Source organism: Capricornis sumatraensis, chromosome 22 (assembly GCF_032405125.1).
Source record: "Capricornis sumatraensis isolate serow.1 chromosome 22, serow.2, whole genome shotgun sequence".
Classification (NCBI taxonomy): domain Eukaryota; kingdom Metazoa; phylum Chordata; class Mammalia; order Artiodactyla; family Bovidae; genus Capricornis; species Capricornis sumatraensis.
In genome coordinates this window covers 55,297,000-55,441,178 of record NC_091090.1, presented here as the reverse complement: position 1 = coordinate 55,441,178, position 144,179 = coordinate 55,297,000, and the positions used below count along the sequence as shown (strand labels likewise).

General features: G+C 49.7%; 1 protein-coding gene across 2 annotated transcripts; it reads right to left on the bottom strand.

Moving 5' to 3' along the window:
- Nucleotides 1-31,100: 31,100 nt before the first annotated feature.
- EXOC2 (exocyst complex component 2) lies at nucleotides 31,101-130,744 on the bottom strand. Of its 2 annotated transcripts, XM_068961077.1 has the most exons (28): nucleotides 130,604-130,744; nucleotides 125,888-126,064; nucleotides 122,962-123,088; nucleotides 115,876-115,989; nucleotides 114,449-114,573; nucleotides 113,181-113,261; nucleotides 105,599-105,744; nucleotides 105,387-105,468; nucleotides 104,553-104,655; nucleotides 101,317-101,435; nucleotides 93,718-93,843; nucleotides 90,848-90,972; nucleotides 84,311-84,376; nucleotides 83,980-84,137; nucleotides 83,372-83,493; nucleotides 81,796-81,857; nucleotides 76,291-76,371; nucleotides 75,694-75,753; nucleotides 74,915-74,976; nucleotides 73,408-73,474; nucleotides 69,945-70,061; nucleotides 63,791-63,932; nucleotides 40,775-40,830; nucleotides 38,695-38,817; nucleotides 35,498-35,559; nucleotides 34,184-34,243; nucleotides 32,419-32,546; nucleotides 31,101-31,738 (listed from the first exon to the last, which is right to left on the bottom strand). In XM_068961077.1, the coding sequence occupies exons 1-27, from the start codon at nucleotides 130,719-130,721 to the stop codon at nucleotides 32,453-32,455; spliced, it is 2,775 nt and encodes a 924-aa protein (XP_068817178.1). In that variant the 5' UTR covers nucleotides 130,722-130,744; the 3' UTR covers nucleotides 31,101-31,738; nucleotides 32,419-32,452. The 2 variants fall into 2 exon arrangements, with proteins under 2 accessions (XP_068817178.1, XP_068817179.1); XM_068961078.1 differs by lacking the exon at nucleotides 38,695-38,817.
- Between the last annotated feature and the right edge of the window lie 13,435 nt (nucleotides 130,745-144,179).

Genomic DNA, 144,179 nt, shown 5'->3' with positions numbered 1-144,179 from the left:
CAGGGCAAACTCGCCGTTAGCCTCTTGGGGAGGGGGCTTTGCGGGTGCAGAGGGCCTCCCGCTGCCCAGCCTCCCTCCTGGGACTGTCCAGGCCGAACAGTCCTTGGACAGTTGTACATAATCTTGTCATGAATTTTGCTGTGAATTGCTTTTCAAAGCAGATTTTTATTTGTGATATTTTGAATCTTAATAAAGGTTTTAAAGGGCAGTTTTTCATGGGCTGTGTTACTGAGCCCTCATCTCGACAGCTCTTTAAACACTCCCTCCTCCTGTTGCGTTCAGCAGCCTGTTTCCTTCCTGGCTGCGATGAGCCTCCCAAAAATCAGATCTCACACGTTCAGCTTGTTTTTAAAAAAAACACACACCCTGCCGCGCGTCCCAGTGTCGAGCAGCGCCCCGCCTCACTCCCGACCACCGTGAGGGTCTCAGCGCTGAGGACCTGTGTCGACGCTGCCTTCTGTTCCATCGCTGTTGCTAACGGGAAAGGGGTGTCAGTTCACCAGCATCCAGACTGTGGACAGTGATAAGCTGTGTGCGGGGAGGGCACAGATGAGACAGAACCCCACCCCAGGGCCTGCGCCCCTCCCCCGGATCTTCAGCCCCAGCTCCTGCCCCCACCTGTGCTGTTAAAACCCTTGCAGCTGAAGACTGTGATGCTCTCAGAAGCCTGTGTGTCCTTTGCATCTAGGAATCCTAGAATGCTAGATCTGAATAATTTCAGATTTGCTAAGTGGTAACCAAATCAAAATAATGGGGAAATAAACTATTACACTGCTCTGGGGGCTGTCTGCTCAGAAAGTGTGGGTGGACTTAGTCTCACAGCAAGTTTTGTTCAAACAGCCTGTCCGTGCGTTGCATCTGAAAGAGGCTTTCGAGGGGTTCTGTGCCCTTGAGCTTGGTCTCAGGTGATGCTCCGCATCTGTCAGGTACCGCAGGCGTGAGCCTTTCTCCACCCACAGGGCGGGGCTGGCTATCCTGGGCTCAGTCTCCTCAACAAGCATCTCCTTTTACGTGAAGCATGCCTCTGCTGGGAGAATCATCTTCCACGTCGTCTCTCTCGAAAGAAGCTCCAGGGGTCGAGTGAGGTCATCTTTTTCCAGGAGATGCTGTCCCTGAGCTGACCCAGGCAACCGGCTCAGTGTTTTCTGAACTAGTTATGAGTCCTGGGCTGTTACAGGACCTGGAGAGCCAGGAACTCTTCAGTGACCTCTGTCCACCGGGGTACAGCGTGTGGCCCACAGCTGTCCAGGCAGACTTGCTGGAGGGTGGGGACCCTGGCGCTGTCAGCGGGCATCTGGTCCAAAATAATATAAAGTTCATTTTATCCCAGTCCTGGAGCTAATGGTCAGAAGTTTGGAACCTGTGGACATCTTATGATCTTTGAAAGCTGTTGCTTCACTTCTTTAGAAATTACCGTTCTCTATCCCCCCAACCACCACCTGCCCCTGCCTTCCCATCAGGCGGGCATGATGGTGGCTTCGCAGAGAATCATCCCAGCAGATAAGGGCTCTTTGCCTCCTCTGGCCTCTCCTTCAGGTCAGGATCCCACAGCGGCCCGGTGCCTCCTCTCCCGGAAAGCCTCTCCTGGCTGCCCGGCTGCCGCCCCCACCCAGGGCCCAGCTCCGGCCGTGGCCCTTCTGGAGGCGTTTCTTGCCCCAGTGTGTACACCCCCCACACCCCGCCTGGCTCACTCCCCGGCAGAAAGACAACACTGGTCCTTGGTGGAAAAAGGGAGGGCTCAAGGAGGCTGGGAGTTTAAGAAAGATCAACCGCCCCTTCAGCCCTCTGGACGCTCACCCGGACCAGAGAAAGATGCTCAGAGCCGAGGAAAAGGGCTGCGTGAGAAGAAATGCATGTCCAGGCGTCGGCTTCTCCCGGGTGAAGGCCAGCTGTCCTCCTGGAAAGAGGAACCGCGAGGCAGACCTGGGAAGAGGGAGCCGGAGGAGCCGTCCGTGCACGCCGGGGCGGGCTGAGCCGTGGGTGTCGGCGGTGTCTGCACGGAGGCCACGCTGAGGGCCAGCACCAAGCTGAGTGCCAGCCCGAGGGAAGGAGTGCGATCCGAAGGGAGCAGAGGCCGAGCTCCCTTGGTGGCGTGAGCGCTAAAATGAAACTGCACTGCTGAGCGACACACGCCGTGTTTCTTAGAAACATCAGCCTCGGCTCAGAGCTGCACCTGCCGCGCGACCCTGGTCATGTTCATTCTGGGCTGTAGTCACTGCTCACTAATTTTCTTTCGTAAAATAAAGTCCTTGAAGACAGGTGCTGGTCTCGCGTCCTGGTGCATGCGGGGCCTGCCCTCGAAACTCAGAAGGCAGTGTCGGGCGTGTGGGTTACTCGAAAGCCACTGCAGCATGCCTGGTGGGGACATGCTCGTCAGGGTTGCGTGGAGGCCCATCTCGCAGGGCACAGAGCGTGCGCACCGGCCCTTGTGGCAGGAAGCAGAGGCCTGTGCCCTCAGCCCTGCCCTGCCAGCCCCGCCCCGCCTTGGGCCTTTGTCTTTCTGCTGTTTCCCCTGGGACACTCTCCTCTCAAAATTATCTCTTCACCAGGGAAGCTCTATACTGTGCTGAGCTCCACTCTGGCCCCTCTGCATCTGAGGTGACCCCTTTCTGTATCACCCCACCCTCCCTGGGGACCTCCCCCTCCCCCATCACCCCCACCCTCCCTGGGGGCCTCCCCCTCCCCCTCCCCCATCACCCCCACCCTCCCTGGGGGCCTCCCCCTCCCCCCTCCCTGGGGGCCTCCCCTCCCCCCTCCCTGGGGGCCTCCCCCTCCCCCCTCCCTGGGACCTCCCCCTCCCCCACCCTCTTCGCTCCTGCAGGGTCACCCTGCCTTCGGTTCTACTATTTACCTCACGTGAATGGCAAAAGGGAAGGTTGCTTGAAAACAGGAAGGAAAAGAACATTGATGTAGATTTTTAATTGCGGTACAACACAGAAGTAAAATGCATGATTTGTAAGTGCACAGCTCAGTGGCACCAAGTCCAGTCACCTAACGCTGTGCAGCCATCACCACCGTCATCCCAAGCGCTTCATCTCAGACTGAAATGGTCCCCAGAATACTCAGTCACCTACCCCTCCCTCGGGCCCTGGAAACCACCATCCACTTTCAGTCTATGAATCAGAGGCTTCTAGGGGCCTCACGTAAGTCAGATTATTCAGGACTTGTCCTTTGTGACTGGTTGATCTCAGGGACATAATGTTCTCAAGGTCCAGCCATGCTGAGGCCTGTGCTGGGGCTCCCTTTTTAAGGCTGTGAAGGTCAGGGAGGAAGGGCCACGTGCTCCCCCAGCGTCCTTGCACAGATGGGCATTCGGGCTGCCTTCACCTTTGGGCTGTAGTGAGTAATGCTGCTGTCAATATGGGGATACAATACCTGTTCTGAGACCCTTCTAAATTTCTGGGGCATATCAGGCCATCTGGTAATTCACTTTTAACTTTCGAGGGCCCTCCACATCACTTTCCCCAGAGCTGCGCAGGCTCACACGCCCACCCCCCGGGCACAGGTGCTCCCGTCTCCACACCCTCACGGACACTGGTTGGAACAGTAAAACAAAATGCCGTTCGCTATGAAGCGCTTCCTGAAGACCCACTGTGTTCCCAGCCTCTGCCTCATCCGGGGAAGGGGGAGCAGGGCGTGGGCAGGCTCTCCCCGGCTGGGGCAGGATGGCCTTCAGTAAAAGAGGTGAAGAAACTGAGGCTCAGGAACCCTAAAGTTACTGTTGGGCTGGCCAAAAAGTTCCCTGGGGTCTATAACAAATATCCTTATTCAATTTGCTATTATCATTTAAAATGTGACTTTTCAAAATGCATGTAAAAGTACTTATAAGAAACCCTTCAGGCTGACTCACTTCTCCAGTTTAAATGTCTGCCCTAGTGTCACTGTAAGCAACGACGATTTGTAAACACACAAAGTGGGTGTGACTGTTTTATTTCCATTCCCCAGTAACACTGAACTAACAACGACTGTGAGGACACCCTCCCCTGAAGCATCTGAAACGTGCCTCCAGGGAAGACACCAGGCTTCTTGGTCCTCAGCTTCCCAGGAACACAGCCTGGTCTTTGTGTCAGTGTTTGTCAAATCAGTGGATTGTTTAACTAGTTAATTAAATAAGTTAATTTAAAAGAATTAATTTCTTAATTGACTACTGGCTTCGTGGGATATATCAATATGTTCCATCTCTAAGCTGGTACCTTTCATTGGCAATGAAATCTCCTATTAAAAATGCTGTAATACATCTCAGGTTCTTTTTCTGAAAAAGCTTCAAGGGTTCAGTTTGTAGAAATGGGTCACGGCAACTCCTAATGAAGCCTGTGCTCTTGGGAACCATGTACCCTGTGCCCACGGGTGGCTCCGGGCCCGGGGGGGTCCCCAGCGCTCAGGTGGGACAGGCCTGGAGGCTGGGGCCTCCCTGACTCTTGCCTCCCGCCTGCCTGCGTCCTGGGGCTTCTCCACGCGGGTCCCCTCTGTAGATGGAGACTCGCCAGCGACTTCTCCCAGTCAGAGGACCAAGCAGGGTATCCACAGGGCTCCCAGGCCCAGCAACCCGGCTCACTCCGGGACCCTGGTCTCCCTGGGACCCCGCTGCCTGGGCGTCTTTCCCCTTGGGAAGCGAGCTGCAGCAGCAAAGGCAAGGTCCACGGACACTCAGGGCCCCGGGCATCTTGTGCAGCTACACTTTGGGGAGGATCGCTCAGGTGTAGATGAAAGTGTCTTTTCTCCTGAAGAAGGTGTGGGGTGTGGGCACAGGGCCGGACACAGGCCCTTCCCGTCACCCCTCCTCCTCCCTGTCTGTGACCGCAGCGGCCCTCGGGGCTCCGCGCTCCTTCCAGCTGGAGCCAGGACTCCACCACCCTGGGAGCCCAAGATTCTGCCAAGGGCGCTTCCCCACTCGAGGGTCTAGGAGGGGAGGGGGAGGGCAGGGGTCTGCACCCTTCCACTAACACCGATGTCTTCGTGGGAAAGGGCCCTCAGGAGGCCCCCTGGAAAGGCAGCAAGACATCCAACCGTTTCACACGGCCGTTTACAGACCAACAAGACCTGTGGGGCAGAGAACGCAGTGGGCACAGGGTGGGCCCCACGCGCCCCGGGCCAGGCGCCTGCGGACGCGGCGGGCAGGGCAGGGGCTGGGAGGGGGCAACGAACGCGGTCTCCCAGGGCGGCGAGGCCAGGGCGTCTTCGAGGGACCCCCAGCGTCTTCCCCTGGCCGGGCGTCGGGGGGCGCTGGACCTGCGGCAGCCCCGCTCCCGGACCCCGCTCCCGGACCCCACCCCCGGACCCCCGGGCGCCCCCAGCCCCGCCGCCGAGCGAGAAGGGCCCGCTTGTTCCTGGAAGCCCAGCAAAAGCCCCCGCAGCCGATGAATAACTGCTCCGCGATTAGAAAGCACCGCCGGGCAGCAGGCAAACCTCAGGAGGGGAAATACGGACCTTCCTCCTCGACAGCCGGCCCGGGCCGGGCTCCACCCACCCCGCCCCCGCCCCGCCCCCGCCCCGCCCCGCCCCGCCCCCGACCCCCCCGACCCCCACCCCCCGCCCCGCCCCGCCCCTGACCCCGCCCCCGCCAGCCCCCGCCCCCTGACCCCGCCCCCTGACCCCGCCCCCGCCCCCGCCCCGCCCCCCAGCCCCCCCAGTCCCCGCCCCGCCCCGCCAGCCCCCGCCCCCCTGACCCCCGCCCCCCTGACCCCCACCCCTGTGGCTCTAGGTCCCTGGGGCCATGAGAGGGAAGAGCCGCGGCCCCATCTGAGGGCCCTGCGCCCCGTCCCCCGGGGGTCCCTCTGGGTGGCCCAGGCTTTCTCAGGCCACCAGGCCTCCCGGGACTGCGGCTGCAGTTCCCACCCTCCTGCTGAAGGGCGGGGCTGCCTGTGGGGCTGTTGGCAGAGAGGGGGCTCTGGGGCAGGAAAGAGGGGCAGCTGGAGGGGTCCCCGGTCCTCCTCCAGGAGGAGGGCGGCCGGCGGACGCGTGTGGCTGAGCGCGAGCCGCATCACTGGCCCAGCCTCCACCTCTCCCACCTCGAGGCCGGGGCTGGGTCTGCCGGCTCCAGGGTCATTAAACGGAGCCATTATTGAAAATTAAATTTCATAAATTATAATAAGAGAAAAACAGCAAATTCTCATTGTTTCAGATTACCTGGCCACCGTTTTCCGCCATCTCTGCTCTGGAGTTTACGGGCAGCGGGTCTGTGCTGCGGGTCACGGCGCAGCCCCGAGTCACTTTCTGCATCCCTGAGCCCCGGGGGCACCCCCTCCAGCCCAGCTCACAGAGAGGAAGGTGGGAGACAGGAACAGCCGTGGTGTCTCCCGGGGGCCTGGGGAGGGGGAGGGGTCGAGCGGGGGTGCTCCAGGCCAAACTGGCCTCCGCTCACCGACAGTGGCTGCCCAGCCCTGGGCGTTGCCAGCCTCTCTCTGGGGCCTTCTCCTGGCCGAAGAAATGCACCACGAGCCTCTCCCAGGGCAGGCTCTCCAGCCCCTCAGGGGTTTCCTGGAGCCCCTCCCCAGGCACAGAAGAGACACCCCCCGGCCTGTCCCCCCAAGGCTAGGAAGCAGGAGAGGGTGTGCCCCGGGCAGGGTGACCACAGAGCCAGCTTGGGACTCTGCCCAACGTGTATGCCACCTTCTCTCCTTGACAGCGTCTGCTTGGCCCTGTCCCCAGGCCGCCTCACCACCTGGCACCCACAGAGAGGGGGCGAGCTCCGGAGGGAAGGGGTGCAGGTGTGTGTGGACACTGAGCCTCGGCCTCCGTCGGGGGCGGGCGGCACTCCGGGGGGCTCTCCTGGTGGCTGGGTGGAGGGCCCACCCAGAGGGCATGTGTGGACCAGGGTGCCAACTGCCTGGGCTCTGCCCTCGTGGGGTGGAACGCGCCTGGGTGACCTGTCTGGTCTCCCCGCACTTCCTGCTCCTGAGACGCCGATGGTCAAGGCCAGTTCTCCAGGTGCAGACCTAGCCCCTCGGAACAAGGAGGGACTCCTGCGGGCCTGTTTCTAGAGGCCACGGCCTTACCAAGTGTCTGAACTGATGTGCACAGCCCCGTGTATACAGAGGGGTCAGTCCAGAGGGCGTGCGTCTGCGGCCACAGGGGTGTGACCTGTTTTCTGCATCTTGATTCCAGTCATGTATACTAACGTGGACACCTTAAGTTCAGCTGCCCACCCACGCCACTGGTATGTCATTATTAGTAATCCCAATTTCTTGCTTAATTTCCATGCGAGATAGGGCTTGCCTGTAAAATGCATTGACAGAGGCACCTTCTATATTTAGTGAAAGAGATGTTATCTCCAGATTACAGGGAAATGATTACATCAGGGTCCTCTGTTGATGAAATAAATAAACCACAAGAAAGAAATAAACTGCATGAGTCGCTGAGAACCAAAGTGAGTTGGCTTTCTGGCACCTACAGGTCCCTTTGCCCACGAGTGTCGTCCAAGTGAATGGGCCATGTGCCCTTCGTGGCTCAGGGAACAGCAGCTGGCAATCCTCTAGGTCCGAAGGAAGCCTCACCCACGTCCGCTGGGGCTGCGGGCCGTGTTTAACGGCGAAGAGAAGCAAGCGTCCTTTGCCTTTAACGCTGTTAAGACCCGAGGTGGACATCCTTCCGCTTTTCCGGACGTGGAGATGGCGGTGCAGGGCAGGGAGGCCATGGAGGCTCGCGAGCTTGGGTTCCACTTCCAAGGGGTCACCTAGACAGCCTTGCGACCTCCTCAGGCTCAATGCTCTCCGGGTGCAGAGCGAGGCGTGGGGGCCCTTAGGGGTGACCTCCCCGGGGTTCTGAGAAGGGTGCCACTTCCTCAGACTTCCTCAGTCAAGTTGTTAAAAACACGTTATCAGAAACCTCCCGTATGTCTTTTTTCTGATAATTAGTGATGCCAGGCATCTTTGTATGTGTTTTTGGCCACCTGGATGTCTTCTTGGGAGAAATGTCTATTTAGATTTGTTCATTTTTCGATTGGGCTGTTTGCGTTTTTGACACAGAGCCGTGTGAGCTGTTGGTGTATTTTGGAGATGAATCCGTTGTCCTCTTTGTCTGCAGATACTTTTCCCCATTCTGAGGGTCGTCTTTGCCTTCTGTTTGCTTTGGCACATCCAGACGAGCTTTGATACGACAGAGGGTAAGGAGCCAACACACCTGGGAGGACGGATGAGCGTCAGACGTAGGAAGTGGGGAGCTGGCGAATGGAGTGACCCGCCCACCGTCTGCGGCCGCTGTTTGGGCGAGCTGAGGCTCAGCGGACGGGCTCTGGCCTGTGTCCAGGGTGGAGGCCCAACCCACAGGGGCGCGTGAGCACGAGGCCTCGCGCAGCCCCGGGAGCCACTAGGAGACGCCTCCTCTCCATGCTGAGCGTTGCGCCTGCCCTCAAGCAGCCTTAAACCACGCTCTGCCCGCGGGGCTTGCGTGCAGCTGCCTCCTGGTGGCCGGGCCTCCTCCCGCCCGCCCTCTGCTCAGATGCGCATGGACACCACACACTGGGCCCCAAAGAGCTGATGGGCAGTGGGGGCTGAGGACAGAGAGGAGAGGGGGTGGCAGGGCCGTGGCTCGCCGGTGAACAAGCTCTCGCAGCCCTTTCCCGGCCCTTGGTGTTTCTCTCTGGCTGCACAGAGTGCAGAAGGCCAGGACCCAGGAGATGAGCAGCAGCTCCAGTCAGGCTCTGCGGTCTCTCCTCTCCTGGCTAGCACACCGCACGCTCCCTGAGCCCCTGGCGGGCCGTGCTGTGCGGATGCGGGTCCTTGGGTGCAGGCGTCCTCTGTTCACTGCGTCCTGGGGCTGCTAGTGCTGTGGGCTGCGTTTGACTGGACCCACGGCCTCAGGGACTGACACCTGGTTCCACGCTACAGTCTTGCCTCCTGTCCCGGCTCTGCCTCTCCTGGGAAGGGGGAAGCAGAGGGGAAAGGTGAGCAACCTCAAATGAGTTCTCTGCACAGCACCTCTGACCACACACACTCAGAATGGATATTTCATAACTGACATAAGAATTACCTTAATCACAGAAGCGGCCAAGTGACACCAAGCGGGGTGCGTTCCATCCCCCGGGCCAGGCAGGAGCGCCCAGGACCCTCTGTGTGCTGGGTATCTGTTCTCTATGCCAGGGTGGGGGCTTGCCTGCGAGCCCCCTGGCCTGCAGGGCAGCGAGGCCACAGCTAGGAGCCGCAGCCAGAACGAGCGGTCAGAGCAGTGACTCATCTCGTTCCGCAGCAGCAATCAGCGTTCGCTTTCAGGGGAAAACGCCCAGGTCAAACGCAGTTCCTCAGTTATTGGAAACGCTGTGTGGTTCCCCGTCCTTGGCCCAAGTCACTGGCACAAGCCAAGTGTGCGAAGAGAGCCGCCCGCTCACTGGCCTCACTTGTTTTTGATTAAGATGAACTTTGTGTTAGAGACAGGACATAGCAGGTCTTTCTTGAGGTTCTAGGGCTGCGTCTGGCTCAGGACCTGCAGAGGCAGGAGTTCTGACCCAGAGGCTCCTGCGTGGAGGTCTGCGACCGGAGGGTCGGGCGCAGACCCGCCCTGCCTCCCGGCCTTGGGGCCTGCAGGCCGGCCCGGGTGCCGGCGCTGGAGACGCTGAGATGGCCCCACTTGTGAGCCCCGGAGTCGAACGCGGCGCCGCCTGGACCCTGAGCAACGCTCGGCTGCCTCCCCAAATCAATCTCACTGACGCCTGCTGTGAATTCTCCTAAGAACCTGCAGCCTGTGCCCCGGAAAGACTTCCCGAGGGGAGACGCCGGCTCGGACTCCAGCTTCACACGCAGGACGTCACACCGAGCGTCCTGACCGCGCTGACGTGGCGGCCCGGCCACCAGACGCACAGCCACCCTGTAGCGCGGCCGCCACCACACAGCGCTCCCCTGCGAAACCCAGAGCGACGCCCGCCCGCCTGCAGCCCGGGGCCCACCCTCGCCCTCCGCCTGCCTGGGCCGGACGCCTCCGGGCCTCCCGCGAGCAGAGCCGCCCGGCGGCGTCTGCCTCGCCGCGCCCGCTTCCCTTCACTGGGCGGCACGTTCTGAGTCCATCGGCGGTGCCGCTGGGTCGGGACCCCCTCCTCCTGAAGGCCGAGTGATACCGCGCCGCGCGGATGGGCCGCGCTGTCTGTCCTGCAGCCGGACGCGGGGCTTGCTCCCACCTCCCAGCCGCTGGGAGCCTGCGAGCGTAAACAGCTCCCGAGGCCCCGCTCTCCTGTCCCCCGGGTGCACGCCCGGCGCGGAACTGCTGGGCCACGTGGTCCTCCGTGCTCGGGGTCTCGAGGAGCCGTCAGGCTGCTGCCGGCGAGGGCTGCGCCGTGTCGCCCGCGCTCCTCTTGGTCCAGGGGCTGCCGCCTGTTGAGTCGCGTCTGCCCCGCACGGTTGTGGGGGTGAGGCCAGGACAGCAATGTGGGCAGGCGCGGTGTCTGGGAGGACCTTTCCGGCGCACAGGTCTCACGTGGTGGGTGCTGGGGGCACGGGAGCTTTCAGGGTCCCTCTGACTGGGCCACCAGCCCCGAGTGATGAGCCTTGAGACCCAGCCCTCTCCCCTTGTCCTGAGACCATTCCCTTCAGTCAGTTCAGCCACTCAGTCGTGTCCGACTCTCTGCGACCCCACGGACTGCAGCGCGCCAGGCCTCCCTGTCCATCACCAACTCCCGGAGTCCACCCAAACCCGTGTCCATTGAGTTGGTGATGCCATCCAACCATCTCGTCCTCTGTCATCCCCTTCTCCTCCTGCCCCCAATCTTCCCAGCATCAGGGTCTTTATTGGAAAACACCCTGAGGGGTAGGGTTGCAGCAGATGAACTCGGGGGCTCAGGCATGCAGACCGCAGCTCCCCGGGACCGAGTCTTCTCTAAGTTAGAGACAGGCAGGTGCAGTGGAGCTGCGGACAGCGCTGGGCCCCGGGAGAGCCTGCCAGCTGACCCGCGTTTCTGGGGTCTCTTCGGGGGATGTGTCCTTGTGAAGGAGTGCACTCTGGCGGGAGGCAGGGAGGGTCACCCATGCGCTGGGCGGCATCCTCGATGGGGATTGTGGAAGCTGGAGGTGAAGGCCAGCCGCTGGAACCTGCCGAGACTGCAGGGGGACCACGTGCCTGGGGAGCACGTGGGGCTTTCAGACTTTGGGGGCCTTTTTGGCCCGGAGGTGGATCTAGGGGAGTCAACTCAAGGGACCTGCTGGTAGGAGTTCAGACACTTTGAGGGCAATAATCACAGTAAACCTGCAAAGAGCTGTGATTTGCAGGTGTCTGCGTGCTGACCCCCTTCACAGGTCCACGAGGGAGGAACCACAAGCCCCCACTTTACACACGTGAAGAGCCACCCAAGGTCCCGTCGCGGACAGGGAGGGGCCCAGCTTGGGCTGGGTCGTCTGGCTCTGCCCTGGGCCCTGCCTTCTCTGCCCGACACCCAGGCGCCCGCCCCCAGGAGAAGCAGACACACAGCCCGGCGCGGGCTGGGGCGGGAGGGAAAGCCCGGAATGTTCTGTCCATCTCTGAGGCGGCTCCTTCAGGGCCCGCTGCGGGGGTTCTGCGTCAGGCGACGCCGTCGAGGGCCCTGTGAGCGCGGCTCCAGCTGGGCTCCGTTTGCGGAAGCTGACATTTCACTTCTGACGAGCGTGGGCCCCCAGGACGGGGTGGGGGTCTTGTGCCCTCATTTTTGCCTTAGATGTGTCTCTACCAGACACTGTAGCAGGGTCTGCACAGCACGGTCCATGGGGCCAGGCCATTTGACTGGGTTTGTAGTTTTCACCAGCCTTAAAAAAAAATGTGAAACACTTCTTAGACCCCACTGAGTGGTATTTGACAACTTCCGTCATCGACAGCAGCACCAGGAATTGCTCTGATGCCTTAAATGACCTTGATGCCCAAAGTGTGAATAAAACGACGGTTGCACCACCAGCCACTCCCAGCTCACAGCCCAGGCCCATGCCGCAGCTTCTCCGGGGTTCCCTGTCTTCGGTGGGGGTCTTGCTCCACCTGTGACCCCGACGCTACTCTCACTCCCAGAATTAGAGTGAAATGACTCCAAGGCATCACTCCAAGAAATAAATAAGCTTTAAAAGCACATATGCCTTAGAAAACTTTTTATTTAACATATCAAGCAAATCAATTAAGGATTATATTAAAAGTCCATGATTTTGCATTGCTCAGATTCATCTGGGTTTACCTAAACATTTCCTGACATAAATGCGCCAAAGATGCCTCTCGAATCTAGTTGACCTGAAATCACATTCCAGTGCACATTCATTTGCCAAAGAAAAAGAATGGTCAAAGAGAACACCACGCAATATTAGAAATGCAAGAAAGTTTCATTTCCCGGGAGAGCCCTGTGGACGTACGGCCGGAGGAAGCCCCAACGCGGACGGCTCACAGGCGGCGCAGCTCAGAGCAGAGCCGTCCCTGACCATCAGCGCTTTGTGCTTGGAGCCCAGGGCGTGAGGCCGGTGTGACGCCCACCAGCAGGCTGGCAGGCGCCCCCTGGCCCCGGGAGTTCGCCACCCCCTGACTGCGTTTCTGGGAAACTAGAAGATGGTGCCTACATCATGTGGGCAGAGAGCCTGGTGCGTCAGCCTGTTCGGGGGCTGCCTTGTGGGTGAAGGAAGGTCACTCAGCCCTGCTTTGAGGAGGGAACATTTCAAAGCCCCCAGTTCCACCTTCATGCTGGCTGGGGTCTCCCACCCTGCGTCTGCGCTGTGTCCACACCAGACACGGCATGGATATGGAGGGTGAGCAGCCCCCCTCTGCCCCCTGAGGGCCCCGGGACACAGGCTGGCCCCCACATCCAGGCTCAGGGGGAGCAGCCTCCTCACTGCTAGCATGCTGTCTCCACAGCAGGACTGGGCCACCTGTAGACCCCGCCTGGATGTTTGGGGCACAGGCGGGTTCAGAGCACCCGGAGGAGCAGGGTGGGGGGCAGTGCCAACCTCAGAGGGGCAACAGGGGGCGTCAAGCCTGGGGGCCTGGGAGCACAGAGCAGGTACGAGGGGAATCCATGTGATGATGTTGTGCTGAGTGTTGAATGAACTTGAAATCAAAGACAAAACCACAGCCCATGAGAGGAAGCAGAGAGGCTGCAGAGAGAGTGAGGCTGCAGGGATGGAAAAGCGGCCGTGGGGTGGGGCTACAGAAGCCCAGAGACGCGGCTCATTCCTTCCCTGATGACAGCAGCGATTGTTTTGCTGTTTTTCTGGCTTTTCAGACTTTGAAGTGATCCATTAGGGGATTCGTAAGAATCAGGGTAAATAAGCAGCCGCATGCCACTGGCCTCTGTGGTTTCAGAGCAGGTGTTACAACAGAGTCTGGAACAAACACGGGTGAGGCGTGGAGCTTCGCCCGGAGCCCAGGTCTGGCCTTTCCGGAAGCTGTCGTGGGAACCGATCAAAGATACTGCAAAGAAGCTGGAAAACGGCAGCAAGTGGATCAGCCACGATGAGCACCTGCCCTTGGCAGAGCATGGCGGAATGAGCGACGGAGCCAGAGAAGGGCGAGGCAGGGGGCCCTCGGGGACCCTGGGGCGGAGCCCCCCGAGTCTGCAAGCGCACAGCCCTCGTGGGCCCTGGGGCGGAGCCCCCCGAGTCTGCAAGTGCACAGCCCTCGTGGGCCCTGGGGTCGGGAGCCCTGGGCGCTGGACTCCAGCAGGTCCAGCCCTCGAGGAGATGACGGCAGGGGCCTCGCTCACCGCACACGCAGGGGCATCGGACCTCTGCAGGCTTAGCGCCAAGTCACGGTTTTAAGGGACGTATTTGCGTCCTGTCCCTGAACGCCTGCCCGATTCAGATCCTGTGTCCCCTCCGGGCTGGGGCTCCCCATCCCTCCCCAGCTGATTCTCAGGACACAGAGCCTGCTGGTCCCCTCCCCTGGCCCGCCTGGGAGGGTGCAGGGCGGGACGCTGCCCGTGGGGCAGGGGGCACGGGGGGTGAGGGCTGCAGGCTGACAGGAGGGGCCCCGCTGCTGTGGGGGCCGCAGCCGCCCGCCAGGGGTCCCGGGCTTCCAAGGCTCCTGGCGCTGCTGAGCAGGCATCACCCCCGGCCTGTCCGGAGCCGGGGTCGGGGGGGCGCTCTACTCTGTTGGGAAGGTGGACGGCGGATGAAGAGGGGCGCTCCCTCCTCAGAACTCACCTGGTGACTTTAACACACCACAGGACAAACACAAACAGCCCCCTCTCCTGAAGGTCCCGGGAGAGCGGGTGCCTCGGTGGAAACAGTGATGGAGCCGCGAGGTGCCTGGGCAGCGGAGCCACGGCCCCGGCCTGACTCAGGGAGGAAGTCGTCTTTCCACTCAGCTCAAAACAAGTGGTTTCAGGACGGCGTGTGTGTCACCGGCATTTCCCTGTCGTGTTTATGAGACGAGGTGGGAATGGGCCCCGTGGTTACTCTAATCTTGTCTTTTACAAGAAACAAGAAGCCCCCAGTGGAACACTGGGAGGGGGCTGAGAGGCGGGAGACGCCGGGGAAACCCGAGGATGCCCGCGGGGAGGGGGCCCGCTGCAGGCTGCGGCCCAGGCCGAGCCCCCTGTCCAGCGGTGCCTTCTCGAGACGGGCCGTGCCAACAGCTGGCATCCGGGGGCGGGGGACGCAGGCCCACCCCAGCGCCAGGCTGGGCTGGGAGCCCTGGAGGACGGTGAGCGTGCGGCAGCTGTGCGGGCTGCCGGGACCCTTGGGAGGCTGGGGCCCAGGTGTCCTAGGGGCCCTGAGGTTGGCAGTTTCCCCAGAAACCAGTTCAGAGGTCACAGCTCCTACCCTGTAGGGACAGGGCTGCACTGGTAAGGGCTGAAGCGAGAAAATGGCTGTTACGTTGACATGTGAATGGTGTCCGCCACCCTGGGGGGGTGGCCAGACTCCTAGAACACAGCGTCCGTGGAGGCCCAGCCCCAGGCCCCGGCTGTGGAATGTGGGCCAGGGTCCGGGGGCCAGGGACCAGAGGCCGGGGGCCAGGTGCCAGGGGGGCTGAGGGCCGGGGGCTAGGGACCATGGGCTGGGGGCCCGGGGCCTGGGGCCGGGGCCCTGGCCTCCTGCCCTCGGAAGCAAGGTTCACAGGAGGCTCCAGGATGAGCAGCCCGGGTGAGCTGCCTTTGAAGTGCCACACCGGGTTTGTGTCTATATTTAAACCAGAGTGAAAGACAATAAACCAGATGAAAGAGTTCGCTGAAAACACCCTCCTCGGCAGAGGTGACGCCGGGCAGCCAGGCCGTCTGGGCGAAGCGTGTGTTCCACTCACCTGTTTGGGTGGTGATCAGGCAGCAAAACAACGGGAGAAAAAAATCCCCGCTTTTTCACCAGGAGGGTTTACTGGAAAATCTTCTAATAAACAGAGTCGGAAGCACAGCAATCTCGAAACCGCCTTCTCTGCGCTCAGTGTTGTTTTCACGATCGCCTCTCTCTGTGGCCAGCGCCCTGAGGCCTGGGCACCGGGTCCCCTCCAGTGGCCGGCAGTCACACACTGCACCCCAGACTGCAACCCTGTCATCCGTCGGGGGCTGAACTGGTCCCCTCAAAATTCATGCGCTGCAGCCCTAACCCTGCACCTCGGGTCTGGAGACGGGCCTGTAAAGACGGGAGGTGGGGTGCCTCGGGTGGGTCCCGACCCCACTGGACTGGTGTCTCAGGCCAAGAGGAGACGAGGGCACAGGCAACGGGCACGCAGAGGGCGACGCCCGCCCGGGGGCAGGGGTGCGGGCGGCACGCGCAGGCCCAGGACAGCAGCCTCGGGAGGACATGCTGGGCCCGGCCGGCCAGCCTCCAGGGCTGAGTGCGGACAGCCTTCCTGGCTTCAGCCGCCCTGTCTGTGGCCCTGCTGTTTGTGGCCCACACCATCTTTCTAGACACCTCTTTTTTTTAAGAAAAAGGAAGCTTGGAAGTAGCGAGTCCCCCTAACTTTACAGACGAGAAAAATGAGCCCCCAAATCTGTGATGCATCTGAGCTCAACTCACAACCACTGAGCGAGTTGACAGGCTCCCCCTTCCAGGAGGCCGGCCAGGGCAGCCTGAGAACCGAGGCTGCCGGGGGCAAGTTACGGACACACTTTATTTATTTATTTTTAATTTTTATTTTTACTTTATTTTACTTTACAATACGGTATTGGTTTTGCCATACACTGACATGAATCCACCGCGGGTGTACATGTTCACGTTTGGGACGGACACACTTTAAAGGGAGACGACAGGATCTGCCAATTGATCCGACGTGGCCGAGTCCCAAGACCGGGCTGCAGAGACCCGAGGTCCCGGCTGGGCCGGAGGCCCAGGCGAAGCCGAGAGGGCGCCTGGGGCCAGTGAGCGGTCGTGGGCGGGGTGAGGGCGCTGGGAAGGGCCGCGGCTCAGCCCGCAGCGGGAAGGGCTACCGGCCGCTCCTCTGCCCCGGGCGTCCATGAATCCTATGTCTACAGGTTACAGACCCCATGACACGTTTTCCTACTTTTGGCTTAGACAGGCTTTTAAAGCAATTAAGAAAAAATGTCTTTGATGTATATTCTTTCTCATTTTAAAAACAGTATTCTTCAGTGTGTGTGTAGGTAATAATTTCCACCTAGCATCTTCCCCTTTGATTGAAAATCTTCCTTGAACATTTCTTATAAAATAGGTCTTTGTTTGCCGGAAACGAACTGCCTCAGCTTGACTTTGTCTGAAAGCACCTATACTTGGCTCCCTCATTTTGGAGAGCTGCACTGACTTGGTAAAGAACTTCAGATGGGCGATGTGTTTCAGTGCTAAAGATGTTCACCCACTGTCTTTGGCAAGGTTAGTCCTCCCATAATTTCCACTCATTAAATCCACCTGTTTAGGCTAAAAATAAGTTCAATACATCTTATTGAAGATAGGTCTTATTTAACAGAATATTAAAGACTCAGTGCCAAGGTGCCAGGTACTCTCACAGGAAATCAGCGTTAATTCTCGCTTTCCAAGACGGTGTGGCAGGTGAGCCTCCACGGAGCCAGTGAGGCCTGGCTGGTGAGGCTGAGTCAGGGGCCGCGGCCGCCCTATCCATGGGGAACCACCATCCCAGCCTCACTCAGCATCATGGGTCCTGCTGAGAAGCGGCCTCAGTGGCCGGCCAGGCCTTACCCAACTGGCTTGAGGCTGGAGAGGCTTAGAATGCGGGGAATTTATGCTGGAAGCCTGAAAGTGAAAGTGAAGTTGCTCAGTCTTGTCCGACCCTTTGTGACCTTATGGACTGTAGCCTACTGCGGGCAGGAATCCCTCAGAATAAATGGAGTAGCCATCATGGTCAACAAAAGAGTCCAAAATGCAGTAATTGGATGCAGTCTCAAAAACAACAGAATGATCTATGTTCGTTTCCAAGGCAAACCATTCAATATCACAGTAATCCAAGTCTATGCCCCAACCAGTAACACTGAAGAAGCTGAAGTTGAATGGTTCTATGAAGACCTACAAGACCTTTTAGAACTAACACCCAAAAAAGATGTCCTTTTCATTATAGGGGACTGGAACGCAAAAGTAGGAAGTCAAGAAACACCTGGGGTAACAGGCAAATTTGGCCTTGGAATGCGGAATGAAGCAGGGCAAAGACTAATAGAGTTTTGCCAAGAAAACGCACTGGTCATAGCAAACACCCTCTTCCAACAACACAAGAGAAGACTCTACACATGGACATCACCAGATGGTCAACACCGAAATCAGATTGATTACTTTCTTTACAGCCAAAGATGGAGAAGCTCTATACAGTCAGCAAAAACAAGACCAGGAGCTGACTGTGGCTCAGATCATGAACTCCTTATTACCAAATTCAGACTTAAATTGAAGAAAGTAGGGAAAACCACTAGACCATTCAGGTATGACCTAAATCAAACTCCTTATGACTATACAGTGGAAGTGTGAAATAGATTTCAGGGCCTAGATCTGATAGATAGAGTCCCTGATGAACTATGGACGGAGGTTCATGACATTGTACAGGAGACAGGGATCAAGACCATCCCCATGGAAAAGAAATGCAAAAAAGCGAAATGGCTGTCTGCGGAGGCCTTACAAATAGCTGTGAAAAGAAGAGAAGCAAAAAGCAAAGGAGAAAAGGAAAGATATAAGCATCTGAATGCAGAGTTCCAAAGAATAGCAAGGAGAGAGAAGAAAGCCTTCCTCAGCGATCAATGCAAAGAAATAGAGGAAAACAACAGAATGGGAAAGACTAGAGATCTCTTCAAGAAAATTAGAGATACCAAGGGAACATTTCATGCAAAGATGGGCTTGATAAAGGACAGAAATGGTATGGACCTAACAGAAGCAGAAGATATTAAGAAGAGGAGGCAAGAATACACAGAAGAACTGTACAAAGATCTTCACAACCAAGATAATCGCAATGGTGTGATCACTCACCTAGAGCCAGACATCCTGGAATGTGAAGTCAAGTGGGCCTTAGAAAGCATCACTACGGACAAAGCTAGTGGAGGTGACGGAATTCCAGTTGAGCTGTTTCAAATCCTGGAAGATGATGCTGTGAAAGTGTCAATATGTCAGCAAATCTGGAAAACTCAGCAGTGGCCACAGGACTGGAAAAGCTCAGTTTTCATTCCAATCCCTAAGAAAGGCAATGCCAAAGAATGCTCAAACTACCACACAATTGCACTCATCTCACACGCTAGTAAAGTAATGCTCAAAATTTTCCAAGCCAGGCTTCAGCAATATGTGAACTGTGAACTTCCAGATGTTCAAGCTGGTTTTAGAAAAGGCAGAGGAACCAGAGATCAAATTGCCAACATCCGCTGGATCATGGAAAAAGCAAGAGAGTTCCAGAAAAACATCTATTTCTGCTTTATTGACTATGCCAAAGCCTTTGACTGCATGGATCACAATAAACTGTGGAAAATTCTGAAAGAGATGGGAATACCAGACCACCTGACCTGCATCTTGAGAAACCTATATGCAGGTCAGGAAGCAACAGTTAGAACTGGACATGGAACAACAGACTGGTTCCAAATAGGAAAAGGAGTACGTCAAGGCTGTATACTGTCACCCTGCTTATTTAACTTCTATGCAGAGTACATCGTGAGAAACGCTGGGCTGGAAGAAGCACAAGCTGGATAGATTGCCGGGAGAAATATCAATAACCTCAGATATGCAGATGACACCACCCTTATGGCAGAAAGTGAAGAGGAACTAAAAAGCCTCTTGATGAAAGTGAAAGAGGAGAGTGAAAAAGTTGGCTTAAAGCTCAACATTCAGAAAACGAAGATCATGGCATCCGGTCCCATCACTTCATGGGAAATAGATGGGCAAACAGTGGAAACAGTGTCAGACTTTATTTTGGAGGGCTCCCAAATCACTGCAGATGGTGACTGCAGCCATGAAAAGACGCTTCCTCCTTGGAAGAAAAGTTATGACCAACCTAGACAGCATATTCAAAAGCAGAGACATTACTTTGCCAACAAAGGTCCGTCTAGTCAAGGCTATGGTTTTTCCAGTGGTCATGTATGGATGTGAGAGTTGGATTGTGAAGAAGGCTGAGCGCCAAAGAAGTGATGCTTTTGAACTGTGGTGTTGGAGAAGACTCTTGAGAGTCCCTTGGACTGCAAGGAGATCCAACCAGTCCATTTTGAAGGAGATCAACCCTGGGATTTCTTTGGAAAGAATGATGCTAAAGCTGAAACTTCAGTACTTTGGCCACCTCATGCGAAGAGCTGACTCATTGGAAAAGACTCTGATGCTGGAAGGGATTGGGGGCAGGAGGAGAAAGGGACGACCGAGGATGAGATGGCTGGATGGCATCACGGACTCGATGGACACGAGTCTGAGTGAACTCCGGGAGTTGGTGATGGACAGGGAGGCCTGGCGTGCTGCGATTCATGGGGTCGCAAAGAGTCGGACACGACTGAGCGACTGAACTGGACTGAACTGGAGCTGGACTGTTGCCTACCAGGCTCCTCTGTCCATGGAATTTTCCAGGTAAGAGTACTGGCTCCCATTGCCTTCTCCAGGGGAACTTCCCGACCCAGGGATTGAACCCAGGTCTCCCGCACTGCAGGCAGACCCTTTACCCCCCGGCCACCTTGGTGAAGAGCCACTGGAAGCCTGGCTCGAGCCTTTTGGGTACACAGCCCTGCATTTAATGGAAAGAGGTCCCGCAGGCAGAGGAGCGAGGTAGGGGGAGGGCTGGGGACCGGTGTTTGTAAACAGTGCTCAGAGCAGGGCCCCGGACAGTCCAGGACGTCGGTCAGCTAAGGCACCAGGTCTGAACACTTCTAAAAAGTGGACTTCAGTGTGCCCTCTTCCGGAGCCTCTGTGTCCGCCGGGACCCCTGGTGCCTCCTGCACCCGCCCTGACCCCTGACCCAGGAGTTCTGCCCTGGACCCGCCCGCCTTCCTAGCTGATGGGCTCCGTCCCTCCGTGCCTTCTCGTTCTCACAGCCCTGGGGGTCCTGAGTGGCACATCCAGCTTCTTGAAACGCAAGCAGGAACGCTGGGCTGCTGGGCGCGAGAAGGATGGAAGCTGGTAGGTCAGCCGAGCGTGGCGGGGCAAGGGCCCGCTGGTCACGGGGCCCGGCCGGGGGCCGGGTCTGGGGGCCGGCGCGCAGGCCTTGCGGGCTGGGGCTGCGGCGCCTGGGCCGCGTCCGGGCCGGTGTCAGGCGCTGGGCGAGCGGCTGGGCCCCGCACACCCGTCTCGCGTCGCCGGCGGGCGAGGGCCTTCTCCGAGGCTCCGAGAGGGGCCCGCAGGGCGGCCGTGCGGGCGGCACGCCGGGCGCCGGCTCCCGCGCGGGCTCCGCGCTCTGAGCCGAGCCTCCCCGCCCTCCGACGGCGGAGGGGCCGCGCGGGCCTGCCCTCCCCGCCGGCCCCAGGGCCAGGGGCCCCGTGTGGGCACAGGACCGCCTCGTTTCTGAGAAGCCGCTGGCGCGCCCCATTCGCCCGCATCCGGCCGCGCCTGCGGAACCCGTTTCCTTTGGGATCGGTGTTTCTTCTTCCATTTGAGTCCGACGCTTAGCTCATGGTCAGCATCTCCTCCTCTTGGAGTCTTCCCTTAGCTGCGTCTCACATTTTGGTGTGAAATTATTATCATTCAGCTCTCGAGTTTTTCTACTTTTTGCGATGGTTTCTGTTTTGACCAATGTGTTCTTCAGAAATCGGGTCGAAAATTCACACGTGTACTTTTTTGTAAGTTCCCTCTCATCACTAATTTCTAATACAGTTTTATTGTGGTTAGGGAACGTGATGCTGATCCTGTTATTTCTTGACACTTGCTTTGTGGCTACTATGACTGCAGCCATGAAATTAAAAAACGCTTACTCCTTGGAAGAAAAGTTATGACCAACCTAGATAGCATATTCAAAAGCAGAGACATTACTTTGCCAACTAAGGTCCATCTAGTCAGGGCTATGGTTTTTCCTGTGGTCCTGTATGGATGTGAGAGTTGGACTGTGAAGAAGGCTGAGCGCCAAAGAATTGATGCTTTTGAACTGTGGTGTTGGAGAAGACTCTTGAGAGTCCCTTGGACTGCAGGGAGATCCAACCAGTCCATTCTGAAGATCAGCGCTGGGATTTCTTTGGAAGGAATGATGCTGAAGCTGAAACTCCGGTACTCTGGCCACCTCATGCAGAGTTGACTCACTGGAAAAGACTTTGATGCTGGGAGGGATTGGGGGCAGGAAGAGAAGGGGACGACAGATGAGATGGCTGGATGGCATCATGGACTCGATGGACGTGAGTCTGAGTGAACTCTGGGAGATGGTGATGAACAGGGAGGCCTGGCGTGCTGCGATTCATGGAGTCGCAAAGAGTCGGACACGACTGAGCAACTGAACTGAATCATAGTAGGGTTCTATAAACTTCTGCCAGATTGCTAATTGTGCTTTTCAAGTTTTCTTTAAATTTTATAATTATTTTGCCTTCTTAATCCATGAATACTGAGAAGAATGTTTAAAAAAAAAACACCCTACCAATCTGTGGATTTCAGCAGTTTTAAAATTATACTTCTTGAGATTACATCATTAAGTGCACCCTACATTCAGAGCTGTTTTAGCTTCCTTGAGGACCATTGCTTCTGCCGTCACATAGTGACTGGTTTATTCCTGAGCCCATTTTGTTTAAAGTCTCCTTTATTTGATGTCAAGTTAGCACCGCTGCCTTCATCAATATTTTCCCGGCATACTGGTTTATTTTTACCCTGGTCTGGCATTCTTTTGCTTTCAATCTTTATGAATCTTTATCTTTTAGAACCCATGCGTGTCTAGGCACTCAGTCATGTCTGACTCTTTGCGACCCTGTGGACTGTAGCCCGCCAGGCTCCTCTCTCTTTGGGATTCTCCAGGCAAGAATACTGGAGTGGGTTGCCATGCCCTCCTCCAGGGGATCTTCCTCACCCTGGAATCAAACCCGTATTTCCTGTCTCCTGCACTGCAGGCAGATTCTTTACCTGGTGGGCCGTCAGGGAAGCCCACTTAGGATCCAGAAACAACATATTTAAAAATACCATGTACATGGAATTTGTTATTCTAATCTGAGGTTCTAGTTTATCTGAAAACATTGTGATATTGTTTTAATTCGTTTAATTCCTCACCAACATACACTGATTTGAAAGTTTTCTATATTTTTCTTTAAAAAAAGGCAATTTTTCATTTTTAAATAATTTAAGACATAAAAAGTTTCAAAAAATAATATGAAGGATTCACATGTTCCTTCTCTTCGCCCAGCTTCTCCAAATATTAGTCGCTGCACAGTGACCCAAACCAGGAGGTCCACACTGGAAAGAGTGTTGATGCATCTGCCGATCTTATTCCAGCATCGCCAAGTGTCCGTGGAGGCCCTTTTCCTGGCTCAGGACCACCCGTCTAAGGGATGTGCCTCCAGCCCGGGACAGTGCCTGGCCACCTTCCGTGACTCTGCACTCCGGAGACGGTCGGTGCGGCACTCTGTGGACTGTCCCTTAGTCACGCTTGTTTCGTGCTTCTTTTTGATTAAATTTGAGTATTGCTTCTCTGACAGTTTTGCCAAAAAGTATGTTGATGCTGCCAGTTGGCAAACTGGAGGTGTTTCATTCCAAATACTGTGCTTATCACATACAATTCAGTGGGACGAGGTCAGCCCCAGGCAGCCCACTGCTCCCACAGCCCAGAGAAGCTGCTGGGGCAGCTATTGTAGCGGCCTCTTGGGAGCTGGTCTGGAGATTGAGATGGTCTGGTACTACTCAGAAGGGTGGTTTATTCAAGTGTAAGATGCAGCGAGGTGTGCTTCCTTCTAGACATTAAACCATATTCTAAATTACTATTGCAGGAATCCAGTAACTTTGAGAAAGAATCTCCTTTAATGAGAGCTGGGACAAATCAGAGATGCTCCTTGTACCTGTCTTACCAGAATTTATTTTGAGGCAGAAGATTTTGACTTTGCTTAGTATCTGATTAAATCTTAAAAATCACGCAGGCAACTTATAAGGGGAAATAGACCCAAAGAACAAAGACAGTGATTTTCCAAGGGCCTCCGGAGCAAGTCAAACAGAAATCAGCTTGGACCTCTGGTTTGCACCGACTGTGAGAACAAGGTCACTGGCAGGGAAGTCAACCATCTGGTGCTTGAGACAGAACTGTTTGTGCCACGTCTATGCCCCTGGGAAACATCTGAGCACTGAGAGAACACGCCAGCCGATCTTGTAGCCTGGAGACACGATTGTACTTGGAGGCTTCATTTATTTGGCGTCTTCTCTGAGCAACTACCAGCACTTGCCTACGGTTACAATTCCACTTCGGTTGCTTTCCTGCCTCGGAAGCACCTACAACCTAGAGCACGGAGTGTGGCGTCTGAGCCCATTTGCTACAGATGAGTCAACAGATGCTTTGAGAGTTGGAAGCGTTCCCGGCTGCTGCAGAGCTGAAGTGGAGGCTGGACAGAGGGCCCACCCAGAGCCGCCCACACTGTCCTTCGCCCACTCAGGCGGGCTTCCTCTGCTCTTCCCAACCACGGGCGCGGAGAGCGTCTATCCACTGCCACCTCCCGCCTAAAATGAGCCTTTAAAGCCCGCAGCCCTTCTCTAAGCACTCCCCTAGCTGCATCCCCCCAATCTTGTTTTCATTCAGTTCCTTTCTATTTCAAAGTATTTTCTAAATTCTCTGGTGATTTCCTCCTTGGGTTAGGTTCCAAATATTTCGAAGTGTGTTAACTTCCAAATATTTAGCTTTATTTTATTGACTTCTAATAAAAGTTAACTCAGTTTATTGAATTCTTAATTCTCCATCTGACGTGCATGTTGTGTGTTAGGTCAGTCTGTCCTGGTGAATGTTCTATGGACCTTAACAGCGTGTATCCTACAGGTGCTGAGTGTAGTTTCATGAATGCACTCAGGTTAAGATAGGTGGTGGTCTTACTCAGAACCTACATCTTTCCTGATGTTTTTTTCTTTTTGGTCCGGCTGTATCAATTGCTAAGGAGTTTAAAACTCTCCAAATGTAATGTCAGAGCTGCCCATTCCTCCCTCTCTCATTTCCCGTCCTGTATTTCAGTGCTCTATCTGTTCTATTATTAGGTCAGACACGTGCAGAATCTTCTTCCTGAATGTTTTAAAGTTATGAAAAGTCCTTCCTTGTCGCTTGTGACATCTTTGTCTTTAAATCTGCTTTATCTCATTAGTAGAGCCACTTCAGCCTTCTTTATGCTTAACTGTTTGCATGGTGTACTTTTTCCATCCAGTTACTTTCAATCTAGGCTTCCCTTGTGACTCAGCTGGTAAAGAATCCACCTACAATGCAGGAGACCTAGGTTTGATCCCTGGGTTGGGAAGATCCCCTGGAGACGGGAAAGGCTACCCACTCCAGTATTCTGGCCTAGAGAATTCCATGGACTGTATAGGCCATGGGATGGCAAAGAGTCGGACACGACTGAGCAACTTTTACTTCACTCTCAACCTATCTGTGGTTTTAATTATAAAGGATATATTTTTTCCATCTTTAAATATAAAGTGAATCTTCTGTGTACAGCATTATTTGGGTTTGTGTTGCTTAATATCCATTTTGGCATCCTTTCTGCCCTTTTAATTGACATGTTCAGCCTTTTAATGTTTAATGAAACTGCTGCTGTGGTTTCGTTTGGGTAAACCACTCTATTGTTTGCTTTCTGTTCTTTCAAACATTTTAAATATTATTTGAATACAAAATATTATTCCAATTGTAACTGAATTTTTCAGTTTTCCTATTGCTTTTCAGCTGTATCCCCCTATATACCTGTCTTAGTGACTGTGTGGGATTACAGTGCATCCCCTTTGCACAGTCCACTTGCAGTCAACATTCATTTCACGCAACTTGCAGAAATCTTGCAGCTGCCTGTCCATACCTTGTTCTCTCAAGTTACATCTACAAATTCTGTAAACCCACATGACAAAAATTGTTTGTCTTTACTCTAAACAATCAAATGTTATGTGTATGTCACATGTAAGTCTTAACAGAGAAGCAAAAAAACAAAAACAACACAACAACAAACCTCTGCATTTCCTGAGATGTGGTTCTACAGTGCATGCAAGCGTCTGCACAGATGCTGAGAGGTACCCGCCATGCCAGCTGCCTTCGGCCCACTGCTGAGGAGCGGAGGCCTCATCAGATGCCACCCCCTCTCAGTCTGAAGAGCTCCCTTTAGCGTTCCTGTGGTCCAGTTCGGCTGGCAATGCATCCTCTAAGTTCTATCTGAAAATGTATTTTGCCTTCATTCTGGAAGAGTATTTTCACTTGATGTGGAATTCCGGTTGACTTCAGACACGGCCATTTCACTTTTCTGGGCCTGTGGTTTCTGACGTGAGGCCAGAGTGAATCCAGAATTTGCTCACCTGAGACAGCTTGTTTCTCTGCTGCTGCTACTGGATTTGCTCTTTATCTTTTTGCCTCTCTCTGTTATCCTTCTAGAAGTCCAGTTACACGTGTCACACTATCTGACAACATCTAACACTTTATCCCAAATATTTTCCTCTCTATTCTACATTTTAGATTAAACCCAGTGACCTGTAGATGTCGGTCTCAGTTGATTTTTCTGTTCTCTTGAAAATGTCCTCCATTTTCCTTGTTCATGTGTTAGGTGATTTGGGGGTTTTAATTCTAGATCAGTTCAGTTGCTCGGTCGTGTCCAACTCTTTGCGACCCCATGGACTGCAGCACACCAGCTTCCCTGTCCTTCACCAACTCCTGGAGATAAACTGCTAATAATCTGATCAGCAACCAACTTCAAGTGGTTGGTTAGACTTACGGAGAGTCTGTGCGAGTTTCTTGCCTGTAGCTTTAATCTCAGGCTGCATCTTGGTCTTTAGCTCAACTGCTCCACTTCTCAGGGGTTCAGGGGTGTTGGCCAGAAAGTTAGGCAGCAGAATTTGGGGGTCTCATCTCTGGCTCCTTCTTTCCTAAAATCCCTCCTCTCTCCAGTACGGGCGCTTTTCCAGACACAATCTTCTAAAAGCAGAAACACATCAGTTCCCCCCAAGAGCCCCTTGCCACCCTCCTCACCATGCCAACTGCACCTGGTTCCCAGCTACAGGCCACAGAAGCAGGAGCTGCTCCAGGCTTCACGATCGTTGAGTGGACGCCGCTTGCTCCGTCCATTCCTCAGGGCCTTCAGGTGGTTGCCTTATGGACGATGGCCAGAGTTCTCGGTTGTCAACCCCAAGACTCATCCGAGAGGATTTTACCCAGCAAGGAGAATTAGAACCCTACCTTTTGAAAGACTAAGCTTTACTCTGATGGTAATTATTATCCCCTGAAACACTAATACTCCTAGGATGCATAAGGGAAATATCTGTGTTTTTCTATGTAAATTCGTCTCCTTTCATAGAGGTCATCTTTTTCTGAGAGTTACTTTCACAATACACCCACAGCAACTTGGCAGGAAGGACTGCTCCACCCGTCGGAACCGGTGGCTGGTGCCACGGCAGCAGCCATCAGCGCCCTCTTTATGCTGAGGCGAGACTGCAGCTCCGATTCCTCAGGACACGACTCAGGACAATGTGCCTCAACCAAGAGCCTCAGCCACACCTTCTTGTTTGGCAGTGCATGCGGGCAAGTGGTGGTGCTCACAGTGCCTCACGGCCCCTCGCTGGGCCTGGCGCTCCCTCACCCTCCAGACATCTCTTTTCAATCACAAAAGGGCCCCCGTCAGTCACCCCTACTAGCTCTACTGATCGTCACTGTTCTCAGCGGCTCAGTCGTGGCCGACGCTCTGCAACCCCGTGGACTGCAGCACACCAGGCCTCCCCGTCCATCACCAACGCCCGGAGGTTGCTTAAACTCACGTCCATTGAGTCGGTGATGCCGTCCAACCATCTCACCCTCTGTCACCCTCTTCTCTTCCCATCCCCAATGTTTCTCAGCGTCAGGGTCTTCTCCAGCTGACTGTACTTTAGTAGACGGAGCCAGGCTATTCAGTGGCTATCTCTGTGTGTCTTTCCTGCTTAAAAATTTACTATGGAAAATTTCAACTGTATCAAAAGTGAAGAGAATGATACATATGTCTCTCACTTTAAGCTCAGTGAGGAAGGCACATTGAAAGGCCAGCTAGCCAAGCTGTAACAGTGAATGAAAAGCTCTTAAAGGGAATGAAGAGTGCTGCTCCCCTGAACACACAGGTGATAAGGAAGTGAAACAGCCTCACTGCTGATAAGGAGAAAGTGGAGAGAAGAATGACCAGCTGCGTCATCCCCTTCAGCTGACGTGCGATCCAGAGCAAGGCCCAGCTCCCTTCACTGTGAGGCCAAGGCAAGTGAGGAGACTGCTGGAGAGCAGCGTGAGACCACAGAGGCTGGCTCGCGGGGCCGCCGGGAAGCCGCTGCCTCCAGGACGGGAGTGCTCTGTGAGGTGCTGGTGCCGAAGCGCAGGCAGGTGCCGAGAGGACGCAGCCCCAGTGGCCACGGGGTGCCGCCAGCCACGGTCCAGCAAGAGGAGTGCCGCCCAGGACTCTGGTGCCCAGAGAGGCCCACGCCAGCGCCCAAGCTTCCAGGGGAGGCTGACGCTCTTGGGAAAAGCTCTGGCAGCTGGTGACCAAGTGAGGCCAGTGCTCATCTACCGCCGGGAAACCCTGGGCCTTAAGAATCGCGTTAGCTCTACTTTGCCCGTGCTCTGTGAATGAACAGCAAAGTCGGGACGACAGCAGATCGATTTACTGCATAGTTTACTGTTTTAAAACATTTCCTGGTGACTCAGATGGCAGAGAGTCTTGCAGGAGACCCAGGCTTGACCCTTGGGTCATGAAAATCCTTTGAAGGAAATAGCAACCCTCTCCAGGAATCTTGCCTAGAGAATCCCATGGACAGAGGAGCCTGCTGGGCTACAGTCCGTGGGGTCACGAAGAGTCAGACGTGACTGAGCAACTAACACTTTTTTTTTTTTTTTTTTTACTATTTTAAGCCCACTGTTGAGACCTATTGCTCAGAAAAGAAGATTCTTTCCTGATTACTGCTCGCTGACAGGCACCCGCTCCCCCAAGAGCTCTGACGGATGATGAGGCTCACGCTGTTTTCACACCTGCTAACACAGCCAACCTGCAGCCCACGGAGCCCTGACTTTCAAGTCTTGCCATTTGAGAAACCCATCTCACCAAGCTATAGCTGCCACAGACAGCAGTTCTTCGGTGGATCTGGGCAACCTTCTGGAGAGGAGTCGGCATTCCAGATGCTGTGAAGAACGTTTGTGATCTGTGCAAAGAGGTCAGAATGTCCACAGTAACAGGAGCTGCAGGAAGTGGATCTCAGCCCTCAGGGATGGCTTCTCAGGGCTCAAGATTCTTATTCATGTATGACAAAAACCCACAAAATTCTGTAAAGAAATACTCCTTAATTTAAAAATAAAAAGGAGAAAAAGGAAGAGAGACTTCAGTGGAGGAGCGGCAGCAGGCCTGCGGTCACGCACGGAGCCTCAAGACGGGGCTGAAGCGCACGGATCTCGGGGCGAAGTCTCAACAGAGGCAGCACTGCTTCCCAGGGGTGAGCAAAGCAAGCGGCTGCTTGCGGCAGAATTTACTCCTGGTGAAGATGCTGTGAAGACTGGAAATTATAACAAGGGTTTAGGATGTTCTATAAAGCTTAAAAGCTACAACAGTGGCAGAGTTTGAGAGGATGGACTCCAATTTTGAAAGAAGTTCTGGGTAAAATTCCACCAAACAGCAGTGCTACTGCAGAGAAGCCACTGGTGAAAGGCAGTCAATCCATGGGGCAAAGTTCACTGACTCATCTTAAGGAACGGCCACAGCCACGACAACTTTCAGCGACCACCACTCTGAGAACCGGCAGCCGTTTCTTACCAGCAGAAAGACTGTGACTCACTGAAGATGCCGTTTCGTCAGCACTGTTCAGCAATGAAGCGTGTTTCACGGAAGTATGCACACTTTTTAGGTATGCTACTGCGACTTACCGTGCAGTGTACACACACTCTGAGAATCCACCCATCTTCATGCTTGCCCCTTCTGCTGCGGGGGCCTGGGCTGAGCCCATGGTCGAGGCTGACCACAGCAATTCCGCTCATCGTCCATGGCGTGTTCTTCACTCCCCTGTATTTCCTATAGATTATAAGGCAGGCAGACCCAGACTTCAAATCTCACTTTTTAGCAAGAATTCGTCGTCGTATTGTGAGACGTATTTCTGATTATGGGATGAAAGGTATGTTCTGCATACTCAGTCTGACTTGGCACCATCGGCTCCCGGCATGGGGAATGGGGTCGTCAAGACAGGAGGCTCATGGCTCCTTTTTCAAGTTTTAAAAGTTGCCATAAATGCTCATGTGTGAGAGCAACAGATACGAAGCATGCGTGTGTGAGCAGTTTGGTGCTATGATTAAACAGAACAAAAACAAAAGGCTAACCTGAACTTTCAGTTACGGACGGCAGACTGAAGCCACACATCAACCGTACCTCTAACCAAAGCCCCACTTAGATGCCAGAGCAGCGTGCGCGCACAGTCCATCCTCTGCACACAGCACAGAGGTCGCTATACAGACAGAGGTAAACCACAGTCAAATAAACACACAGGAGTTTACCAGCTGCCGAGAATATGGGTGCGTGGAAACTGATGGGGTCAAACTTAGGTCCTTACTTGGCAGTATGAGAACAAAGATGCAACCTAGTTCACACTACAGAACTGAGCCTGAGTCAAGGCTCAGTCAAGTTACGCTACAGGAACGCAGTCCATAAAGGCTGTTGAGAAAGACGCAGCTGTCCCCAACCCAACCCACCCACCCACCACAGTGGAGCTGGTGCGTCCTTCTCCTCAACGGTGAACGCAGGAGCCTGTGGTACCAGGGCCAGAGCAGCGTGGACACCTGTGTGAAAAGCTCTGCCCCAGTCCCGCCAGAGGACTGACTAGGGACAGCTACTTCACACGAGTATTAATACATGACAGACACTCAAATCTACGTATTTTAGGAAACTTGTCTTCATTAAAAACTGGTGGAGACACGTTTTGACCCTCATGCAGCCACTGGCCGAGCCCTTAGGCACATGAGCAGGACAGAGGCAGCATCGTCTGGAACCACATCAGAGCAGAAGGCAATCTCTTTAGTTCACCTTCAGGAAAACCGGCTGTAGGACGGGGCAGGACTGACTCGGGTACCAAGACAAGGCAGTGATGCTTGTCTTCAACGATGGGGTCGTTTCTGGAATGCACTTTCACGGACGCCAAGGTCTTGCAAACCCAGACCGTTTCCAGGACTCTCCTAGCGCAGAAGGCCAGGCCGACGTGCAGCTGCGGCTGTGCCAAACGCAAGGTCCTCAGCACGCCTCACTTCTCAGCACCTCTCTCCCTCTTTGTAAGGTTGCTCCATGTTCTGCTCTGCCTCTTGGCTTCCTCCTAACACCACTGCATCCAGCGATCTCCTCAACTACTAAATTCTCTTTCACAGCCCAAGCAGGTCTTCTCCAGGAGCTGCTTCTTCCGGGAGCCCCGCTTTGAGTCTGGAGTTCGTGTGTGCCCACGCTCCACTCAGAGCTGGAGATCCTGAGTCTCTGCATCACCGCCACTGTCCTCGGGCGCTGTGCGGCTCTGAGCCCGACACTCTCGTCTGGCTCCCAGGGGCCTGGGTGGCAGGGAGCCACCGACAAGAGGACAGTTAGCAGGACACCTAGTAATGGTGTCCAGCAGCGATCAGAAGACACAGGGAAACCGGGACTTAAGTCTTTATTCGGGCGTTAGAATCAGACACACAGGAGAATCACACAGAATTAGGTCTTGTACTAAAGACACATTCTTTATTGACTGAAGGGTCTTCGTCATCCACTTAAAATAAGGCAGATGTTCCGGACTGTGGCTCTGTGCTCTGAGTTGCAGCCACAGTGGGTGCAGGCGTGAATGTGCCTAGGAGAGCCCCACCTTCAGTGTATGTCTTCACAGGTTTTGTTCAAGACAAAACCTCCCTGACGCCAAAGCAACAAGCACAAGACTGACTGACTCCAAATGATGGACACAGCACATGGCCACGGAGGACCTCAGAGCTTCCTGCACGAATACACTAACGCCAGCATAGAAAACGGGCCTGTGGCACTACCTAAAACCTGATTCAGTTTTCTGAAGCAAATGGTGTGACGAAGGCAGGCCAGGGAAGCCGAGTCTGCAGGAGGACATGGCGGCCTGACCTGTTCTGGTGACAGCGTCACTGGTGGCTCCCGTGCCTGGTGACACAAGACACCACCAGAGCAGAGACCCCGAGCTAGCAGGCAGCACACTGCAGAGGCCAAAGCCAGCGGGCAGCACACTGCAGAGGCCAGAGAAGCGGTGCGGGTGGGCGGCAGGGCGCCCGGTTCTGGAGGAGACGATGACCGCAGCCCCTCACGTGTGCAGGGGTCGCGGGGGCAGGAGGCCCATGTCAGGTTCAGGGCGAGTCACACAGAAAAGGCCTGACGACGTGAGTGCTGTGAACACAGAAGCCAGGCAGCGAGTCAACTCTGGAACCGAGGCCCACAAGTAACCTCCCCAACGTAACACCTTGGTAGGCGGGCTGCCCGCTTTTCTGAAAGTCCACTTGGGTCAGGAGCGCTAGAGCCATCGGCGTGAAATGTAGGCTTTCACACAGCTGCACAGTTCAGGGCGGCTCCAGGTGTTCATGTGTGACTTTCTGCTAACCCACGCATCCCCTCCCAAGGTGTCCTGGAAGCTGCAGGAAACCCGGGAAGAAGCCCTGGGTCTGAGCTGCCCTGCCTTCTGTAGCCTTCACCATGCAGCATGTAGCTTTGAGATGCTCCCTAATTTTTAGAAAGGTATCTTAAAGCCACACTGTGAAAGTCGCTCAGTCGTGTCTGACTCTTCGCTACCCCATGCACTGTACAGTCCATGGAATTCTCCAGGCCAGAATAGGGGTGAGCAGCCTTTCCTTTCTCCAGGGGATCTTCCCAACCCAGGGATCGAACCCAGGTCTCCTGCATTGCAGGTGGCATACAAGGCCTAGGGTAATAAGAATAGCAAAGCAAATACTTCCTGGGCATTTTAAATCAGGTCAATTTGGTTGAAATAACACATACACCAACATCTTTCTAAGCTCCCCAATAAGGGGAAAGAAGAGAGAGAGGGGCAGCCTGAGCTTCCATGCAGACACCTGTGGGCGCTCAGCGGAGCATGGCCTGGAGGCTCTATGTCTTCACGGCGGGCGGCGGGGCAGCCTGGAAGCAGGCCAGCTGCAGATGCATGCCGCTCTTGACCCGGCTCAGCAGCTCCTCCAGCAGCCTGCGGGAGACACACACAGCCACATGGCTCCTGCCCTGCGGTGCTGCTCCAGCCAGCAAAGTCATTTTCTAGGGGCTCTGAACTCCATGGCAAAATAAAGCCAGCTGAAGGCGGGGCTCTCAGGGAGCGTCTACCTGCAGACTTACTCACGTTAGGCGGGGCTCTCAGGGAGCGTCTACCTGCAGACATACTCACGTTAGGCGGGGCTCTCAGGGAGCGTCTACCTGCAGACACACTCACGCTTATGCACAAAGCCATCCTCCTGCCCCTGCCCCTGGATCAGCTGGGCCCCGCCCTAAGCAGACTGGGGTCTGGGGTCCGGGCACTCTGACAGGCACTCTGCGACTCTGAGAACACAGAGCAGCGCCCCACGCCCCCCGCGCCAGGACAAGCCCTCCTGTGCTGCCCACCTGCAGTCACCTTTGCCCGCACCCCACTCCTTGGCAACGACTGGTCTATTTTCCGTTCTTCTTATTTTGCATGTCTGCCTTTAATAAGTATTGGAGAGGTGAACTGAAGGGGTGAAGCAGGCACCCACAGAGTCGGGGTAGTCCAAGCGGCAGCAGTGACTCCATCTGGCCCCCGTGCTGGCCAGACACAACTGGATAATTTCATGGCCATGAGGGGTCTGGATAGCTCACTGGGCTCAGGTGAAGCAACCAAGAAACGAGCTTGCTGGTGCTTGGGTCACGGGCTCGCTTCCTGGTTTAGCGATGCTCCCAGCAGACCCACAGCAGCCCCGCCTGGCCTTCCTCACGGCGTCTGCTGCTGTCGGCCGCCCCAAACCACTAGTCTTCTGAGCAGATGAGTGAGCCCCACTTGCACGGGCTGATGCTAAGTGAGGCTTTAAATCTTTCACTTCATTATGATAAAGGACTGCACAGGCTTTGAACATGCAGTCAGTGAGGAAGCGGGACGGGAAGGCAGGGCTGCCCAGCTCTTCTCAGACAGACCAGGTCACCCCGCCCTCCCAGCCTCGTCCACGCCTCCGGGGACCCCCTGCCCGTGCGGGTCCACCACGCTCCCCTGAGCCGTCACAGCTGACCCCGAGGGCTGCACGCAGCCGGGGCTCCGTAACTGTCCACGACCCGTCCAGCAGCTGCAGGGTGGGGGACCTCGGCTGGGCTGAGGAAGAGCCCCGGCACGCTGACATCTGCCTGGCCTAGGCTGTGTCTCAGGTCAGAATTTCCTGTTACGTGAGTAGCAAGTTGACGGCCAGGCTGAGACTATTAATTCAGCACTAGCGGAGCATGTGACTTCATTTCGTCACGTGTGCACACTTACTCTCCATGCTTCATGTCGCATGGAGCACGAACGTACACGCTGACCTGCTTGACAGACGAAGCCCAAGTCCTGCCTTCACCATGCCGTCTCCTCTCACGTTTCTCTGAGTGCTATCTTCTTAAAAATTTTAAACTTTCTTATAAAAGTTTAAGTGACTGGTATAGTTACTTAAAAAAAGGAAAGAACTAATTTCTGAAACGTCATAAACCAGGTTCCACCTCCTCCTGCCACGTGGGAGACGGGCTAACACAAGGCGTGTCTGAGGGCCACCGAGTCCCACCTCCCTCTGGGCTCCACGTGAAGAGGAGATGTCCAGGTGGCAACACGCCACCCGAGAGCAGCGCGTGACTTACTTTCTGTCGGCTCCACCCGAGAGCTGAGGCAGGGCTTCCAGGGCCTGCTTGAAACTGGATCTGTAAGAGACAGCGTCCCAGGTGGAGACACGCCGGCCCCACCGGGAAGGGGGACGTTAGAGAAAAGCGTGTCTTATGTTCAGAGGAACTCACAAGCCGGCGAAGCAAGTAGAGCAGGAGGGAAAGTGAAAATGAAAGCGAGGTTTGCAGAAGCAAGGCCAGAAGAACTAAACCAGGAAATAGAACATGACTTTAAAAGCAAAGGAGAAACTGAATTCACACAAGGTGCTTCTCCTGGTAGATGAGAGCTTGGTGTGGAGTTGTTAAATTTATAAAGGTCTTTACTTTCAAACCAAGACTGAACTATACAAATAAAGCAGCTGCTAAGAAAGGAAGGGAGCTAGGCAGGAACAGGGGTGATCTTGTGCAAACTGATACAAAGGGGGCACTTCTGGAGTCGACACGAGCCGGGCCTGACGTACAGCCAATTTCCTACAATAACGGAACACGTCATACGAGCACTTAGCTATTGCATCTAAAACCTGTAAGATAATGGAGAGATATGTGCATACATGTGCATAACTCGACATCATTTCATTCTGTGAAATGCAGAAAAGGGAGAGAAGTTTTTAAACGATCTGGTATGTCTAAGTTTCTAAAGTAGAAAGTACCAGCAAAGCACTTGAGTCAAGCAGTGATGCAGAGCAGACAGCGGCGGGAGCCACCAGACAGGCTCCTGGTGAACAACCTCACACCAACTGCGTGGTGACAGGCAGGCTGGGGGCCCGAGCACGCCATCCAAACAACGGCAAGTGCATTGTGGGACGTGTTCCTTGTGGACCTGGCACTTCCCAGGCGGCCCTGCCAGTGGGGTAAACAGTCTTGCGTAGGCAGAGCTGTTTCAGTTCGCCTAATGATGTCTCAATGATAGGAAATCCTGACTTTCATTCAAAACAGCTAAAAATTATCATCAAATTTCCACTACAAAATTTTGCAGAGAAACCACAAGGCTTCCTCTTATGCTGATATTCACTAAGAGTCTGCAATGCGTAAACTGACTCAATTCTTATTTTCTCCTTTTCAAAAGAAGCACATGATGCTCTGTGACAGCACTCGCAAGACCGAGGCTCATCCCCACCTTGAGGAAAAGCCTATGTGTCCTTGGCTTGGTGTCGCTTCGTGTGTTTAGCAGGACAACCGGTCAGATGCAAACACGAGGTCGCCGAGTCACGAGTGCACATGCGGGACCACCACCCAAACCAAGGCCTCGTGGGGGCTCCCGGGGTGCGCAGGATACAGCACAGAGCAGCTCACCTGCTTTCCAGCGTCAGGTGGGCCGCTACGGTGTCCCGCAGGGTGCAGATTTCAAGCCTGGCCTGGGGTGAGAAACGGACAGGTGACCACAGGGAACCACGTCGACTGTCCAGCAGAGAGAAGCGAGGATGGGCCCCAGCCTGCTCCCCGCAGAGCAGACCGCCACGGCCACAGCAGCAGCTCCTTACAGCAGACCTTTAGAATTTGCCCAGAGAGCCTGGCTGTGACAACGTTCCCTGTTACTGAACAAGGGCACAAGCTGTCAAGTCTGACTCCGTGAAGGCAGGGGTCTTGCTCTGAAGGGTGCAGACTGTGCCAGGGCCGTCCAGCCCCTAGACCTCACCATTCAACAGCACCTCCCTGTCTCCTGGGGGAAGAAGTGAGGCCTCACTGCACTGAGGCTGACGGGGATGGAGGGACCCAGGCTGCCTCGCTGCCCCCTGCTGCCTTCCAGCACCATGAGTGCCCTTGGCGCCAAGTGCCACAGACTCAGTGCAGTGCTGTGAAAGCTATAGCTGACTTTTCTCTTTTGTTTTTTCTTTTCTTTTTACAAACAAAACATGACAAGTTGGCCCCACAAACAACATGGCAAAAGAGTAGCATCGTTAGAGAAACTCAGACCTCCAGGCTTCAAAATGTACTGCAAAGCTACGGTAATTCAAACGGTGTGGCACTCGCACGTGGGAGGACACGCAGGTCAACGGGACAGGACTGAGGCCCAGAAGCAAACCTGTACATCTACAGCCAAGTGGCTTTCCGCAAGGCGCCAGGGCCACTCGCTGGGGCAGACGGCCTCTCTAATCCGTGGTCCTGGGGCAGCAGGACAGCATGTCTGCACTCCCAGGACTGAAGGTGAGTCTCTGCCTTAAAACAAAACCTAACTCGAAGTAGAGCACAGATCACGTGCACAATGAGACTGCAGCACGCCGGGAAGAAAGCCAGAGCGGACCTCTGCGGTGTTGGGCCAGGCCTGCCTTCTCAGGGATGACAACAGAGGTGCAAGAACAGAAGAGGAGGAGGGCGCGTGGGATCCCTCAGGGTAACACACCCTCTGCCACCAAGGACATCGCCACAGGCGCGAGGATCACACAGGAGACACCCCTGGCAGACACGGGGACGGCCACGACCAGCCAGTCACACACTGCCGCTGAGGATGTGGGGAATCTGGGATCTTCGTGGACCGCTGGGAGGAAAGCAGCTGCAGCTGCTCTGAAAGCAGCCTGGAGTTCACCCGGCGATTCCAGTCCCTGGAATGCGCCCAAGAGAAGTGAGAACACGTGGCCACAGAGAATCTGCACACACGCGTTCACAGAACCACGTCTCCTATCAGCCAAACAGCGCAAACCCTCATGTCCAACAAATGAGGAGCAGACGGACACGAAGCAGCGCACCTACATGGTGGAACCTCAGCCACAGAAAGGCCCGACACAGGCGCTGCACGGACGGCCCCGGAGCTGCCCAGGAGGCTGTTTAAGACACACGGCCCTCAGCAGCACGGGCACACACACACAAGCAAGGATGAATGCCAGGGCTGGCTTTAAATTCACCGACAGAGAGGAAGGCTGACTTACATAAGGCAAACGTGCAGTATAGAAAGCAGATATTTGGTCCCATTTTTCAGGGGGTCAGAAGCCTGAAACAGCTCATAATGAGGAAGTGTTCATGGGACTATCTATCTTTACTGTTTATGTTCTGTGTATATATAAAAATGGACCTACAAGGAGACTATCAAAGAGAAAAAATTAGGTAGAACTGTCAGCTCAGTATTTTAGGAGATCGATTACATCACTATAAAACTAATCTTTGCTAGAAACTTTATTCAGACAAAGTGATAAGCTGCTTTAATTGGCCTATGAATTATACCTATTGTAAGAGCTGACGATTCACACAAAACACATAGGCTGCTGGCCAGCAAACGCTCCTCCTGGCTGGCTCTCAGGAAGGTCTGAGACTGGTGGCCGCTCAGCCCTTCACGTTAGGCCCTTTCGGTCACCTGCTGAGGAGGAGGTCACACACAGGAGGCCCCAAGGGCAGTGGGCAGAGGTTTTCAGAACAGAACTGAGTGTCTCCAGGGGGCACAGGGCACGGGAGGCCAGGCGGGCATGGAGGCTGGGCCTCCAGCTGATTCTGACATTGCTTCCGGCCCCTTCCTGTCAGCCATGAGAGAAACTCGGCCACCAGCTAGACGGGCTACAGAGAAGGTGTGGGGAGGAGGGATTTCTGTTGTAATTCCAAGACCCTTTGGGCTTCCCCTGTGGCTCAGCTGCTAAAGAATCCGCCTGCAATGTGGGAGACCTGTGTTTGATCCCTGGGTAGGGAAGATCCGCTGGAGAAGGGAAAGGCTACCCACTCCAGTGTTCTGGCCTGGAGAATCCCATGGACTGTACAGTCCACGGGGTCAGAAAGAGTCAGAGACGACTGAGCGATTTTCACTTTCACTTTCAAGACCCCTTAGGCCCAAAGCAGATACTGCAACTTCCCTTTGATTCATCTTCACACACAAGGTTCCTGTTATGAGTCTTCAGGTTTTTCTTTTTACTGATACATTTTCTTATTTTTACTATTACTCAGGTTTAAGTTGTTATCTGAAGGGGGTTAGGGCCTCAGCCAGTACTAGAAGCAACACTTCCGGGATTTTTAGAAACCCCCACAAGGCCCTTGCCATGAGGCCCGTGGGTGGGGCTCCGGCCCCCACAAGTCTGCAGGCCTGGCTCCTACAATCTGGCCACATGCAAACCGAGACCCATCTGACTTGTCCAAGTTACATTTGTTACTGTAATTATGTAATTCCATGAAATGCAACATAAACCAAAGGAGTACGAGTAGAAAGAAATAGCTGTCTTTTCTATGCAAACTGCACTGACTGCTCTGGAAAGACTATTTACAAGTAAGTTGCTAAAAATTTCCTGTTAAATTAAATGTAGTGAAGACATTTGTAAAAAAACAACAAAAGTATCACTGAGCTGCAGAAGGGCTCTGCACTCAGACTGGCACACGAGCACTGCCACTCTCTCAAGGGAGAGCAGTTCTGGGACCACTGACGTCCTGGATGTGGTCTCAGGGGACGATGCACCCCGCAACTGGCAGAGCCACCGAGAAGATAGCACAAAGCCTGTGCGGACCTCTTGGGACTGCAGCTGACACACATCTCCGCGGTTCAGACAACTGGGTCCACGTGCACAGCAGCGGCACGGTACCTGCAAAGCTCCGTTTCTGCTGAAGGACGAGACGCACTGCATGAGCCGGCTCAGCTCCTCAGAGACTGCCTCCACCACCCTGGACAGCACCCGGGGCACCAGGTCCTTGGAGACAGTGAACACCTGATAGAAGGTTGGAAACACAAAGAAACGGTGTGTTATGCAGACTCTCCTTGACCCGAATGTGTTAGAAATAAAGGGACGCACACAGCAAAACCACGCCCAGGTCTCCTCAGCCAGGAATGGAAGGGAGACACGGCTGACACTCAGGCTGTGTTCACCACGCTCAACAGAAGGTAACCTCCGAAAATAGATCGGCAGACAAAATTCTGAAAGGTGCTGTTGATGGTGACAAGGTGAAACAGTTTTAAGGATTTTTTCCTCCTCTTAACCTTTTCACAAGAAGAAACGTGATTTCTAAAGAGGAAATTGTAGAAGTAAACACATACTGGGTCAGGCTCTCCTTGGATCAAAACAACTGCTACTTCACACTGGGTACATAACTCTGTATTGCACACGCGTTCTCAATTTTACTGTCTGCTGAATTAAAAATAGGTTTCCTTTCATTCGACAAAAACACCACTTGCAAGTCTTGAATTTTGATAGTTTCAAACTAAGAATTACTATATTTGGCGAAACACTACGATCCTGACTTCTATGTTCAACTAAATCATATTTTTTTTTTAGCTTTTCCATTTTTCAGATTCAATCCCTAGTATTAAACCTTCGGGTCAACCCAAACATAACCTGAGCATTGAAGAAAATTCTGGGCAAGGTAAGATTGCTTGCGAACAGTAAATAGTAAATGTTATGTACAGAATTCTACTTTTGGCCACTGGGATGTGTGGGAAACGGACCGGAAGACCCTTTCTGTTTCTGTGTTTGTAAACAGTGACAGTGGTTGCCTCAGTCGGAGCCACCATCGTCACATCAAGGCCTGCGCACCCTGCAGCGCCCTTGGCACCGCCTGCGACGGGCCTTCCCCACCGCCTGAGGGCCTGACGCCGCACTGACTTTCCCAGAAGCTATCCTAACAGAAGAGCTTTCTTATAAAGGTCTCTGATGTATAAAAAGTATCCAAGTTGAAAGTATGTCACTCATCATAAAAAGGTGTGCGTGCTAAGCTCCCGCCTGAGCTAAACCATGTAAAACTTTACCTCACGGAGGACGAGTGTGCTGTGCCTCACAAGGACCTGAGAGGGGCGGACCCCGTGGCCGCTTTCTGGGGAGGCTGCTGGGCTTGGCTGCCTCGGCAAGCAGGCAGCACTGTGTCCTCCGCTCACGCTCCGGTTCAGCCTCCATGGCCACGTGTCTCCAGGCCCCCGAGGTGACCCAGACAGCACGTGTGGGTGCAGAGGGGGAGGCAGCCCCACCCCCCGGCGCACCTGCACAGAGGCAGACACTCAGGAAGAGGGTTCTGGCAGTGGCCACTGCAATAGCAGTCTTCTACCGAGAACCTCTGCTGGACGACGGCCCACGGGCTGCAGCCAAGCCGGAACGATGGTGGACGGGACACTAGCGGAAAGCTCCCCGGGAGCAGGCCAGGCGTGACTGGCAGCACCAGCGTCCAGGAACCCTCGTCAGCCACACAGGGGAGGCCATCGCCTGTGCCCTGCCGCAGGCTGAGCCTGTCCTCCGGCATGCCCCACGGCTGCCAGAATAAGACGCCAGCACTCACTGGTACACTGGTGAAGACCAGGGCAGCAGGTGCCCAAGGTGGAGAAAACACCCTTTCACTCTCTTATCTCTTTACCTGCCAAATATCCATTAGTCTTAATTATAAGGAAAAAAACATACTATATTTCATAAAAAAGACTCTCACAGTTAAAACATGCATATATATGCGTTGAAACAAGATACTGTATTTTACTCAGTAAAACTCAGTAAAACACTCAAATCTCTGTTTTACTCAGACTAGAAATACATTGTGAAGGGAGAAGGCCCCCGTAAGAACCACTGAATTTACCCCTTCTCTCTTGCCCAGTCACCCACACCCCTCAGGAGCAGCAGCGACAGCTTACCTCTGCGTGCTCTCTTGCCCAGTCGCCCACACCCCGCAGGAGCAGCAGCGACAGCTTACCTCTGCGTGCACGGCGATTATATTCACCAACGCTTCTTTCAAGTAGTTTCTGACACCTGCAATCAGACGGGGAAGGGAAAGGCATTCAGTGGAGACGCGAGTGCCTCGCACCTTCCAGGAGGCAGAGGGCCAGCACAGGCCCAGAGCTCCCGAGGGCACTTCCGTCTCCGCCTCCTCCTCACAAGCCGGGGCCCAGGGCAGGAGGGCTGGGAGGCCACCCCATCTCCCACCCACAAGTGCCAGGTCCGCATCCTCATGGGCTGCAGTGAGGAGGCCCTGGTGCTCACAGGCTCCTAATAGCCCCAGTGCTATTTTGCAAGAAAAAGTATAAAAACAAAATACTGCTCTAGTAACTCCAAAATGATTACTTTCACTTGGAGGAGAATAGTGTTTCAGGATGCCTTTGCGAGTTAACAGCACAAATTGAGAATTTCTTCTGCATGACACAGAAAATCATACTGTGTCGCAAAGTTGCGTTCCCCACAACCTGCCCGGGCTGCTGATTAGCTGGAGGGCGGGACCACAGCTCGTGAGGGCCCAGCGCATGCCGGCTCTGCACACACCCCTGCGCCAGGCTGCCGAGCTCCGGGCCATGTGTGGGTATGCTCAGTTTGTGAGGGGCCAATCTCATAAATATTTCTTTGGTTCTGTTTTGTTGATGGAATAACTGAGAAAACAGATTGAAACATGATTAAATACAATCCAGAAGTAAGTTGGTTCTTCCTGAGAACAAGGACAGCTGCAGGGTAGTGGGTCCTGTCTGGGAGGAAAGAGCCGTCCTAGCGAAGGTGAAAGGTGGAGCGTGTGGCTAGTGCGAGGACCAGCAGAGCTGTCTCCCAGAGAGGAGGCCCCCCAGGCCAGGCAGGGGCTTGTGGGCCCCAGCGCTGTGCTCTGGTCAACGTGACCACTGGGCTCTAGACTTGAGTCTTTAAACCGAACCATGTGGAGGGCTGGCTTCTGCACATCCAGAGGTAAACACAGTTCCTGGGCCCGCCACAGCGACCACACACACACACGCACGCACGTGCAAACACACACGGAGTCCTTGGGAGGCTGTGAGCCCGCTGGGACTCTGGTCACACTCTGCACGGGTTTGGGAAGGATGGTACGTGTCGCTTGCCCCAGGGAAGGGGCGCCTGGCTCCCCGGTGACACTGGGGCATTGGGCTGAGTGAACCCAGAAGTCCGACCTGCGGGCCACAGCCAGCCCTGACCTCAGGCCTCCCTGGTGGCCGTGCTCAGCCTCCCCGGAGCTCCTGCACGGCCCTGACTGGTGGGCTGCCTGGGGCTGCAGCAGAGATGCTGCCCACTCCACACAGGGCCATCTCTCAGAGGACAGCAGGGTGGGGAGCTCTCCCCAGTGCGGCCACGCCGGCACGCAGGCCCCCCAGGCACCCCGGCCCAGGCCTGGCTAACACTGTCTCCCAGCCGGACTGTCAGCTCCGTGGGCACGGGGCTTGTCCCCTTCACCGCACCTCTGGAGCCGCAGACCCACCACACCGGCTGGGCAGCAGCTCAAGAATGTTGACGCATAAGAAACAAAAAGGGCAATGGCAGCATATGCTTACTCACAACGACGCTCCTAGGACTGAGCCCTCTTAAGCTGAAAAGTCAATGCGTGAGTGAACAAACAGGTGAAAGAAAAAGCGCAGGCAGGGTTCTGTAGTGTCCACAAAGAGGGCCAACGCTGGGTGTCTGTGAAGGGGATGCTGCTAAGGCAAGTCTCTCCCCTTTCAAGGGGTTTCAGAAAACAAAGACAGCCTTCTGAAGTAAGTTTTCAGGATCCATTTGAAAAATACAGTTTGAATAAAGACAGTACAGCAGAAGACAACATTGCTGAGGCTGAATACATCTGTTTCCTGTCTGATTTTTCCAGCTGTGTCCCTGAGCAAACGGCCTGCCCCGAAGAGCAGAGCACGAACACGGCCTCAATGCTCACAATGCCAGGTACTTAGAAGACGCCCGCTTCCCAGAGCGCTGAACACTCGGGACAGGTGCTGGCTCTCGGGTCGGCCCAGCAGCAGCGGGTCATGAACGCCAGCCTCACGGGCCTCGGGCCGGCGGGCACGCACAGGAAGGGCAGAGCGAGCGCCGCTCTGTTGTGATGCGGCGGTCGGTGTTGTTTGTGAGAAGGTTCCTCTTAGAAGAACGCCCACAAGTTTCCATGTTCTTCAGATACAGAATGACAACAGCTTCTAAGTATTTACAATCTTGCCTCCTCAACTCTGAATGTGGAATCAGAGTGTGTCACGGTATCTGACGAGAGAAGTGTCCCCACCCACACAGCACCAGCCCAGACCGTCACCGAGCCGCGCGCCCAGCGGCCCAGTGGGAATTCCCCACGGAGAAGGCAGAGCCCAGCTCTTCTGGGCAAGAGTCCCCGCGCCCCCGGCAGAGTGGGCTTCTCATGTGGGGGCCTGGATCTCAGAACATGTTTGCCAACAGTGAAGGTCTTGTTTTTCATACATCAAAGTGGAAAAGAAGTCTCTCTTCTAGCTGTATTTATTGGTTTCCTGTTTCAATCAGATAGGGAGGACACCATTCTGGAATACCTACCAGGATTTTTACTGAATGCCTGTTACGATTGCCTGCCAGACTCTGTTCCATGTGCTGGGGACACAGGAGTGGCCTCAGGAACAGACTCACAAAAAACAAAGCCCCCTCACGCCCCTGAGCACACGGCCACTGGGCACAGGAGGGCGCCGTGGCGGGCTCGGAAGCAGCCCTCAGGAAAGCAGGCGCCAGGAGCAGACCGCTCGCAGCAGCCAAGGGGAGCGCCTCTGCCTGACGAGACCCGTCCGCACTGTCTGTGGAGAGATGGGCCCTGCCAGGCGGAAAGGAAGCAGAGCCCCTCTGCGCCTCCCTCAGGAACGACACCCAGCGACAGGCTGGAACGCGGGTGCACGGGGGCACGCAGTGACTGAAGCTTCGGGTTTTCCTCGAAATACGGGAGACTGTTTTTTTAATTAAAAAGTGTTATATAGGCAGACTCGAGTTTTGCTATAATAATTTGGACAAATGGGAAACTCTCTATTCAATTAAGAAGTGTTATACAGGCAGACTTGAGTCTTCCTATGGTAATTTGGACAAATGGCTAGGCAGACCTCTCTAGAGTGTACCCACATTAAAGACCAGAATAGTGAAAACTCTGGATTGATCAAGCCTATATGCTTGTTTTGAAAATATTAAATGCACACTAAAAAGAAGACACAGAACTGTAAGGTCTCCTACTAACAAATGGAAGAGTCCAGTGAGCTACCCCTTTGTCTTTCTCCTGAGCATGCTGTGCCTTCTACATCTTCTCCTATGAATATGTTTTTTTTTTTCCTAAAAAGCGAGTCTTGCTTGCTTCTTTCCCTGATGTCCACGCACTCTTCTGTGCTGGTGTGCACACCCTGACCGTACCTTCACTGGCTGCTGAGGGTTCTTTAGCATGGATGTCCCGTAATTTACTTATTCTATTTATTCTAAGTTGTTTCATTACTTCTCCTTACTCATAACTACTTGGCAGTCACGCTACCTTTCGGTATACACCACCATAAACACCACCATGAGGCTCCCGGCCCTTACATTCTCATAGAATAATTTACTCAGATACCTTCCAGAAGTGAAATTGCTGAGTCAAAGGTTTTGATCCATTCTGCCAACTTGAAATTGAAAAGGCTACTCAAAATTAAACCCCCACTTCCTCATGCCTTTTTCACTTTCTTAACTTGGATTCTCTACTTACTATAATTAATAAAAACCATAATATACGCTTCTCAACTATGATGATGACAAAACTTTCCATCAAAACACTCTAAGAAAAATTCAAGCAAAATGCAAAGGTCAAAGGAAATTCACTTTGTTATACAAGACTTATACTCAGGCCGACAGAATAGAGTGTCTGAGAAAGAGGTGGACAGAGAGACACTGCATGTACTGAAGACACGGGTGGCCCCCTGCACACACACACCCAGCTTTCCTCCAAGGCATTTCCTGTTAAACCCTCCACACACACACTGGTCTCAGGCACCCTGCCTCTTGTTGTTCTGAAACACTGCACTCAGTCAGTAATAAAAGTCTGACTCTGGAAACTCTGGAGAGACTGCCTACTTTATAAACCACATTTCCTGTTTTTAACCCTTGTGCCTAAATCAGTTACCAGTCCTAGTCTACAGATAAAAATAGATTGAAAAATACTATAAATATCCCACAATGTACTTTTTTTTTGGGTCAAACTGAAACATTACATGAAAGAACCCTGGGGCATTTCTTTTCAAGTAAACCATTTATTCAATTACAGTGTGAAGACACATTATTGAAATCACCGCCTATAACAGCAACAACAAACGGCACCGACTGTCAGTTGGAAAGGCTCGAAACTTCGGCAGCAGAATCACTTGTGCTGGAGCAGAGAGCAGTTTCAGGTCCAGGCCTTTATGTGTAACTCACTCTTTCTCGACATATCCGAGATTTATACATGAATGCTTGGGGTCAAAGTAACGCATTTCGAACGCAGCATGTGAATGAATAAACAGGTCTCTACAGTTTCCTATCTTCTTTCTCAGAACCTTTTTTTTTTTTTTGGCTTTAATTAGTATATGTCAGATCATGGGCTCCTTTTTGCCAAATTCAGACTCAAATTGAAGAAAGTGGGGAAAACCGCTAGACCATTGAGGCATGACCTAAATCAGTCCCTCAAGATTATACAGTGGAAGGGAGAAACAGATTTAAGGGCCTAGATCTGATAGACAGGGTGCCTGACGAACTATGGATGGAGGTTCGTGACACTGCACAGGAGACAGGGAGCAAGACCATTACCAAGAAAAAGAAATGCAGAAAAGCAAAATGGCTGTCTAAGGATGCCTTACAAATAGCTGTGAAAACAAGAGAAGTGAAAACCAAAGGAGAACAGGAAAGATATACCCATCTGAATGCAGAGTTCCAAAGAACAGTAAGGAGAGATAAGAAAGCTTTCTTCAGCGATCAATGCAAAGAAATAGAGGAAAACAGAATGGGAAGGCCTAGAGATCTCTTCAAGAAAATCAGAGATACCAAGGGAACATTTCATGCAAAGATGGGCTTGATAAAGGACAGAAATGGTAGGGACCTAACAGAAGCAGAAGATATTAAGAAGAGGTGGCAAGAATACACAGAAGAACTGTACAAAAAAGATCTTCACGACCCAGATAATCACGATGGTGTGATCACTCACCTAGAGCCAGACATCCTGGAATGTGAAGTCAAGTGGGCCTTAGAAAGCATCGCTACCAACAAAACTAGTGGAGGTGATGGAATTCCAGTTGAGCTATTTCAAATCCTGAGAGATGATGCTGTGAAAGTGCTATACACACTCAGTATGCAAGCAAATTTGGAAAACTCAGCAGTGGCCACAGGACTGGAAAAGGTCAGTTTTCATTCCAATCCCTAAGAAAGGCAATGCCAAAGAATGCTCAAACTACCACACAATTGCACTCATCTCACACGCTAGCAAAGTAATGCTCAAAATTCTCCAAGCCAGACTTCAACAATACGTGAACTGTGAACTTTCAAGTTCAAGATGTTCAAGCTGGTTTTAGAAAAGGCAGAGGAACCAGAGATCAAATTGCCAACATCCGCTGGATCTTGGAAAAAGCAAGAGAATTCCAGAAAAATATCTATTTCTGCTTTATTGACTATGCCAAAGCGTTTGACTGTGTGGATCACAATAAACTCTGGAAAATTCTGAAAGAGATGGGAATACCAGACTACCTGACCTGCCTCTTGAGAAATTTGTATGCAGGTCAGGAAGCAACAGTTAGAACTGGACATGGAACCACAGATGGGTTCCAAATAGGTAGAGGAGGACGTCAAGGCTGTATATTGTCACCCTGCTTATTTAACTTCTATGCAGAGCACATCATGAGAAACGCTGGGCTGGAGGAAGCACAAGCTGGAATCAAGATTGCCAGGAGAAATATCAATAACCTCAGATATGCAGATGACACCACCCTTATGGCAGAAAGTGAAGAGGAACTAAAAAGCCTCTTGATGAAAGTGAAAGAGGAGAGTGAGAAAGTTGGCTTAAAACTCAACATTCAGAAAACGAAGATCATGGGATCCGCGCCCATCACTTCATGGCAAATAGATGGAGAAACAGTGGAAACAGTGTCAGACTTTATTTTGGGGGGCTCCAAAATCACTGCAGATGGTGACGCAGCCATGAAATAAAACTCTTGCTCCTCGGAAGGAAAGTTATGACCAACCTAGACAGCATATTGAAAAGCAGAGACATTACTTTGCCAACAAAGGTCCGTCTAATCAAGGCTATGGTTTTTCCAGTGGTCATGTATGGACGTGAGAGTTGGACTATAAAGAAAGCTGAGCGCTGAAGAATTGATGCCTTTGAACTGTGGTTTTGGAGAAGACTCTTGAGAGTCCCTTGGACTGCAAGGAGATCCAACCAGTCCATCCTAAAGGAAATCAGTCCTAATGTTCATTGGAAGGACTGATGTTGAAGCTGAAACTCCAATACTTTGGCCACCTGATGTGAAGAGCTGACTCATCTGAAAAGACCCTGATGCTGGGAAAGACTGAAGGCAGGAGACTGGGACAATAGAGGACGAGATGGTTGGATGGCATCACCGATTCAATGGACATGAGTTTGAGTAAACTCCGGGAACTGCTGATGGACAGGGAGGCCTGGTATGCTGCAGTCCATGGGCTTGCAAAGAGTTGGACACAACTCAGCAACTGGACTGAACATATCTCCTAGTTTTTAAGGAAAATTCTGTCCTATGAAAACAGAAAATAAAATATCACCATCCATGAAAATAACAGTAAATTTATTTCATGGCTTATTTTTTCCATTTCTAAGAGGATTTATACGTGAACCGTAAACTTCCAGATGTTCAAGCTGGTTTTAGAAAAGGCAGAGGAACCAGAGATCAAATTGCCAACATCCGCTGGATAATCGAAAAAGTAAGAGAGTTCCAGAAAAATATCTATTTCTGCTTTATTGACTATGCCAAAGCCTTTGACTGCATGGATCACAATAAACTGTGGAAAATTCTGAAAGAGATGGGAATACTAGACCACCTGACCTGCCTCTTGAGAAACCTATATGCAGGTCAGGAAGCAACAGTTAGAACTGGACATGGAACAACAGACTGGTTCCAAATAGGAAAAGGAGTACGTCAAGGCTTTATACTGTCACCCTGCTTATTCAACTTAGATGCAGAGTACATCATGAGAAACGCTGGGCTGGAAGAAACACAAGCTGGAATCAAGACTGCCGGGAGAAATATCAATAACCTCAGATATGCAGATGACACCACCCTTATGGCGGAAAGTGAAGAGGAGCTCAAAAGCCTCTTGATGAAAGTCAAAGTGAAGAGTGAAAAAGTTGGCTTAAAGCTCAACATTCAGAAAACTAAGATCATGGCATCCGGTCCCATCACTTCATGGCAAATAGATGGGGAAACAGTGGAAACAGTGGCTGACTTTATTTCTGGGGGCTCCAAAATCACTGCAGATGGTGACTGCAGCCATGAAATTAAAAGATGCTTACTACTTGGAAGAAAATTTATGACCAACCTAGATAGCATATTAAAAAGCAGAGACATTACTTTGCCAACAAAGGTCCGTCTAGTCAAGGCTATGGTTTTTCCAGTGGTCATGTATGGATGTGAGAGTTGGACTGTGAAGAAAGCTGAGCACGGAAGAATTGATGCTTTTGAACTGTGGGGTTGGAGAAGACTCTTGAGAGTCCCTTGGGCTGCAAGGAGATCCAACCAGTCCATTCTAAAGGAGATCAGCCCTGGGATTTCTTTGGAAGGAATGATGCTAAAGCTGAAACTCCAGTACTTTGGCCACCTCATGCAAAGAGTTGACTCATTGGAAAAGACTCTGATGCTGGGAGGGATTGGGGGCAGGAGGAGAAGGGGATGACAGAGGATGAGATGCCTGGATGGCATTACCGACTCGATGGACAGGGAGGCCTGGCGTGCTGTGAATCATGGGGTTGCAAAGAGTCGGACACAACTGAGCGCCTGAACTGAACTAAAGAGGAGTTATATTCATAAGAGTTTAGCTTTCATAAACTTCAGAGACGAACTGTACCTTTGAAGATTCCAATACAGGCAAGGGAGTCACATTCTCTCCGATTTGAAAGTCAGAATCTGATGTGCAAAATAGTCTGTGAACTTATTCTAACCTAAAATAGTACAGAACACGATACATTTAGGATGAAATATCAGTTTCAACATTCAAAACTGATACTGAATTTTAGACTTAAAGGTATAAAAATATAATTACTATAACACCAACATAAATCAGTTCTATTTGTTTCAATTTCTTCTTTTGGCAGGAAAACCATGTTTCCATCAGAAGGCAACTTCACCTAGAAAAGGGACATGACGGAGCCAGGTGGACTGAGGTGCATGAACCCAGAGCCTGTCACACAGAGTGGAGTGAAGCACAGACACTGCTCATCAGTCACAGATACGGAATCTAGAAGAATGGCGCTGACGGGTCTATTTGCAGGGCAGGAACAGAGACGCAGACGTGGGGGACAGACTGTGGACACAGAGGGCGAAGGGCAGGGTGGGACGGACTGAGAGCAGCGCTGACGCTATATACGGCCCCGTGTGAAACAGCCAGTGGGGAGCTGCTGTGTGACCCAGGGGGCTCGGCTCGGTGCTCCGTGACAACCAAGAGGGGCAACTGGGACTGGGGTGGGAGGGAGGCGCAAGTGGGGAGGGACACGTGTATATTTGTGGCTGATTCACGTTGTTGCATGGCAGAAACCAACACAACATTATAAAGCAATTATCCTTCAATTAAAAGTTAAAAATATAAAGGTGACAAGACAATGGAACTAACTCTATGCACACAGACGCGCTTTGCTTCACACTGTGAGGTGTCACAGTTATAGACTTCATAAAGGTCTGCAGAATCTTCAGGTTCACAGTCTCCAGGAGCCCCGCCCCAGCCCTCAGCAAGAATGACCTCAGAGGAAATCACACTAATAAATGCTTGTGAGAGAAGCCAGACAGCAGACCACAGCTCTGCAGCCTGACAGCCTGGGTCAGGACGGCAGCCCCGCCGTCTACGCCACGGCCACGGCCATGGCCGAGGACGCACATGTGCGGCCACTGCAGGCGGCCTGGCCCTCAGCAGCTCTGCCTGCAGTGCTGGAGCTGGCATGGTGAGCAGAGCACACAGTGCCCGCTCTCAGGACCGGGTTCCACCCACAGTGTAAGAAGCAAGGGACAACTAGGCCACGTTTCTGCTATTAAACCAAAGAAAAGGCCTTGGAATCGAAGACAGAGGAGTTGTAATAAAATCAGAGGCAGAAAAAACATGAAAGCCAGGAGCTGACCCAGAGCTTCGTCTTCATTCGTATCAGAAGGGATCTCTGGAGTCGGCGTATGGAGAAGTGTAATTGTGAGGAGGGGCTGCAGGCCTGGCCGGTTGCAGTGGAGACCTTGACCTTGCAGCTATCAGAGCTGAGAGAGTGCCAAGCTCCACGTGGCAAGTGAGCCTGGAAACAGCGCCAATGGTTATTTGCTGACTGTGCCGTTCCGCTGGCAAGGTTCCTACGTCTGCAAGTCGGAGTTGTCCCCTTTTCTCCAATTAAGCAGAACTCGCGTCGAGGAAAGCACACAAATCCTGTGTTTCCCACACACACATGTACCAGCATCCTGACGGAGACGCGGCAGCCTGCTCCCCGCAGGCACTCCTGCACCTCGTCCCTGTGGGCTCAGGACTGGGAGGTCGCCCTGCTGCCCGCGCTCCCCAGCAGAGGAGGGAACGCACAGCAGGGCGCCGCCCTCCAGGCTCTCTTCAACGTCATGGCCTGGCCTCGGGTGGGACGGGTCTCCCTGCCTGGACCAGCACATCATGCTCACGTGCCCATTCCACGCTGTGGGCACTGACTGGTCTCCAGCTTCCGGTTACTTCAGACAGAGCTGCAGTGGAGACGCTGTCTACTGGTGCAGAGATGCTCCCCTCGGGGACGTCCTGCGAGGGAGTGGGCCACTGCCAAGCACACCGCTGCCTCTGCCAGCCTTCTCCCAGGGAGAGCAGAGCGACCCTGCATCCCAAACAGCCATGTCGGGGGCAGTCTACGTGCCGTCTCGGTGGATATGGGCCCATGAATGTGTCCAAAGGAGCATCTGCTCTAGTTTAAAGAAAAATGGATTTCTGCACCTGTTTTCCTTAGCATAAGATGAAAAAGCCACAGCACAAAGGGAAAAAGAGAAAAAAGTCTGAGAATATACACAGATTTTTCTTTTCACTAATACAACCCAACCGTGCAATGTAAGAAGGCGTGTACCTTTCATTTCCATCATATCTGAAGTCCCTGAAACTGTCTTTGTGGTTTCATAAAGCCTACCATCACCTCTCCTTCAATACACAAACCTGCTCAGAGTGACATGCACTCCACGCACGTCTCAGGCCCTGCTACTGTCACCACAGGCTGTCACACCGTTTGCAATCGGCGATGAAAGCAACGGCAAAGCTGGAAACTGCGTTTTCAAATGTATCATGCTTGTGAATAGACTTCGGTTGTCACTCAAACGCTTCGATTATTAGTATGAGATATTGACAGAAAATTGAAGTAGAATGATCCAAAAGAATACTCTTACTCAAGTCCCGCACAACATGAAGGCTTCATTCAGTCTCTCCCACTGGCTCCTGTGGAGGGCACCCGCCCTGTCCCCAACGCCTGATCCCCAGCTGACCGCGGGGCAAGCTGTCCCGCGCCCCACCTGAGTGGCGGAGACAGGCGGCTGCTGGGGCACCGGCTCGCCGAGGAGCTGACACACAGCAGCCCTGCTTCTGCTAGCCATGCATCCTTGGCTTTAGGGAGGGAGGCTGGCCTGGAAGTCTCCGTTCTATCGTGGGCTCCCAGGAAATTCTCGAGATGCTGCTTTAAAACACACACTCACAAGTTTTCCACCAGCATGTGAAGAATAAAGAGCCATCAAAATGGCTAACTGTTATGCTATACTGAGAACAGTCAGGGGCTGGCTTTCTTGGCTCATTATTAAGAGAAGACAGTCACGAAAGGTCAGCTGGAGTTGGGAGAGACACAGAGAGCTGGCATTTCTGGTCCAGCCGTGACAGGTCAGAGGTGAGACATCCAAAGACCACTCTGTGGTTTGGTGTTCTCACAAAACCCGGCAGGCGTGCGTGCTCTGCTGGAACCAGCGAACTTGGCAGTTTCCGAGCGTGCAGTACACGCAGGTAACAACACTCCCCAGGTGCACGAGACTCCGGGCCAGGCTGCAAAGGCCAGTCCTGCGGAGGAGGAAGGGCTGGAAATGCCAAGCGAGGGTGAAGAGGCGTCCCTGAGCACGCCCTGCGAGAGACCTGAGCGTGGGAAGCCTTGAGGCCGAGCTAGCAGGGGCTCGGGGCTCTCCTCCTCCAGCCCGCGGTGGGGAAGGCGCACGGACGACAACTTAAATGACACGACGCACTCTGGGGTTCACAGCAAACCCTCCAGAAACAGTCACCGCTGTTCCTGCACAGAGGAGAGCAGCTCTGCCTAGAAGGCAGCAACTGGAGGCCCTGACTGACCCAGCCCACTCCAGAAACCAAAGGGAAACGGGGAGTTCACAGCAGAAACTGCAGGACGGCAGGCAAGGGAGCACAGGCAGCGGGAGTGAGTACGGAGGGAGAAGAAAGTTCTGTCCTTAACGTCTTTCTACCCTTTCCGCACCGAGTCTTCAGACCTGTCTACCCGTGGCTGTTCCCTAATTTCTCTTGCTCCCTTTGAAATCAAAACGTCTGCACCACGGTTGGAGGTAAGGCTGTCTTGGGAGGTGGAAGTGGTGTGCTGACAAGGCTCACTAGTCCTGTGGGAGAGGTAACAACATCATGTCATCATCAACTGTCAGTAAAGAGAGGAGACCATGTACACACACACACACACACACACACACACACACACACACACACACACACACACACACACACACACACACACACCTGGGTTTCCTGGGTTTCCTTTAGCCATGGTCTGTCCTCAGTTTCACTACTGTGACTTCAGTACTTCAGAGTCTGTTAACCACTAATTTATTAAAACACTTTGATGGTGACCTAATTTGTTAAACAGTCAAAATACAACAGCTGGAATCATCTGAACCTCACCTTTCTATTGTGGTGCATGTTTTAAACAACTGGGAAAGTGAGCGCTGGCCACCATGTGCAGGGTAAAGCAACAATTTGGAGTTGTCTTCTTACCATGCTACTCATGCACCCTGTGCCCCCAAGTACAGGGGCAGCACAGTGCTCCAAGGAAACCCGTACCCGCGCCGAGCAGCGCCAGGAGGACAGGCACACGCCTTTGGCTCTGAGGAGGAGTCTGAGTGGAGGCAGCGTGGCTGCAATAGCCAGGCCAGGCGCTCAATGACGGGCCAGTGCTCCTGGGCTGAGCCGCGGTGTCCGCCCCGTGGATGCGTGGGGGTGCCCACCTGCTTGTGGGCCGGACTTGTGGACAAACGGAGGGGCCGCTGTCGGCTCAGCACGCTGGGCCACGGCCCCCACCAGCCCCCAGGTCGTGCGCTGAGCTGGAGAGCAGAGCCAGGGCAGACCCTTTGGCGCCCTTTCAAACTCCTCACTCAGAGCCATCTGCAGACAGACACCTGTAAGTTCAGAGTGTGCACTGAGCTCACAGCAGCCAAGGTCACAGGAGGCAACGAGCAGCTGGGAAGCATAAAGGAGTGCCCAAAGGGCAGGATGTGCAAGAGGGCCCCCGCCATCTCCCACGGCACACACGTGTTTCAGAAAATGACTCTTGGTCATAATTGGACAAAATCCGGCGAAGTGAGTGAAAAAACCTCCGACACTGTTCACAAGACCCAGGAACAGAAGTTCTGCAGGCACAATTATGAGATGTCCACGCAGTTTCCCGAACACCAGAGGAGACACAGCCTGGCAGGACCTGATAGGCAGGAACCTGTGGTTAAGGAATGGGCCAACTGATGCGACTGAGCAGAAGCGATGGCACTGCCGGGACTTAAGAAAGCAAAGGAGCGCAGTGCTCGTCCAGTCGTGCAGGACTTCCGGGTGCGGATTAACGGGAGCGAAAGGGGTCGCAAAAGGCAAGGGGGGCTCCAGGGAGGGCGACGCACACGTAGAGAGAGTAGGGCAAGTTTGACAGAGGGAAGTTTTCCCGTGTTTCCTGTCATTTCATTCCCGACTGACGGCTGGCTGCACATCCGGGAAGAGAGGGCACACAGTGGGTGTGGCCTGGACACAGAAACCAGGCAGGGCCCTGAGCCCCTGTGCAGACTCCCAGCCAGAGAGGGGACAGTCTGATTACTAAAACAGCAGCACTATGATGATGAATTGAAACTCACTTAAATATGCTCAAGCGGAGTTAGAAAAATGTGCTCAAGCCATGATAATTAGAAAACATCTTCATTACCTTTAAAAAAAAATGGTGAGGGAACCAACTCATTCTGAAAACGAATTAGAGTGAAATCAAGGTTTACCCTGCCTTTCCTGTATGCACTGGACTTCAGAGTAACTGAATCGTTGATGAAATTTTTTATTTCTTAATTTCATGCTCCAGCTACCAATCATTAGTTTGCAATCTCCAAGGAAATAAGGCCAATACTTTGGCCACCTGACGAGAAGAGATGACTCACTGGAAAAGACCCTGATGCTGGGAAAGACTGCAGGCAGGAGGAGAAGGGGATGACAGAGGATGAGATGGTTGGATGGCATCACCAACTCAATGGACATGAGCTTGAGCAAATTCCAGGAGATGGTGAAGGACGGCGAAGCCTGGTGTGCCGCAGTCCATGGGGTTGCAAAGAGTCGGACACAACTCAGTGACTGAACAACTAGGAAAAAAAGGATCATGGCAACAATTACCAATGGTGCTAAAACTATTAGATGAAAAGTCTGACCGTTTTAAAGGGTGGAGCGAGCTGATAACACTTGGAATCCAGTTTTCAATCTTAACATCACAAACAGGGAGACACATTATGGACTCTGGTGACAAAATCCAAAAATCAAGCCTGAAACTGATAAAACTTCGTTAATCGTAAGTTTGGAAACACAAGGAGCAGAGAAACATGCCACTTGCACAAGGAGGAAGCCATATGGAAGCTCCAGAAAATGAGAGCATCCACAGAGCCATGGCTCACCCACAGAGCCATGATTCACTCAACAAGCAAGCTGAAGGGAAGGCCGTCAGTCAGTTCACTCGCTCAGTCATGTCCGACTCTGTGTGACCCCGTGGACTGCAGCACGCCAGGCTTCCCTGTCCATCACTAACTCACAGAGCTTGCTCAAACTCACATCCATCAAGCTGGTGATGCCATCCAACCAACTCAACCTCTGTCACCCCCTTTTCTTCCTGCCTTCAATCTTTCCCAGCATCAGGGTGTTTTCCAGTGAGTCAGTTCTTTGAATCAGGTGGCCAAAGTATTAAGAGTTTCAGCTTCAGCATCAGTCCTTCCACTGAATATTCAGGACTGACTTCCTTTAGGATTGAAAAGACCCTAGAGATGGGAAAAATTACTTCAGAGATGATGAGTAAAGGCAACACACAGACCCTGACAGAAGCTCTGACCTGACCGCACTGTCTAAAGAACTTTTATGAGAATGGACGCTGACTGTGTTCCGGAGCTTAAGCTCAGACTGCTTGCTGCAAAACAGGCCAGTAATCGAGAGGTGAGCTGTCAGGACAAGGAACATGGCTTTATTCGGAAAGCTGGCAAACCGAGAGGATGGTGGGCTCAAGCCCCAAAGAACCTTGTTGCCTGAGTCAGGATTCAGGCTCCTTCTGCACTGAAAGGGGAAGGAGCACAGCCAGGCGCCTCCCTGCCCCTGCCAGCCTCCAGAGGGCCTGTGTGAATTCCTCCTTCCCTGCAGCCATTCGCAGGGGGCCTGGTCAGGAGGCTTCCTGTGAGCTACACCAAAGCGTTTTATTAGCTTGATGCTCATGACCTGGGAGGCAAAACTCTCAGAGATGAGCCATGTACAATCTAAGCTTACAGGCACCATCCCTCTAGTGATTAACCTGTAATAGAATACAAAAGGTTCTTTCCTATGCAACTGGATATTTGATAAAATTAATGGATTGTTACATTTTTTTCCAGATCTGATAATAGCACTGAGACTGTATTTTCAAAGACATCATCCTTATCTGATCCGTGTGTGGATGAAATGACCCTTCATCCAGAGAGGGCAGGGGACTGGCCGTGGGCTCAGGGCTGCTGAAGCCGCCACGAAGTCAGCTCTGCGCTTCCCTGTTCTGCTGTGATCAACCTCTAGGAATGTCCAAAATAAGTTCAAACAATGGCCTTTTGCACAACAGCACATTAATTTACCCTGGTGCCAAACAGCTATCAGTTTAAGACATAATAAAATAAATACTTCAATAGATAATACATGCAATGACGAAAGTATGTAGGCCATAGGTCATCTCAAGGTTAATAGATTTCACATTGAATAGCATCAGAGCCAACACTTAGCTTTACTGAAAATGCTTGGCAGACATTCTGCAGCCAACTGTCCAAAGTGCTGCACGGTCTCACCTCCCTGACAGTGATGCAGTGAGCTGCTTATAAAAAAGGAAAAATGGCTGGGAGAAAAGGAAAGGTAAACAGTGAAAGTGCGATTTGAAAAGAGAGGACTAGGTCATCCTCCTTTGAAAAATGTAAAACTGCTCTTCTCCTATGAGTAGATGAAATACAAATTTATTAAAATCTTCCTGACAGTATTTTTTAAATGAAATTAAGAAAAACAGTTCAAGGAACTGATAAAACTACTCTGAGTTCAGCACCAGGAAAGACCACTGAGTTGGATGTCTCTCCAAAGGTGGAATTCACTCAACTGGGCTCTTTCGGTTAAAAGCAGAATCAGTAAGGTGGCAGGCTGGCCTGCGCGCAGGGCACGGGAGACCTGTGGAGGGCGGTCAGGAGTGCGGCAGGCCAGTGGGCACTGCCACTCGGGTGCCACGCCAGAAGCGAGAGCAGACGGCACACGGTCTAACAAACAGCGCTGGGAAAGGGATGCTCATCAAGGCGCCCTCAGAGTTCTGTAAGGCTCGGTCTTCAGAGCAAATCTGGAAAGGTGGACTGACACTCAGAGACCTTTGGGTGACACCTATTTTGTAATAATCTAATTACTTCTAAATGAATAGCTCACATCATGTTTTTGGTAACTGTTTGCTTATTTAATCAACCAAAATTCTCTTCTTCAACATTAAACTGAATTAAAAGATAATTCAATCTGATATCCTGTTGAAAATACCTATTAGGGTAAAAGCCAAACTGCAAATTAGTATTTTACTGAACGTGTGTTTTCCCTGTTACCTCCAGCTTGAGTAATTTATGCCAAGGTGTTTCTCACTAAGCAGCCAACCGACGGAGGAATGTACTAAGGCAGGCTCTCTCTACACTGGCACCCAGGAGGGCTACGGCACAGAGGGAGGCCTGGAGACAGTGGGGACGAGACAGGGGAGGGGGCGGCCCTGGGTGCGCAGGGCAGACACTGCCGAGGCCCCGTCTAGCTCCACACGCGCTGTGGACTGGCCCTTGAACGGCTGGCTGGGACACTTTCTTAGAAACAGGACCTAATATTCGGATGCTGAAGTCACTCCTCCTCTTTGTTAATGGGACAGAACGAACTCTTTCTTTGCTGAGCTCAGCTCGTACCTTTTGCCGGCACGCCTGGAGCCAGCCTTGGCTGGAGACTGGGTTTAAGGAGAGAGGTACCTCCTGGCGCTGCTGGGTTCCGAGAGGGGCTTCCCCGAGGGAGGGAGGAGAGCCTTCGTCCACCTCTAGGGGAATCTGTCCCCTTCTTCTCCGCTCCCCGCCTTGCCTGTGGGAGGCAGCGAGAGGGCAGAGGAGCTGCCTGCAGGAGGAGCTGGCGAGGGCTGGGCTCGCTCGGCCCCCGCGGCCCCCGCGGCCCCGCCTGCTGGTGCCTCTGTCTTATCCTGTGATTAGTGTGAGGTCAGGAGAGACGACTGTCCTTCACAAGTTCTGGGCCCAGAGATTCTAATGGTGTTTCCTGCCTTTCCTGCATGCAGGCTGAGGCAGCGATGGGCGACAGTCCCTCCTCTCCGCCCCTCCGACACAGGACACGACTACTCCTCTCTTAGGAGGATCCAAGGAGCTATCCCAGCACTTAGTAAACCTCCCCACATGCTCCAGGAAAGGATTCTCCCTAGGGGTGTGCACAGTTTAACAAGGAGTGAGATGGGTGTTTCCAAGGAGGTGCTGCTTTGATGAGACAAACGGCAGGCAGCCTGCCCACCACCCGTGTTCTTCACTTGAGGTTAGTGCAATTAGCTCATTGGAACACAAGGATCTGGTTAAATCACAAAAGAGTATTAGAAGAAAAGTGTTGGGGAAAAAAGAGACATACAATAGGCAATCAAGATACTCTTCACCCAGCAGTGGAAATGCCTTTACAGGCAGGAAGAGGCAACCAAGCAGGACGAAGAGCGCCGACTGCAGGCTGGTCTCTGCCTCCGCACGTGGGATCCACCGTGAACAAGGGAAGCGCCCAGCGCCCCATATGAGCCGGCTGCCCTCCCCGGCCACCTGGCCCCTCCACACTCACAGCATCCACCACACAGATGTCTTCCCTCCCCCGATACTTCCGATGACTACAGTTAACAGGAAAGCATTTTGAGATAAAAATCAGTTAAGTACTTATTTAAAAATGGTTGATTTTATATTAACCTATTACCTTTATGAATATATGTAAACATACATGTTCTAGATAGAAAACAAATATTTAAGTGACAATTTAAAAAAAGATTACTTCTCTTATTTAATATGTTTTTAAGATTTAAACTTTCAAGTGTACTTGTAAATGAGATTATTTTTAACTGAGCTAAAACTTATCAAACGCAAATACTCAGAGCTCTTAATAACTGAGGATAACAGGAAAATGAGAGTCAGGTAAGTGACTCAGAACTAACCAGAATAGCCCTTCCTGACATATATATAATTAGAGAGGTGATCAACTGGATTCTTTAAAAAATTACTACAGTGTCGGAAACTAAATTTATTTCTAACTACAGCAATACACAGGTACCTATATGATTTGCAAAATTCAGCTCTGAAATGAAAAATGAAATTGGAGATGAAAATTCTAAAGATAATACTAAGGTAACTGAAATTCTTTTGGAAGACTAAAGTCAAACTACTGTGGCTGCTCAGCTTGGTCTCAAAACTTCAGTCAACTTTAAAGAAACAAAAAGTCGCTCTGTGACTATGAGAGACTGAGGTTCAGCTGGGGATCCAGTCAAAACTGCAGAGAACAGGACTCGATACAGCTCAGAAGAGTCTGTAAAAGGCGGTGTTGGTCTCTTAGCGTCTCGGCGCCAGAGGAATGGCACGTGACGGGCGGACGGCGCAGTGGTGTCGTGCATGCTGAGGAGAGGGTGCTTGCCTGAAAGAGAGCACCAGGGCCTCCATGCCACAGGCCAGCAGCACCTCAGCTTGTGCAAAAAGCTCCCTGGTAACTACCACTCACACTGTGGGCTGGGAAGACGTGAGGGGCAGAGAAGGACCTCAGACCTGGACACTGAGTCGGTCCACACCTGGCAGCAGGGAGACCATATTAAAAAGTGAACAAGAAGATTAATGGAAATGAGAACATCACACAATTTACTTTCCTATCGAAAAACAACTGAGAAAAATCACTGCTGAACCACAGAACAAATACGCGAAAGATAAACTGAGGCATGACCCACGTTCGCTCAGACTCTGAACCATGAATTCCCGCTGTGCGACTGGAGCCTGGCAGGGAGGCGCGGCCTGGGAACCAGGAGAGGCCCTAGCTGCCTGGAGGCGGCGTGGGAGGAGCCAGGAGGAGCAGCAGGAGCAGTGCCCACGAGCCAAGGTCTCAGCCTGGGGAGGGAGCAGGCCCGAAGGGTTGGAGCAGGGGCGACAGACGGGCTTTGCCAACAGGCGAGGGGCTGGGGACAGGAAGACAGTGCGGCCCTGCAGTGACACGGGGCACCCTGCAGGGACCGGGCACGGTGGGGACAGACCTAGGGTCTGAGGAGGAGCGGCAACCTGGCGGCCAACCCGAGGGGTGAGGAAGGTGCAGGAGAGTCCGGGCGGGGGGACATCTGTCCACAGAGGAGGGAGGCCTGAACCTCAGAGCAGAGGGCAGGCCGCCGAGTGGATGCTGAAGGCACCAGTCAGCTTGCTCGAGGGGATGGAATCTTGGAGTATGAACAAAGATTGGCAACCCCAGGGGGAGCCGGTGTCCAGGGCCATTCCCAGCGCAGGGGCTGCAGGAGGAGGCTGGGGGCCGCTCACCACAGGGGGAGGGCGGCAGGGCAGGGGGGCGTCTCTCCCAGGAGCGGGACCAGCCTGGAAGCGCTCTGCAGAGCACCAAGGCCAGCACGCCCATGGACCCCAGGGTGGCTGGAGGCACGAGAGACACGAGAGGACACAGGGGCCTCAGGTGGAACCTCCGAGGCGCCGCCCAGACGGCTAGTTCACGCTGGGCTGTAACATGGAACGTGTGGGGCTGTGAGTAGTCAGAGCAACAGGAGCTCAGGGGGTTCAGAGCCTGAGGTCCTGGCCAACCCTCCCCCACCCTCCGGAGGGAACGAGGATTTGTCTTAAGACAGCTGAAATTTAGACAACTGTAATAAACTGGCTTAAAGCTCAACATTCAGAAAACTAAGATCATGGCATCTGGTCCCATCACTTCATGCGAAATAGATGGGGAAACAGTGGAAACAGTGGCAGACTTTATTTCTGGGGCTCCAAAATCACTGCAGATGGTGACTGCAGCCATGAAATTAAAAGACGCTTACTCCTTGGAAGAAAAGTTATGACCAACCTAGATAGCATATTCAAAAGCAGAGACATTACTTTGCCAACAAAGGTCCGTCTAGTCAAGGCTATGGTTTCTCCAGTGGTCATGTATGGATGTGAGAGTTGGACTGTGAAGAAAGCTGAGCACCAAAGAATTGATGCTTTTGAACTGTGGTGTTAGAGAAGACTCTTGAGAGTCCCTTGGACTACAAGGAGATCCAACCAGTCCATTCTGAAGGAGATCAGTCCTGAATGTTCATTGGAAGGACTGATGCTGAAGCTGAAACTCCAATACTTTGGCCACCTGATGTGAAGAGTTGACTCATTTGAAAAGACCCTGACGCTGGGAGGGATTGGGGGCAGGAGGAGAAGGGGACGACAGAGGATGAGATGGCTGGATGGCATCACCGACTTGATGGACATGAGTTCGGGTAAACTCCGGGAGTTGGTGATGGACAGGGAGGCCTGGCGTGCTGCGGTTCATGGGGTCGCAAAGAGTCGGACACGACCGCGTGACTGAGCTGGACTGAGTATTAAGAGGCGAGTATACACAGGCACGTGCTGGACTGAGTATTAAGAGGCGAGTATACACAGGCTCGTGCATCACAGGTGCGCGAACGACTGATACTGCGAGGAGTAAAGCGCCTAGTGTGCGCACGCGTGCCCATGTGTACACGCGTGTACATGTGTGCAGGGCCTGTGGTACAACAACTCCTTTATTTGTGAACCAGGGATTGGTTAACTGTTGTTACAGGAGTTTGGTACGGCAGGGCCCAAATTTTGGTTGTGAATTTGCAAACTCCCAATAACCCTTCATGGTGGCACACGTCACCTGAACTGATAAGGATCTTGACCGTCACTCCTAATCTAACCTCGCCCACTTCCCGGCCGGCATCGCTCCTGGAATGTAACATGAAGCGTGGCATCTGCACTGTATTGCCTTCCTAAAGCTCCCAGATGGTGAGATTCCCGAAGTCACCCAGCCCGAGAGTTTTGAAAAAGACTGTAGATTGAAAGCTCCAGAGGCTGTTGACAGATGACCTTGAGACCAGTGATCCACCCAGGGAGTTAGGTTTGCCCACGCGAGGTCAGGAACTGAGCTTACACTGAAGGTGTATGTCATCAGCTGCCCTGGGTAACTGACCACTACCCCTGAGCTCACAGACTGGGCTGTAAGAAGCTCCACCAATGTAAAGGACAGTGCTGGAACCAATGGACAGGATATTCCCTGGTAGGTAATTATCTTGCACATAAAACACGTGTAATTCCCACAGGGTCCATCTAAAACATGACGCCCACCCTCCAGCGGCCATGTCACAGGTGCAGAGTGGACGGCTGGGGTCTTGACACTTAAGCGGACGCCTGAGGACCAAGGACTCCTGACCACACGGGCAACGGGAAGACCCCGCAGGGAGGACAAGGGAGGTCCCTGTGTGCTGAGGGCGGCTGGTGAGGCCATGGGGTAAAGTATAGGGTCAGTACTGACTGCGCTGCACACTTTGCTGTGAGACACTACAAGAATTTTAAGCAAGTTTCTGACAAGATCTGACATACTGTAAGAGGATGCACTTGGGATGTCAGCTGCCATCCAGTCTGGACACAGAAAAGAATGTATGCATGAGCAAACCCAGCTCCCGGGGGGGGGGGGGGGGTCACTGGTCTCAAGGTCATCTGTGAGCAGCCTCTGGAATCCTCCATCTGCAATCTTTTTCTAAACTCTTGGGCTCGGTGACTTTGGAAATTTTAACATTTGGGAGATTTAAGAAGGTAATACAGGAAGGAGCATTTAGGAAGGTAATGCATGGCCTTGGGGGAGAAAGATCAACTATGATCTACTTTAGGCAGAAGGCTCAAACGTCTATAATGATGGATGGTGACTTCAGGAATTAAATAGCTACAATCACATAAACACTACTAATTTAATGATTCTGATTCTTAGCTTATACTTCCGGCATCATTATCCCTAATATGAACAACTTGATGCTTTCAAATGGTGGCACTGGAGAAGACTCTTGAGAATCCCTTGGATGGCAAGGAGATCAAACCAGTCAATCCTAAAGGAAATCAACCCTGAATATTCATTGGAAGGACTGACACTGAAGCTGAAGCTCCAATACTCTGGCCACCTGATGCGAAGAGCTGACTCACTGGAAAAGCCCCTGATGTTGGGAAAGATTGAGGGCAGGAGAAGAGGGCGACAGAGGATGAGATGGTTGGACGGCATCACCAACTCGATGGACATGAGTCTGAGCAAACTCCAGAAGATAGTGAGGGACAGGGAGGCCTGGTGTGCTGCAGTCCATGGGGCTGCAGAGAGTCTGACACGACTGAGCGACTGAACAGCAATGTGAACAGCAACAATAAAAGCAAACCATATCTGAATAATGACGCCACCACCATCTAATAAAAGCGCCACAGAGCAACGACGGCAGGATGTCACAGCAAGCTGTTGAACAAATAAAGGCAACACAACTTTCCAGCAGGTCACGGGTACAGCCACGCGCGCCCCGAAGACCTGACGTCTCATAAGAACAGAGCCATTATCACACCAGGCGACACCAACATGTTAGTAGGTGGCCTGGCTTTGTGTATTCCACGGTACTTCAAACAAAGAAACAAGTGTCTGATCATCAAAACTGTATCTTTCAATGACAAGTTATTTCTAAAACACACATTATCAAGCGATCTAAGTGACATTTATTTGACGCCACAACGATAATACCGGAATCGTCTGCCATCTTTCCGCAGCTGAATTTTTTCTGCTCGACTACGATGCTCTCACTCCCATACCTTCTCCTTGAATCTTTCATATCTTCGGCAACTGTAACTGGGTCTTCCATAGAAGCGATCAAACGTCTTAAGTAAATTTTTCGATGGAGGTCACAAGGTCACTGCAGAGAACAGCGCTGGCTACTGCTTCTATGCAGGCAAGAAGCACCCCCGGAAGCAAGTGTGTGTTACTGAGATGATCACACACTCTGAGGTGTAATTAATTATCCTCTGGAATTTAAGATTATCTCTAAGCCATTTTAAGCACTAATAATTTAAAGTCTCCTAAACTCCAAACTATTAAACAGTGGGTTTAACCTAATAAAGACTTAAAAACCAAGTCAATCCCTTAGCAAATATGAAAACAATGGGAACAAAAAGAAAAGCATCTTAAGCATGTTTCAAGAGAAGCAAATCCACAGTCATGGCTCAGGATGCATGGACCTGGAGACCAGGGACCTGAAACCACCCACCTGTTGGGGGCAGGCAGTCCCTCCAGTCGAAGTAGCCAGCGTAAATGCCAGGTTCCAAGGAGCCCACGATGGGGTCTGCCTTCAGCTCAATGTAGCTTTCAAACAGCCTCTGGTCCAGGTCTTTGAGCGAGGCCATGCTCACCTGTGAGCACAGGGAGGGCACACCAGTGAGGCCGCGCCCGCTCACACGCACAAGTGGAGCACGCAGGGCGTCTACTCGCGGGTGGAGAAAACAGTGAAACAACGTAAGTGAATGCTGAGTAGGCTTGAGCAGCACTTACCGGCTTTCCCACAAAGAGGCGTGACCTTACTTCGCCACAGGTAATAAAGAGCATTGCTGCATGGCAGGCGCCCTGCTTCCCCGCTTCCCACACAGCGCTCTGAAGCCCACTCAAAACGGGTACAGAACATGAATGCACGGTTTTATTTCAATGTTTCCAACTTAAATTTTCTAGTTTACTATTTTTAAAACTTTTTTGGTAACAATAGTTTGTAAAAATTAAACTTCTGAGAAAGAAAAAAAATAACAGAAAAAAAAGCCCTGTTATTTTCATTTCAAAGATGACAGAAAGAGCACTTTTAACTGAGCCAGCGCTATAGAAATAAACTCACTATATAATCAGAACCACTATGGGGAGCAGTGGGCGGGGTGTAAACTGCTGGGTAAGACAGGCTCAAGAGGCTCAAGGATGGACTGTACAAGACTCTAAGATGAGGAACAGAGCCAGTGTTTCGTAGTAACTGTAAATGGAGGGTAACCTTTGACAGTTGTATTAAAAAAACAACAAAATTTTAACTAGAATAATTACAGCAAAAAAAATTATATACAAGTATGCTAAAAATAATCAAATATGTAAAATATATTGCCGATGGCTCAAGTGACTCTAAAATCGTTAAAACTGTTTGCTGTAAAGGAGTTTCCCTGGACTTAAAAAAAAACAAAACCTGTCCTTTCTCTACCTTCACGCTGAAATATTGGAAAGAGATTTACAGGTATCACAGAAAACCTCACTCAAGAATTGAATGCCAAACTAAAAGAGTTCACATGCCGCAACTAAGACGTGGCCCGGCCAAATAAGCAATAAATACGTAAAAATGAGTATACATATCTAGAAAAAGAGAGCCTTCCCTCCCTGGCCTGTGAATGTTTCAGGAGATAGGAGAGGTTGGGGGTGGGGGCCCCATCCCATCCATTTCTCTCTAGGCATTCGACTTTAAAAAAAATAATTTAACGCCAGACTTTAACGGCAATTATAACATTCTTGGGTAGATCAAAAATCTGCAACTATCCAAACTGCAAATTAGATCATTCTTTTAAAAAGACTGGCACAGAGTAAACCAGCTTTTTATATATGTAAAGGTCATTCCTTGGGTTTATGTAATTACAGCTACTAATAAAATTATAAGCCAAAGTTTATTAACCATACAGCTCTGGTTTTCCCTTCTCAAAGGGCTCAGAGGCTGCAAGCCAGTCTCTTTAAAGAGACCGTTCTAGCCAATGAGCATATGAGAAAGTGTTAACCTGCTAAGCAGGGAAAGACATGCAAAAGAAAACACCGCAAGGGGATGTTCCCTATCAAATGAGAACTAATCGGCAGTGACGGCCAAGCGCGAGGGCACAGCTTCTGGGCAGCAGCCGTGGCGGCAGCGCCTGCCGGGAGGAGCCTCTGGGGCGGCAGTTCACGCCCAGGAAGTCACTGCGAGGAAGGGAGGGGGGCGACGCAGCCAGCGTCCCCTCTCAGTGACAGCCACAAAGACCTCCTGAAGGCTCCCAGCAGGAAAAAGTGAGAGCAAGGGTTTTACAGTGGCACGTCCAGCAGTAACACATACTATAAGCCATGAGGCGCACATTTGTAGAGGAGGAGTGCTCTCAACAGAACGGCCGAGAGAGAGCTGTGCTCACCACGAGCTGAACTCAGAACACTGCTCCACAGTGCAGCGGCATGTCCAGACACAGGCCCATGGAAGAGACTGATTACTACATACTCTAAAATAAGACACAGTTTATCTTTGGTGGATTACAGGTGATTAAAAAAAACTTTTTTAGGTTTTTCAGTATTTCTCCTTTTAAAAAATGATTAAGTTTTACTTAAAAAACAACACGCTTGTTCTCGGCTGTGCTGGGCTTCTGCTTTTGCGCGGGCCATCTCTGGTGCGCTCCGAGGGCTTCTCGCTGCGGCTCCTTGTGTTGCGCAGCGTGGGCTCCAGAGTCTCACCAGTCCTGGGGCATGCACGGGCTTAGCTGCCCTGCGGCATGTGGAACGTTCCAGACCAGGAACTGAACCTGGGTCCCTGCACTGGCAGATGGGTTCTTAACCACTGACCACCAGGGGAGTCCAGAGGTCTTATTTTTATAATAAGAAAAAGAAAATGCACGATAAACAAACACTTCTAACACTTGAGACCGGGAGGCGCTGGCACCACACGTGGCGGCGCGGGCACGCAGGGCTCCCCAGTGCAACCCAGCGACGGCCTCCAACAGGGCTCGTCCGGAAAGAGAATCTGGAAATGCTGACAGGTTTCATGTTTATTACTTAATGCTGTTTTATAAAGCTCAAAATGATACACTTAACCAACCAGCATCAGATCCGATTCCTCTGGTGTCTTCTCATAGAAACAGTTTTGTCCTTTTCTTTGGCACTTGTATGATGCCAGACCAGCAGGCACTCTGGACTCAGCCTGAGAAAATGTGAACTGGAGGTAACCTCCCTCTCTCTGAGCATCTTTCTGCATGAAAAACGGAGTTAATAATACTTTCCTTAATTACTTCAGAGAGCTATTTTCATCAAACAAAACTGTAAAAAAAATCATGCTAGTTTTAAAGGATGAAAAGTGAAAAAGCAAGTTAGTCGCTCAGTCGTGTCCGACTCTGCAAGCCCATGGACTGTGGCTCACCAGGCTCTTCTGTCCATGGGATTCTTCAGGCAAGAATACTGGAGAGGGTTGCCATTCCCTTCTTCAGAGGATTTTCCCAATCCAGGTATCCAGCCTGTATCCCCTGCATTTCAGGCAGATTCTTTACTGTCTGAGCCACCAGGGAAGCAAGCCCCAAAGGATGAATGATAATTAAATTTTAATAAACTCCTAACAAGCATGATTATTTATGTAAAACTTAATTCTACTCTTGCAGATGAAGAGTAAGATAAAGGGAACTAAAAAGGCCAGTGAAGCTCTTGGTGAAACAGAATACAGAAGGAACTGTGCCTGGAGAAACTGTGGCTGAGTCCCCGAGCTCGGCTCGGGGGAGGCCTGTGAGAGCTGGGCTCCGAGGGGAGAGGACGCCCAGCAGCAGCTCTGAGGCGGCCTTCCCTCTGACAGCAGAGTGGAGCATGGGTGACCAGTGTTCAGGGGACCTGAATGCCCCAGACTGCTTTCAGATCTGGGCCTCCAGAGTTATGTTACCTGAGAAGGGAACCATGAGAAACAGGGGCAGCTGGCAGCTTTTTTACCTGAATGCAAGAAATGTATTTTACCTCACTGTCATCATGAAATTAATGGATTCACTCATGAAAACCAGAAATAGCGCCAAGACTATAAATCTGGCTTACTGTCTATCCCTTTAATGCTCAGCTGAATGCTTTCAAAATATTCAATTCCAAATTCTGAGTGCCACAAACAGGACCCCCCAGGTCCTCAGATCACCTTAGTTTCAGAACACAAGAGCCTGGACAAAGACGTGGAAGGACACAAGAACCCACCTGCAGGTCCGTTTCATTCTGCTTCTTACTGACACAGACTGGATCTAACAGAAAACCCCCACTTATAAGAAATGCTCAAAATTCTCCAAGCCAGGCTTCAGCAATACGTGAACTGTGAATTTCCAGATGTTCAAGCTGGTTTTAGAAAAGGCAGAGGAACCAGAGATCAAATTGCCAACATCCGCTAGATCTTGGAAAAAGCAAGAGAGTTCCAGAAAAATATCTATTTCTGCTTTATTGACTACGCCAAAGCCTTTGACTGTGTGGATCACAATGAACTGTGGAAAATTCTGAAAGAGATGGGAATACTAGACCACCTGACCTGCCTCTTGAGAAACCTGTATGCAGGTCAGGAAGCAACAGTTAGAACTGGACATGGAACAACAGACTGGTTCCAAATAGAGAAAGGAGTACATCAAGGCTGTATATTGTCACCCTGCTTATTTAACTTATATGCAGAGTACATCATGAGAAACGCTGGGCTGGAGGAAGCACAAGCTGGAATCAAGATTGCCGGGAGAAATATCAATAACCTCAGATATGCAGATGATACCACCTTTATGGCAGAAAGGGAAGAGGAACTCAAAAGCCTCTTGATGAAAGTGAAAGAGGAGAGTGAAAAAGGTGGCTTAAAGCTCAACATTCAGAAAACGAAGATCGTGGCATCTGGTCCCATCACTTCATGGCAAATAGATGGGGAAACAGTGGAAACAGTGGCAGACTTTATTTTTCTGGGCTCCAAAATCACTGCAGATGGTGACTGCAGCCATGAAATTAAAAGACACTTGCTCCTTGGAAGGAAAGTTATGACCAACCTAGACAGCATATTGAAAAGCAGAGACATTACTTTGTCAAGAAAGGTCCGTCTAGTTAAGGCTATGGTTTTTCCAGTAGTCATGTACAGATGTGAGAGGTGGACTATAAAGAAAGCTGAGCACTGAAGAATTAATGCTTTTGAACTGTGGTGATGGAGAAGACTCTTGAGAGTCCCTTGGACTGCAAGGCAATCCAATCAGTCCATCCTAAAGGAGATCAGTTCTGGGTGTTCATTGGAAGGACTGATGTTGAAGCTGAAACTCCAATACTCTGGCCACCTGATGCATTTGAAAAGACCCTGATGCTGAGAAAGATTGAAGGTGGGAGGAGAAGGGGACAACAGAGGATGAGATAGTTGGATGGCATCACCGACTCAGTGGACATGAATTTGAGTAAACTCCAAGAGTCGGTGATGGACAGAGAGGCTTGGCGTGCTGCAGTCCATGGTGTTGCAAAGAGTCAAACACGACTGAGCGACTGCACTGAACTCTTTGCCTGCTTTTATATGCAAATCCTAATCATTTCATATATTTTTAGAATGATAAGAGACTTCTCCAGGAATGATGTTAGTGATGATTATTATTCCTGCATGAAAACAAAATGCCCACTTTCTACAAATACTAACTTTTTACTGCAAGAGAACACCTTGCAATTCTCAACCAAAACTTTCTGGAAATAAACTCGACATTTGGCCCTTAAGTCTTAAGTCACAACATTTCTCATCAGGATGATTAATCTTTACGAAAAGGCAGGAAAACAAGACACAGCCACCCACTCTGACATTTTCAATCTTTAAAAAAAAAATCCCAATCAAGTTCATGAACTGGAACCATCATTTGTGAAAAGTATGCAATCTGTCCAGAGCACTTCTGATTGTAAGATTAACAAGATCGCTATCTCGCTCTTCGCACTAAGACAGCTACACTGACATTAACAGAAGTGGCTCCAGCCTGCTTTACTTGGAAACCCGAGAGCGCTCCGCCCAGGAACCAAGCAGCCTTCAATAGCAGCAAGACTGCTTCACTTTTCCTTTTCTGATTACTTGAAAAATGCAAACACCAAAGTGCAACATCATTGAAAAAGAAACAAAAACGCTCCAATGATTTATTTATGCAGGACTCATTTTTGTCCAGTTCTCCTCATGCAGGACTGCAGAGGGGAGGGGGCGTGTTTTTCGGGAAAGACAAACCAACCTAGAGCTATGCCTGCGTGCATGCGTGTGCACACGTGTGTGTCTGCACTGCACCCGTGCAAACGCTTCGGCAGGCACGCAGAAGCTCCGCTGCGGTCCCCGGAGCAGGAGGGAGGAAGCAGAGGCGGTTGTGCAGGCTCGGGGTTTGCTGCTGGCTAGTGGCAGCTCCAACCTGAAAGGAGCCGCATCCGAGGGGCCTCTGGAAGCCTTTCTCTCCTTTCCTTCCCTCAGTTGTGGGGAGCCTGGGTGGGTAATATCCCAGCTCTAGCCCTGCAAGGACTTTGCTCCAGAGAGAGAGAAGAGCATTAACTGCAGATGAGCTGTGAGGAGAGGGGACCGGGAGGTGAGGGTGGGAGGAGCAGGGGAGGGGCAAGCAGGCTGGGAGGAGCAGGGGGCACAGCTGAAACGAAGCGGGTGCCAAGACCACTGACCCTTCACAAGTCATTACCTGTGTTATTTTTTCTATTCCCTGGAAGTTGTGTTTTTCAAAATGTTCTGCTATGTTTAGGAAGGTGTGACGTTCTAGGTAGCAGCAATTACTTAGGACTATCAAAAGTCGCTGTTCCTAAAACCAAAACAAAATTTTAAAAATTACATTTCCAGTAACAAATTGAAAGTCTAACAGATAACATTTACCACTTGCTAATTACAGTCTCTTAGTGTTTCCTATCGATATTCAGCACTTTCCCTTGGTTCCTTCTTCCCAGTCACAGAGAAACGTGACACAGAGCTGTAACTCTACTAACTAATCACCTAATACACTGAGGAGTCAAATCATGTTTAACTCAAATTCCTTTGGAAATCTAACAGCTGTATAGAAAGCAGACGGACAGAGTACAGGAAACCAGTGAGATGGGGTCAGATGCTGTTCTTAGGTGGAGAAGGCAATGGCAGCCCACTCCAGCGTTCTTGACTGGAGAATCCCAGGGACGGGGGAACCTGGTGGGCTGCCGTCTCTGGGGCCGCACAGAGTCGGACACGGTCGAAGTGACTCGGCAGCAGCAGCAGCGGTTCTTAGGAAAGGGGTTCTATTCTACTTCACATGTTTTGCGCCCAAAATAGCTATAAAAATGAATATTAAAAATAACTACCAAAAAGTGTTGAAACTCTTGGAAAATAACTTGTAAACTTTTCACAACTTGGAAGAAAACTGTAATGGCGCCTACAGACGGGCTCCCTCAGCCACGAGACTGCTGCAGCCCTCCTCATGGAGAGTCTCCCTCTTGGGGGGAGCGAGGGGACAGAGCCGGGCGCCCGCCCAGTCAGCCACAGAGAGGGCCATGCTACACCCCCAGACTTCTGGCTGCTCACGGTGATTTCACATCAAAGTGACCAGACCCCCAGGCTGACGAATCAATCCTAACCGTAGAGTTCAGAAGAACCGGCTTGTAAGGAAAGTTCTAGGAACGGCTCTGTCCCACCTCCTCAGGGGAAGGTTTCTCCAGAATAAGTGTGAGTAATCCGAGGCCTCGGTTCACATCCTGACTGGACTCAAGGGCAGAGCTCCTCCCCAGGAGACACTCCCACCTGTCCTGGGCTCGCTGTGGTGCACTTGTGGGTAACTGCGGTCAGCGACAGAAAGGCAGGTGCACAGACCACGGGGCCACCCTGGCTGGGCCCACGTCACCCACGGATCCCATGCAGTGTCTGCAGTGTGTAGACTGCTAGGTCTCTATTTAAAATGCTATTATTTAGTTCTGGCACAGTGTGGTCTACTTGTCTTTTGTGGTCATCAAAAAATATAATTAAAAGGCCCAGAATTATTACGCTGCTTTTAAAGCAACGAAACGACCTGGGTGACTCTATGGAGAAGTGGAGGCTGAAATAAGGAAAATGGGCTGTCATCCACCCTCCTCCACGCTCCATGCTCAAACCTCGTGAGATGGGCACTGTGAGACTGGGGTGGCAGGCGAGGCTTGGGGAGGCCAGACCTCTGCCCGCGCCCCATGCCGTCATCATGTGGCCCTTGTGAGGCGCTTGGGATGTGGTCACGTGACTCCTCTGCAGCCAATCTGATCTCAGCTGGTCTCCCAGGCCCACAGTCCATCCTTACTCGCCTTCCCTGGGGAGCCGGCCACCGAGCACCGCCCCCGCCCCGCCTGCCAGCGGCCTGCCCCGCCTGCCGCGTCGCCTCTGCCCTGCTCTGTGGCCCGTCCACGGCAGGCTCTGCAGACGGAGGACTCCGTGGCCCCAGGCACCGTCCTGGCCCTCCGCAGCATCTGTGATGCGGGCGTCAGGCTGCCCTCAAGCCTGACGGTGGTACACGAAGCCCTTCAGCCAGGGAACAGCAGCTAGAGGAGGACCAGAGATGGGCCCCTTTCTTCCCACGCTGCCCTCCCTGAGAACCAGAACAAGACCCTACGAACACCTGAGTCCCCAGGGGCCAAAGCTAACGCAGTATCATCCAGCGGAGGCAAGCACAGGGACTGAGCCTCGCACCGAACCTGGAACAATCTCAGGAGACGGGGCAGGAGACAGTGTGACTGACTCAGGGTTCTGGCTGAGAGCAGGCAGACGGAGGCTAAGGCGCGGTTCAAGGCGGGGTCCAGGCTCTGAGGACAACTGGGCCCAGCGGGCGGTGTCAGCCCGAGAAGGTGAGCAACAAGGGCCTGTCCCACAGCCCGGGAAAGGGGCAGCCCTCCCCTCCACAGAGAAGGAAGCTGTCTCGGCATGTGCTTCCCCAGCCTCCTCTTCATGTTCGCGGCGGGAGCGTGGTCTGGGCTCACCAGACGGCCTGCACTCCCCCCGGGCCCAGAGCCCACAGCACCCCACAGCCGTCCCCACGCCCCACGAGCCCTGGCTCCCGTCCGGCCTGCGGGCACTCCAGCAGCCGCTTTCCCATCTAGATTGCTTCCTCTCGAAGCTTCCTTCTCTGGAGCTCCCAGGCTCTCTGTTCGGGCCTCCCCTTGAATCCTGAACCCCAATATGATTTCTATATACGTGGTCTCCTCTCTGGCCACTAGGATTGTCCCCTGAGTCCTCACCCCTTCCCAGGCCTCGCAGTGCTGATCTACAAATCTGTACCTGGACCTCCCTCCTGGGGGCCAACTGCCCGCTAGACAGCCCACCTGAACACCTCTCATCCAACACGCCTGGTCCCAAAGCGACGTTTTAGTCCTTCTGTACACCTATTTTCTTCCTGAATTCTCTCTGTGGACAGTACTGTTATCTGCCTAGTCACACAAGTAATTAAACCTACAACAGTGTTTTTTAAAAAATTATTTTGATTATACTTTTTCTAATAAAACAAATCCTTACTTAGGAGTTGATACTTAGAACCGCAGAAATAATATATGGCAGGAAGTTAGGTCACGTTTCCTTTCTTGAGAGAAACATACACAACCATCCTTCAAGCTAATGACAAGTGGAGAGGGTCACTACTAATTTTTAAGAAAACTGGAGTTTGAATTTTAACAGCTAGATTAACACACAGAACAAAGCCTGTGTGCGAATCATCCCTAAACACATGCATGTGTTTAAAATACATGTGAGTTTATAGGAAAGGTGATTTGGTTTTGCCATGGAATTCTGAGTTTAAATAAAATGCTAATAGGGAACTTACCAAAAAAAAAAACAGAGAAGAGCAGAGCTTCTCTGATTAAAGAGGAACACAGGGAAATGGTGCCTGTCCTTTGCCTCCTTTCTGCCTTCAAGCGCTAGAGCGTGACACGATGCAGAGGCAGACGGAAATGCTTACGCTGTAAGTTTCAGCTAGTAGGTATGGGCCGCGCGCAGCGTTGTATTTTTACTAAAGCTTCCCCAAAATAAAATGAAGCACCGAAGTAAGGGCAGCATGCCACAGGAATAGCGCGGCCACAACGGACGCTCAGGCGGAGCTATGAGCAGCCACTGTGCAGTTTCCAACGACATGCTTCACTTTCTATCTACCATCTCTTTACAATCTCACTTACAGAAGTCAGACCGAAGTCTTCATGGACACTTCCAAACAAATCAGGAGAAGAAACGTCAACGGAGAGACTGAATAGAGAAGTAAGGAAGAGAACAGTTATAGTTGAAGCACTAAAATCAACCATTGATACGATATGTCAATTATGCCTCAGTAAAAACTCTATAAGATCTGTGTAAATTTGACTTTAGAATCTTTTGGTCAAAAATCATATAACTTTCTGTTTTAACACCTAACAGCTCAAAGTAGAAACTGAGAACTATCTGTTAACGTGGGCCATATAGAATGTGTTTGTGGGGTCTTCCCAATAGTTTAATTTCTAGGTATAGACTCTCATAATCGAAATGTTTTTGCCCATCACAATCTAGAGGGAACTTGTTCAAGCTCATGTTCACAGTAAATGACTAACAGGACAGCTGAGTCAGGAAACTAGTTACTAACCCACAAGTGACCAGATACACAGAACTGCAGGGGAAGAGACACCCAAGAGCTACCAGTAAATTTACAGACACGGGAGGTGACAAGTAACACCTCGGCAGGATCTCTTTCTTTAAATCTAACCATCTGATTTCAGAATTCATATGGAAGATGAAAAAGATATCAAATAATATTTTAAAATAGAAAAAGCAATAAAAGCAATCTGAAAAAGAGTTAAAATAATGAGAATTAAAACAATATAAACTGCTAGGAAACATCTGTGAGTAAATAGAGCAGAAAAGGCTCAGAAACACCTTCACTACTAGAATTCAGTGACATGTGGAACAGAAATCGTAGCAAAACAAGACTTAACCAAAAATATCAGGAAACTGCTAACAATATGAATTCCTGGTAAACGATTACGCTAAACCTAAAAAATCAAAGACAAACCAGAACTGGAACCTTATTAGGCCTCAGAGGATTCAATGTCTCATATAGTGAGAGGCAAAACCAGGCAAATATGGGAAAATCTCCAGCTGTCAGATTACAGCTTTAATTAAGAGGCATTTATCTCAGTATTATTTGTGTGCAAGCAGAAACTTCAGGTACAGCAAGTCCCATGTGCCAAATATTCAGAAAGACGAAGTTTCAACAACCCCAGAGAGCAGCATAATGACAGAACGCTCTCTCGGATCTCAAGCATCAGGACGCAGGTAACTGAGCGGGCCAGAACATCACCCCACCCACACTGCGGGCCTCTAGCAGCAGCTGGGCCAACACCCGACACAGAACCACGTGGCTGCCAACAACGAGGAGGTGCATTTTCACCCTATTATTAAAACTCTGCTTCTCTGGATAGCTAGGGAGCTAACCGTGTACTCAGTTTGCTCACAGGGCCTCTAGTAAAGCTGAGACAAGTCCAGAAGATGAGGAAACTGTGGAAAGGGTCCAGGCCAAATATAGAAACGTGTGATTCCCATGAACACTCGCTCTCTTATTGCTAAGTCTCAGGATGCAAGACCAAACACAGCGCAGGAGGCTGTGTTTTCAGTCGGCACAGACGCCCCGGCGAGGCTGATCGCGGCCCTACTTACTGCGCAGTGTCTACATCGGCGTCAGGCTTGGTGCTCAGCTGCTCCAGGCAGTACAGGAAACCCTAGGCCAAAAATGGGACATTTCAGTGACAGGAACCCTCAGAGGCTCATCTGTTTGGACAGCAAAGATAATTTTCCATAAATAACCAGAAATACAGTGTATCTCCTGCACGTGGTCTATATATATATGTGGGCCTTGTTAGGGGTAAGCTGCATCCCACATACACAGCATATCTGCACACGCACATAGAAGAACATGAGCACTGGGGGCACGTGTCCCCGTGTATAACGCTGAGTGATTAAAAAAGCGTACAGCACCTATGTTTCGATCCCACTGTTAAGTTCTTGACTATATTTTCTTTCCCTCCTCTCACTCACTCACGTGTTCAGCTGTGTGTATGTGCCCACAAGGCACTGGCCCCAAAGAACTTGGGGCTCTAGATAAAATGTAAATCACTGTCATGCCATTTAATCTGTGCTCCAGCAGAGACATATATACACATACATGTACACAGACACATACATGTACACACATGTACACACACAAAGTCCCACGAGAACACAGAAGGGCAGCATAACAACACTGAGTCACTGGGGGAGGTACTGCTAAGCAAGCTGCAACTACTCTTGCCTTGAACTTACCTACCATAAACTATGATGGACTCACACAAAATGAAAAGGACACACGTAACTGTCAGCATCTGCTCTACACTGATTATAAACAGGAGGGAGACCGACGGTCTGCACTGCCTCGGGTCTCGACTGCTTCCACCAAGTACCTGCATGATATTGATGCTCAGCTGGCAAACCTCTTCCTGGGTTTTAGGGTGCTGGAAGACCTGTAAGGAGGAATGAGAATTTTTGTACTTAGCTAAGAAAACCTTTTGTTCATGGAGCTTGATGTGAACAGTGAACACGTGGACGAGGGCATCCAGGGTGGACAACCCGATCCTGAAAGGGGACGCAGATAGACAGACAGCCTCCAGCCGAGCGACAGGGCGGCAGTTCTGGCTCCGCACTGACCCACGCCCGTGTGCTGGGCGCCCCCTGCCCGGGAGCCGCCCCCCGACACTCACGCTGGCCTCCCCGGGCTTGCACTCCAGGATTCTGGCTCTGCACTGACCCACACCCGTGTGCTGGGCGCCCCCTGCCCAGGAGCCGCCCCCCGACACTCACACTGGCCTCTCCGGGCTTGCACTCCAGGATTCTGGCTCCGCACTGACCCACGCCCGTGTGCTGGGCGCCCCCTGCCCGGGAGCCGCCCCCCGACACTCACACTGGCCTCTCCGGGCTTGCACTCCAGGATTCTGGCTCCGCACTGACCCACACCCATGCGCTGGGCGCCCCCTGCCCGGGAGCTGCCCCCCGACACTCACGCTGGCCTCTCCGGGCTTGCACTCCAGGACACCACGCAGCGACTGCAGGGACAGCAGCACACAGCGCTCGAACTGGCAGGGCTGCGGAGACAGAGCAGATGGGCCTGGGCGTGCAGCCCCCACACCCGGCTCCCCAGGCGCGCGGGGAGGGCAGGGCCCCATGCGGCGTCCCTGCTGCCCGGGCCGGCACAGTCTACACCGGGTGTCGGCAGACAGTGGCCCCAGCAGGGGAGAGGACGTCTAACTCAGCTAGAACACAAACCAGGTAAAGCGAGAACCCTTCCCCCGCAGTCTCTTCTGGAAGAGGGCAGGGGCCAGGATGAAGCACAGCCGTGACACACTCTGGGAGAAGCGTGCGCCCCGGGCCTCGCTCGTCTCTGGACCCATCAACACGAGGTGCTGGCAACCATGACCGGAGGAGGGCTGGCACCTGCCATTCAGAACCCTCTCCACAGTCTCCTTCTGTGTCCATCAAGTCAGAAAATGAAACTTGAAAATATCTCATTTGAGATGAGTCTGCACAAGCCCCAGCTGCTCCTACGGGTTCCCTCTATGCAAGTCCATTTCAGGGGACAGCAGCACGCATTCTTGTTACCTGTACATTCTGGAGTGGAATCAAAACTGTCACTTTTTACAAAAAAAGGCACAGAAACAAAACAGTGGATTCCAAAGTAGAGCAGATGCAATGGAGAGGAGCACTGGGCCCTCAGGAAGACAAACAGAGGGGTCTGTCTCGGCAGGAGAAGCCCCTGGGACAGCGAGACCTGAAGGACAGGGCCGGTCCCCATGGACAGAGTCGAGGGGCCCATGGGAGGTGGCAGAGCCTGTGTGGACCGCCCCATGCAGAACCTGCAGGCAGAACTCTCCTCCATAACATGCTTGTTATTAACAACTTAGGGGGAGACATTGTATACAAACCAAAGAAACACAAGTTTATACTTTCTCACAAGAAGGAATCCAGGCCTAAGAAAAGCTAACAGCACCTCGACTTGATGTCATTTTAATACTGCACTGTGGAGCCGCCAGAGGGCACCAGAGAGAACACGCCGAAGTCCAAGTGAGAAAAAGAAGGTTCGGGGGGACGCCGAATGGAATGCCGCCCGCACCAAGCATTTAAGGAATGGAAAGCCTCTTAGATCAGACCAGATGAGCCTGCCTACCTGCCCCAGAAGGCAGGAAGATCTGAGATGTTAGCACAGGAACACTCGGGAGTCCAACCCCGAATGTCAACGGCGGGCAGCTGGGTGTTGCTTCCCTGTGTGGCCATCTTGCTTTCCTGCACTAGGGTCAGGGTTCGGGTCAGAAAGCGAGCAGAGAGCCCCGGGGCCAGAAGGCCCAGGGACAGGTGAGTCTACACGGCGGTGGCTGCTTTTTTTATGAAAAGAAAGAAGAGGCGCCGTGTCTGCATTGTGCCAGGGCATCGGCCAAGTCAGCACATTGTAACTTGTCGTGATATCATTCCAGTTATTCTGAAAGAAGAGAATTCTCAGAATTATCCAAACTGAAAGAAGGCAGAAAACATTTTCAGCACTTGTAGAAAACAGGATGCTCTCCAGCGAGTGTTTCAGGCACAGGCATGGGGCAAAGCTTGTCTGCATTTTCTTAACTTGATAAGGACTCACAGGAAAAGCAAAACAGCCTCATGTCACACAAACGGGATCAGTACTACCAAATGCTAAGACGACAAAGTCCTGCATCTAACAACCTTTGAAACCACTGACTCTCTGTTCAAACCTGAGAACCCCAGATGCACTCCAGGCCAGCACTCATGACTGGGGCCCTGTATGTGGCTCCAAGCCTGGATTCATCCCTCGTCCCGCAAGTCTGTGCCCGGGGCTGACAGCCGCCCGGCTCCAGCAGGCTGATGCGGTGAGCACGCTTCTTCAACAACGGTCATGAGGTACGCTGGCTGGCGCCAAATCACCGTGAGTGGTTTAGGCCTCTGGCTCATGTGTCATGAGACATGAATCAATGATTCTACGGTTACAGTTTCTCACCACATTATAGTTTAACTTGAGTAGAAACAAGTCTCTACAGTAACCATCTCAGAGGACCTTCCAGGGGATTCATCGTCTACAAACAACCTCAGGCGTGGCCATCTCTGCACACACTGTGGACCCAGACGTGCACCCACCACACACACTACACGTGTGTGCGAGGGACACCAACCGGCAGAAGCACCTGAAGTCAATCCCTTCTTTATGACTAACTTGTTCGATTTCTGTCAGACTTTTTTTTTTTTAAATGAACATAAATCCCTGAAAGCAGATGCTGTGTTTTCTCAAAATGAACATACATCTTCTTCTTTGTACAAGATGATCTGAAGCCGGCACCAAGACCCAGGGCCAGGCCGGCGCTACCTGCTCTGCCTGGCTTGTGTCATTCCCGGCAGGTATTCAGGGGGGCTGGTCCGGTGATGTGTCTGTGGCCTGCCAACCAGGCTCACTGTGATAACTAGGGAGGACAGGAGTATAGGAAGAACTTTGATAACAGTAAGGCTTCATGTAAATGTAGGGTACTTTTATTACAGTGGTAACAAATTAAAGTCCTCTGTATATGTGTAAAGCTTTTTACAGCTTTTTTCTACAGCATCTTGTTTAATTCTAACCAACAATACAGTGAACAAAGGTTCTGCTGCTTCTTTAACTAGAGGCAGAGAGGTTAAGTAGCTTCGGAAGATGCACCGTACTGAGACAGCTGAGGAGAGCCAGGTCAGACGCTCAAGCCACGCAGTGCCGCCTGCTCACCACGCCCGACACAAGCTCAGTGCCAGCCAGACGCACGCTGTGCGTGAGATGTTTTAGTTTCCAGGAACCACAATCCGGAAAGTGAAAGAAATTTTAATTTATAACATGCAGTATTTCAAAGTATTATTTCAACACGTAGGCAACGTACAAAGTTGAGATTTTTTTGAGTTGTTTTGAGTCTGGTTTGAGTTTTGAGTCTGAAGCTAGGTGCCAAGTGGCTGCATGCAGTTTGAATGGTACAGCGCGGTTCCATACCGCCTCCTCCTAAATATTTAGTTATAGGAGAGTTTGTATTTAAACACAAATATGTGAAAAATAAACTATATAAAACAGAAATTTTTAAAAATCCTTTAAAATATAATTGTAACAAAGTTATAATTTCAGCATGATTTAATTTAAAAAAATTCAGAAGCGTGTGGTATTCCACACACACACTTGCATATCTTTGTATTAACTTAAAAGAGAATCTTGAAAAGAAGGAAAGAATTTCAACTTGTCAAAATTCCCCACCTGTCAGAGAAAGACTGTGGACATGCACACAAAAAAATTCAAGGACGTGAAGAAACGTTACTGGGGACGGCTGCTCCTCAACAAGCTCAGCCCCACCACCCTGTAAGTGTGGGCAAGGCAGACCATTTTATTCTAGCGTCCCTGTCCCCTAAGGCAAGACAAGTTACTGGACAAGCAATGTGCTCGGCTGAAAAACTAGATATTTTCCCCAGCATCTGTTGTAGATAGTAGTGGGCACGTGGATAAATTCTGGCCAATCAGATGTAAACAGAGCTGTCAGCTGTGGCTCCTGGGAAAATGCTGGACTTCCCTGTGGACAGGAATAAGGCCTGATGTGATGGCTGGATTTGCAGTTGCCATCCTGTGACCATGAGGTATCCTGAGAAAGAAGCCACACTAAGGCCCACAAACCAGGGATCAGAGGGGCCCTGGACCCTGCCTGCACTGCGCTACAGCTGCCACACCAGTACCCACCTCTTCAGTGGGAGAGAAAAAGGACACAGCCCTTGTCTAAGCCACTGCATGTTCAACCTTGCCAAACACCCACCTGAGAAACGCTGGGCTGGAAGAAGCACAAGCTGGAATCAAGATTGCCGGGAGAAGAAACATTGATCACCTCAGATATGCAGATGACACCACCCTCATGGCAGACAGTGAAGAGGAGCTAAAGAGCCTCTTGATGAAAGTGAAAGATGAGTGCGAACAAGGTGGCTTAAAGCTCAACATTCAGAAAACTAAGATCATGGCATCCGGTCCCATCACTACATGCGAAATAGATGAGGAAACAATGGAAACAGTGGCAGACTTTATTTTTTGGACTCCAAAATCACTGCAGATGGTGACTGCAGCCATGAAATTAAAAGACGCTTACTCCTTGGAAGAAAAGTTATGACCAGCCTAGACAGTATATTCAAAAGCAGAGACATTACTTTGCCAACAAAGGTCCGTCTAGTCAAGGCTATGGTTTTTCCAGTGGTCATGTATGGATGTGAGAGTTGGACTGTGAAGAAAGCCGAGCGTCGAAGAATTGATGCTTTTGAGCTGTGATGTTGGAGAAGACTCTTGAGAGTCCCTTGGACTACAAGGAGATCCAACTAGTCCATTTTGAAGGAGATCAGCCCTGGGATTTCTTTGGAAGGAGTGATGCTAAAGCTGAAACTTCAGTACTTTGGCCACCTCATGCGAAGAGTTGACTCATTGGGAAAGACTCTGATGCTGGGAGGGATTGGGGACAGGAGGAGAAGGGGACGACCGAGGATGAGATGGCTGGATGGCATCACGGACTCGATGGACGTGAGTTTGAGTGAACTCTGGGAGTTGGTGATGGACAGGGAGGCCTGGCGTGCTGCGATTCATGGGGTCACAAAGAGTCGGACACGACTGAGCGACTGAACTGAACTGAAAACCCACCTATAGGGCTGTTGTGGGATCCATGAAACAGACTTGAAAACACAAAACTCACGATCCCTGACCTTAATTTCAAGGGGACTCTGGAAAACCTCAAAATCCCATCTGGGAAGATGACAGCGCTAGAGTGAGAGGCTGCGGCTCTAACTGCCCACCTCACCTCTGTGTGCATCTGGAGAAATGCTTACTGCCCTCTGTTCTGCCTTAGGGTCCAGCAACAACATTTTGTTTTTTTGTATCCTGCTGTTCTGAAAAATTCAAGTTGTTGGAAGGCTTAGCATTACATTGAAAAATGTTAACACAAGCAAACAGGAGTTACAGGATGAAGACTGACCACTCTAGAGGCGGTCCACTGTTCCACTAATTTTTAAGCATATGTGGTTCGGAGAAGGCAATGGCACCCCACTCCAGTACTCTTGCCTGGAAAATCCCATGGTCAGAGGAGCCTGGTAGGCTACAGTCCATGGGGTCGCTAAGAGTCGGACACGACTGAGCGACTTCACTTTCACCTTTCACTTTCATGCATTGGAGAAGGAAATGGCAACCCACTCCAGTGTTCTTGCCTGGAGAATCCCAGGGACGGGGAAGCCTGGTGGGCTGCCGTCTACAGGGTCTCACAGAGTTGGGCACGACTGAAGTGACTTAGCAGCAGCAGCAAGCATATGTGGTTAGTGTTAACCAAAAATGACTATGAGAAGGAAAACTTTAAGAAATTTGCTTTTCCATTTCCAGAAAATTTTTAGGGTTGCAATAGTGCATCACTTATTATCATCATAATCAATCAATTATTCTGAACGTAACAGACACTAATGACTAATCATCTAGAGGAATTTAAACTTACTAGAGACGTCAGGCCTTCGCTGTCGACAACCCAGTCCTCCTTTTCAGCCAACCTCTTTATGTCTACAGGGAAGACAAGCACACAAGCACATCTTACTACAGTTCTTTCACTGAACTTCAGAGACATAAAAATCCATAAAGGTTATGGTTTTTAATTGTTTTATATAAGTTCGCAAAAAATTAGTGAAAACAGGGATAGGCCTCCTTGGTGGCTCAGACAGTAAAGACTCCCCTGCCAGTGCAGGAGACCCGGCTGCGACCCCTGAGTTGGGAAGATCCCCTGGAGAAGGAAATGGCTACCCACTCTAGCATTCGTGCCTGGAAAATTCCACGGACAGAGGGGCCTGGTGGGCTACAGCCCATGGGGTCACGAAGAGTCGGACACAACTGAATGACTAACACACCTAATTCTGGAAGACTCAAGGATTTAAATGTGTGTTACTCACTGGATTTTTCTATTAAAACATTAATGTAAATAAAACTGTCTGAAAAATGCCAGGCCAGGTTCACTGACAACTTCACACTTACTCAGCACTCCTGATAATATTCAACAGGTTCAGTATAAGACACAAGGCATTTCCCCCGAGATTTCTAATAACCAGTGTGGACTCTCTCTGTTCTGCACATTCCCAACAACAACAGCGTGGTGCCCACGGCGGGAGGAACAGACCTGGGCTCAGCCCCTCAGCTGGGCCAGGGGCAGACCAGCCGGCCTATGACATAATTTTCTAATAGCCAGCGTGAACTGTCTGTCCTGCACGCCCCTAGAACAACAGCGTGGTGCCCACGGCGGGAGGGACAGACCTGGGCGCGGCCCCTCAGCTGGGCCGGGGGCAGACCAGCCGGCCTATGACACAATTTTCTAATAGCTAGCGTGGACTGTCCGTCCTGCACGCTCCCTAGAACAACAGCGTGATGCCCACAGCAGAAGAAACAGATCTGGGCACACTTGAGGGCGCAGCCCCTCACCAGGGCAGGGGCCAGTGTCACGCAGACATGGCCGGGCTACGACAAAGTCCCAAGGAAGACACTAGCGGCCTGCACCGTTCCTAACAATGTTCTCAACTGTTTCTGAAACACGTCACACCCAAAAGGCTGCTCCATAATCTTCTTCTTATATATGCAAAAACCCTGAAAACTCTAAAAGTATTAAGAAAATGAGCATCACCTGTAACTTCTGCTGCAAAGAGAAACTTAAGTCCTTCTTCTGACTTAATGCTGATGTTTCTAAATCAAAAATTTTTTTAATTTTAAATAGACATGTATATTTTCCAAATTAAGATCATACTTTATACGCATTTTATAGTCTACTTTTTCCACTTGACATTTTCCATAAGGATGGTCTTACATCCTTAAGTATTTTTCAAGAGTATCCATTTAATTTCTTCATGGCCTGGCATCTCAAAGTAAACAGGATTTGAAAGAAAAAAAAAAACCACATTGAACAGCAACAGATAATATGAAATATTCACATTTGCACAAGAGCTCCCTTCTTGTTTCTGAGGGTTTGGGAACTGGAAAGAGGTGGCGTGTGCATAGCTGCTGCTGAGCCAATGCCGTCAGTGTTCCCGACGTACCTTCGGCTGTGTGCTGCAGCGTGACCACCACGCAGCGCACTCGGAGGTCCAAGACGAGGTCCTGGATGGTCTGCAGCAGGTCACTAGGGATCTCAAGGGCGGCCAGCGAGTCATACGTCAGCCTGTGGGACAAACACAGCGAGACGAAGCTGAGCACAGGGGCCTGGAGTGGTTCCCAGCATCATTCTGCGTCCCACCACGCTTCACGGCGGCGCTGACGGGCTTCTGCTGTATGCTGAAGACAAGGGCTGTAACGCCACAGTGACTCTGATTGAACAGCAACAAAGAACACTCTCATCAGGCCTGAGCACCCGGGAGGCTCAGGAGCTGGGTCACCAGACGACACGCAGCAAACAAGTGGACACAAAACATCAGGCCCGAGCGCCGGGGAGGCTCAGGAGCTGGGTCACCAGACGACACACAGCAAACAGTGGACACAAAACATCAGGCCCGAGCGCCGGGGAGGCTCAGGAGCTGGGTCACCAGACAACACACAGCAAACAGTGGACACAAAAGGGCAGAGCAAAATTCTTTGCTGAGTGTGTCTTTTTCTCCCCTAAAAAGACAAAAATATTTGCCCCTCCTCTCGAGAACGCACCCACGTTTACCTGAGGGTCTGGATGACGTGGGCCAGCCACTGTCCAGGGAGCTCAGCCTTCCCCTCCCAGCCTCCGTGCTGCCGCCCGCCGCCCTCCGCCGCGCCGAGTGGGAGCAGGGCCCCACGGACCAGCTTCACCAGACACTGCATGACTTCCTGGATCATTTTCTACACATTGATGAACAAGCAGAACTGCATTAGAAGGCATCAAACTTGCCTGAATCAATCACATTTGTCAGCCTGCACAAGACAAATGTCTTGAATGGGGATCAGGCCTTCCAGTAACTTTGTTTGAGAAGACCCTACCCCAAGAAAGAGTCTACACACTTATCCTTACTTACCTTGAAATCATTTTGTCTTTGCCTTACATTCTTTGATCTCTCAATGTGGCCTGACTTCTCAGCGGTCTGAAAAATGAAAATAATAAAAAACAAAAAACTTATTAGTTGTCTCTAGAAATAATTCATAAAATAAGAAAGCTTAGCTGTTATATGTAAGGAGAATATGAAATATGGTTATAACTTGATTAAAAGGAATGTATAAGTGGTAGTCTCAGTCTCTGATTAATGGCAAGAATACACAGAAGAACTGTACAAAAAAGATCTTCACGACCCAGATAATCACGATGGTGTGATCACTCACCTAGAGCCAGGCATCCTGGAATGTGAAGTCAAGTGGGCCTTAGAAAGCATCACTATGAACAAACCTAGTGGAGGTGATGGAATTCCAGTAGAGCTATTTCGAATCCTGAAAGATGATGCTGTGAAAGTGCTGCACTCAATATGCCAACAAATTTGGAAAACTCAGCAGTGGCCACAGGACTGGAAAAGCTGTTTTCATTCCAATCCCTAAGAAAGGCAATGCCAAAGAATGCTCACACTACCGCACAATTGCACTCATCTCACATGCTAGTAAAGTAATGCTCAAAATTCTCCAAGCCAGGCTTCAGCAATACGTGAACCGTGAACTTCCAGATGTTCAAGCTGGTTTTAGAAAAGACAGAGGAACCAGAGATCAAATTGCCAACATCCGCTGGATCTTGGAAAAAGCAAGAGAGTTCCAGAAAAATATCTATTTCTGCTTTATTGACTATGCCAAAGCCTTTGACTGTGTGGATCACAATAAACTGTGGAAAATTCTGAAAGAGATGGGAAAACCAGACCACCTGACTTGCCTCTTGAGAAACCTGTATGCAGGTCAGGAAGCAACAGTTAGAACTGGACATGGAACAATAGACTGGTTCCAAATAGGAAAAGGAGTGCGTCAAGGCTGTATATTGTCACCCGGCTTATTTAACTGATATGCAGAGTACATCCTGACAAATGCTGGGCTGGAAGAAACACAAGCTGGAATCAAGATTGCGGGGAGCAAGATCAATAACCTCAGATATGCAGATGATACCACCGTTATGGCAGAAAGTGAAGAGGAACTAAAGAGCCTCTTGATGAAAGTGAAAGAGAGTGAAAAAGTTGGCTTAAAGCTCAATATTCAGAAAACAAAGATCATGGCATCTGGTCCCATCACTTCATGGGAAATAGATGGGGAGACAGGGGAAACAGTGTCAGACTTTATTTTTGGGGGGCTCCAAAATCACTGCAGATGGTGACTGCAGCCATAAAATTAATAGACGCTTACTCCCTGGAAGAAAAGTTATCAACAACCTACATAGCATATTCAAAAGCAGCGACATTACTTTGACAACTAAGGTCCGTCTAGTCAAAGCTATGGTTTTTCCTGTGGTCATGTATGGATGCGAGAGTTGGACTGTGAAGAAGGCTGAGCGCTGAAGAATTGATGCTTTAGAACTGTGGTGTTGGAGAAGACTCGAGAGTCCCTTGGACTGCAAGGAGATCCAACCAATCCATTCTGAAGGAGATCAACCCTGGGATTTCCTTGGAAGGAATGATGCTAAAGCTGAAACTTCAGTACTTCGGACACCTCATGCGAAGAGTTGACTCATTGGGAAAGACCCTGATGCTGGGAGGGATTGGGGGCAGGAGGAGAAGGGGACGACAGAGGATGAGATGACTGGATGACATCACGGACTCGATGGATGCGAGTCTGAGTGAACTCTGGGATTTGGTGATGGACAGGGAGGCCTGGCATGCTGCGATTCATGGGGTCGCAAAGAGTCGGACACGACTGAGCGACTGAACTGAACTGAATTAGAAAACCCTCATTTCAACAAGAAGCTATTTATCTTTCTAAAAGCTTTAAGTACAATTCCTGAAAGTAGCCCTAAGTACGAGGCTGAAGCTATCCTTTCTGTAGGTGCATGTCACATGCCGTTCTCATCTGCGACTTTCTACGGTCGGACCTACAGGCATGGGGCCCACGACGGCGCTCCAGAGCCGCTTCCCGGGCTGGAAGAGAAGCGGGAGCAGGAGCAGCTCCGGGTGGGTCCGGCCATCTGCGGGGCCCCAGTCCACCGCCCCCCTCCCTCAATATGTGTGTGCTCAGTGGTGTCCAACTCTTTGTGACCCCATGGACTGTTGCCCTACGAGGCTCCTCTGTCCGTGGGATATCCAGGCAAGAACACTGGAGTGGGTTGCCATGCCCTCCTCCAGGGGACCTTCCTGACCCAGGGATTGAACCTGCATCTCTGGTACCTCCTGCACTGGCAGGCGGGCTCTTTACAAATGCACCACGTGGGAAACCCTGCCCCCACACTCCCCTGAAGTATTCGAGACTATAAGCATGAATGGTGGTGTTTTATTTTTTTTTTTTAATTACACATCAGCACTCTTCTTCCAGGGATTTTAGTCCAGTTTGGAGGGAATGTATTCTAGAACTGACTGTAGAATCATGTTTCCCTCTGATTTCTCTTTCTCCTTAGAGCAGTGTGTAGAAGACCACTTTACACTGATTAAGAGAGAAATCTCTTCAACTGGATTACAGTTAACTTTTTATTATCAAATTTTCTTACAACCCAATATTATTCTATAGAATGTCCTAGCAGGACAAACTTAGGACACTTTCCAAAGGAACAAGTCATCATGAAATGGCATAATATAAAAAACTCACCACCATAACGTGAAAAGGGAAAACAGTGGTGTATTTAGGTGGAATAATGCATTATAAATGACTATGATACTGACACCAAGGTAGTTTTAAAATACTTCAGGTAATGTCATTTTTTTTTTAGGTATAAGCTAGAGAAACTGTGGAGAGCCATCTACATGGTCAACACTTTTGACCCAAAGGAGGAAGACAAGGATAAGGACGCTGGTGTTTTCACCAAGAGGCAGACACCCTGATGGACAAGGCCAGCCCACACAGACACACACCCCTCTCTGGCAGTAACTCTCACTTCTTGTGCAACTTTTAAAGTTTTTTTCTTTGTAGTGATGCTTTTTTTGAAAGAACGAAAAATCAAGATAATAATTCAACAAGTGAATTCCTAAGTCTCTTGGCCAGCAACACTCAAAATTCTTTGTACACCAGGATTTACAGAAGTTGATCCTTTTCTCCCTTTAAGACACTTGAGAAGCGACTGAGGTGATGCAGAGCCGTGGTGAGGCGCGAGCGGGGGGCTCACGGCGGAGCCCGACCAGCCGGAAGAGCAAGAGGCAAAGGGCGCGGTGTCCCCATCCCCAGGGCTGCGACTGAGGCGTCACCGTGCAGACACACCTGACGAGATCCCTGGCGACTGAACTCAGCCTTCAGCCCTTCTCTCTGGGGTGGCACTGAAAGTTCCTACCCTCTAAACCCACGGCCGGTCCTCTGGACAACAAGCCTGGCCTCAGCGGGGAGATGAGACACTCGCTAACATGCCTGCACACTTACGAAGTCACAATATCAGAAGTGAAGACCAAATACATACTTCTCATTATAAGTCACAAGATCACAGCTCCAAATTCACATTTCCAGGCCAAATCTTTCCTCGCAGAAAGATCTCCTTTCCAAATCTGAATTTCAGATTGCCTTCTTGGTGTCTGCAGATGGCCTGAGCAGAACAGAGTGAAAGGGTGGCTTTCTGGGTCTGGAGTCTGCTGGCCTGCAGCTGGGAACCACAGGGCCTCCAGCACACTGACTATGGGCCCTGGGCCATTAACTCCGCAGTCCTGGGAGACAGCTCCTTGGAATAAACCCACTCTCTCCATACATATCCTGCTGAAAACAGAGCCGGCGTCGTTTGTTTTCCTGAGCCCTGACCATAAGGCCTGGCTTGCTGTGCTGCACAGGAAGGGGAGGGACTCTCGCAGAAGGCGCAGTTTGTCTCCGGGAAGGGCTGTGCCCATATAAAACTAAGTATCCTGACTGCCGGACGGCGTTTTCTTTGTTGTATCTGCCACAGCACTAAATGTCTGTCCAATGGGAAGATTACTTCAAAGTCCTTTGTCCTGTGAAATAGCTTGGAATCAACGGAAAGAGTCAAAATCAACTGTTAAAAACATCATACTAAAATTAAGGCTAAACTTTTTCACAACAGTCTCGCCCACCAAACAGGTGCTAGTATGTGCATGAAGACGCCGATGGGACAGAATAGCTGTTTAGACTCCGAGGGCGTCTCCAATCACGTAAAGAAGTGAGCAGCTGGAGTGAGTGGGTGGGGGAACCAGTTGTAAGGCCTTCCTCTTCCAACCGGTAAAAAAATTTGTTACTTATTGTTTTTGTTTGATAAAGAGTTGAATATCTCCAACATGCTGAATTATGTGCAGTTTGCCCTGCTTTTAAAAAGAAAATTTTGCAACAGGAAGAACATTTTAATTTACATACTATGAGTTATACAACTTTTTAAAATGCTGACTCCTAATATTTAAAAATTTGGATACTTTAAAAGTTTTCACCTGAAAATACACTATATTTAAAAGATATCTAAAGGTGAGATCTTACCCTACTATTAACCATTTCACTAGCTAAACCCTTAACTCTTTCCTGTACACACAGACCAAAACTGCTCTGTGGTCAGACCGACGGTTAGAATGCACTGTTTTGATTCACACGAGTCGCTTCACGTGGCCGTGACTCGTCTGAAGAACTATTTGTTAAACTGTTGGAAACTCCATCTAAATCTTTTAACGGATGAACTCTAAATAAAACAAAAATAGTTTTACAACAAGAAAAGAAATTCAAGTAAGTTGTAACTAAATATTTCAGAGCTTTCTTGTATGAAATGAAATACCAAAACCCTGGAGCTCTTCCCAACACTGACTCCAGTCTCTGGTTCTGACTCATGGCATGACAGGACCCTCTCCTCACTCGCCCACTCCCTCCACTGTCCTCTGGGGTCTTACTAGCTCTCCAGTAGAGGGTAACTTAGTTAAAAACACACCCAAACCTGTGGAGTAAACTGCACTTAACTAATAACATTACTATAAACTTTTAAGAGAAGTTTATGACTATAAATAGGTAGAAACTCCACAGGCAAATCCAACTGATACAACTAATTACAAGCGATTTTTTTTTCAGGGCTAATATTATTCCTGAGCTCGTTTATTTTTCATCTGCAATTAAATACTTCATCGAGACATTTACCACAACCAGGTATAACCTGTAAGGCAGGAAAATACAGTCCCTTTTCACTACATTATTCCAGATCAAAAACTCTAAAAAGACTCAAGATGAGATAACTACTGTCCATGTGGAGGGGGAGAGCACCTCCAGAAACTGATACAACTGGAAGGAAAAACACTCTGCTGGGGAAAAAAAAAAAACAATGAGCTTCAGGCAGTGTCCAGGGCACGGCTCCTTTAGGTATGTGAGCCCCTGCCTCAACGCTGCCCCACACACCTCTGGTCAACACCACTGCCACACTTCTTACAGCTATGAGACACCTACTGTGTGCCAGGCCAACAACACTTAAAATACTGGAAAGAATACTTTCTCCAAATAGAAAGAGCAGCATCTCATTTATCCGCCAGATTCTGTCATAAGCATTTCACATACTGTTAACTGCCACATCACAGCTAGTCAGCGACACACACTGGGTGTTCAAAGGCTGACACTCTGCAAAAGAAGCTATGAACACACCTGTCCAGGCACTGGTGTGGAGGCACCTCCTCTTTCCAGTCTCAAGAGGGACCTGCTTTGGGGGGGCAGGTAAGAGGGTGAGGGTGCAACATGGCGGGGGGCCCGTGTGCAGTGGAGCACTGACGAAGCTGCCTCAGGGCGCCTGAAGGCACGCTCCTCCTTGGGAGCAACAAGCAGCTCTGCATGTGTGAAGGCCAAACTCTGTGCACGCTGTACGGGAGGCTGCCCTCTGCACAGAGCTTTCTTCTAACCACTGATAAAAAGCCTCGGAGTCTACACCCTGGGACCTGGGGGCCTGCCATGGGTGAACAGGGAGGGAGACAGCAGAGCCGCTTCTTTGCGTCCCTAACTTCTGTGCTGCCAACTATCTGTGATCAGGACACTGAGCACATGTGCAGCTTCTGAGAACGTAAACACTTAAACAACTTCTCAGGTGGAGCACGCAGGGGCCAGAAAACAGGATCTTTAAGTTCTGTCCAACCAGGAAAGTCCTGCTCACTTCAGACCTAGGTGCAGGATGCAAACATTTTCTCCTTGTTTTATCACTTGCTTCCTGTCAACTGCATCACAGTCTCACCCACAGCATGGCCTGACTGGCACTGTCCTCACCCCAGAGTCTTGTTCTCTGAGTGGCCGTCTCCCCAAACCCTCACCCACCTCCTGGGAGACACTCACTACTCTCTCTACAGTCGAGGGCCCGAGGCCAGAACAGGGAGGGCACCTGATCAAGGCCATACAGCTATCAGTGTTAGGGCTGTATAGAATTTTCAACTAATCTTAAAATATCTGACGATAGAGGTTCTGGGCTTCTGAGGTTTTAAAAAAGTCACTTCAAAATCTAAAATGATTAAGACTAGAAGCTCACAATGACTGAGCTACATCTACAGTCAAATCTGCACACATACCTCGCTGAAAAGGCTCCCATTGACATAAGAAATCCAGAGTTTCCAGAAGTTGGGCAGCTGACTTAAAACAAGCTTGGTCAATTTTTCAACAAATGCCACCCGATGAGGGGTCTTGCATCTCCATGCTAAAGGGGAAAAGAAGGGAAGAGTATTAATATACTTCTGAATCAAGAGTGAAAGTCTCTTTGAACACACTGCTGTACCCATAACTAACTTCACAACTGGGCAGTGGTGCAGTCAGGGGCCCGGGAGCCTCACAGCCGGGCAGTGGGGAGGGCAGGGGCCAGGGAGCCTCACAGCAGGGCAGTGGGGAGGCCAGGGGCCAGGGAGCCTCACAGCCGGGCAGTGGGGAGGGCAGGGGCCCAGGAGCCCCACAGGCAGGCAGGGAGCAGTCCTCCTGACCAGCCCAGTCCTTTCAGCCGGGGCTCTAGAAGGAAGGCTACTGTTCCAGCAGATTAACCACAGGCCTTGCCAGAAACACACTTATTCCCAAGTAACTGATAAAGTCTCACACTCTTTAAAGGGAGACAACAAAACCCAGACACTCAATACTGAACATTCCCAGTGTCTGAGAAACAATAAAACATGACTAGCCAGAATGAAAGGCAGGGGAAAGAGAATCAGAACCAGAAAACCGGGAGAAAACTAGTTAAGAGTAACTAGTTAAGAGTAAATGACAGAGATGGAATTAACCCACAAAGACAATGTTCAAGCAAAAGAAAACATGAAAATGACGAGGGAAGAAAGGGAAGAAATTCAGAAGAACCAAATGGAACTTCTAGAGATGAAAAAACAATGAGAAATGTTTAGGGTAGCCACTGAAGATAAAACATCAGAGAAGCTGAAGGCAGAGTAATCGACTCCACAATGGAGCAGAGCGGAAGGACGGGTGAGGGTCAGGCCTCTGCAGTCTATGGATAACCCACCGGATCAACAGCCGTGCCACTGGCGTCCAGAAAAGCAGAAAGTCTGACCAAGTGATTGCCCAGAGTCTCCCAAATTTGACGAAAACTTTCAGAATTGGAGAAAGCAGATGCAAAGAAGCTTGACAAAACCCAGGCAGGATAAATCTGAACTACTCGAGACGGATCACGGCAAACTAAGATCATGGCATCCGGTCCCATCACTTCATGGCAAATAGATGGGGAAACAGTGGAGAGTGAGAGACTTTATTTTGGGGGGATCCAAAATCACTGCAGATGGTGATTGCAGTCATGAAATTAAAAGGAAGCTTGGTCCTTGGAAGAAAAGCTATGACCAACCTAGACAGCATAGTAAAAAGCAGAGACATTACTTCACTGAAAAAGGTCCGTCTAGTCAAGGCTATGGTTTTCCCAGTTGTCATGTATGGATGTGAGAGTTGGACTGCAAAGAAGGCTGAGCGCTGAAGAACTGATGCTTCGGAACTGTGGTGTTGAAGAAGACTGCTGAGAGTCCCTTGGACTGCAAGGAGATCCAACCAGTCCATCCTAAAAGAAATCAGTCCTGAATATTCATTCGAAGGACTGATGCTGAAGCTGAAACTCCAATACTTTGGCCACCTGATGTGAAGAACTGACTCATTGGAAAAGACCCTGCCTGATGCTGGGAAAGATTGAAGGTGGGAGGAGAAGGGGACGAGAGAGAATGAGATGGTTGGATGGCATCACCAACTTGATGGACATGAGTTTGAGCAAGCTCCAGGAGTTGGTGATGGGAAGGGAAGCCTGGTGCGCTGCAATCCATGGGGTCGCAAAGAGTTGGACACGACTGAGTGACTGAACTGAATGGACTCGAGATGAGGATGATATAATTCAGTCAGCCTCAAGTGTCACTTCTGAGTTAAGCCTGTTAGAGGGTCAGCTGGCGGCAGGGCAGCACAGAGCAGCCAGGAGAGGTGCACACAGCGTTCACAGACTCCGCACCACCCTCGGCAGGGAAGGAGGTGTGCCCTGACACTCCGCAGTCTGACTGTGGATCAGACCCTGCTGGCCTCTGCTCACAGGGCTACACGCTACACACTGGACAGAAGCGAGTAGCCATGTTCTTCCCGGTATTTACTCCAGTGTCTGGTGGGAACACGGTAAGAAGGGGGAACATTGACAGTTACACAGAGAACCTTTCATTTAGCACAAAAGAATCGTCTGATTTTAAGTTGTGCTTACGATGTACATTCATTCGTATTATTAATAAATCTCTACTCCAATACTTGAAAGAATAATATGAAATACTTTGAAATAACCTTCAGAGGTACTTGAAATTAGTAAGATGTATTTCTATTACTTCATTTGCATTCCTTATATTGATTACTGAGGTTATGAGCCATCAGTGACTAACCGTTACATGAATGCACTATAACCACCTGTTTTATATCTCACATGTGCAAACAAACAGCAGGTAAGTGTCAACCTCAGGAAAAAACGTAACAGTTACAATTTGAGATGCCTTACTTACCCCAGGAACGATGATTACCAATTTATGATTAATATTAAATGAGCAACTCTTTTTCAAACCAAATTCTAAAATTCGGTAAAAAATTGTCTACTATATTTCTGTACTGCCTACAGAAATTAACTTTTATTGCGACATTCATCCTGAAGAAGTTCTCAGAGAATTTTTTCTGTGGCATATTTTGAAAAACTCAACCACAGAAACGTGAGTAACACTGACCTATGCCCAATGGTTTCTTAAAAAATCAAATGGCATTTCTTTAATGTGCAATATAAAATACATCGTGATTATCTAAGTTTAATTTCTGGGCTGTCACTTCACAAGTAGAAAGCATGATGGCTGGTAATAGCAGCAGCAACACAAGTAATTATGGAACTTTCCAGGAGAAAAACGGCAGCTACACAAACACAAATCTGAAAGAAGTGGAGGGAGACACGCACCGTCATCCCGACCAGGCTGGAAGCTGCTGCCCCTCCTCAGCGACGCCGTCTGCCCGAGGTGACTGGGCGCGGAGGCACGCAACTCGGCGTCGAGGTCCAGCGAGGTGCCATGAAGGCCCGGGGGCCCTGAAAAGAGAGGCGGTGTTTTCTTGGACTCCCGGAAATTACTAGGTGATTAAATGGACCAAAATTTAGACCTCGCTCTAAATTTCCATCTTTTAAATAAGACAGCAACTGAAGTAGAACTAGAAATATTTTGTCTAAATAGCTTTTAAAAGTCACTCCCACCATACAGATCTGGAGGATTAAATCTGTTACTCTGGCTTAGTACAGACACAAAACTTATGTATCATTTCAGAATCAATGTCGGGCAAAACAGAGGGGGGGGCCATGTACATGAACTCCAAGGTGAAACGCATCTTTGAAAGCAGCTTGGCTGGAGAAGGCAGGCACGGGGTCTAGTGGAGCCGGCTTGCAGCAGAAACCTCTGCTCCTGCCGTTAAGCCTCCAAATTTCACGATTTCTTTTTCTAGGCCGTGGGACCTGGCATCCCATTTCTGTTCCCACTGCCAGCTGCCCGGCCTGGGTCCTTCCCAGCCCACACTGTGAACACCCCAGAAGCTAATGCGCCACTGACAGTGAACGCTACCCTGTTTCAACAGTAAATCAGATGTTCAAGTGCCAGTGTACTTATTACTAGTCTCCATTTTAATGTGGAAGCTAATTTTGTCTTTTCAAATTAGATTAAGAAACAAATGTACAATCGTGTAAAATCCTGCTGAGCTGCATCTAGTACGAAAACAGCTTAAATAAACTTGCACCGCTGACCCACGGGTTTCCCTGGCGGCTCAGACGGCAGTCTGTCTGTCTGCAATGCAGGGGACACAGGTTCGATCCCTGGGTTGGGAAGATCCCCTGGAGAAGGAAATGGCAGCCCACTCCAGTATTCTTGCCTACAGCAGCAGCAATTTCTAATGGGAGGCACTGTGCTTCGGATTCACAGCACCCTGAATATCATCTCATCTTCTCCTGAAGAAAGGACAAAAGCGAAAGGACAACGAGACCCCCACTGTGCTGGAGAGACGGCTGTTGCCACTGCAGTCCCAGGCTGGTGCTGTTCTCCGACCCCTCTCTCCTGGATCTACTTTCTTCTGTATATCTGCTATGGCTTACAAATCTCAAAGCAAGCAAATAAAATCCCAGTGCAAGAGTCTGGAGGCACTGACCCTTCTGAAGCCACTGAAGCAAGGGCGAGCAGGGAGGGCACGCCACGCAGGACTCGGGGAAACACAGCCAGCACTGCCCCCGGGACTTGCCTTCTCTCTTTAAATCAACACCGTGATCAACAACGTGCAAAACATTCAGGAGAGGAACTGTTTTTTTAAATCTCCAAAAAATAAACTTTAGAAACTTCCTAATATATATCCTCATTATAACAACTTTAAAATAAAACTTATTAACACATCTAATATATGTATAAAAACACGTGACTTCCCTGGTGGCTCAGACAGTTAAGCATCTGTCTACAATGAGGGAGACCTGGGTTTGATCCCTGGGTTGGGAAGATCCCTGGAGAAGGAAATGGCAATCCACTCCAGTACTGTTGCCTGGAAAGTCCCATGGACAGAGGAGCCTGGTAGGCTACAGTCCATAGGGTCGCAAAGAATCGGACATGACTGAGCGACTTCACTTCACTGTCTTTTCAAGCACAGAGCTGTTTTCATAGTTTTGCAGAAGACTTGAGGACTCTGTAGCAAGTCTCCTAGGGGAGGCTACACCAACCAGCTGCCCGGAGCCACCTGAGCCTCCATTATGGAGACACTACAATTAAATTTAGTAACTCATTGTCTGCATAAAGGTCCCAGTTGTATTTTTTAAATATCAAGAAAAAATACAGTTTAGTTATGCTGCATAAATTCACAAAACCGCACATAAATTTGAAATATAGTTTATGCATGTATTTTGATGAGCTTGACTTGAAAAATATAGCCTTTTTATATTTCAAGACAACTGGATAAACAAACATTTTTATTTCCACAAGTAATTAACTTAATAATCTGCTCAAGGTCTGAAATATTTAAAAGAGGAGATATTTAGCACAGCCTCTATGCTTAATCCCCTGGAGAAGGAAATGGCAACCCACTCCAGTACTCTTGCCTGGAAAATCCCATGGACAGAGAAGCCTGGAAGATTACACTCCATGGGATCGCAGAGTCAGACACGACTGAGCAACGGCTCGCCTGCCCTGCCTATGCTCGATGTTCTCCCTTATGACAGAGCCACACTGTGATGGTTCAGATTAAACCTTTCAGGTGTGACGCATCAGTCTACGTTTCCAAAGAGAACCTGCGCCACACAGAAGCGCGCTTCTTTCTGTCGTGCGACTGTGCACAGGAAGCTCCTGCTTCCATCTGCTCTAGGAGCGCTGGTCCGCCTCTGCCCGACCCTGTCGCTGGTGAGTCCTGTTGATGCTCCCTGGAGTTACTAGATAGAGTCAGCATGTATTTTAAGACTTAAACTTGTTTTCAGAACAAAGGAAAAAATGCCTTTGAAGGCTACCTTTAAAAGTCCTGTTTGAGAATGTCAGTAGGGGGTTAAACCAAAGGCTTTTCCTGACAGGAAACCTGAAGATTTAGTCTCATTTTGGCCCTATTTCATAGGAATTTTAAGAGACAAACGACACTTCTTGTAAGGCGGTAAAAGTTTTGGAAGAGAAGCCAAACAGTTCACTAGCCCAGGCTGGAAGAAAACAGGCTCGTCCACAGGCATTTACGCTTTAAAGATGAGTTCTTTAATGCTGATCCTTATTTTTGCTCTTTCCCCATGTTCGTCTCCTCTTAGAAAAGCCAAAAGATAGCATGAGGGCTAGAGGCAGGCCACGAGGCGCAGCAACGCGCTCCCCGGTGCCCGGCTGGCCGTGCTGAGGGGCAGCGGTCACCTCCTGTCTGAGTCCTGGTGTGCACCCTCAGGCCCACTCACCAGGCTGGTCTGTGCTGCGGCCATAAAGCAGGCATCCAGAGGAGGTGCTGCGGCAGTGCCCACAAGAACAGCACCCTGGGACCTACCTCTGCGGACAAGCTTCATATGCAAACAACCTGTCCTGGAAAAATGTGGCTTTTATGGAGGACTCAGCTCAGCTCGGTTATGTCTGACTCTCTGACAGACTGCAACACACCAGGTTTCCCTGGCTCCGAAAATCTACCACCATCTCTGCTCATGAACTTTTCTTGCAGACCACAAGACAAATACAATTGGCATTTTTAACACAAACCACCATGTAGGAGGAGAGGGCACCCCACTCCGGTGCTCTTGCCTGGAGAATCCCAGGGACAGGGGAGCCTGGTGGGCTGCTGTCTATGGGGTCGCACAGAGTCGGACACGACTGAAGTGACTTAGCACCATGTAAAACTTCTTAAAAATTGTATCAGGTTCCTTAAATTAATGCATGAAAACCAGCTTTACCTACAAAGACATCTTCTCCTGTCTGAAGTATTTACACTCTATCTTTTAAAGCTGTAGTTTCACGTCACAAACACTGTCTCAGGTCGTGACCCTTCTGCCTAGGGCAGGGGAATCAATTTCTCCTCTTTGGTGTTAAAGGCCAAGTGCAGATGACACAACACAACTAGCAATCCATGCTCCAGACTTAGAGCCCAACAAGCCTTCGTATTGAAAACAGGTTCCTGAGAGGACCTGAATGAAAGTGACGAAGCTTCACAGGAAGTGAGAAGTGCTGAAAGAGACGCAGGCACTGCCGCCACCACGCCGTCAGCTCATTGTGTCCAGAAACCCACCTGATGGAACATTAGCTTCAGCACCAGAACAGGAAGGTCCGTGGAACTGTGTGCCCGACTCAGAGAAGCTGAGCAGTCATGAGGCTCCTCTGAGGCAGTCACCTCACATGCAAAATGTAGACCCGAGTCATGTCTGAACCAGACATCCCAGGTTTCTACCAGACCCACAAGGGTGTAGTTGAGAGGGTGCCAAGACAAAGTCCAAATGATACTTAGGAGTCCTGCTCCACACTGACCTCATTTCTGTTACAGAGAACTCGGATATCTGTAAACCGGGAGTCCGTCAGAACAACTGGTTGTGAATTAACAACAACAACAAAAAAAAACTATAGTTATTCCCAGCAAACTTATAACTAAGGCCAATATTTTATATAAACATCCACCCACAAACACAATCACCTCAGACATGCAGATGACATCACCCTTATGGCACAAAGTGAAGAGGAGCTAAAGAGCCTCTTGATGAAAGTGAAAGAGAGTGAAAAAGGTGGCTTAAAGCTCAACATTCAGAAAACGAAGATCATGGCATCCGGTCCCATCACTTCATGGGAAATAGATGGGAAAACAGTGGCAACAGTGGCTGACTTTATTTTTTGGGCTCCAAAAATCACTGCAGATGGTGATTGCAGCCATGAAATTAAAAGACATTTGCTCCTTGGAAGAAAAGTTATGACCAACCTAGACAGCATATTAAAAACCAGAGACATTACTTTGCCAACAAAGGTCCATCTAGTCAAGGCTATGGTTTTTCCAGTAGTCATGTATGGATGTGAGAGTTGGACTATAAAGATAGCTGAGTGCTGAAGAATTGATGCTTTTGAACTGTAGTGTTGGAGAAGACTCTTGAGAGTCCCTTGGACTGCAAGGAGATCCAACGAGTCCATCCTAAAGACCAGTCCTGGGTGTTCGCTGGAGGGACTGATTTTGAAGCTGAAACTCCAGTATTTTGGCTACCTAATGCGGAGAGCTGACTCATTTGAAAAGACCCGGATGCTGGGAAAGATTGAGGGCAGGAGGAGAAGGGGACCACAGAGGATGAGATGGTTCGATGGCATCACTGACACAACGGACATGGGTTTGGGTGGACTCTGGGAGCTGGTGATGGACAGGGAGGCCTGGCGTGCTGCGGCTCATGGGGTTGCAAAGAGTCAGACACGACTGAGCCACTGGACTGAGCTGAACCGCACACACATGCCTTCACTACATCGTTACAGTGTCTGCACCGGGCACACAGGTGCACGGCACAGAGCGGCCGTGCCCAGGGGCACACACACTGATGACGGCAACCAGGGAAGCGTCCAGGGGCCAGCCGGCCACGGTGGACGCTATGTCACCAGCGGCTAACTCCTGCAAGAAACACGAGTCCTGCCTCCATCTGCGTGCCGCCTCTGCGCTGCCGCCGTCTGCCTGTGCACCGACCACTGATTAAAAAGCCACAGCATCTATGTACTTCAAGAGCTACTGGACAAATCGAACTGCTTTTGAAAGTGACAGTTAACTAAATGCTTGACACCAAGAAAGTGCTGAAAACACTTCAGGCAATGATGATAGCTTTCGACAAGTTCAAGTGACATAGTTTTCACAAAGCATGTTTATCTTTGAAAATTACATATTGAAATAACTATAAATGAAATGAAGTGACCTGCTCCAAAAATAGTTCAGGGTGAGGGAGGGGTTGCAGGTGAAATGAGACTGGCTGTGAGCACATAACTGTCTAAACTGGGCAGACACAGAAGAGGTCATGGGATCACCCTTGGTGCTCCTAAGTATGTTTGGAATTCTCCAAAATAATAAACTCCTTCTGATGTGAGCTCAAAGAATATACCAGCTTTGCAATTAAAGAGCTTGGACTTGTTAGGACTGTCTATATTGTTTATATTAGCTGTGTCGCTGACAACAGGTGGGTATGGCTCAGGATGTTCTTCTGAACGTCAGGGGACAGTTAAAATCATAATCTATAAACATCTGGCTTATGGATTTAGGAAACTTACACTGTATTGTCATGAAATCTGTGGAGCAAGTTGAAAGAGCTATAAACTGTTATGTTGCACTTCTCAATCAGAAAGACCAGCTTATGGAGATAACTTTACGTGAGCCTCATCACTAGCAAGAAATTCCAGTCAACGCACAGTCCTTCAACTATGCCGCCAGCAAGGACAACCTCTACAACAGGCTCGGTCAGAGTGAAGAAAAGGGCTGGTCCCCAGCCTCCCAGAAGCGAGTGTCCTCTTCCCTGGAGACGCTGCCTCTCGGCGGCACTGGGTGAGTGAGTTTAGCTAAATAAAAAGGCCGGCCTCCAGCCTCCCAGAAGCGAGTGTCCTCTTCCCTAGATGCTGACTTGCAGCAGTGCTGGGTGAGTGAGTTCAGAGACACTGCCTTTCAGCAGTACTGGGTAAGTTTAGCGAAATAAAAGGGCAGGTCTCCAGCCTCCCAGAAGCGAGTGTCCTTCCCGGAGACGCTGCCTCTCGGCGGTGCTGGGTGGTGAGTGTGACAGTACGGAGCATCCAGATGACAAGGGCGGGCTCCACCAGGTGAGGGCGCCTCTCCATTCACCTCCAGGAAGGACCCAGACTTCAGTGACGGGACACTGAGCCTCAGAGCTTTCGGGTATGGATGCAATGACAAGCATGAAATTTCCTGTGTGGTCTTTATAAATTAGACATGTTTTCCAGAAATCTGAATATCTTCAAAACTAAATCGTGCAGTCGGATTGTTTCTTACAGACCTGAGCAGGAAAGCCTTCTGACAGACCACAGCCCGGTCTGTAAGCCGGGCCATCTGACCACCCTTCAGCGGCCCTTCCCTGGAAAACCACACTCCTCCTCGAGGCTCAGTGGCAACAGCATCTCCTCCAGGAACATTCCAGGGCCTCCAGTTAACCAGGCTGAGGCGGAGTTCTGTACTCCCCACTTCGGAATACCTCTCACAATTATACTTATGTGACAAATAAACACCTATGTGACTTTTTAAACCACTTCTCTCTCACTAGAGGACAAGCTCCAAGAGGCTGCAGACCACCTGGGTCCGCTCAGCACAGTACTTCAGTCCCGAGCACGCATCCACCACACTGCCGGCCAGCCCTGCAGCGGAGTCACCTGGAAGCTTGAAAGCCACTGGCGTGTGGGCGCTGCCAGGAGAGAATCTAACACAGTGGGAGGGGAGGGGAGGAGGCTGGGGAGTGGCAGTCGAAACACCAGGGGACTGTGTCAGGCAGCCCCGGGCGAGAGCCTGCCCGGCCGAGCAGACTCCGAGCACAAGAGACGAAGGCCTCCAGAATCACACCCGCCTCAGGCTGTGCGTGCTGCTTGATGTTTTCACTTGTTGAAACTATAAAATAATTAATGACACAAGAGGAGGTTGGATATGGCATCAGGAAAAGAGATATTTGGGTTTTCCTAAACATTAATAGAAAATAACTGATTCACAGCTGGAGAACACTCACATCCAAGCCAGCTAACCCACAACCCAGCCTCGCTCCCACACTGCCTCACCCTCCTCCCAAACCCAGCGTCACCGAGAGGTGAGGGCAGGGCCCACGTCTGCGCCCCTGGACTTAGCTCAGGGCCTGGTGTGCAGCAGAGCTCAACAGGCAGCTGGTGGAGTGACGAGCGCATGCTCCTGCTGACGGACACGGGCACCATCCCTATACGCCATGACACTCCCGCTGGGGTTACCGTCCACTGCCCAAAGCTCCATCCACACGGCCAGTCCGCACAAGGCAGGCGTGCTGAGGCTTACCCCACGCCTCTCAGTCCCTGGCTCAGGCAGGGTGCTCACGGTGGGGGTGGGGTGGGGAGGGCCTTGCCTTTGAGGTCCCGCACGCAGCCCTCCCGGCAGCCGTGCATGAGCTGGAGGATCCACCGGTGCTGGGCCCCGATGCACTGCCACGCAGGGTCGCCAGGCGCGTGGAGGTCGGACAGGTGCCTGAAACAGCAAGGCAACGGCTGACCGAGCCAGCTTCTGCTACTCAGCCATAAGGTCAAAACGGTAGCTAGCATGTCTTAAAGTCACAGCTTTTAAGGATGCCTAAAACTCTGTGAACTGGTAAAGCATTCAATACTTACTCTTTAATATTCCGTTCTAAATGAAACATATTCAAACTTCTTTGCATGCAGTTAACAATGAAAGTACATTTCAAAACGCTAGGACTTTATAAAAAGCCAACCACGGTGACAGAGATGGCGCACAGTGTCCTGATCAGGGTGCGCCTGCTCAGCTCTGGGCGGCACAGGAAACGCCAGCAGGGTCTCCACCGGGTGACCTTCCTCTCTGGTCTGAAACTCACAGCCACCAGATGGCAGTGTGACCCTGCTTTCTATATGCTCCCAACAAGGGCAGCTGAGATTCAGACCACAGTACAGAGGTTTGGTGACAGCAAACACTGGCCTGTAAGTCTAAACCCTGATTCATGAGGAGACAGTCCTCAAAAAAATACAGTAGAGGCGCCATTTTTCTTAGTCTTAAAATAGGTTGAAAAATATTTAGTCTTATCTGTCTGTGAAAGTTTCCAACCCAGATGGACAACTGAAGCAGATTTCTGCTGAAAAACTGACATATATTCAAAACTCAGCCCTCAGGAAAGACGTAAATATAGCAACTTGAAGCAAATTAAATCAACTCCCAAAGCTGGACTTGCTGTCTTAAAATTACTCCAAACCTTAAGCTGTCTACTGTCTTGGGGCTGAAGTTTTGTTTAAGAATAAACTGTCACTAATGGTGACAAGCGTGACGTCTCGCAGGGACACCCCTGGGCATCTCTCCCAGGTCCCTCAGCACCGAGCACTTCCTCACTCAGGCTTCTCAACCAGCAATTAACCAGAGGAGAAACAAGTCAGTGATAAACAAAACCTGGCATTCGGGAACAACCCCCTCCCCGCCCCAGGACGAAGCGGGCGGTGGTTTTCCAGGAGGGGAGGCTGTGGCCTCAGGCAGGAGGAGCCGTGTGGGCCCCCGAGGCCCCTGCAGCGCCTCCTCCTGACGCCTGGGCTCACACAGCACCCTCAGAGCCACACCAGCAGTGAGCACAGCGCCCTCCCGCCCCTGCGCCCGCCTTCCTCTCTGAGGCACGCGTGGGGCAGCACAGCCAGGAGACCAAGAGGCCCCTCTGCTCAGCGCCCCCTCAAATTTAAGGCTCTTAAGTCCTTCCGAAATTAAGAGTAATCCTCTCTCTACCATCTTGTCAATGGGTATCACACAAAAGAGTTTATAAAGAAAGATAAATTTGTTGTCTCAGAAACTCTGCAGTGTTTCAGTTCAAAAGTACAACTTGTGTTAAGGCTTTCCTTCCCCTGGTAAATGACTTAATTCAGTAACTTTCTTTTCTTTTAGGATATAAAGACATGTAGTTTCATTTCAAAAATCTTGGCTTAGAATCTGATACGGATTATTGCTATTTCCTTCTAAACTTCATTACCAAAGAATACTTTTTAAAAAGGCTTTTTAGTGGGGAAAAGGTAAGGAATGTTAATTACAGTGAGCACAGACTCAAAATTTTAAAAGTTAAGGGTTAGAGCTGTTAGGCATACTTGGACATGATTGTTAACAAAGACCAAGGAGAGAATCACACTGGTACGGAAGGAAGTGCTGCTACGGGGCACTCTGCTTCTTGATCAGGCTGCTAGCAGCAGCGGAGTAGGGAGAGAGGAGACTGTGAGGATGCCTCGGACCAGAGTCAGCACTGAGCCCCGCACGGCAAGGGGGCGCCCATGCTCAAGCCACGCACAGCTCCCAGTGTGGGGCTCGGACACGCAACCCTGCTGGCGATCAAGCTGAGCGCCCCGCCCCTCACCTGGTGCTCACAGGGTGGCTCGTCACAGATCCCAGACTCCAGCAGATGTCTGGCGTGGCTGTGACGTGTTTCCTATTCTTTAATAACTCAACCCTTAATTTTAAAAGGAGGATAACTTGCTCCATGTAGTCTCAAAGTGTCAAAAATAAAGATTAAAAAGTAAATAAATTACTCGACATCTTCAGTGACATTCTTGTTCTTTTCCTTTTGAAAGGACAGAGAATAAAGCAATAGGCTGTTTAAAAGAACCTTTTTTAATATCACTATCTTTTAAATGGTATCCAGTAGGTTAACCGGTCACGGGAACTATCATGAGTTATCTACACAACAGCAATTCGCTACATAAAGGAATCCTGCACCCAATAAGGTCTAACATCATCTTCCTACCAGGAGATGTGACAGAATAGCTGTAATTATTAGGGAAGCAGCATGGCAGAACACAGACAAGGCGCTAACAGCTTCGTATCCTAGATGACGGGTTAATCTTCCTGGGACTCTGTTACTTTACACGTTAAAAAAAAAAGCAGCTGGCTAACAACACACAGTTAATTAGCAGCATTAAATTTCCATGATTCTACAAGCCAGAAAAATTCCTCAGTGTGTGCTTTCTTCTGGGGACACTTAGAGAAAAGCACAGACAGGCTGAGAAGGCAGACAGCCAGAGGCCCCCACCTGTGGAGCAAGTGTGACCAGGTGCCATGCGGCAACCGGGTGTCTTGTTGGGGGGCAGCCGGCATCCCAGCTCCCGATGCCTGCCCACGTTAAAACTCCCTCCCTCTCGAGCAACACGGTTCCCACCACGCTGTGGGGTCCACGTTTCTGCTGCTACTGCTGTCCTTTCCAAATCGGCATCCCCACCTCCTTTTCAAGCCTGGAAGCTTTCAGAACCCTCAGCTGTCGAGCCTTGTCCCACCTGCCGCACTGGGGCCCCGTGGGACAGCACCACCCCCGAAGCGAGTCAGGGAGCAGCCCCCCAAGCCGGGCTAGACCCTGTGGACAGGAGAGGGGCAAAGAGGCTGCTTTCCCTTCATCCAAGCCGGCAGGATTCTCTTGCCTTTAAAGGGCGACTGCTCCCCAGTCTCTGAGTACATACAAGACCGGGTGACCTACATGGGTCCCCAAACTTCTGCTGCGTGTCTTCCCTTCTGCCGTCTCATCGCTCTCTCAGTCTCCCCAAGTCTCTGTAAGAGCGACAGGATGGCCCGGCGTCACCCCAACACATGTGACTCGTTAAGGCTCTCGCAGCAGGCTACCTTATGTAACGTTTCTGGTCATGCAAAGTCGACGGGGTCTCAAGCAGCTTCTCCAGAAGCAATTCTCTTAAGGCTTCAATCCGAGTTTCTACTTCAGCATAATCTGATTAAAAAGAGAAGAATTACATGATTTACAGAATGAAAGTTTAAAATCGAAGTACGGAAAGCAGACTGGCTGTGCAGCACGGAGGGGCTGACTGAGAAGAGGCAGGAGGGGAACTGCCCCAGCAATGAAGACACTCTCTGCAGGACTCGGGTTACAGGGTGTGTGTACCTGCCAGACTCACTGGTCTGCACTGTGTGAGCCTGTGCGTGCACACACACACCCCCACTGTGCATGTAAATTTATCACACTAAAAATAAACTTTTCTGGGTCCTTATGAATTTCTTTACAAATTTAATCAAGTCCTGTGATACTTCTCCCAGGTAATAGGCATTTTAGGCTTTTATTTTCTATAACTCTACCATAGAGATAATTTCAAAACTTGCTTAAAGTAGGGTTAGAATTCATAAATATATTATTAGTCTTTCTAAAGAGGGAAGAATAAAATGTAGATTTCCATTTCTGTAAAATATCTGTAACAATTCTTTCCAGTAAAAAAGACCTAAGTAGCATCACAATTATCAAGGATCAAAGAATGTCCACCCATCCTATAGTTCTCTCTCCAGGTCAGTAAGAAATTCCACTATGTTACTCCTGAAGTACCCATCTTACACTTGAAAAAGGGCACCATATAAACAAAAGCTAAAATGCACATAAATATTCTTTGCAAAATACATTCCACAATTTTCTGATAAAAGCAAAGTAGAAAATCTTAAAGTAATAAATCTTACATTTCTTGAAAACTTGCACCTCTGTTTTCCCAAAAAGTGATTTGGCCTTTTCATAATCATTAATAACCACATCATAATCACCCTTTAAAATAAAGAAACATTTTGGAGATTGTCAGTAAAGTTTAATTAATTTGGTTAAGATAAAAAACATCTTAACAACTCTTTAAAATGTAAGACATCTACGCCCACAGGTACACAGACAGGCACTGTACCTTTTGGATGTTCCGTTCAATATTTAGAGGGAGGTTGAAAAGAAACTTGAATCGCTGGAGCACATTGAGTGCATTTCTAGTGGAATCTGCCTTGTCCTTTCGACCTAAGACTTCTTGAAATAATGTATCTGCAGTGTTACTTGCTCCTATTTTAAAAGGAGAAAAAGAAATTTAGATAAAAACTGATTTTAGTCAGAAATGTGCAACTGGACAAAAGAAATGAAATGTTAGACTGCTATTATACTTGATTTTATAAAGCTCAGCACACTTTTCTAAAAGTCAATTATAATGGAGTTTTTATTTTTTTACAGTTTGCATCTTGCTTGCTAAGTCTTTTCATATGTGTATACCAATTAATGGTAGCCAATTAAGAATAACCATACTTACCAGGCCCAAATAAATTCTCTAATGTGAATCTACATTTATTTTAGCTTCTTTTAACTTTTACAGCATTATGGACCCTTAGGTTATTTCATTCATTCAGATAATAGGTTAAAACACACACATATACACAGTGTGTGCACACACAAGTACGCTAGTTAAATTCTCCGGATTCAGTATCTATATATTCATAGTAATTAGAGAAAAAAGGAAGAAAAACTTTCCAGAAAAGTTATTCACAAGAAGCATTTTAGATCTAACCCTACTTCTGTGTAAAATCATCTATGCAGCAGGCAGAAAAACTACGTAAGCAATTTAAAATATCGAATTCTAACACACCATCATTAATGAATAGTTCTTAAACCAGCTTAATATTTCTAGAATGATACACAAACTGGACATTTTATATTTACATATATATATGTATTTTTTTACCTTAAAGGCCTCAAATTATATGCATCACTAATAAACGTTTATCTAAAACAAAATTTACTGTATATAAAAATACTTAAGCTTTTTCAACTTGTGAATTATTTTTAATTAGTCACAAGGAAAGTAGAGAAAAAGGATAAACTCTTTTTGGCTGTTTGATCACTGCTCATATAAAGTTTCTACATTATCTGGTCTAGTGACTATACTTTAAGCAAAGATGAAAAAAATGACCTCCGTCTCGCTGGGTGGCTGGCATGCCACATTCTCTAGTCCACACTGTGGGTGGCCTGAGTGTGTTAAAAGTCGTCTTTGTAACATAATTATTTTATCTAAATAATGTTTAAATTCTGTCGAAATTTTAAAGGCCTGATATAAAAACTTTGTCAGTACAGCTATTTTCACCACGTTATTTAACATAGAATACTAACTTTCTGCTATGAGAAAAATATATATATTCCCTTACTGCCACCAAATCATATAATGATGAGTAAATGAATACTGGAAATCTGATTAAGGTTAAAAAGTGTTTTTCTTGGAATGCTTATTATTAAGCATTTATCATTTAGAAACAGACTTCATGAATTGAGGCTTCATAAATGAATACATTTGCGAATGAGGATAGAATATTTTTAAAGGCTGATTACTTAGGTATATGCTGTGAATGTTAAATCCTCAAGCACTTTCTCTACAATGAAGGAGTACAAAACATCAAAATTAGATTTTTTTCATCTTAAAGACAATAAACCAATACTAACTAATAATTTTAAACACTCCTAAAAAGCACGAAAACAAGTACAGGTAGAAAATCCACTTAAAATTAAATAATATAAACATTTAATACAGAAACCACAGAGGCAGAAATTATAAGCTATCAAACTCTAATTATACAGAATATACATAAAACTTTAATTTATACACAAATTCTAAGTTATGAAATTATCTTAATTTATAAAACACTGTCCATGAATTATCATTCTGTCGTGAACTTTACTGTATTCACAACAAAACTCTGGGAGCTCGTAACTGGTAACTGGACGATTATATACAGTAAGAAAATAATGGAAGCAGTGAAGCCAAGATTTGGGCAAGCAGATAAAAAGCAGCAGCAGCTCACCAGCCACACTTGAGGCCTTCATTCTGCAGGGCAACTGAGAAGTAAAGGACAGGCCAGCTCCTGGAGCTGAGGCAGGACGCCCTGGAGCAGCCCCACCGCGGCACAGCAGCCCCAGGCCCGTCCGGACTGGAGGCCGTCCCTCCCCCTCGCAGGGACAGTGTGTCCTGCTCTTGGGGACGGACATCCCCAGCACAGACAGCAAGCACAGAGGCCTCAGCTGGGCTGGCAGGGCGGTGGCAGGTCCCTCGGCCTCAGACGGGGCGACCGGCGTGGGCCTGGAGGGCTCCACGTTCAGGCAGCCAGAGGCAGACAGCGCACGGCTCCCGCTCCTGGAGGCAGGCAGATGGGGCCGGGGGTGGACGGGCGGCCTCAGGAACGGAGCTGACACCACTGCAGGCAGCCGGGCTGGGACGGCAGCACTGCCCCAGGAGAAAGCCTCGCACCCTCTCACCACAGGCTACGTGCGGCACTCCACGTGGCGCCAGTCCCAGGTGTGACATGAGGCGTCACACATGGTCACCCAGCCATCACGTGGCGCGCCTTGAATTTACACGATATCCGTGTCATGTGCTTCTCAACAGAGCAGGAGGACAAGATGGGGAGACGGGCCACTGCAGCGCGGCCCCAGATCTGAGGTCCTCAGCGACGGGGAAGCCTGAGCCTGCGCCAGGGGCCATCGCCCCCCAAGAGCGCGTGTGGCTTCGGGGTGCCTGGCTGCCTCGAGCCTGCCTGTCAGAGTACACTCGAGCTCTTTGGGGTCCTGCTCAGGGCGCTCGCACCGGGCACAGAGAGCAGCCCAGGCGGCGGCGACCCACGTCTCTGCCTGGGGAGCTAGGGCTCCCCCCGACCCGTGAGGCTATTCACCCCCGGAACAGGAAAGCTAACCAAAGTTAAGGAAAACTTTTCAACGTACAGTTAAACTCACAGCAAGACCCCGACATAAAGAGGCTGAGCACCCTGCCATGTGCTTCTCCTAACAAACCCCAGAGAGGGACAGACAGGCAGGCTTCACAGGGCAACGCGGGCTGACCAGGGGCCTCTGAGCCACCAGCGCTCGCCTCCAGCCCGCCTGAGGCTGAGCCCCCACCAGCCTCAGGCCCCGCTCATGCCTCTCCCTGGCTCCTCTTCTGTCTGCACCCAGCTTCCTTCCAGTCCATTCCCAACAAATGGCAGCATGTTTAAGTCCACAATGTGACTGCTTTATTTAAAATCCTTCCGGGGCTCACCAGCAGCCTCAGAATAGACAAACTCCACGACATTGCATGGAAAGCTCCTCACAAGCAGACCCCTCGACCTGCAGCCTCACCCCTCATTTCCTGCTTACTGAACCGCAGCGGCTCCCTGACCGGGGACGCACGTGGGCCCACGGAGGGCAGGGTAGCGCAGGGCTGCGTGCAGGACCGCATCAGGGATCGCACAGCTGAGCGAAGCAAACAATCCTAACAATCAATTGGAAGATGACGCTTATTCAGTGACTTCTAAAATTTTTGCTGAAATGTTAAAAACTTGCTGTTGGTTAGAAACTGAAAAAAAAAGAAAAAACAGTAAAACTAATTTTCATTTAGTACACTATTAATATAAAATATTAGAAACACTGAAAACTCAAGTACTTAATTTCTTTGTATACAACATTATCAAGATAGCCTGCCTTCTCTTCTCGTCATAAAATCTGCAGCATGTATCAGGCACCCTTTCTGGGCTCCGACAATCACCCTCGTGTCCACACCTGTCCACCGTGTCCCAAACATCCCAGGTGAGTCCCTCGTCATACCCTCCTGGTTTCCGTGGGGACGTGCACCCTCATCGAGCTCCTTGGGGCTCCCACATGTGACAGCGCCCCACTGGTGCCTGTCTACACCCCAGCTGATGGGCTCTGAACCCCGCTTCCCCGTGCTGGTGCACAGTCATCTCTGCAGACCCCGTCCTCCCGCGAGCGCCTCTCTGAGAGATCCGGAGGCCACACACAGGCACGCTCAGCGTCTGAGCGTGACTCTACCCCGAGGGCAGCTGGGCGTCCGTAACTGGTGAGCGAGGGGGGTGGGCAGCCAGAAGCCGGCGAGCACCGATGCCAGGCGGTGCAGACACAGGGCCCCGAGAGCCACGAGCTCCAACCCAGCACAGCCCATCCGCAGTTTACAGCACAGACTCGGAGCCAGGCCTCCAGACCCAAATGCCACTCACCACGGGAAGTGACTCAGGGAACGCACGGCGTCTTTCTGAGCCTCAGCTCTTTCATCGATAAAATGGAGATAACAGAACAAGCTTCCCAGCTTGCAGGGCTGAGCACCTGTAGGGTGCGGAAGCAGCCCCTGGCCAGGCTGAGGGACCGAGGTCTGGCCGTCACAGCTGCAACCACGACGCCTGGGCCACACTGTCTCTCCCTGCAACCGGCGCTATCTAACCCGCAGCATCGGGCACATGGGGCTACTTCAAGTGAAACTGAAATTAAAACCTACATTCCTCAGTGACACTAGCCATGTTTTAAGTGCTCAACAGCTACATCTCCACGGCCCCTGAAGCTGCTGGCTGTACTCTCCTGCAACAGGCGGCACACAGAGGAATGCAGACTCCACAGAAATCAACACTCGTCACTGCACACAGAAGCAGTACTGGACAGTGTGGCTGTACTCTCCTGCAACAGGCGGCACACACAGAGGAATGGGGGTTCCACAGAAATCAACAGTTGTCACTGCACACAGAAGCTGCTGGCTGTACTCTCCTGCAACAGGTGGCACACAGAGGAATGCAGACTCCACAAAAATCAACAGCCGTCACTGCACACAGAAGCGGTACTGGACAGTGTGGCTGTACTCTCCTGCAACAGGCGGCACACACAGAGGACTGCGGATTCCACAGAAATCAACAGTCGTCACTGCACACAGAAGCGGTACTGAACAGGATGGCTGTACTCTCCTGCAACAGGCAGCACACACAGAGGACTGCGGATTCCACAGAAATCAACAGTCGTCACTGCACACAGAAGCGGTACTAGACAGCGTGGCTGTACTCTCCTGCAATAGGCAGCACACACAGGGGAATGCGGATTCCACAGAAATCAACAGCTACATCTCCACTGCCCCCGAAGCTGCTGGCTGTACTCTCCTGCAACAGGCAGCACACAGAGAAATGCACTCTACAGAAATCAACAGTCATCACTGGACACAGAAGCGGTACTGAACAGGGTGGCTGTACTCTCCTGCAACAGGCAACACACACAGAGGACTGCGGATTCCACAGAAATCAACAGTCGTCACTGCACACAGAAGCGGTACTGGACAGCGTGGCTGTACTCTCCTGCAACAGGTGGCACACACAGAGGACTGCAGATTCCACAGAAATCAACAGTCATCACTGGACACAGAAGTGGTACTGAACAGGGTGGCTGTACTCTCCTGCAACAGGCGGCACACACAGAGGAATGCAGACTCCACAGAAATCAACAGTCATCACTACATCACTGCTTTGAAATTAAGAAGGAATTATTGAATACCAAAGCAAATATGAGAAATGTATCAGAGAGAACATGCTTTCAAGCATTTCAGTGAAAGGTTTCAAAACTGGTAAATTCTGAACCAAATGGACTGAATTTCTTACGGCCAACGTTACCCTTCAGAATCTTAAAGTGAGAAGGGTTTCCCAAATCTTAAGAAGTTTCATTTAAAATAACTCAGGAAAAGCACATGTTAGTTAGTATGTGATCATGCCCCAGACAGTGCTCATACCCCTGTATAATCTCTGCACGGCTCCTCAAGAGCAGTGATCAGGTCCCACTTTCTGGGCCGGGACCTGCTTGAGGGCGGCAGCCACATGCCCCCAGCTCTGCACTGGACGCTGGCCCAGCACGACCCTGGGCACAGCAGCGTCAAGCTGGCCGAGTTCACCTGGACCACAAGCTTCCCCTACGACAGCAAACACCAGCACCCGGCCGACAGGAACTATCTCTGGGGAAAAGGGAACACATTCTACAGAAAACGCTCATCCCAGGAAGTCCTGGATCTCAAAGGGCTTCTCAGAGAAGTGGCACTCATGGTAAGCCAATTTACTCAAAAAAGAGCAAACTTCAGTAGAAATTTAAAAGGACACGTTTCTAGAAAAAGTTTGTGCTTATAAAGGAACAGAAGTGAAACAATTTCCCTTACAAATTTTACTACCACAAGTCTCAAGGGAGAATTACCTCAAGTGCTGAAAAGAAAAAAGTGATGCTATCCACTACGCTGGGCCTCAGCATGAAACAGATCTTAATTTTTTCCGACATTAACAAATATCCATTTTCATCTACTGAAACAATGAGATACTTACTAAGCCAGCTTGTTCTCGCAAATCACCTTTTCAAAGTTAGCTATCATTTTTTTTTAAACAGATATCATGGTTTGATGGCAATTTCCCCAGGGAAAATAGCATCCCCAAGTAGAAAATAGCCTTCCAATCCTTTAAAATGTCTGACTATGTTAATACAGAAACAGATTTAGTAAATGCTTGTTTGGGCTGAATTCAGACTATATTCATTTGAACAAAGCTGGTGACCTGATACTCAGACAAGAAAAAGAAATGAGGTAAAATCTCAAGGCAAAATGATAGTAATACAAAAAAACAGAGAGAAAAATATTTAAAGTGTCATAAAACTCATAAATTTTGAGATGAACTTGAAGTACTCAAATTCTACTACCAAGGAGAGCCTATATCAAATTAAAATTTCTTTCTAGAAAACCCTTATTATCAGAGATCCCAAGGTTTATGAACAGGTCATTACAAAAAAGCTCAGAAACTTCTGCTGATGGGACTAAGTTAAGACAGAAGTGCAAAACTGACCTGTTAGTACAGCCCTACATTACAGCATCCCTAAAGGGCCGATGCTGGGGGTCTTCAGTACCCCAGCTATTCTCAAGCCAACTTCCTGGTGAAGCTGCGTGCCCCACACGCTCACACGTGACAACAGGGAGAGTCCCCTGGACAGCACTGCTCCCTGTCGAGTGCTCCGCTGTGTCCGTGGAGACAGCAGTCTAGTTTCGAGCCACTAACATTATAACAGGGACTGACTTATCTGCTGAGTTTCTTCTAAATCTGTAGGGTAAGTAGCTGAAGTTCATATGCCAGCAAAGAAGGGGAGGTGGATAGAGCCTTGAATTCCATGCATCAGTTTCTCTTGGCCTACAGTTCTTACAAAATGTCTCAGAGTTAGAAGCACTCAAGAATGCAGCTGTCTTAAGTTTGTTTTGGAAAAAGGCATGGCATACACAGACAGACAGCTCGGGGCCTGCCCTTCCAGCAGCTGATGTTATCCGTGCTGCCGCCGGCAGATGCTTGGAGATACTCCTCTCCGTTCCTGGTCAACGATGATCCTGGCGGCCGCCGCAGCAACTCTTTACCTTTGATGGTGTCATTTATGCACTGGTCTCCTTTGCGGTAGCAAATTTTACTTTTTAAGCAGCACACTGGCTTGCTCTCAAATGATGATTTCTCATAAATAAAATGCAAACAGAAAGAGAACATTCATTTTCAACATTTTTATTCTCCTCTATGCTCATTAAATCACTATTTAGAAATAAATACCAAAATACAACTTCACTGCCTTATTCTGTGAAACCAGGTCCAAGAACTGTATCAAAGCTTGTTATAAAGTCCATAAATAAGTTTGGGTAGTGGGACAAAACTTACTGTTCAGAACATTCTCCAGTTTCTGTGTCATGGACCCTTCTACTTTTTCTGTTCCATCCGCTTCTAGTTTTTGATGGATAGCTAGAAAAAAAGCACCAAGTTAAAATGTAGGCTATTTTAATGGGTGGGAAAATGATACATCAAAAAAGACATTTTTAAACAGCTCAAAAAATGGTTCTATTTTCACTGCTAGAAAGAAGCACAAACACACAAAAACTCTGCAAAGTAACCAGCAGACACCAGTCTAAGTCACGGTAGTTTAATGCTATTAAAACAGTACATAATACATGTACTTAGTCATCTGATCATGAAGCCTGAGGAGTAAAGATGACTGAATTAAAAAAAGAAAAATAAGCTTAAATTGCTAATATGTTTGGCATTTGGCCACAGGAAAGTCATTCTTATTTCTCAGTCTCACCATCTACAAAACAGAAATACTGCTACTTGATATCAACCTCAAAATATTTACTTTCAGCCGTGGGACATAACATGGCAAATACATATTATTCATGTTCTACTCAGTCTGTATTTCCCTGGAGGTTCTCAAGAAATCTCTAGTAATATCTACCAACACGTCAATCTGTCGACGTGCAAATTACATCGGAGTTTTTTTGCTAGTATTTATATATGTCTGGATGATCCTGATAAAGTATCAGGAAATCATTAATTTATATGTAAAAACTTTTACCTACTAATGAGAGGAAGTTTTAAAAGCAAACAGGTTTCCTCAAGTGAATCACTAAGAAAATTTTCAAAGTAAATCTCTGAAATACAATACGAAATCCAAAACTGTGACACAGTTAAAGTAATAAAAACAGCAAGGTAAACGTCACTGAGACATGACCTTAAGCAGACACCACAGTAAGCTTCTAACACACGATGTGCATCCAGTAAGAAGCCAGGGATGAGGTCCTAACATTATTCCTGTTTCACAGACGGGAAACCATGGTTCAGTGAAATTAAATAAGTTGACCAAGGTCACGCAGCCAAACCCAAAATTTGAGCCGAGGCAGTGCAATCCCAGGACAACAGCTTCACCCCATCCGGCCCACACTTCATGGGCAGATGACAAACGCCTCCGCCTCTTTCACGCCTGTAAATCGGGAACTTAGAGCCGTGTGCATGGGAACAGCGTTCAGTTGCAAAGAGGAGATTCTCTCCACGGTAACAGCCGTGCACACAGCCCCAGCACCACTGCCTGCTAGCCCTCTGCAAGCCCAGGACTGCAGTCAACGGGGAAGCCCCAGCAGACACCGAGGGTTACCTACCTGAGAGGGCGTCCTGTGCCTCAAAGAAAGTGCTGAGCCCCCCTTTCACGTACGCCAGGCTGCCCTCGCTCTTCTTGTTAGCCTGTCTCTTCAGGTGGGTGATCGCCATTTTGAGTTGTTCAAAACTGAAGTGAAATGAAGCCACCAGAAGACAATGCGTTAGTTGTAAAATGCTGAGGCTACACTGGAGAGACACAGACTAATACAGTATGTAATCAGATGAGACCATGCTTTCAAAGTCTTTCCCAGATCTAACCCTCTGCACATTACAGATGCCAAAGTCACAGCGGCTGTGCAACAGCTTTGCACAGCCCTCACGTGTCAGACCCCTGAGAAGTTAACTATACATGCAGATATGCTTACACTTGACAGAAATCAACACAGGATTTGCCAGGTAAGGAGTTGTGAAGAGCATCTCCCAGGTGCAGAGGCCTGGACCACACAGGGGTGGGTGGCGGGACCCCTGGACGTCCACTCCGTGCACGTCGCAGCCAGGCCCCACCATTAACAGTGATTTCACAGGAATCATGGGGGTCGGCTCAAAATTTACGTGACTGAACAGACCATACTACTTCATCTTGATAACTCAAGCAGAGAAAAACCGGCTGGTCTCTGTATTTCAGAAGTTTCATTACCACTGAAGCTAAGAAAATCTGGCTATAAATTGTTCACTATATTCTTGAGTGCCAAGACGGTACTACACAGAGACTGGAGATCAATCCTGACTTTCGGTAAGAGAAGCGCATCTATACCGTGAAATCAGAACCATCTTCCCCAAAGACAGACTTCAGACATTTGCTCTAAATTTACCAGGCCAAATTTACTCTAATTGTATACCAACTTTTCTTGTTTTCTATGATGGTTTTGATCCCAATAGGTGAAGGAAGAATTTCTTCTAAGGTGTATTTTAACAAGTTGGGGTGTTTCAAGGACACCAATTTCAAACAATAAACCATTTAGTCAAGCGTTTCTACTACAGCAGAGTGCTCCAGCTAGCCTTGCATGCGAGCCACAGGCCTACTGTCGCTCAGAGGTCAGGCAGGCTCTTAGGCAGCGGAACAAAGGGGCCCTGTAAGTGGGTGCGTGGCCCGTGTGCACCTTCTGCTGATTCTAAGTCAAGTCTTTGAAAAATGACAAACAACTCATCTTCCTTTGCTTTCTGGTCAGGAAGGAGGTGTCTTCCTTGTTTCAGACCAGTACTTGAGAACTCTGCTACCTGAGCAAGGAGGGGGTCACATGCAGACACAGGACAACAGCTGAGACCCAAGCTTTACCGGGCGGCACAAACAACCGAACATACAGAAGCGTCAGGGCAGGAGGAGACAGGGCTCCTGGAAGTAACGATCCCATTTTACAAGTAAGGAGCCAGACGCTCTGACATGCTCACAAGCACCCTGAGAAGCCACACGGCACGGCCCGCTCCTCACCTCGCGCTGGAGTGGTTCTCAATCAGGTACCAGGCAGCGGAGAAGTTCTCACTTGTAAAGTCAGCACTCATTCCAGGGAACAGCGTTTCTAAGTCCTTCTGGGGAAATTTACCTCTGAGGGAGGAAAAAGGCTTAAGATGTCTTTAGAGTGCTATTGCTACAAAGAGGTAACCAACAGGAATGAACATGGACACACATCACTGCAACGATACATGACGCACTATGGAGTCTAAGTCTGTGCATATCCCACAAAACTGTAGATATAAACTTTGTGTATATATAAGATAGCAAATTAGTTAAAATGCAGAAATTGTATCAATAAAAGAATAGAAAACTTGAAGAGGCTGCGTTGATACTTCATGAAATCTATGCAAATATGAAATCATTTCCTATCCAACAGACAAAATTTGGGTACACTGACATTAAAAACAGTACATCAATCTGTTAAAATACTTTCTGTCAAAGACCTATGTGAGAGCTGGCTTAAGACACACTGATGCCGACGCACGGCAGTTGCTGACCCAGGCAGATCCACCCAGCACTCGCGCTTCTACGCGCACGCCTAGATCAATTCCTAGGAGAGCTGACGCTGAGGGACAGTCCCTTACCTGCGGCCCCTCTGCAGCCAGGAGGGAGTCTGTGCGCCACAGGCGGAGGGCGGCAGGGCCAGGCTCCTCACGGCTCAGCAACACCTCTGGGTCCGGACTCAACCAGTCGTGGAACCCACTATCTCTGGACTTCGTATATTATGAGAAATAAATATCTTCCTTGCTTACACCACAGTGAATTTTTGTTTTCTATTACTTACAGCTGAAGGCACCCTGAATCTACCCCAAAATAAGATCTGTTACACAAACACCTAGAAAGCTGACAGTGAGTGACACCGCTGAAGCAGCGATGCCCCATGGGGAGCACGCCGGCAAGCGCAGAGGCAGCTCAGGGCAGTGTGCACAGGTTCACAGAGTTTCTGAATAACCTTGAGGAAACCTCTTTACCTCCCTAAGGCTCCATTTATTCATGAGGATAATGAGATCATAATCTCTTCCTCTTAAGAAAATGCTGAGGATTAAAGTAGATAATGCATGTGGAAGGCTTAACAGGTTTTGACACTTAATAAATGCTCAACAATGTTACTTTGTTACCTTTATTGTTTACACTTGGCTCTCTATATTTAATAGATTCTTTCATTAAGAACCATTTTATCTGATTCTAACAACATGATGAGTTATATAACCCCATTTTACAAAGAAACAGCCCCAGTACTTCTATTGTCAAGCAAAGAACCGGAGGATCTTATGGAAAATGTCCGCAGACGTAGCTGAAGTCTAGAAACACAGAAAGTGAGGGAGAGATTCCGAATGCAGGGAGCTGCTGGCGGTCCTGCTCGGAGCACGAGCGAGAGCAGAAGCTCTGTCTCACAGGAGCATGCAGTCTGGAGGCTTAGCGCTTGGTCCAGAGTGACTGGGCCTGGGTCTGACCCTCCACGTGAAGCCACAGATGAACAGCAAGGCACACTCTAAGTGACGGACTAAACCCACACTTCAACCTCGCGAACCAGAGAGTGCGAGCAACAGGCTAACGTGTAACACGCGAAGTGCTTCCACTAGGGAACCAACAGTTCTAGCAGCTGACAGCCGTCGTGGCCCCACAGCGCACGCTCCCCATTAGATGGCAGTGTGAGCTCAGATTACACCTTCCGAAGGGTTTGGCCATGAGGATCCAGGTACAGGGGTCAGGTGCAGGACTACAGGAATGTCCTCAACTCAGCAGCATTCGCTTTCAAAGAGGAGACTGACCTGGCGACCCCAGACAGCAGAGCAACAGGAGTCCTTCTGAAAAAAGTTCCCCACCCCTGCAGAGAGGGCTGGGTGCAAGCACGGCTGCGCCCAGGCCCGCGCCGCAGCTCCCGACTGCAGGCAAGAGCTGCAGGGGTATGGGGGTGCAGGGGAGTGCGGGCCCCCCCCCGCCGGCCAGGTCGCACGCGGCCCCCCGCCCCGCCCCGGCCGCACGCGGCCCCCCGGCTCTCACCCCAGCTGCTCTCTGCGTTGAGTGTCATCAGCCTGCTGGAGGCTGCGCGTTCTTTCCCTGTTTTGGTCTCACAGAGTTTCTGGGCGCAGGCACTGTACCACAGTCCACAAGCCTGTTTCTGAAACTTCCTGACGGCCCTCTTTCCCAGGCGCTTCGCTTCCGCACTCACACCAAGAACTACTCGCCACCTTCCCCTGCTTTCTGACTGGAGCAGGAAGACTGGTCACCTTCTCTTGCTTCTGGAAGGCAGCCTGCTGAGGACACACCAGACTGCGCGGCTTACAAAGCCTCTGTGGACACAACCCAGAGGCCAGGCGGGCATCAACGCACTGCTCGAGACACCTCTTCCCAGGCAGTAACTCCCAACAAACGGTGAATCATACAAAAACGGGGTGTGGTGTGGGGGGAGAAGCTCCATTGTGATGCCCTTACTCCCACACACGCCAGTCAGTCTAGTCACTCGGTCGTGTCCGACTCTTTTGAGACCCCATGGACTGCAGCACACCAGGCCTCCCTGTCCATCACCAACTCTCAGAGTTTACTCAGACTCGTGTCCATCGAGTTGGTGATGCCATCCAACCATCTCATCCTCTGTCGTCCCCTTCTCCTCCCACCTTCTATCTTTCCCAGCATCAGGGTCTTTCCCAATGAGTCAGCTCTCTGCATCAGGTGGCCAAAATATTGGAGTTTCAGCTTCAACATCAGTCCTTCCAATGAATATTCAGGACTCATTTCCTTTAGGATGGACTGGTTGGATCTTGCAGTCCAAGGGACTCTCAAGAGTCTTCCCCAATACCACAGTTCAAAAGCATCAGTTCTTCAGTGCTCAGCTCTCTTTATAGTCCAGCTCTCACACTATAAATGATTACTGGAAAAGCCATAGCTTTGATTAGATGCATCCTTGTTGGCAAAATGATGTCTCTGCTTTTTAATATGCTGTCTAGGTTGGTCATAGCTTTTCTTTCAAAGAGTAAGTGTCTTTTAATTTCATGGCTACAGTCACTATCTTCTGTGATTTTGGAGCCCAAAATTATAATAAAATCTGTCACTGTTTCCATTGTTTCCCCATCTATTTGCCATAAAGTGATGGGACTGGATGCCGTGATCTTAGTTTTCTGAATGTTGAGCTTTAAGCCACCTTTTTCACTCTCCTCTTTGACTTTCATCAAGAGGCTGTTTAGTTCTTCTTTGCTTTCTGCCATAAGGGTCCTATCACCTGCATATCTGAGGTTATTGGTATTTCTCCCGGCAATCTTGATTTCAGCCTGTGCTTCATCCATAAAACTACCATCTCCAAAAGTTTCACTTACAAATACTCTCCTACTAGGTAGAGAGGACTTTTAAGAAATAAAACCTAGGGAAGGCTTTCACTTATTAATATGAACCTGTTTTTATCTTCTTCTTCTTTTCTTTTTAAATTATGATGTCTCCATCATAATTTAAGCAGTGCAAAAAATGCCCATTTGTGACAATCAGTATAATAAATTAGAAATACAGACTTTTTACGAGCAAATTCTAGTCTCAGTTCACGTGAAGTTATTTTTTTCCAAGTTATTAGTAACATTTTTGTAAGTTTCAAGGCTCTGCGTGTGAAAAACATCAGTTAAAAGCCTAGGACGGTGAAGGCCTTCAGCAGCCGAAGGAGGCCATCAACGCCCGCCGCTAGGCCTGTGGGCAGAAACGCAGCCGCGCCCCGCCGCGCACACAGGGAGGAGCCCCCCTCGCTGCCTCTCACTGGCGGCTCCCACTCAGAGGCACCGCAGGGCCCCCGGGCTCCATCCTGCGCGTGCGGCTGTGGGGCAAGAACCCCCATAAACACTCACACGGCCAGACAGGAGCCGACTCCTCTCCCACAGGCGGCCTCAGCACTTCTGTCTGGGAATAAATCAGGACCACAGCACTTTGCAAGTAGCTGTGATTCTTCAAGCCTTCTCAGTGCACATGTTTCAACAAGCAAGTAATTAGATCCTGCTACTCCTTCTCTGATGACATTTTTAAAAAAATTAAAGATGGGTTGCCTCCCATCTTCTAACTATAAAAGCAGCCCCAAATGACAGTGATAGACAGAAATAAAAGAGACAGTAAGAGGAAATGTTCCCAGGGCTTCTAACCTGAGTGCAACACCGTTGTCTACAGGGACCAAAGCTTTTACCTAAAAAACATGAAGTGAGCCAGGGAAATAAAATCCATACCCACATTTTAACATCTGTTCTTCCTTTCGCATCCTCTTCTTCTAAAATACGGCTTCTCTATTTGAGGTCAGACTTCAATAAAACAAATGCAGCTTTCCTGACAGTATCTTTAAAAGCTAAGAAGGAATCTGAAAAGCATTTTTCTGGCCCAAACTACTCTCTTCTCTTGGTTTCCATACATTTTCCGACTTTCGCCTTCTGTTTTCTTGCTTTCTGGAATCTCCATTCTTCCTTTTGGTCAGAACACTTGTGAGAGACTTCACATGGGCCGTCCTTCCGCAGTGTGGAGGCCTGCCAGGGCCCCACGCCGTCCAGGCACGCCTGCTCTCTGTGTCACAGAAGTGGAAGTGGGGGCTGAGAGCGACTGGGGGGCCGGCACAGAGGCCTGTCGGGTGCGGGTGCGCCCGGGAGACCGCCAGGCCGGGGGCGGGGGGGGGGGGGGTGTTCCAGCGCAGCGCCGCCTAGCACTGCCCACTCTGCCTGTGCCCTGGGACTCCCTCTCAGCTGGCTTAACGCTCCACTGGGCTCCCCATTAATTCATGAGTTAAATAAAAGTTTGGACGTGTCTGCATTTTGTATTTGTATGACAATCAAGCTTCTACCTTTTCCAAAACTACCCTTTAGTTATTCCACGGCTGAGCAAATTATTATTGAAACTTTCAAGAACAGCTTGGAAAAAACCTTATAGTCAATTTTTTCACCGTCTGAGCACTTCTCGAATGCACATCTCACTATCTTAAGATCTGAATACAAGGCATCACCTGAAATCCTGAGTCAAGGAAGGACTCTCCTCCTGGGCAGCAGAGCCCTGACCAGCAGGCTGCGAGCACACACCCGCCCCTGCCCCACCCATGCAGCACATGCGACACAGGCCCCTGCCTGCAGCCTCCAAGTCACCTGCAGGCAGCAGGAGGGCCCGGAGCCGACTGAGAGAGGGGCCTGGACCCAGCCAGCTCCTTCAGAGGAGAAAGGAAGACCATCCCCAAAGAGTCGCACTCGGAGTGCCTTCTGGCTGGCCACCATTACGTAAGGATTATCCTGAAGCCTATTCAGAAAGAGGGCTCGACTGGATGGGAGGGGTCTGGGGGAGAACGGACCCAGGTGCATGTGCGGCTGAGTCCCGTCACTGTCCCCCTGAAGTCACCATGACATTGTTAACTGGCTATACCTCAATACAAAATGAAGTTTACGGTCTGAAAAATAAGATAAAGGAAGAGGGCAGTAAGAGACAGTTCAAGCCCCCTTCACGGTTAGCGGCAGCGGCAGTGACAAGACAATCAGGAGGTGAGAGGGCATGAAAAGGTCAAGAGATTGAACTGCGGGTGGATCACAAGTTAAACGAAAACTCAAGGAAATCATTTTATGATAGTGAAAGTCACTCAGCCGTGTCTGGCTCCTCATGACCCCATGGACTATACAGCCCATGGAATTCTCCAGGCCAGAATACTGGAGTGGGTGGCCTTTCCCTTCTCTAGGGGATCTTCCCAACCCAGGGACCAAACCTACAATGTCTCCCACATCGCAGGTGGATTCTTAACCAGCTGAGCCACAAGGGAAGTTCATTATATGACAGGAAATAGCCAATTTAATCCTAACTTTGATAGTTCTGTCTAAAGCTCAAACAAAAGTCACAATGTATTCCTATACTCCTGTGTGAATCTTTTTCAGAAGAAAACCCAGAGGGCCCTTCTGCTCCACACTGCATGTGGCGGACCTTAGAAAGAAGCGGAATCCAGGGCGCTGAAGCAGGCCACTGGAGGATTTACTCTCAACCACAAGGTCCCCTTGTGCAGGAAACACTGTTCAAATAAAGACCCAGCAATTACCTTTCTTTCCTGGATGTTCTTAATCCTTAAACTCTTAATTTATCAGGCACTGAAACCCTTCAAACAGCTCCAGAATGACCCATGGTGGCCAAAGAGCTTCACAGCTGTGACCCAGAACAGTCCGCACTCACTGAAACCGCCTTTTAAAACCCTCAGGCCTTTTTCAAAACAGGACAACCTCCCAAGACACACACGTGCCCCCTACCCCCTCAGCTGGCAGAAACCCTAGCAGGGGAAAGCAGCCGGCTGGTGGCCGACTGGTGGTCTTCAAGGGGAGGCCTGAAGGTTAAATACATCGAGGTTAGTGGTCAACCGTCCCCATTCCTAGAGAAACCTAGAGAAGCAAGGCTAACGGCTAGCAGATTGCTCCGCGGCCTGCAGGAGTGTTTACGAAGCGACACTCAGCAGCACTCTCGCCAGCAGAGCCGCCAAGGCCGAGAGAGAGACCAGACAGGACTGCAGTGCAGGGAGCTTGCGCAGGAAGACGCAAAGACCCAGGCGCTGGCACAAGAGCGGTGAGCACCGCGCTCGGGCCGAAGAGCCGGGAACGCCAGGTCTGGCCCAAGACATTTTGAAAGATACCATTTACTTGCCGTAATTCTGGTAAAGTAAGTCTGAATTAAGTATGAATTACAGGTAGAGAACATAAACAGAATGACAAGACTACACGGGCTCTAATTACTGTGGAATATTTCCTGAAAAATCAAGCACATGGAAAATTCTATTTTAATCTCAAATACCATCTAAATATTTAAACTTACCAGCTCCAGACAACACACTAACTCTCATATCATTAGAAGTATGTTATTAAAAATTTCAAAATACTTTTTTCCTTCACAAAATGAAAACTCAAAAACTAAAGAGGTAGGTAGTTTTGCCAACACTTTAATTGGAACATTCTCTCTGGCAGGCTCCAGAAATGACGCTGACTCCCAACGATAGAGGCATCTTCAGTTATGCTTCCTTGCATGTTTCTGGAGCCTGACTACATGAAACTCAGCACATGGAAAGCAAGGCAACTGAGGCGAGGCAGGACTCACTTTTCAATCTCGATGCCGAGTGGGTTGGCAGGACGCAGGGACAAGGGAGGAATCCCTTTATTCCTGTCGGTGCGCATGTCATAGTAATTCATCTCATCAACCCACACAGCGGACTGATCCAAAATGCCTGCCGAGACAAGGAGCACGGGCTTAACAGGGCACACACTCCCCAGGCCCTGTCTAAACCTTACTGTACTGCTTTACTGTTTTAATACCTAACACAAAATGCACACTAAAGTAATTTTTTAAAGATCTGAGAGCACAAAAACTTTAATTTCTTTCTTAATTAAAAGCACTAAAAATCCATAGAAAGGCAAAAAAAACACCTCTTCACTGTACTGTTCATTATTCAAAACAGATAATAAATTAACATCTGAGAAAAAGTTCTGCTAAAACAAATGTATTTTACAAATAATAAGCAGTACAGTTAAGTTGATACATCAAGAAAAAGTTCTGCTAAAACAAATGTATTTTACAAGTAACAAGCAGTACAGTGAATTTGGTATATCAAGAAAGTATCCAACAATTCCTTATATAAAGAAATCAGTCAAACATGTTCCAAGGAATGCACAGCTCGGGTGATGGAAATGGCTGAGACATTCAGGAAAAACAAAACGTCATCTCTGAAAGCAGCACCCTCTCTCACGTGACTGAGTCTTTCTTCACTCTCCCTGGCACGATGCTTCCCATGGTCCACTCTCAGACCCAGGGGCTGGGCAGGGAGATGGGTGAAGCAGAATGCAGCGCAGGGCCCGAGCCAACTGAAGGGAGGGCTCTGGGCCCAGGCAGCCTCCGGGCCCAGGCAGCCTCCAGTGGCAGGACCCCCGGTGAACCTTCTGTTTCGATCAACACCACACTCATGCCAGGACGCAAGGAGGCTGTCAGAGGGAAGTGCAGGTCCAGACACTCCCAAGTGCGGTTCCGTAAGCCTTTCCTGAGCCTGTACATGTTGAGTCCTGGGCAGAGCACTTTAAGATAAAATCAATACTTGATAATAAGTTCTCTTTGTCTGCTATAAAAAACATGATACAAGATGGCACTGCTGGTGCTGCTGCTGCCAAGTCGCTTCAGTCGTGTCCGACTCTGTGCAACCCCACAGTCGGCAGCCCACCAGGCTCCCCCGTCCCTGGGATTCTCCAGCCAAGAACACTGAAGTGGGTTGCCATTTCCTTCTCCAACGCATGAAAGTGAAAAGTGAAAGTGAAGTTGCTCAGTAATGCCGAACTCTTAGCGACCCCATGGACTGCAGCCTACCAGGCTCCTCTGTCCATGGGATTTTCCAGGCAAGAGTACTGGAGAGGGTTGCCATTGCCTTCTCCGACAAGATGGTACTAGGTTCTGTCAAAATGTTTGACAAAATCTAAAAGGTTCCTCCAGAAAACTGCAAACAAGTTCCTACTTTGTAATTTCACAGTTCAGTTTTCGAAGACATTAAACAAAATTAAGCAAAAATAAGAATACTGTGCATATAAAAATGTACACATATATTTGCATACACATTTGTATACCTATGTACAGGGATTCCCTGGTGGCTCAGACAGTAAAGAATCCGCCTGTAATGTGGGAGACCTGGGTTCAATCCCTGGGTTGGGAAGATCCCCTGGAGGAGGGCATGGCAACTCCAGTATTCCTGTCTGGAAAATTCCATGGATAGAGGACCCTGGTGGGCTACATCCATTGGGTCACAAAGACTTGGACATGACTGAGCAACTAAGCACAGTACAGCAAGTACCTATATGTAAATCACATTTTGAATTTTCCCTTAAATCCCTCAAACTTTTATTTAAAAAAATTTAAAAATCATTTATGTATTAAAAACTTTAACGATATAATGGTAAAGAAAGGTTTTATGCTCTAAGACAGAACACAATATTTGCAAAATTCTTTGCTTTTCTATATGAGAGAAGTATGGCCTGGGTTTAATTTTGCCTGTGAGAGCTCCAAATTACATAAGTATCTATCTGCTGACCATGTGCCAGGCACTACAAAACCACAAAGACAAAGCAGCGGAGACGCTGTGCGCATGGAGAGCAGGAAAGAGCGGTAAAACGATCGTCTGTGGAGCACTGGCTCCTACTCCACGCGAAGGCCTTCGCTAGGCTCGCCCCTGAATGTCCCAGCTCATCAGACCTCTGGCGGAGGCGACCCTGGGACGCCACTCCCACCCACAGCTGTGGGCCGCGTGTATGATCAGCCGCGTCTGACTCTTTGCGACCACACGGACTGTAGCCCGCCAGGCTCCTCTGTCCACTACAGGCAAGTGCACTGGAGTCGGTTGCCATTCCCTCCTCCAGGGACCATCCTGACCCAGGGACTGCACCCGCAGCTCCTGCGTCTTCCACGCTGGCAGGCAGGTTAGGTGCCACTGTGCCACAGCTGGGGCTGTCCCCAGGCTATCCCGAGTTCTGTCTCACACCAAGCCCCGCCCCAGATGAGGAAGTGCAGCTAAGTGCACAGAGGGAACACAGAGCTGCCTGGGGCCCAAGGAGCGGGCTTCTCTAATCTGGAGACGAGAGGCACACCTCTGCCAGCCAAGTCTTGTCCAGGCCAGGAACACAGGAAGGGAAGAAAAATGAAACCCGATTTAGATGGTATCACTGGCTAATTTGTGTCCCAGAAAGAAATGTCATTATTGTATCACGATCAAGAAACTAAAACTGGCATTTTGACATGTTAAATGAGCAGACTTTATATAGAACTTAAAACAACATTTGGTCTAAGGATTATCATCCTTAGGGTTTACGTCAGCTCAGTACACTGCTTTTTCAAAAGTAATACAAATTTTAACCAATATCCTATTCCTAAAGAAAGAAAGAAACTAAATCTGAGAGTAAGTACATTTTATACTAATTTATCGACTGTCAATTTTAAAAGACAAAACCCGACTTCAGTTTATTCTTGAGAGAAAAGTCGCAGGAGACGATACCTATCTTCTCAGGTCTGAGCAGCTTGAAAGACACCGTGGAGGTTCCTCTGCCACCCGACTTGGTCGTGACGATGATGTCTCCTTTGTCATTCTTGGCCTGTCCCACTCGACACACGATTTTACTTGCAGACATCCACTCTGCTGTCAGGAGGCAATTATGCCCACAGATTGTCAGACCTGAAAGTAAAAGCACGCACTGTAACAAAGTCCAAACCGACGACTATTTCCATGAAAAGACAACTCTGTTAGTGTCGCTAGGCCTTTTCCATGAACTGAAAAGCAAACACAGAAATAACATATCCTGGTTCATTGGTTATTCTCATTTTTTAATATACCCAATATTATTTGCAGATAAACTACGGCCTCTACTGGATTCTGTCTGTTTTTTCTCTAACATTTAAAACTCCTCTAGATTACAGCTGATTTTCTGCAAGCATGAGTGGAGTCAGGAACTAATAACATGACAACGGCTCTAAGCATTCCAGATTACTTAACTATAAGAGTCTTGAATTGCTTTCATAGGAATTAGAAAGGAAACTGTTATATTTTTAGAAGCCTAAGTTATTGCTATAAAGTTCTAAAGTGTATTATTAATAAACGCGTACATCATTCTGGGAAAAAAATTTACCGTTTTCCTAACAAGTCTGCAGATGCTTCTCCTGGTGATTAGTTACACGTAATATTACAGAATAAAGCAAGCGCCGCGTTGAGCATAGCCTGGCGTCTGCTGAGTCAGCAAGTGTCCTCAGGCATTACTGGATTGCTAGTGCGTTCTTCACGGCTGCGTATCACTCCTGCAATGGTGTCGGCCCATGCTGCCTCAGTGTTTTCCTAAGGTCCTGTCGCTGCACTACACTCTGCTCCAAAAGCTCAGCCCGCACCTGGCATCTCTGCCCACCCCACGTGAACTGTGGGGCAGTGAATACACAGGGAAGACGTGATCCCAGCAGGGCACCAACATCCCCCCACGCACGTCTCTGCAGCATACACACCAATGTGGTAAACATTCAGGGAGAAAAGAGACCAAAGTGTATGTGGCAAACACACGCACCTTTTCTTCTCATTTAACTTCTGATACTGCTTAGCAGTCAAATTTGACAAATGTAATTTTTTTTTTTAAAATCAGATACCAGGAACACCTCAACTTATGCCAAATTCAGTTTTAAAAAAAATGCAGCGAGGGATTCAAGCCATCTTTTGTTACAACTTAAAGCACTATTTAGTAAGAATGCTATATTAACCATAAAAGAATAAAAACAACTCCATTTTATTTATTGAAATTATTACTGAAAATAATTATAAATTATAATAATTTATTGAAATAATATTCAACCCTAAATATTCACTGGAAGTACTGATGCTGAAGCTCCAGTACTTTGGCCATCTGATGCCAACAGTCAACTCATTAGAAAAGACTCTGATGCTGGGAAAGATTGAGGGCAGGAGGAGAAGAGGGCAACAGAAGATGAGATGGTTGGATGGCATCACTGACTCGATGGACAGGAACTTGAGCAAACTCTGGGAGAGGGTGAAGGACAGGGGAGCCTGGTGTGCTGCAGTCCATGGGGTTGCAGGGTCAGATAAGACTAAGTGAATAATAACTGAAATAATTCATTTCAGAGATTTTCCTACAAGATCTATTACTATTTATTCACATAAGAAATTTAGTTTTTCTATTGCTAGCCTGGGGGGCTGCCATCTATGGGGTCGCACAGAGTCGGGCACGACCGAAGCGACTTAGCAGCAGCAGCGCTTAAAAGCTCCTTTAGAGTGAAGTTTCCTGGTGTTTTTAAAGTGCTGACATTGACATAGTTTAAGATGCAATCATAGCTCAAAATTATTTTTCAAAATGGCAATGTTTATTAGTTTTCCTGATGCTTAGTTTTTATTATGAAAAATCTAGGCAATTTAAGAAGTTGTAAACACCCCTGGAACACCTTTCCATCTCCAAGATAAGCCTGAAAAACACTTCAATACATATTTCCTCAAATATCTTTTATGCACACATTCATCAGACCATGTATTTAAATAAATGGAAATAAATGTTTTAACTTATGAACTGTTTAATTACAGATGCTGGATATTTTGATATCACTGTAGGTCAATACCTAACTTGATATTTTAAAGTTTCATAATATCAAGATTCTGTGATCTGAAAAACTTCAGAAAGGAAACAACCCAATGGTAAACATCAGGACTCAATGTACCACAGGTCCTAATGTGAGGTCACTGCTGGGGAGCCAGCTTACAGCTCGCACTGAGAACTGGGAGACCTCAGACGTGCCAAGTCGTGAAAGCACACGCGGATGAGCAAGCGTGCACGACCGCCACGATGGCCCGCGTTCGCAGGGAAAGAGCCAGGGCAGCCGCTCGCTCATCCCACTGCAGCGGCATCAGCCTCAGACTCAACAGGCCCTGTATTTTAACTAAAGAAAAAAAAGAATAATCATCATATTATTTAAAACAGATTTAAACAGGTCATTTTAAATGTTATGGAAATTAAATAAAACCATAAGATCTATTTCTTAAGCATGTTCTGCTAAGAAATCTGCTTCATGAAATATAACATTTTTTAAAATACCTTGTAGAATTCTAAATCAAGTGTTTTTAAAGTGTTTTACTTGGCTAGTATAGATGTCATCAGAGTTTAAAATGTTTAAATTATTTAGTAGGTTAAATCTGCTTTTTAAAAAAATGGTTTCTTGGCAATACCTGGACAAGCTGGAAGTTGAACTATCAGGTTCACACAAGTCCAAAACACTTAGTCCAGCAGACGCAGTCAGCGTCCACACAGGTCTGTGACCGTCCCATGCGGGGGCTCAGGGACCACCAGTTTAACTGCGGGATAGAACTTCCAGCTAGACGGTCATTTCCAAGAATTCTAGGGATGTTTCCAATTTTTATAAAGAACAATCTGGAATGAGCTTTGTCCAGAACCAAGACATAAAATTAGACTACTTTCATAAGGGTAATAAACTTAAGTTTTATTTACGTAACAATCACAAACTACAGCTAAAGAAAACAGCTTAAAATGAGACATATTCAAGTAACACTAGTGAAAAGATCAAGCTGGGAAGGGCAAGACTCAATAACTAAACATGATACCCAACTCCAGTCAACTTTCTCCTCCGCAAGGGATTTCTGGGCAGCCACAAAACAATGTCAACCAGCAGCTATACCGCAAGAGAAACAGGCGCCAACTCATAATCTCCAGTGTTTACCCATGGCGTCGCTGTTCAACTGCTAAGTCGTGTCTGACTCTTTGCAACCCCATGGACTGCAGCACACCAGGCTCCCATCTTCCACCATCTCCTGGAGTTTGCTCAAACTTGTGTCCATGGCGTCGGTGATGCCATCCAGCCATCTCATCCTCATTTCGTCCCCTTCGTCTCCTGCCCTCAGTCTTTCCCAGCATCAGGGTCTTTTCCCACTGAGTCGGCTCTTTGCGTCAGATGACCAAAGTACCGGAGCTTCACCTTCAGCATCAGTCCTTCCAATGAATATTCAGGGTTGGTTTCCTTTAGGACTGACTGGTTTGATCTCCTTGATGTCCAGTGGATTCTCAAGTCTTCTCTAGCAACACAATTTGAAAGCATCTGTTCTTTGGTGCTCAGCCTTCTTTATGGTCCAACTCTCACATCCATGCAGGACTAATGGGAAAACCATAGTTTTGAGTACACAGACTTTTGTCGGCAAAGTGATGTCCCCCACTTTTCAATATGCTGCGTAGGTTTGTCACAGCTCTCCTTCCAAGGAGCAGGTGTCTCTTAATTTCATAGGTGCAGTCACTGTCTGCAGTGATTCTGGAGCCCAAGGAAATAAAGTCTGTCACTGCTTCCATTTTTTCCCTTCTGTTTGAGATGAAGTGTTGGGATTGGAGGCCATGATCTTAGTGTTTTGAATCTTGAGTTTCAGGCCAGATTTTCCATTCTCTTTCACCCTCATCAAGAGGCTCTGGTTCCTTCATAAATTACGAAATGAGTCAACAGAATGTCTGAGTCCAAATAAATTAAAGTGGGAAATCAGAATACATATTCAGAAGCACATCCTGAGATGCCTCCCTTCCTCGCCCTGAATGTGTCTGCACACCCTCACAGAGTTGTTCACAACTGACCACACAATGGACACTGACGGTTTGCTCTCTACCCACGGGCACAAGTTTAGAGACAGCCCGTGGCTGTACGTCTGGAGCCTTGGCGATCCCCACCTTGAAGGGCATCTTCGTGCTGACAGGTGGCCCGCAGGTCCCAGGTGTGGCCCGCAGGTCCCAGGTGTGGCCAGGCAGAGAGCACAGGCTCCTCCAGGTGGAGGGAATTTGGATTTGGTTCCAAGAGCAGCAGGACCAGAAGAGGCTACGCTGAGCTGAGCCTGAAGAGGAACGCAGACGGCCACGCAAGGACAGGGAAGTGAGCTGGGCGGCTGCACTGGCGATCCCAGCAGGAAAAGCCAGCACTGAGCAGGTAAGACAGCGCCCCACTGCCGGGGTCTGTCTCAGGACCAAGAGAAAGACAGCACAGACAGGAGCTGATAAACTAACGCTTTTAACAAAAAGTCAGAAAACCAAATAATTCTTTCATTTCCATCCAGGTGACCCTGCACAGACCAGGGGTGCTTTCCTATCACCGTCACTATTTCCAACAATGACCTGGCACCTTGCCTCGCTGCCAACATCAAGACGCCTGTACTGGGAACACACAGCACCGGCCCTGCCCTTACCTATGAGGTCCGCTGGCCCCGTCCCCAGGTTTTCTCCTCTAATCGTGACCTTCGTCCACGGGATGCCTTCATTCGGAGAGATGCCTGTCACAAGAGGGGGCTGTCGGGATCGAGACATTGTGCTTGTTGACGAAACGAGGTCGCGCTACAGAAACGACCTATTAAAAGAAAAAGAAGAGTTAGTGCCGACTGAGACCAGCACGCATGAGAAAGGCCAGAGGCGCACACGGGGCCACACCCGGCCGCCTTCTGCACACACTGGTGCTGGATTTCAGCGGGCGGTCAGCCCACTGGCCACATCTCCTGAACACGAGTGACCCAGGACACGAGCTCATGTGGGGACGGAAACAGGCACGTGGACTTCGCGTCAGGAAAGACAGAGGCCTCCGGAGCCCCACACACCACCTCTGCACCCCAGACACACGCTGGAAGCGCCTCAAAGAGGAGGTTCTGACCTAAACAGATTCATGACAGTTAAAGAACGCCTCCGTTCTCATAGGTGTATGGAACTTCATTTTGTTTTCGTATTAGACTTAGCACAGCAACTTTTAAATGTGCTCAGATCGATACACTGACAGTTCCAACAGGCAGGCGGGAGCAGCGACGTGCCGCGCGCCCCCGCGCGGGGCAGCGGGCGTGACGCTCCTGGGTCAGAGGCTCTGCCCTCTAGCCCTGGCGCTCCCCCGCAAGGCGCAGCACCGAGCGCACAGGGCGCCCCGCGTGTCTGACTCTCGCGACCCCGTGAACCGTGGCCCGCCAGGCTCCTCTGTCCATGGGATCCGCCAGGCCAGAGCGCTGGAGTGGGCTGCCATAGCCTCCTCCAGGGGATCTTCCCCACCCAGGGATCGAACCCGGTCTGTCTCCTGCATTGGCAGGCGGGCTCTTTACCACCAGCGCCACCTTGGCAGCCCGGTAAATGAAGAGAACTCTTCAAGGGCTGAAGACTTGAGATGCCCCAGAAGACGAGGGGAGGGTGGGCTCAGGGGAAGAGCACGGGGGCGTGCTGGCTGCCTGTCTTCATGGGCAGTCTCGCGAGCTAGACTGTGGCCCCTGCCTTCACCCAGGTGAGAAGTTCAGTCTCTGATGTGACCCAACAGAAAGGACCAGGACTCGGGGACATCAGGCACGGGGGAGGAGGGTCCCCACCCTCTAGCCTAGCTCCACCCTGTCCGGGCAACAAGAGCCACTCTGGGGAAGCTAAGGGGCCCTGAGAAGAGGGAACCAAAGACTCCAACAGGGAAGGTCCTCCCGAGAAGAAGGCCTCATGCAGCCACATCTCAGAGAAAACCCAGACACAGACCAATTCTGCCCACGCACAGATGAGACAAACAGCTGGCACAGCCTTGTCCTAAAATACTCAAGGACAGAAAGAAAGTGTACGGTGGTCAGGGAAGATGCAAGAGGTGAAAGATCTAAGAAAGACCCAAAGGAAACAGAGATAAGGCTGGTGGCGTGGGCTGAAGTGTCTCCCCCAAACTTGTGCTGAAGTCTGTCTCTCTGTATCTAACTGTGCACACTGTTTGTTGAACCCATGGTAGGCAAGGCGCGAGCTAAGAAGCTGGAAGACGATGCAAGGAGCCGTAGGGACTGCACACGTTTCTTCTCTCCCGGCTGAGGCAGCAGCCGTTAGCAGCAGCCATCAAATAACTCCAAGTGCTTTCCAGGTGGCGCTTATATACGCTTACAGCATGGAAGCAGCCTGGGGCCAAGCGAGCGCCCCGAGGCGTGCACGCGCTGTGTGCAGGGCTGCACGTCATCTCAGCGTCCATAGTCGTCATCTACGAAACGCGGGGCACGCGGGAGAGGCCACGGGGCAGGAGAGCCTGGCCGCGCCATCTTGGCTCATCTGCTCTTTCTCTACCAAGTCCAGAGGCAGGGCCTCAGAGAGTGACTGTGTTTATGAGTCGGGACTCTACAGACCGTCCTCTTTAAAGTGAGGGAGACGCGGTCACGAGGTGGGCTCTGATCCCACAGGACCAGCATCCTCACGGGAAGAGGCGCGAGGACACAGACACACCGAGCAGGGCCACACGACAACACGGGGGAAGGCAGCGCCCGCGGGTCCAGGGGGAAGGCCGCCGGAGAAGCCGGTCCTGTGACACCCTGATCTTGGACTTCTAGCCTCCAGATTGTGAGAAAATGATGTCTGTTGTTTCAGCCTACTGTACTTTGTTATGGCAGCCCCAGCAAATTAACACAGTGGCTAACAGAAAAACCACACCCTTCAAAAGTACAGTAAACTTTGACCCCAAATAAGTATCTGCAGAAGGAGAAAACTCGTACGCTTAAAAGAACAAGATGCCACCTTCAAAAGAGGCAAAAGAAACAAGATTTATGTTGTCCTGTTAATGTAGAAACTGACTGTTGGTTTAACCAAAGTGGTAACAAGGCTGCAGATAGGCAGGTGCGTTTCTGGGAAAAGGAGGGAGTTTTAAACTTCATCCAGAAGTGACCATCAGGACACTGGCAGATTAGCCACGGGGCCCGGAAACACGCAGGCGGTGCTGGCAGAGAGCTCAGCGAGTCTGGGGTGTGGGGGATAATGAGGAGGTGACGGACCTCTGCCCCTGGGTTCTGGTGGGAGATGCAAAATCCAGGGAGTGTCTTCACTTTCCACAAGCCCTAGTACCATTCGCGCGAGCTCCTCGGGGCTGCCCAGTAACAGGGCTGCCAAACCAGCCCTGAGAGAGCAGCCCTGTGAGTGGAGGGCTGGGGTTCTGAGCCAAGCGCCTTCAGCTTGCTCCTCTGGAAAAAGCGAGGAAGCTGGAGACTGGGTTCGGTCAGCCTGTGTGACTCACCCAACACGACTAAATCAGCAAAGCAGCAGCAGCAGAGGGTGTCAGGCCAGAGCACGTCATGTCCCTCCCATAAACCAGACACGCAAGCCAAGGTGATCTCCAACTCCCCTCCCTCCCCGTCGCGCCCCGTGAATCAAGTCCCCGTGCAGAAGCGCTAGGCTGACTGCTCCTCTCCCGAGAGGCCACCCGAGACTATCTTAACTCCCCTCCCTCCCCGTCGCGCCCCGTGAATCAAGTCCCGGTGCAGAAGCGCTAGGCCGACTGCTCCTCTCCCGAGAGGCCAAAGCCAGCCAGCTCCTGCCTGGCCGCTGTGCCCCCACCAGCCCTCCCCTGCAATCCATCCTCAGCAAACACCGGTGTCAATTCTCCAACTGGTCAGACCTCCAATTACAGGCCTAATCATCACCCCTGATTCAAAAACAGCCTCCAGGACGCCCACCGCTCAGTGGTCTCCAGTGCCCACAACACGCTCAGCACTTATTAAACCTGCGCAATCAGACCTGTCTACCCTACCCGGCACCTCACGCTCTCCGTCATCCACCTGACACTAGCTGCACAAGCCCCTCGCTTCTCGCGAACCACCGAGTTCTTTCACACCTCCCTGATGTCATCTGCCTGATTCGACTGAATGGAACGGCTTTCCAAGTTTGTTAGAGCCTTACCAACGTTTCAAAGTCAAGCTTACATGTTAGGGTCTCGCTGTGACATCTACCCACTACGCCAACTGTCTCGCTGTGCTCACTGTTCACTGAACCCGGGGTAGGCAAGGTGCGCGGGGAGCCGGAATAAAGCTCGAGAAGCTGCAGCAACTGCAGACATCTTTGTTCTCTCCTGACTGGTGCAGCGGCCACAGGGCATTTTCAGGTGGCGCTTATGCGCTCGCAGAGCAAAGGCAGCCCGCGGCCCAGCGTCCATGCGCAGTGCTATGAGAGATCTCAGCTGCTGCGTCACCACGCATTTACGGAACGAGGGGTGAGGGCCAGGGCTGTGGGGCGACAGAGCCTGACCACCGCCTCTCTCCCTCAGGTCACTTTCTCTAAGAAGTCTCCTGGATCCCTCCTTCCACAGAACTTCATCCTGCTGTGAAACAGAACTGAAATTAAAATACCTCTGGACTCAAAAAAATTTAAAAAAGCAAGCATGTGTGTGCATATATACACACACACACACCCCCAAAACAACTAGGACAGACAATTCAGTTTACTCCCAAATTTCTAAATCCATTTTGAAGGCATTTACAGAGGAGCATAATCTTACTTTTGACATCTCAAAGCTTGTCCAAGTAAAACAAAGTGGTGTCTGGTAATAACAGGTAATTAATTATCTGGGCCACAATGGACAGTCATGAATCACAAGCACAAAATCTACTTTCTTATTTATGACTGAAAAAGTACAGCTCTACTCCAGACACACACATCAAAGGCAGCTGAAAATCCAGTGTTCATTACATTGGTTCATATGCAAAAATTAGATGGCATTCCCTTACCATGAAGCATCATCTACGTATCTTCAAGCGTGGACAAACCCTAACCTCAGGAAGATCAGTGAGCCATTTAAATTACAAATATAAGAGTATCCGCTGTCTACATTCCAACACCCTCAATGCACAGGACAGTGCCCACCCACAAGGTACGCACTCCGTAATTATCTATGGAATGAATCCTGGAAGATGTCTCTTTCCAACCCACCTCCAATTAGAAACATCTAGCGTTACAACTAATGTTTTAAAATTTAAAATCAAAAATACATGAAGTGTATTACTATCATTCTCAAGAAAGACTCTAAGCCTCAAGAAAACAGAATTTAGGTTATGAACATTTTCAGTTCCGTAACTCATGCTAAATTAACAAGGATACTTTTAAAGGGAAACTTTCATCTACAGTTAAGTGCCTACGGATCTTCCTCCCAAGGATTTTACAGACACGCTGAAGCAACAGTCTGAAGCTCTGTCAGAAGATCTTTCTTATCTAAACACACTGAACAGAGGTTAGCAAGAGCCTGACTTTGCTGTCACAAGCCTCGTTCTTTAATTAAAGCCATGTCCAGCCTTTACAATACACAGCCATGCGAGAGCGAAAGAGGTGAGGAAGAACAGTGACCCATCTAAGATCACACGCCACAGGCTAATTCTATCTTTTGAAAGCAGAACGACAGAGGCAGGGGGTAAAGGAGCCATCGCTACTCACGTAAGGCGACTCAATACAGACACAGAATAAGCCGTTTTCAGGGCACTATCCTCACCCAAGCACACCGGTAATAAAGCGTTCAGGGATTCCTCACCCAAGCACACCGGTAAGAAAGGGTTCAGGGATTCCTCACCCAAGCACACCGGTAAGAAAGGGTTCAGGGATTCCTCACCCAAGCACACCGGTAATAAAGGGTTCAGGGATTCCTCACCCAAGCACACCGGTAATAAAGGGTTCAGGGATTCCTCACCCAAGCACACCGGTAATAAAGCGTTCAGGGATTCCTCACCCAAGCACACCGGTAATAAAGCGTTCAGGGATTCCTCACCCAAGCACACCGGTAATAAAGCGTTCAGGGATTCCTCACCCAAGCACACCGGTAAGAAAGGGTTCAGGGATTCCTCACCCAAGCACACCGGTAAGAAAGGGTTCAGGGATTCCTCACCCAAGCACACCGGTAAGAAAGGGTTCAGGGATTCCTCACCCAAGCACACCGGTAAGAAAGGGTTCAGGGATTCCTCACCCAAGCACACCGGTAAGAAAGGGTTCAGGGATTCCTCACCCAAGCACACCGGTAAGAAAGGGTTCAGGGATTCCTCACCCAAGCACACCGGTAAGAAAGGGTTCAGGGATTCCTCACCCAAGCACACCGGTAAGAAAGGGTTCAGGGATTCCTCACCCAAGCACACCGGTAAGAAAGGGTTCAGGGATTCCTCACCCAAGCACACCGGTAAGAAAGGGTTCAGGGATTCCTCACCCAAGCACACCGGTAAGAAAGGGTTCAGGGATTCCTCACCCAAGCACACCGGTAAGAAAGGGTTCAGGGATTCCTCACCCAAGCACACCGGTAAGAAAGGGTTCAGGGATACAAAGAGACAAGTGGCAAAGGCAGACAGCACTGGGGCAGAGCCTCACACACGCACAGGCGTGGGCGGGGGAGCCACAAGTCACTACACACCGGCTCTCAGCCTCAGCTCCACACGTGGTGCCGATCAGGGCTACAGGTTTGCTAAAAAGGAATCATACGAGAATCTGCTGTGTTGCTAAACAGAATGTAGTTTCTAAACATCTTTAGTTTCACAGCTCACGCCAAACTAGCAAGAGTGTTTTTAAAGGACAGCTTTCATCTACAGTGGTCTTTAAGTGCCTAGAAAGAAAATAACCCCATTTAAAATCACACCAAAAAGAATTAAATACTTAGGAAAAAACTTAACCGAGGAGGTGAAAGGCCAATACTCCAAAAACGATAAAGCATTCAGGAAGGAAATGGAAGATGATACAAAGAAATGGAAAGATATCCCATGTTCACAGACTGAATGAAATAATTTTATCAAAATGTCTGCACTACCCACAGCAAAACACAGATTTAAAGCCATTCCTATCAAATTCCTATCCATGACATTTTTTACAGAACTAGAACAAACAATCCTAAAATGTGTACGGAACCACCGAAGACTTCATATAGCCGAAGCACTCTTGAGAAAGCACAGAGATGGAGGAAGCACGCTCCAGCTTGAGACTGTACTACGAAGCGACGATGCTGGCATGGAAACAGATATACACATCCACAGGACAGAGTGCCCAGAAACACAGCTATTCACGGCACAGGAGGCCAGACTACACAGCGAGGGAAACGGCCACTTCAGCAAATGGTGCTGAGAGAACTGGACATGCAAACAAACAAACTACGTCTCTCACACCATAAACAGAAATTCAGAATGGATCAAAGACCTGTATGCAAGAAGGCACAAGAACTGCACTCTTTCACACTGACTTCAGCAGTGCTTTTTGCCTCTGTCTTCTCAGCAAGGGAAACGAAAGCAAAAACAAATACACGGAGCTACAGCAAACCAGAAACCTCTGGCACAGCAAAGGAAACCGTCATCGAAACAAAAATGTAACCTACTGAACATAAGATGTTTGCAAATAATATGTCTAATACGGGTTACTATACAAAATATATTCACACAGCTCAGTATCAAACAAACAACCTGAATAAAGGCTGGGGAGAGGGACCAAACAGGCACTTTCCCAAAGAAGACACGCAGATGTGAAGAGGCGCGCGCAAAGATGCTCGACGCCACCAACCGAAGTGCCGATCAAAGCCACAACAAGGGTCACCTCCCATCTGTCAAAGTGGCTATTCACAGACAGAGGAGAGATGAGCACCGGCCAGGATGTGAAGAACCCTCATGCGCTGGGTTGGTGGGGATGTGAGCTGCTGCTGCCACTGCGGAAAACAGTACAGAGGTTCCTCAAAAAAAACTAACAATAACTATCATACGATTCAGAGAGTCCACCCTGGGTCTGTATCTGAAGTAAACAAAAACAATAATTCAGAAAGATTCACGCCCCCTGCCCAAGTTTATGGCAGCTTTATTTACAACAGCCAAGATATGGAAACAGTCCAAGTGTCCATCAACAGAAGAACAGATATACAGATGCGGGGTGTGTGGGTGTGTGTAGATGTACACACAGGTACACACACAGACACACACATTCGCACACACGGGAACACTGCTCAGCTATTACGCAGAATAAAGTCTGCCATTTGCAACAACATGGACGGTCCCACAGGATATCATGCTTAGAGGAAAAAGTCAGACAAACAAAGACAAACACTGTATCTTTTCACTTGTATGTGTGTGCTAAAGTACTTCAGTCGTGTCCGACTCTTTACGACCCCATGGACTGTAGCCCACCAGGCTCCTCTGCCCATGGGATTCTCCAGGCAAGAACACTGGCGTGGGCTGCCATGCCCTTTCCAAGGGCATCTTCCCAACCCAGGAATCGAACCCCCATCTCTTATGCCTTCTGTACTGGCACACACGTTCTGTACCAGTCTTGCCACTTGGGAAGCCCTGACTTATAAATAGGATTTAACAAAGAAAGCAAACGAATGAAAACCACAAAACAGCAACAGACTCACAGATACGGACACCAAACCAGCGGCCACCAGCGGTGGGGGGGATGGGATGAGTCTTATCGGGGATGGGGAGGAAGCGCGAACCACTACGTATAAATCGAAGGGTGCAAAGTACAGACAGGAAACGCAGAACTGCTTTATAATAGTGTTACCCGGGGCACAATCTATCGATACTGAGCCACCACGCTGTGCACCTGGCACTAACACAATCCGCTCAGTCGTGTCCGACTCTCTGCGACCCCATGGACTGCAGCACGTCAGGCCTCCGTGTCCTTCACCAACTCCTGGAGTTTACTCAAACTCATGTCCGTTGAGTCAGTGATGCCATCCAACCATCTCATCCTCTGTCGTCCCCTCTCCTCCCACCTTCAATCTTGCCCAGCATCAGGGTCTTTTCAAATGAATGAGTTCTTCACATCAGGTGGCCAAAGTATTAGTTTCAGCTTCAGCATCAGTCCTTCCAATGAATATTCAAGACTGATTTCCTTTAGTATGGACTGATTCGATCTCCTTGCTGTCCAAGGGACTCTCAAGAGTCTTCTCCAACACCACAGTTCAAAAGCATCAATTCTTTGGTACTCAGCTTTCTTTATAGTCCAACTCACATCCATACATGACTACTGGAAAAACCACAGCTTTGACTAGACGGACCTTCGTTGGCAGAGTAATGTCTCTGCCTTTTAATAAGCTCTCTAGGTTGGTCGTAACTGTTCTTCCAAGGAGCAAGCGTCTTTTAATTTCATGGCTACAGTCACCATCTGCAGTGATTTTGGAGCCCAAAAAAATAAAGTTTCTCATTGTTTCCACATTGGTTTGCCATGAAGTGATGGGACCGGATGCCATGATCTTCGTTTTCTGAATGTTGAGCTTTAAGTCACCTTTTTCACTCTCCTCTTTCACTTTCATCAAAAGGCTCTTTAGTTCTTCGCTTTCTGCCATAGGGGTGGTCTCATCTGCATGTCTGATGTCATTGATATTTCTCCTGGCAATCTTGATTCCAGCTTGTGCTTCACCTAGCCCAGAGTTTTTCATGATGTACTCTGCATATAAGTTAAATAAGCAGAGTGATAATGTACAGCCTTGACACACTCCTTTCCCTATTTGGAACCGGTCTGTTGTTCCATGTCCAGTTCTAACTGCTGCTTCCTGACCTGCATACAGGTTTCTCAAGAGGCAACTAACACAATGGTATAAGTCAATTATTTGTTGCTGTTTAGTTGCTGACTCATGTCTGACTCTTTTGTGACCCCATGGACTGTAGCCTGCCAGGCGCCTCTATTCTTGCCTGGGATTTCCCAGGAAAGAATACTGGAGTGGTCTGCCACTTCCTTCTCCAGGGGATCTTCCCAACCTGTGTCTCCTGCATCGGCAGGCAGGTTCTTTACCACTGAGCCACCAGGGTAGCCCAAGTCAATTATATTCAACTTAAAAGTTTTGAAAATTTTAAACAGTAATAATTCTGACATGTCTCCAGACTCATGTTAATTTACCAAGAAGTTTTCAACTACCTGAACCTGAATGGGAAGAAACAGGACTACGAGGACCCTTACGGGGATTAGACAGACAATTCTCTCTTTTCTTTTTATGTTGGTATGGTGTTGATATGTTTACACTGAAAAAAACATACACTTAAGAGTGATTTTTTTTTTTTTCAGTAATGGAATTAAAAAGTCACTGTATCTTATGAATTGCTGGTCTAGTTTTTAGCGAATTATATTTAGTGGAACAATAAAAACTACACTGAAACATTTCTGGATATAAGGAAGCACTATAATACTACATTCTGTCAGTGATTTATTCTGTAGATAAAATGAAAGTTAGAACCTAAGTGTTTTCTTGCTTCTCAGCACTGTTTCTCTAAAATAAAGAACTGGAAGAAGCTGAAATAAATTCTAAACTTGATGCCTTTTTTTTTTTTTTATTTTAATGTGAGGCACTGGTTTACCACACAGTTATCATTTTGTGGCAAATAAATTCCTTCCTACCTATAAGAACAAAGGACATCATACTAGGACAATAAGGGTATCTTCAAAAAGGTTTTAGACAGTCGTTTAAATTTTATCTTTTTAGGTAACAGATCACATGGTAATCTAGACATATTTTAATAAACCAAAAATATTCCAAGCTATAGGTCTCTGAATGAAGCTTTGATAGTACAGCCTCTAAAACTGAACATCTATTAACAGTGTGGAGATCTGGGCTCTGGGCTGGGCTCTGGCACGGACAGCCGAGAGCCCCTGCTTTCTTCCATGTGCTATCAAACAGTTTTCTCGTTTGCATATAAGGCGGCTGGATGAGATTACTCTTAAACTCACTTTTTAGCTCTTGATTCTATGAAAGTCTTACTAATTAGGACAAAGGTTTTAAATTCAATTACTAATGTAGGACTATAGAAACTGTCCTTCCTAGCTTTTAACAATTAAGCTATAAAAGCATGTTGTTATTCATTTAAAAATTCTTGTACTTATTATAAAAATTCCTATATATCAGAAGAATCTGAATTTCTAAGGTCTTATATTTCAGTGTTAGGGTTTTGAGGCCTAATTATCCCCTTCATTTCTGAAAGTTATACTGCAAAGACTCCAAAGGTATCTTTGCAAGATGACTTCATGTCTAGGCTGCAAAGCCTTTACAGACACTTCTAGAAATAAATGATTAGAAGTGAGGCACTGTAATGGGCTTCCCTGGTGGCTCAGACAGTAAAGAACCCACCTGCTACTGCAGCAGTCATGAGAGGCATGAGGCGCAGGCACAGTCCCTGGGTTGGGGAGATTCCCTGGAGAAAGGCCTAACAATTCACTCCAGTGTCCTTGCCTGGAGAATTCGAGGGACAGAGGAGCCTGCAGGCCACAGTCCATGGGGTCACAAAAGAAGAGGACACAACTCAGCAACTGAACAACAGCAACAAAGCACAGCCACAGTCGCCACAGACTGAAGCGCACAGCTACTTGCTTAGAAACGAACCACAGGCTTTTCATTTCCCCAGTTTCATTAAAGAAGAAACAGAGAACGAGATGAACAGACAGAGGAGGGAAGGAGGGGGGATGTATCATTTACATAGAAAGAGAGAATTTAACTATAGCGTAGAAATTCTCATTTAATTAATAGACCAAAGGAAAATGTGGAAAAGATACCAGAAACAAGCATGATATGTCATTTCTGTGTGATGGCACAATAAAAAAAAATACAGATCATATAATTTTCTGTGTTAAAGATCTGTTTTGTATCTTTTATCTTTCATTTAAGGTCTATAAAAATGCCCACAAGGTCAAGGAATTTTAAAGCATTAAAAGTAGTTTTTAAAACAATCTTCACAAACAGCTTTGAAAATATTCACCAAGCACTTGAGTTTAACTTAGGAATCAGAAAGCAAACAGCTTCACAAAGCTTAAACTTTAACTCTGAAATGGCTATGCATTATTAATTTTAAGACGCTACTTTTGAAAACAAGTTTAACTGTTCTATACTATAACCTGCAGAGAATCAGAATCTATTCAAAACCAAAACAGACTGCAGCAGCCAGACTTCACGGGACTGTACTATAACCTGCAGAGAATCAGAGTTCACTCAAACCGGAAGCAGCCTGGAGCAGCCAGACTTCACGGGACTGGCCTAGGTCTTGCGTTCCAGTGTTCTTTTCAAAACACCAGGAACGGAATTCAGAAATCAGCAAATAAAACAAATTAACCAAGTATTTTATCACCAAATCTAGTAGGAAATTATTCATTACTGATGGAAAGAGAGTTGCGGGAATTTACTGAGTATGCAAAAATAAAGGCTGCCAAGCTAGTGCTTATTGCCTAAGCTATTAACAAGCGAACATTCAAAGAACATGAACCTCCCCTCTTCACAAGATTTTAACTCACTGTACTAGCCTTTTATGATCTCTTCTTCCTCTTCTTAAACTAATAAAGCAATAAAAATTATTTTCTAAATAGAATACGGAATACCATGGGGAAAACAAGGGAATTTGGTTTGCATAAATTACCCATAAAACATCTTGGTGCACATCAACTTCACTGTTTCTTTGAATCCCTGTGTGAATAAGCGGCGCTGGGCCCCAGCTCTGCCCACCGTGAGCCAACACCAGCTTTGGGGTGCCCTGGAGTCTGCACCCAGTCCTGTCAGCCACGGGCCCCACCCACCAGTGGGCTGGCATCAGCTCAAGGGCCCCCAGGACCCTGCAGAAGATACTCAGGAACCTGCTCTACCCACCAGTGAGCCCACTGGGCCCGGTCTCCACCCATGTCTGTAAATACAAATCTACACTAGTTTCAGGCTCCTCAGTATTCCACTGTATGGATACATCATCAAAGTGGCATTTAGATGGCTTCTGATTTTTTGTTATTGGACCATAACAATGAACACTTGACCACAAAAGGTTTTTGCACATTTACCCAGCTATTAATAGTTCCTTTCAAAACATTCGAAGAGGGATTGCTGCCAAAGGGTGTGACATGAATACCAAACTGCCCTGCACACTATCAGCACACCCTCCCACCAGCAATGGCGGGCGTCAGCAACCCGTCTCATCTGCAGCTATCTGACAGGCAAAACGCAATCGATAGCTTCAACTTCCACTGTGTGCGATCCCATCGTCATCACCTTTGCACCTTTTTATTAGGGTTAATTCCCTTAATTATAGAACCTCTAATGAGAATGCTCACTCTCTGTCTACACTGTCCAATCTTCCCGGTTATCACTGGTTTTCCACATTGCTTATGCTGCTCCTGAGGGCTTCCAGGTGGTGCAGTGATAAAGGGTCCACCTGCCAAGCAGGAGACGCAGGTTCGACCAATCCCTGGGTCAGGAAGATCCCCTGGAGAAGGGAATGGCAACGCACTCCAGTATTCTTGCCTGGGAAATCCCATGGACAGGGGAGCTACAAACAGTCCATGAGGTCGAAAGAGAGTCAGGTACGACTTGGCAACTAAACAACAGTGCTCTTGGCCCTCCAGAAATCCTTAGTCTTTTAACAGCAAGCCCATAGTCACGCGTTCAAAGTCAAGTCCTGGTATTTTAATGCTGTTTTACCTTTAAGATTATTTAACTCATTTGGAATCCATTCTGGAGTACTGAGACTAGCTGGCTGACCACAATAGCATCTCACCAAATGACCCAGTTTCCTCCACTGATCTGAAATGCCACTTTCACCACCGACAAAAGTTCTCATTTTGAGTCTGTTTCCGGACGTCTTTCACCCTACTGATCTAATTTGCACCGATGACATAATTTTACATTATAATCAATTGTCTGATAGTACGATTAACCTTTAACAAGTTATCTTAGCCACAGCACACAGATACTGGTCCAGATGAACTCTAAAATATTTTATTTCATTATAAAACTAATCCTACTAGGATTCGGATGGCAAGTATCACCACCCTGAAACACTTTATTATTTTTTCATCTGTGTCAACTGACTCAAGTTCCAGTAGAGAAGGGGTTTTGTCTGCCCCATATACTGCTGTACATCCAGAATGCAGAACAGAGTGTCATACAATGAATACTTAAGACATACTTGTTAAATGAAATGTATCAATTGCACAGAATTTCTGGGTAATTTCAGAACAGTTAAAATATCTACAGTGTTGAATCTTCCCACATACTCATTTTTTTTAATGACTATCAAGAAACTATTCAGCTCTGTTCACAGGAAAAGTTCA

Bases quoted from the DNA above. Each gene is read 5' to 3' on its own strand.
- EXOC2 (XM_068961077.1), bottom strand. From the start codon at position 130,721: ATGTCTCGATCCCGACAGCCCCCTCTTGTGACAGGCATCTCTCCGAAT. The intron at 105,745-113,180 runs GTAAGTTTTGTC...CTTTTAAAATAG, and splicing joins ACTGGAGAATGTTCTGAACA to GAGCAAGTAACACTGCAGAT. The intron at 90,973-93,717 runs GTGCGTGTCTCC...TTTCCCCTTTAG, and splicing joins CCAGCCTGGTCGGGATGACG to CATGGAGATGCAAGACCCCT.